The following is a 144179-nucleotide window of genomic DNA, read 5'->3' on the forward strand; positions in this document are numbered from 1 at the left end:
TAAATGAAGACACCTTCCCTCAAACCCAAGAAGGGCGGGGCAGTCTAGTGGCATGTCTGCTGCCTGACACCTCAATCACCTAGCCCGGGAGTGACTCAGTCATGTGCCAGGTTGGTCTCCTAAGGTTGATGTAGAGCAGAAGACTCAGAAAGGAGACTTGGGCTTTTAGACTCCTGAAATTTGTACCTGGGTCTATACCTCATCCCTGAGAAAGAAATCTCTGGGCAATATTTGTTGAAACACATTAGAATTATCTGGGATAAGTTTTTAAACAGATCTCTAAGGATTTCACCTTCAGAGATACTGATTTATTGGAGTTGAGCAGGATCTAGTCTTCCAAATATCTATTTATTTATTTATTCTAATTAGTCTAATTAGTTATACATGACAGAAGAATGTATTTTGATTCTTTGTACACAAACGGAACACAACTTTTCATTTCTCTGGTTGTATACCATGTAGAGTTGCACCATTTGTGCAATCATATGTGTAATAAGGGTGATGTCCTTCTCATTCCATGATCTTTCCTACCCCCATGCCCACTCCCATCCTTCCCCTTTGCCCAATCCAAAGTTCCTCCATTCTTCCCATGCCCCCACTCCCCATTGGGTCAGAATCCACTAATCAGAGAAAACATTTGGTCTTTTTTGGGGGGATTGGCTAACTTCACTTAGTATGATAGTCTCTAACTCCATCCATTGACCTGAAAATGCCATAATTTTATTCTCTTTTAATACTGAGTAATATTCCATTATATATATATACCACACTGCCTTTATCAGTTCATCTACTGAAGAGCATCTAGGTTGGTTCCACAGTTTAGCTATTGTGAATTGAGCTGTTGTAAACATTATGTGGCTGCATCTCTATAGTATACTGATTTCAAGTCCTTTGGGTATAGACCAAGGAGTGGGATAGCTGAGTCAAATGGTGGTTCCATTCCAAGTTTTCTAAGGAATGTCCATACTGCTTTCCAGAGTGGTTGTACCAATTTACATTCCCATCAGCAATGTATGAGTGTACCTTTTTCCTCACATCCTTGCTAACACTTATTGTTGCTTATATTCTTGATAATTGCCATTTTTAGTGGAGTGAGATGAAATCTTAGAGTAGTTTTGATTTGCATTTCTCTAATTAGTAGAGATGTTGAATATTTTTTTCATGTGTTTGTTGATCGCTCGTATATCATCTTCTGAGAATTATCTGAGCAGTTCCTTAGTCCAATTATTGATTGGGTTATTTGTTTTTGTTTTTGTTTTTTGGTGGTAAGTTTTTTGAGTTCTTTATACATCCTGGAGATTAGTGCTCTATCTGAGGTGTGTGTGGTAAAGATTTTCTCCCATTCTGTAGGCTTTCTCTTCACATCATCGATTATTTCTTTTACTGATAAAAAGCTTTTTAGTTTGAATCCATCCCATTTATTGATTCTTGATTTTATTTCTGTGCTTTAGGAGTCTTGTTAAGAAAGTCAAGACCTAATCCGATATATGAAAATTTGGGCCTACTTTTTCTTCTGTTAGGTTCAGGGTCTCTGGTTTAATTATAGGTCCTTGATCCACTTTGAGTTGAGTTTTGTGCATGTGAGAGATAGGGGCTTAATTTCTTTTTGCAGCATATGGATTTTCAATTTTCCCAGCACCATTTGTTGAAGAGGCTACTTTTTCTCTAATGTATGTTTTCGGTGCCTTTGTCTAGTATGAGATAACTGTATTTATGTGGGTTTGTCTCTGTGTCTTCTATTCTGTACCACTTAGTCATCCAAATTTTGATGACTCTGTAAATGGGAGTGGGATGTGAGCTATCTCCTGACTCAACAGGCTAATGTAAGCTTTTGATCCATTAACTGAAGTGCAGTAAGTAGGATGAAGGAGTGGTCACAGCCTCTGAGCTGTGTGATGGTGCAGTGCATGGGGTGATGGGATGCACAGCTGGGTACTCTGCTTCCAGAGAAAACTGGAACTTCAAAGAAGCAAGACTTGAGTGGTGTGGGGACTGGCAGATGCATCATATAAGGAAGAAGGAAAGCATCACAGGGAAAAGTTTGACTTGCCCAAGGTCATCCTATAAAATGAATGCATGAAAACACGCACACACACACACACACACACACACACACACTTCCCTTTGTGTTGAACAGATTTATTAGACCCTGAAGCCTACCATTATAGTAGTGAAAACAATTGAAAAATGGGACTCCATTTTTTTTTCTGAAGTAAACAGCTTGTAAAACTCACATCTGTTGAAAACGGAGAAGGAGGGACAGGCAGCCACCGTGGCCCAGGCAGATGCCTTAACCCTGAGGCAGCTGCAAGGGATCCTTTTGTGTGTTTCTGAGGACAGGAGGATCTTGTTTGGCTTGGGTGTATTACCATATGGCTCTCTGGTGGAACTGAGATTTTTGTCTCTGTTTTGACCAATGAACACATTTGGCTCATCCAGATGCCCCTCTTCAGAGTCCTGCAATTTCTACATGCTTGAAGAACACAGTTACGAGAAAAATAGTGACTTACACACATGAATATACACGATTTGCACAAGCAATAACTGAATACCTGTGAACATCTTTTAGACTCTTCACAATAATTTTGTGAGGGAGATTTTTTGTTAACTATTTAATTATAATTATTGTTTTTATTTACAGTGGAGGAAATATGCTAAAGAGTATATAGCCTGAAAGTAGGAGAGTCAGGACTGACCACAAAAACAAAACAAAATAAAACAAAACAAAAAACCTCAGGTCTTCTGACCACAAATGTAACGTCCAAATTGACCACTGGATGGTAAAAACACATCCAATTGGTGGGAAGATTTCTGTTACTCTGTTGGCCAAAAAGCCTGCCTTGCTGTCCTCTGTCCAGAAAAGACAGGACTAAAGACTGGGTGGTGTGGGGGAAGGTTGTCCTTGTGAGCAGTATACACAGCTGTGGTCTGCTCTGGGCTGAACTGGATGAGCAGAGAGATGACGTCTTCGGAAAGAGAGGAGGTCTTCTCTGCTGTCCTCTCAGGCCCAGAAATAATGGTACTTGTGAAGAGATGGCTGGCTGTAATAATTTGCACTACTATGATTAAACGATTGAGACATGCTGCTTATGAAGCAGAAAGGTTTATTTAGCTTAGAATTGCAGCAACTGCAAGGTTCAAATATAAGACCAGGTGGCCCCATTTCTTTTGGTCTCTTATGAGGATGGTGAATGGCAATGGCCAGTGCTTGGTAGAGTGAGTCACATCTTGAGCCAGGAAGCAGAGATAAAAAAGAGATAGCACAAGGTCCCACATCTTCTTGGAGGACTCACTCCATTGACCTAAGGACTTCTTACTAGGCCCAACCTTTAAAAGGTCCTTAACACCGCTTAATATTGTCATTCTGGGGACCAAGCTGTATAAATGGACCTTTGGGGAACACACAAATCACAGCACTGTTATATGGAGGCACTTGATCAGAAAGGAAGAGGTGGGGGTTATATATAGAAGGTGGCCACATTCATGGAAGATGTTCTGCTGCTTCATGGCCTCAGAAGTGATCCTGGTCTTAAACTGTTGCCTCCTCCAGGGGGTTGTAATGGCCACAGGTAGGAAGGCTACCAACCCCTTGGGGGTAGAGAAACCATCAGTCAGTGGAATATGCTACAGAAAATTAATTTAATTATAATTATTGTTTTTATTTACAATGGAGGAAATATGCTAAAGAGTATATACCTTGAAAGTAGGAGAGTCAGGACTGAAACTCAGATCTTCTGACCACAAATGTGCTTCTTCCTTCCAAGGTGCCTTGGACACTGTTCATGGCATTGGGAACCGGTACCATCTTTCTGTGAGGCTCAGCATGAGGGACCATCCCTCAAGTCAGATCAGTAGTATAACAGCCCTGGAGGCACCTCAGACTCCTTTCCATGGCACCCCTGCCATGCCCTGTTCACACATGAATTCTCCTCCTTTTCAGCTCCACCCTTTTCTCCTCTTCCATCATATATTTTTGTATTTATGATGACATCATCATGGAACAATCTAGTTGAAAAACTTTTGATATCACAGAAGATCATAAGACAATAGGATAGCACATCTTTTCCTCTTACCCCCATCAGAGCCCCATGCTTTGACCCAGCCATGAGAGGACAGGGATGTCACCTGCTCTGTTCCTGGTGAGGTCCCCTTCATCAGCATAGACATGAAATAGGGTGCACATTTGCAGAGGGCACAAACACACTCTCTGCACATATATCTATGATGGTGTGTGTGTGTGTGTGTGTGTGTGTGTGTGTGTGTGTGTTTACTTAAACAGAATCACACAGTGTACTGTACTGCAAGTTCCTTTATGTTTTGCATAATATGTTTGAGGATCTTTCCTTGACTCCGTGGTGACCTACTTCTTTTGAATTGCTAAATAACACTCCCGCATGGTGGGCACTTCCATTCCTCCCGTTTCTCACTATTTCCAGCACTGCTGCTGGCAGCCTCCTTGTACAGGTGTCTTGGTGCCCAGCTGTGAGTCTTCCTCCTGGAGGGACACCCGAGGTGGGCCCCCTGGCTGGAAGGGCTCCTCCTTCCCAGCCCATTTGCTGGTTAGATGCCTGAACCCTATATTTCCCCAGAAGATCAGCTGAAGTGAGGCAAATTCCTTTGCCTGGGAGTGGTCTGGAGTGTCAGTCCTGGGCTGTGTCATGAACTTGGCACTCACGTGCACACATGATCCTATCCCAGCCTGCTCACTAGGGAACCTAATTTTAGCACAGGAACTAAATAGCGTTAGCAAGTTGTGTGGAAGCACACTGGCCTGAGGGTTCTGAGCTCTGAATCTAATATGGACAGGCTTTGCCACAAAAGTTGCCCAACAGTGTTGAACTAATGAGTGTCACTATGGGTGACCTTATCTCATTATCCTCAAAATGGGTTTGGAGGAGAGGAGTGGGCACATTGCTGTTTCAGGCCACTTTTGATGCTGACTGTCCAGGGTGAGGCTGCAGTTTCCTGCCCTCGCCCACAGGTTTGCTGTGGGAGCCCAGAAATGGGGGAACTGTTATGTTGGAAAGAGCAGTTGGCTCTTCCTGGTGAGGTCAGAGCCAGCAGCTGGGTGACCTCTGCCCTGGTCAGCAGTCCCACCTCCCCTCCTGGAGCTGCTGCTGCCTGTTTTTCAGCTGACCCCTGGTGTGGGCATGTGCCACGTTCCTCAGAAGGAAGCCTAGCTGGCCCCTGGTCTGTGGCTCAGGAGTCTCATTACTGCCAGCTGCAGGCTGCACCCCACAGATACCTGGTGGATCCTCCTGCAGAGCAGTAAAGCAGAGAGGTGAGGACAGAGGCCTGTGGTCACGCTGCCCAGGTCCCTTCCTGCCTGTGCTCTAAATTGGTGAATGAGCTGCAAATCACTGACCCTAGTCTCCTCATTTTTAAGTAAGATGGGTTAAAGTTCAAAGTGGGTTTCTCATTGAACACAGCATCCAAACTCAGTAAGCCTTTATCAGAATTATTAATGTGCACAACAAACACAGCTTTTAAAACCACCACTAATGTTTGGTGAATCAGACAGATACAGGAAGGAGCTGGAATTTAAGAGTCCTATGTCATGGTCACCTTTCTGCTACTGGTTCCCTCCAAAATCAGTCCACAGCTCATTTGAACTGAAGGGTTGTTTCCCATACCAGCCCCCAGCGCCAATCCCAGCATTGTGGGTTATGACTCTACCTCAGTATGGGCTTCTCTTCCTACATCCCTCTATCCTTTAAGGCCCTCCCCACAACCACATGCCATCTTCTTCATGAAATTTCCTTGTTTTTTCCTTGGGCAAGTGCCAATCTGTCCCTCAGTCACCAACACACCTCTGTATACCAGTGATTCCCAAGCTTATATTTCCAGTGGAGACCTTGTCCACAACCTACTCGACATCTTCAGGTGGACTTTCCAAACCTGATAAAAACCCCTGCCCCCTCACTCAGCCAAGCCTGTCACACTGCAAAGCCCCTGCCCTCCTGCTAGAAGGTAGATAAAAATCCATTATAAGAGACAGGAAAAACCAAGCTGTTTTCTATACTCATGCACAGAGCAATATAAAGCAAGGGCCAGAATATTTTCCTTCTGATCACCAAAATGTGTATGGGTTTTTCTAGCAATTCTCTAGACCCCAGCCAAGTGTCCTATAATTTAATTTAGTTTGGACACTGTCTATCTGGGGATGGTGTCAGATTTCATAGTTTAAGGGCTCAGTCTCCCATCATCTTTCAGATGTCTTCAGATGTCTGTCCCATGTGTCAGGTGGTGACCTGGACTTCTGACAGCAAAATATAAATCAGAGGTTCCCAGCAGTCCCTCACTGAGTTGGATAATTTTCTAGAGTGGCTCGCAAAACTCAGGGAAACATTTTGCTTGTATTTACCCATTTGTTATAAAGGATATCACAAAGGATACAGACGAACGGCCTGAGGAAGAGATGGCCAGGGCAGGGGATGTGGGAAGGGGATCTGTGTCTCCAGGCCCTCTCGGGGCGCCCATGTGTTCAGCAACCAGGAAGCTCTCTGAACCCAGTCTTTTTGAGTTTATAGTGGCCTCGTTACCCAGGCATAATCAATGAAATCATTGACCATTGGTAACCAGCTCTACCTTCAGTCCCTCTCCCCTCCCCAGAGGTCAGAGGGTAGGGTTGAAAGTTCCAACCCTCTTCTCACATGGTTGGTTCCTTGGGCAACTGGTCCCCAACCTGAGGCTCCCCAGGAGCCCACCAAGAATGGCCTCTAGAATGAGAGGCTCTCATCACCCAGGGAATTCCGAGGGTTTAGAAGCTCTGTGTCCAACGCTCTCATCACTCAGGAAATTAGAGTTTTAAGTTCCGTGTCAGGAATCAGGGGCGGAGACCAAATATATATCCCTTGTTATATCACAGATCACACCGCCCATCACTTCCATTGCCTCCCTCCCAATGCTCAGGCCTCCTCTCAGCCCCCAGCTCATGCATCAGACAATCCTTCCTCTACCTCCAAAATAAACCAGGCTCTCACGGCTTCTCACCACCTCCACCGCTGCTGCTCTGGCCCAAGCCACACTCTTCCCTCAGTGCCTCCTACCCGTCTCCCTTCTTCTCTCCTGTCCTCCTCCCACAGTCTATTCTCAACACAGCAGCCAGAGGATCTTCCAAGCCACAAGTCCTATCATATTCCTCTGCTGCTCAAAACTCCCCAGTGGCTGCCATTTCACTTAGAGTGAGAGCCAGTGTCCTTGAGATGGTCTAGCGAGCTCCACATATGGAGCCCTGTTGCCTCTGGCTTCCTCTCTCCTCCTCTATGTGTGCTGGATCATTGTCAGTTATCCTTTGAAATCCACCTTCCACCCTCCTCTGCCCTGCCAGTGCTCTCAGGAGGCTGGCCTCTCTACAGGCCTCCTCAACACAGGCCTTCTTCTGCCCTTTGATCCAGAGGTATTCAGTCAATGGGAAGATGGGAGCGAGAACATCCCTGGTCCCTTTGTCCATGGTGTTGGCTAGGCCCTGTCGAGGTTCCTCCCTCAGACACTCAGCTCTGGTGCCTTACTCTTTGGCTGTGGCCAGCTCTTGCTAGGTTCCTGAGTCTTTTGGCCTGGGAATAGCCCATAATGGCTTCTTGTAACTCTGGCCTTCATGCTCCTCAAACTTGCTGGTTTACTTAACCCTGCCCAAGTGCATTTGTAAACAGCTCCTTCTTTGCTCTCTTTAATTATTCCTTTAGGTGCCCTCTCTTTCCTGCCCATTTCCCTGCCAATCAAGTCATATTCTGCTCTGCTCTTGCTCTGGGCACACTCCTGCCACAGGGTCCGTTATGGTTTGGATGTGAGGTGTCCCCCAAAAGCTCATGTGTGAGAAGATGCAAGAAGGTTCAGAGGAGAAATGATTGGGTTGTAAGAGCCTTAACCCAATTGGTGATTTAATCCCCTAATAGGGATTAATTGAGTGGTAACTGAAGTGGGAGGGTGTGGCTGGAGGAGGTGGGAACTGGGGCGTGGCTTTGGGTAGATATTTGTACCTGGAGAGTGAGTCTCTCTCTGTTTTCTGATCACCATGATGTGAGCTGCTTCCCTCATCACCCTTTCCTGCCATGAGGTTCAGCCTTACCTTGACCCCTGAGAAATGGAGACGCCCTTCTATGGACTAAGACCTCTGAAAACATGAGCCCTCAAATAAACTTTTTCCTTTACAATTGTGCTGGTCGGGTCCTTTGGTCACAGCAGTGAGAAAGTTGACTAAGACAGGGTCTTTGTGTTGGCTCTTCCCTTCTCCTGTGCCCTCCTCTTCTCCTGGATGCCCAATGGGAGACCTCCCTCATGTCCTTGCAGTCTTTGTTCAGTTGTCACTTTCTCAGTGATGAATTCTCCCTCTTCCCTTTTGAATTTCACAGTCCTATTATTCTGGCAGTTCCGTCTTTTCTTCCATGATGCTTTCCACCATCTGACACACTTGCAGGACTTACTGCTTAGTATCTTTCTCCACATTCCCCTCCGTAGAAACTCTCTTCCAAGGGGGAGAGATGTCGGTCTGTCTTGTTCACTGCTGCACCTTCACAACTCAGATGAATGCCTAATGTAGCAGACGCTCAATAAACATTTGTTCACTGAATAATGTAATTGAATAAACAGCATGTTCCTACCTCTCACGGGGTGTGTGTTGGTTTCCTAGGGTTGCCCTAACAAAGTATGGCGAACTGTGTGGTTGAAAATAGCAGAAATGCACTTTATCAGTTCTGGAGGCCAGAAGTCCAAAGTCCAGGAGTGAAAGGGCCACGATCCCTCTGAAACCTGGAGTGGGGATCTCTCCCTGCCCCTCCTTAGCTTCTGGTGGTTTCTGGCCACCCTTGGTGTTCTTTGGCTGGCAGCTGCCATCACTCCAGCCTCTATTGTCACAGAGTGTGCTCCTTACACAGCTCTATCTCCACACATGATGGTTTCTCTTTTCCTTTTCTGTTTTTTTTTAAAAAAAAGAATACTAGACCTATTGATGGGAGGCCTACCCTACTCCAGTATCCTCATCTAAATTTAAATAATGACGTCTACAACAACCTCATTTCCAAGTCAAGTCACACTCTGAGGTCCTGGGGGTCAGGACTTACATATGTGGGGGAGGACCTAGTTCAACCTATCAGAGGATCTTTTCAGTCCTTCTCTATAATTGCAGTACTCAGGTTATTATTACCCCAATTAATTATAAATCTTCTAATGGAAAATATCACTTTTATATCTGAAAGGCTAAAACCGGCTCTCAGGCTGGATGTGACCTGCCTTGCAGTACTGGCTGTGCAGAGCTCTGAAATTTTTTTGATAGTTTGTGAACATTTAAAGGCTGGGAAACTCCACCTACAGATCTGGATTTCTGGCCTCTGCAACAAATCAGAGTGTCTGGTCACGTGAGCCTACATTACACCATTTCCTCATCCTGGAGCCTAGCAGGGGCTTCCCCTCAGACCAGGCTGTGTCCTTCTCACCCCAGTTACACCTCTCCCTGTGCTGCCCCGACCCGGGGGCTGCGGTCAGCTGCCACTTGTCACCCAGCCAGCTTCACTGACTTCCATTAGCTGCCAGCTCTCGCAGATGTCTGAGCTGCTGCCTCCAAGCACCCAGAAAACATGGAAAAAACAAGGTGACAGTGGGGAAGTGGAGTGTGGGTGGGGCTTCCCCCTTTCCTTTTAACATAGGCTCTTGAACTTTCCTCCGTCAAGCTTTGATCTGTGCTGCTGCCCCGAAGGGCCCAGAGGCAAGCTCTCCGTCTGCCCCTTGCTCACGGTATCCTCGGTAGCTGGTCACCTGGGGCTCTGGAGACACTTTCTTCACTTCACCTCCGTCCCACCACGATCTTGGTTCATACTCCCTCACTGGCCACTCCTGTTTCTTTAGCTGGTTTCTCCTCCTCCCTTCGTCCTTGCATGGCCTGGTCCTCCGTATTCTCACCTCCTGGCCCTCCCTCATTTAGTCCGGTGACTTCAAATACCACTGTACACACTGACAGCTCCCAAAGACTTGCCTTTGGACTTAAAATCAGCACACTACAGCGATGCAGCCACATCAATGTTTATAGCAGCTCAACTCACAATAGCCAAACTATGGAACCACCCTAGATGCCCTTCAACAGATGAATGGATAGAGAAAATATGGTATCACAATGGAGTATTACTCAGCCTTAAAGAAGAATGAAATTATGGCAATTGCCGGTAAATGAATGGAGCTGGAGAATATCAGGCTAAGCCAAATATGCCAATCCCGAACAACCACAGGCTGATTCTCTGATATGTGGATGCTAATTCACAATGGGGGGTGGTGGCTAGGGAAGAAAAAAGGTACTTTGGATTAGACAGAGGTGAGTGAAGGGAAGGGAGGGGATTTGGGGGTGGAAAGGACAGTGGAATGAATTTGACATTATTACCCTATGTGCATTTACAATTACACGACCAGTATAATTCTACTTTTTGTATAAACAGAAGAATGAGAATTTATATTCCATTTATGTAAGATATGTCAAAATGCATTCTACTGTCACGTACGACTAATTAGAAAAAACAAACAAGCAAGAGACCTGCCTTTGGCTGGTAAGATCTTCTGAACCCCCATCTTCTACATGTATGTCTGCTTGGCTGTATTTAAAGGACTATCATATGTCACAGTGGAAAAGCAAACTCTTGGTTCCAACCTACAAAGCTTCTCTCCCAGGGTTCAACCTGGCAATAAATATCAGATTCATTATTCCAGTTGTTCAGGTGAAGAAATTGAGAAATACCCTTCATGGTGTTTCTCTCCTGTAGTCAATACATCATTATGTCCTTGGTAATGGTCAGTGTTCTGTGTCCACTTGCCTGGGTCAGGGTGCCCAGTCATTGGATGAAACACTAATCTAGATGTCTTTTGATGGAGTTGCTTCTTAATAAACTCATTGTAAGGTGATGATGGCCTAAGCTGGGCTGGAGGTGTGGCTCTGTGGTAGTGCTTGCCCTAGCATGTTTGAGCCCTGGGTCTGCTCTCCAGCACTAGAAACAAAACAACAAGACCTACAAGAACAAAACACTTAGGAAGGACAGAAAGAAAAAAGAAAATATTGTAAGTAAAAAATACATTTTGAATCTACTGAACATCTACAGAGCACCATAGAGTCTTGGTGTTGACTTGTTGCCCCAGAGCTGACTGGGAACTGTGGCTCACTGCTGCCACCCAACATCAGAGGTATCACAGTGTGGTCCGCTGCTGCTTTCTCTGACCTCATCTCTTTATCCTTCCTCACTTGCTCTTCCTTAGTCATGCCCAATAAGTTTCTGCCTCAGGGCGTTTGCTCCCGTGGCTCTCTCTCTGCCTATAAATCTCTTCATTCTAATAAGGTTATCTGAGGTACTCAGGAGCAGAACAGCACTAATTTCTTGCATCTCAAGGGAAGCAGTGGCTTTGAATGGACTATTCATTTCAGACTTGTCAAAATCCATATCTCAACCAATTGCTTTATGGTGTCGTCTATGACAGTTGTCCAGAGATCCTTCCACTAATTGGTCTCAATCATTTTTAGTTTCTGATTGTTGGTGCTCCAATATAATAGTGGTGTGCAGATAAATTAAGGGTAAAATTATAAGTCTGAGTATATGTTTAGATATGCAAGTTAGATCGTGGCTTCTTCTTTTCACTAACTGATTCTCATGTAGCTCCCAAAGTTTTAAGTGACTGCTTTTGCAAACTAACACTTGGCCTTTTATCTTGGGCCCAAGAAAACATACTAATTCATCCTATGCTTTGGTGAGGGAAGGGCATGGACACATTGTAGGAAATGGATACTTTAGATAGATGTGCACAGAGAAAATGTCCACCACAGTGGGAGTGTGATCAAGTGGCCATGTACCCCAGAGTCCCCCCGCCCCACTCCAGCCCTCCTCTCCTGGTCTTGCTGTTAGTAGTCAGCTGGCTTCAGAGGTCTCAGTATAAGATCACCGAGTCCTTCTTCACTGCGTATCCTTAGCTGAGGGAGGAGCCCACATATCAGAAAGTTGCTGTTCCTGGGCGATGGAATTAACCAGTGCTGGCTCAGGTCCTGACTGACATTTACAATAGGGGAGGGAGGTTGGACAGGTTATATGCCCCTCTTTACCCATTGCCAACTTACCAAGAGGAAATGATATTGCTTAAATTATGGTGCTGCTATGGTGTTTAAATAAAGTAATGCATACTGAGTGCCTGACTCACGGGAAGCATTCCATACCTGTGACTTATATAGCGGAACTTCAGAGGCACACTGGAGACCAGGGTCTAGGCTGAGCAGGTGTGTGCTGTGAAGTTACTCCAGTGAGATAGATAGCAAGCCTGTCCTTCACATGGTCACCCCAGTACTCCTCCCAGAATATAAGCCTGACCAGGCCACTGTCCTCTTTAACACGCCTTGAGCTGACACAAGTCTCAAAAAGCCTCCAAGTCAAGCTGTGAGGACCCTGCCTCCTCCCCACGCACGCCTCCTCATCTTTGGACGGCTCACCATGGACTTTTGCTTTAGGCATGAAAGGCCCATTGAGTGAAGAGTGATCCTTGGGCTTGGCTGTTAGGTCATCGTGCCTCCGTGTAACTGTAGGCACTCAGTTGTGTCTTTTCCTTCGAAAGATCTCATGGGAGACTTTCCGAAATTCAGCTACACTGCATCAGTTGCATTCCCCAGCTTCCCTGCCAAATCTGGAAAGAGATTAGTTTGGTGGGGTGAGTGTTCATACATACCCATAGTCTTAAATGAGTGTGGTCCTCCATCTCCTCACCTGTAACGTGCTGCATCAGGTGATTTGGGAGACAGCTGGGGGTTTGCACATTCATGGGTGCTTACCAAGGAGGAGCTGGCACACTGACACTGTGAGGTACTGCGCCCACAGCTTCAGCATTATCAGATAGCCAAGGGAGGCTTTGCAGAGAGGGGCTGGGTGGGGATCAGTTTCCAAGGGGTGGCAGAGGAGTCTGCTAGGGCCAAGTCAGTCAGGGAGGGAGCAGGACCAGTGGCCTTGATTCCTGGAATACTCTCTGCCCTCCTCCTCCGCCCTGACTGCCCCCACAAGACCCAAACTGTGCATCTCAATCCCAGAATGTGAGGAATGTGCCACAGCCTGATAGGCATGGAGCAATCTGTGGACAGGCAGGAGGAGGGCTGCTCTCTGGGCAGAGCCGGACAGTGCAAGGACTATCAGGCCTGCTGGCTGGGTGGCCCCTCCCACCCTCCTTGGCCTCCTGCTACAGACTGGATATCAAAAGCTTCATTGTGCATTGAGCAGCCTAGGTCCCTAGTGTGCCAGGGAGGAGGCGGTAGGAGGGACACCGTTGGGAGGCTCCCAAAGCTCTCTGGCTGGTGTTCCCTGGGGCCCTGGCCCGGGAGGATGGTGCACACATGGGTGGCTGTTTCTGCATCCCCAGGGAGCGGAGTCTGCCCTGGAGCTCAGGTGAGTTTCCTGGGGGACTCTGACGGGTGACTTGGCCACACTGGTTGGTACAGTGAAAACCCAGGGAGCTGCTGGGTTGGGGAAGTTGCTCTTCTAAAGGTGGGGAGATGGTTGTGGTCTCTGGTGCCTCTCTTACCTCCCTCGGTCGTATTTGTCTTTCTGCCTTTGTAAAAACGGAGTGAAGCCTGAGAAGCATCTACTTTCCTAAAGAACGAGGCTTTGAGCTCACTCTGCCGAGGGGGAGCGGGGGCTGCTCTTGGCTGCCACTCCTAGGGTGTGACTAAGCCCTTCCTTCCTTTCCTCCCAAGATTCCCTAGGACAGGAAGAAGGTTCCGGCAGTGAGTTCCTCTGCACTCTATGGGTGGTCATAAATTTGGCCTCTGTCATTCAACCTTGTTTTCCTCAAGATTGTGCTGCTGAAAAACAGGCATTTTCCTGCCTCCTACCTGTTACAGTGGTATTAGGCACATCCAGCTGAGATCAAAGAGTTGTTGTTCTAAGAAGCTGTTTGGTCATCTGAGACTTGAGACAAGGTGACCAGCCATCCTGGTTTAGCCTGGTACTGAGTGCTTTCCTTGGATGCAGTCAGTGCTAAAACCTGGAAGGTCCAGGAGAACCAAACAACACATTTGGCACAAAAGGCTATGACATATTTTGCTTCTCTAGATTTCTAGGACTTACCAACTTCCTTGAAATCCTATTGTGCTTGCACCTGTGGGGGCAGGCAGAGCACGTCCTTCTCATGGTCACCCCAGCACTCCTCCCAGAATATAAACTTGACCAGTCCAAGAAGGACTGCTGGTCTAGAAGTCAGGGCTCGTTTTCTAGATCTGACTTATTCTACCACCAGTTAGGTGGGTGTCATTGCGGTCGATCACCTCGTCTTTGAGGGCAAAGTCACTGGGTTTAATCTTTGTTTTTTTACTTGCCTTAAGAAATTAACTTCTCTGTGCTATAGTTTGCACATCTGTAGATTTTGTGAAATGATTATGCTTTCCTAGTGGTGTAAAGTTTACATGTGAAATATTGGGAACAGCCCAGCCCATGGTTAATTAAATATAATAAATATTAGACCTTGTTAATTACATTTCTCTTTTTTTTTAAAATTTTATTTTTCTTCCTCTTTGTTTTTTCTTTATTTGGTACCAGAGATTGAACTCAGGGATACTCGGCCACTGAGCCACCTCCCCAGCCCTATTTTGTATTTTATTTAGAGGGTCTCACTGAACTGCTTAGCGCTTTGCTGTTGCTGAGGCTGGCTTTGAACTCATGATCCTCCTGCCTCAGCCTCCAGAGCTGCTGGGATTACAGGTGTGCACCACAGTGCCCGGCTGTTGTTAGTTACATTCCTATGACCCTGGCATATTGCATTCTCTCTCAGGGCTTCATTTGGTCATCTGTAAAATTGGGGGGTTGTGAACTGCCTGAGGAGCTCTGCTTCTGCTGCCTGAGCCCAGCTTCAGGCACAGCCACTCTGCTTCTGCAGGACAAAGGTCTCAGGTAGAACAGAGTTCTGCAGTGCAAAACAAAGTAGCCAACATGAGAGAGGGTGGCCTTGAAAGTCCATGACACTCTCCACTTGTTTTGTTCCGTCACCTGTTTTTTGCCTTTGACAACTGGTTGGCCCCTGGATTCTCTTATTTCACCAAGTCGGCTTACTAGTTATTTCTCTCGAAGTCTTTCATGCCATACGGTTCTATACTCTTCTCCACATGTGTCAGGTTCTTCTCTAGGGGGCGGAGATAATGGGTGTTGTAGGTCTGAGGCCAGCTGATATAAAATCCCCATTCTAGCTTCCCTTCTATATGCTAGAGAAAAGAAGGCAAAGTCTGAGACACATCTTGGAGTGAATTTGTAGTGGTATGACTTTGGGCAAGTCTCTTACCTCCTTTGAACCTACCTCATGTTTTCCTGGCTGTATACTGGATCTAGTGATAGTATCTATCACATGGAACTGCTGGAGGGATTCAATTAGGCAATTCATCTTGCAGACGTGACATGGGGTCAGTTTTGGGCAATCCCAGTAACGGCAGGCTGTCTTACTGTTAGCCAACATGGACCACTCCCACATCCCTTCTTCCTAATTCCTGACTCCACTGGAGCAGGAGTCCATACTCATCGTTCCTTGGCTGCTTTTGCCATTGTGTTCATTTAAGTGGGAGTGAGCAGTGAGGTCCAAACTGTGTCCTCGGGGGTGAGGGAGGTGGGAGAGGAGCACTGGACATCTGGCTGGCTGGGCTGTGGTGTGGTGCTGTTGGATGTTGGCTATGACGGTCCTGGGCATGCTGCATTCTCTTGTGTGAGCTCTTTCCGAGGCATCTGTTCCTGTGGTGTTTATTTGTTTGCTCACAGAAATCTCCCAGTTGCACATGGTGAGAGGGTGGGTCATGGGTCAATCTCCAGCCATCACCTCCACTTCCTCCACCCTTTGAGTTTCTTACTGTTGCTTAGTAAACTAAAATTGCTCACGTCAGATCACAGGCATGTCAGAGTTCGTTGGTCTGGAAGCATCTAGTCTTTGTCTCTTATCTTCAATACCCCTTCTCCCTTATCTTCAACACCCTTTTGAAGAAATTTGGCTGAAATTCTTAAATAGAAGATGTGGGAGAGATATATGTGCCTGCATTGATCACTAGTATTTGTAACTTTCCTTTCAACCTTTCTGGTAAACATGAATCATCAGTATAACAATAATGAAATCACAAATGCTGACACTGGTAAATGGCACGTTGCCTTCGAATTCTACAAGAATTGTGAAGCATTTTGAACACTGTAATAGTTCAGAATATTAGAATAATAAGCCCCCCAACAGATTTCTACTTTTTGCCATGGTGGCCTCAGAATTTCTTTATTTCTTTCGCTTAATTTCTGAAGAAATAAAACATTACAGATACCATTAGGGTCCCCTGCAGAACTCTTTCCAATCTCATTCCTCTCTCTCACCAAAGTTAATCACTTTCATGAGTCCTGTGGTTTTTGTGCTCTTACTACATATTCATGCCCCCGGAGAGCGTTGCAAAAAATTACTTTGCAGACTTTTAAACTAAAACAAAATGATATCATTATGCAACTTGCTTTCTTCCCCCACCAACATAATCATCTGAGATGTATCCATATGGCTAGATGTAGCTGTAGTTCTAATTTGATATTTGTTCTAGCAGGGAGAATGTAGGTTTACATCATAAAAACTGCTGATGGTAGGCCTGTTGGGTCAAAGAAGAAGAAAACATGTGGGTAGAGGAACAAAGCATGACGGGAAATGTCGGCTGTTTCGTTTTCTTTTTAAGTTGGGCGTGATGGTGGTGGGTAGGAGCAGAGAAGAGACAGAGGAGAAAGTGGAGTGAATTCTCATTTTCAACATGTTCCTGTCCTTGAGGTGTCTGCCTGATCCGAGATCTTAGGCCTCAGAGTTCTGAGGCTGTATAATGTGTGAAAATAGCAGCGTCTGTACCAAGTGATTTGGATGACCTCTGACTCTTTTGATAACTTGCTGAATGACCTTGGTCAGAGCACCACTCCTCTCTGGGGCCTCAGTTTCTGGACAGTCAAATTAAGAGTGAAACTACAGGATTTATTTCATTTTCTTCCCACTTTCATTTTCTGTGTGTATTGCCTTCTCATTACCTTTACCTCTCACATTCCAGAGGTCATGATGCCTTCTCTCTCTCTCTCTCTCTCTCTCTCTCTTAACTTTAAAACAGTGCCGGGTGTTGTGTTATATGCCCATAATCCCAGTGGCTGGAGGCTAAGGCAGGAGGATTTTAAGTTCCAGGCTAGCCTCAGCAACTTAGACCCTGTCTCAAAATAACACACAAAAAGGGCTGGGAAACTGTGGATAAGTGGTAAAGCCCCCTTGGGTTCAATCCCAGGTAACAACAACAACAACAACGACAACAACAACAAAAATGAAAGAAAACAAAAACAAACAAACAAAACAAACAACAAAAACAGTATCATTTACTCTATCCCCTCACTTCTCATTGCCAAGGTGACAGCTCACATGCTCACACACCCCTGGGTTTCCCTAGCAGCATTTTAGTGGGCCTCTCTGCTCCTGATGCTTGCCTCTCCCTGCTCTTCCTAACCCACCCCAAGTGGAGCGCTCACTTTTATTATGCCACTCTCATGCTCAAGGATGTTTCATAGCCCCCAGTTGCATACTGTATCTGTTCTAAACAAGTCTCCTGCCATAAAGTGACCCCATCCTGACCTGCCATACTTACCCAAGACCCTTGGTTACCAGTTACCTCCCCCATGTACAGGCTCAGCCGCTACCATCTCATGTGCCTATGAAGCCCGCTCAGGCCTGCCCTGCTGATCTCTTTACTGGTGATCTTTCTTTGTCTCCTCATATATAGATCTTCCAAGAAAATAAAAGCCAAGCAATAAATTTGGGAATAATATTTACAAAACATGTATCTGATACTTATGTCCAGAACATATGTTTAAAAAAACCTCTTAAATCTCAAAAGTGAGAAGACAACCTAGAAAAATGCAAAATGTTTCTACATACACTTTTATGTGGAAAATATAGTGATGACAATTAAGCCCACTTAAAAATACTTACTATAATTAGTTATTAGGGAAATGCAAATTGAAAAAAAAAACAAAATAAAATTACAGAATTATTGGAATGGTTAAAATTAGAAAGACTGACAATATCAAGTTTTGACGAGGTATGGAGCAACTGGAAATCTTGTACATTGCTGATAGGAATACAAAATAGTATAGTCACTTAGAAAACCAGGTTGGGCAGTTATAAAACAGGTCCCACTTTTTTTTTTTGGATCAAATTTTTTAAAAATATAATTTGTTATATATGACAGCAGAATGCATTTCAATTCATATTATACGTATATAGCACAATTTTTTCGTATCTCTGGTTCTTCACAATGTAGAGTCACACCATTCGTATCTTCATACATGTACTTAGAGTAATGATGTCCATCTCATTCCACTGCCTTTCCCACTGGTTTTGTTTATAATTGAGTATTAACAACTTTTTCTGATCAATGTTAATATAAATGAACCAACTTACATGAAAAATAATTTGTTGATTCATAAATGAAAAAGTACAGTGATATTACTTTCCTTCAAGTATGGTTTGATCAAGATATTCAAGTGATGTTAATCAGGAAACTCTTTCCTAAGCTCTGTTTGAGTCTGGATAGCCTCAACCTCAGCAGGCTTTCTCCCCATAGCAGGGGTCCCACCATTTTAGGTGGTCATAGTCATAGTTTTCAGGTGCCATGAAAAGAAATTTCATGTCTAAGAGTGTTGCAGGTTCTAGGACTAATTCTCATGGCTTAACTTTGGTCACAAGGACACGGCACAGTATAACTTGATTGGCTTAGGCTTGAATCACGTGCATACTTTTGGAGGTAGGAATGTAGTCAGAGCCACAGGAGCTTTATGAAGGGTTCACATGGATCACCTGGCTAATGATGAAGCCAGGTGATCCGTGGTTTGAGTCCAGGGCTGTCCGATTGCCCCTTGTTCCTGGACATTTCTCTTCCTGCCTTCAGTGTTAGAAAACAAATGCATGTCCACTACAGAGTATTTGGTAAGCAGACAAAAGTTGAGTGAAGATAATAAAAATAAATAAATAATAAAATGATTCAGTAATAACCTCCATAAGCCTTTTGGTTTATTTTCTTTCTTTTTCAAAGCCAAGCGCAAGTCCTAAAATTCCTTCACATTGAAATACAACTCCACGTGTAAAGAGCTCTGTAAACTGTAAATCCCTGTGCAACAATTACTCATTCTGCTTTAGAACTCACTCTAGTCGTTCGGTGACCTTATTGTTTGTCAAGGAGTTGTCCTTTTGCTTCACTGATCCCGAGACCCATGGGTCCCAGTTGCCTTGAAGATTCTCACACTTTAGGGAATTTCTGAAATAGCCAAGGTGCTAATAAAATTCCACATGTCTGGACTCCTCTCCTAGATATTTCCAGGTAGAGTAGGTGGAGGAGAGTTCAAAGGATATCTTTAAATTCAGCTTTTTACTACCCTTTATCATGTATATAGAATTGTGTATGAAATCATGTGTATAGCACATGAATTTTAATAAGGTATATAAACTCATCTATATTGTTTTGTATGGTTGCAATTAATTCAATCTCATTTAAGTATTAGATTTAATTATATGTAGCATCATTTACTTATTCATTCTAGTGTACATGGATATTTGAGTTGTTGCCAGGGTTTGGCCCTTGTGAATAGTGCTGTTCTGAATATTTTAGTAGATGCTTTTGGTGAACATATGTATGTATTCTTTTGGGTATACAGGTAGGAGTAAAATTGCTGAGTCTTACTGTATTCAAATTTTCAACTCCAATTTCAAACTCCAATTCAGTTTGCTAAAGAGAAAAATTTCAGAGTTTATCCTCATAGTTGTAGTACCCAGGAGTCCTGATGGCTCTGTATTCTTACCAATGCTTGCCTTTATCCAGCCTTTTTATTCTAGCTGGTCTGCATAGTGGTTTTCCATTGCAATTTTGATTTATACTTTCCTAATGGAATTGAGCACATTTTCATACATTTTATCCACTGCTTGGCTATCATTTTTGATGAAATGCCCATTTATGTCTCTTGTTCATTTTTTTGTAGCAGGTTGCCTACCATTTCTTAAAGACTTTTAGCATTCTTTTTGTAGCATTTTTTAGCATTCATTTTTTTTGTACTCTAGATTTGAATTCTTTAATGACAAAACATATTGTTAATATTTTCTTTTACTCTGCTACTTGCTTATCACTCTCTTAATAGCATGTTTTGATTAATAGAATTTCTTAAGTTTAGTGTATTACAGTTTATCTATTATTTCTTTTGAGGGTAACACATTTACCATACTGCTTAGGAGGACTACCATCTTCAAGTCCTACAGATAGCCAAATATATTTTCTCTGTGTTTATTTTATACAGGCATCTTTTGAAAAACAAGTACCTAAATCATTCTGATGCATATAATCCAGTTTTGCAAAACTTCAATTTTATGCACCAAACCTCACACATCTTTTAGAAGTTGTGCTCCCTCTGCCTACACCAGTGTTACCACCATGGATTTCCCCTTTTGAAGTTGAACTCACTTTGCAGGCCCTTGGCATCAGGCCATTGTCTCCTCCCCTGGAATTCTACAAGAAGGCAATATCATGCCTGCTGGGGAGTCAATGAGTAATTGGATAGTGAGGTCCTGGTGGCTGGAGAACAAATGTCCTGTGGAGGAACATCAATAATTTGGTGCTTGCTGATTGCCACAGGAGGAAGAAGGCCCTAGGCTACAGATCTATGTTTCCATGCAAACCCAAGCATGTGGATTGTGTACAATATTCTGATTTATAAATGTTAAGCAATCCAAACTAAAAAAAATAATGTGGGGAAGGCAGGGGAGACAAAGGGGAATGAAGGGAAGTGGGGGGAATGGGAAAAGGAAAGACAGTGGGATGAATCTGACATAACTTTCCTGTGCACATATATGGACATACTACAGTGAATCTCACCATCGTGTACATGCACAAGAAATTAATTTAGAAAAAAAAAACATGGATAAATGGTAGAAAGATCAGTAGAGGGAAGGGAATAGGGGATGTGGGAGGGAAGGGGAAGGAGAGGTACTGGAGGCTGAATTAGAACAAGATATATTCCATGCTTTTATAATTCTGTCAAAATGGATTCTACTGTCATGTATAACTGAAAAGAACCAATAAATAAATCTTAAAAAGTTGACATAGAAAGCAGCAAAAGCAAAGTCAGTAATTTAAAACTAAGACTCTGAAATTTTTGGCCAAATGTTAATTAAAAAAACAAAAAACAAACAAACAAAAAGACATTTGTGGGTTTGCTCTAGACTGTGGTCAGACTTTGCCCTAGGGTAGGCACATAGTGAGCCACTTCAGGTGTCATTCTGGGATCAGTGGCAGAAACATCATCTGGGAACACTTTGCAATGCAGAACCTCTGCTTTCAATTCCTGAAGCAGAATCTGCATTCATCAGTATCCCAGGTGAAGCACCAATCCTGTCTTGTGGTTTCCCACCTTGGTTCAAATTAAAACCATTTTGGGGAAAGAACAAACAAACAAAAAGCAACTATAGCCAAACTACAGACCACAGTAATCAGAGTCTCTGAATATGAGGCCTAGGCTTTGGTATTTTTAGAAAGCAACCTAGGTGATTCAGATAGGCAATCACTGTTTAGAAGCACTAATTTAGGCAGGTCTTTATTTACAAATGGGGAAATTGAAAATCTCAAAAAGTAGACAGGTGAAATATCTTCCCCATGGTCATTTAGCTGGTGCAGGAGAAGATCTGATTTGTGCTCATTCTCGTTCCTGAGTCAGTGTTTTCTTGCTTCAGTAGCTTCTGGCTCCTGGGGGGCAGAACTACAAAGTGATCCTGTTCAACTGTAGCTCATTACTGCCGACTTCCAGCTAAGCTGCTTAGCTGTCAGCATTGACAGCTAATAAGATCTACCAGATGAAGTGCTGTGAGCTGATGGGCTCCTCCTTCTGCCTATTCAAGCTGCAATCCATTTTATTCTCTCTGTACATCACCCCAAACTGCAAACTCCTCCCACTCTGAGGAAAGGAAGGACCTCTGCTTGGTTATCAAAATCCCCCTTCACAGGCATAGAATGGAGATGAAGTCTCTTGGCAGCATTAGCTGGCAGTGAGTGTGACTGCTCCATCCCTCTTATACTCTTGGGTTGTGTCATTAGCAGCACAGGTCCAGAATGCAAGACCTTTTGGGCCTGCTTGTCTCTGACCCCAAATTTTACAGGAACTTGGAGGATAAAATGACTGACGCACACACAGTTGTTGAGTCAATATTTCTAATCCTTACTTCCAGGACCAGATTATGCTCATAGTATTCTGACCCTATGGTATAGTCCTCTAGCAGGTTCCTGGTCAAAAGGACTGAAGAGTCCAGTGTCCAAATTTAATGCCTTAAAGACTTGAGTTCCCTTATTATATTTTTGGGATACCATGAAGGAGATATTTTGCATTCTCTAGTGAAACTCCCTTCTGTTCTTTAATATCTTCTTCCTCCTACTTTACAACTGTACTCTTCCCTTTTTGACTTCCTGCTATCAGAATAGCACCTTTCACCTGCCCCAGCCTGGTCTTCTTTCTTCTCCTTCTCATTCTGCCTCTACAGCTTCAAAGATAGGAACTTTTCTCAGAGCTGGAGGAGAGAAGTCCAAGATAGGACCCTATTTAGTGATCAGAGGAAAGTATCATCTGGTGATAATGACACATTTCAGGGACACTATGACCATGCCCAGGTGATCTGTCTAATGGTGCCATTCTTTCTCTCTCTCCTCAAACCTTCCCATTAACTACCCATTGATCTTGCTATAGTCAGATCCATAATAATCTGTGTAAACTCTACGCATATTGAGCACCTTTGGTGTATTAAACCCTAGAATTTTGTTTGATACATGGATGTGAATCTGCTTCACTAACAACATGGGGGACACCCAGCTGCTGCAGGATTGAGATAGCATGCATGACAGTTCTCTGATAACCACTGGCTTGGTGGCAACGGTGATAGCAATGAGAATTCTCCCATGCCACCAGTGTTGGGGGAAAATAAAATTGGTACTTGACCAAAACTTTCAGTCCATGCTTACAACTTGCTTATAACTTGCCTACCTTCTACCAACAATTTTTCATTTTATCTTCTCCAGGTAAAGAAAGTCCTTCCAAGGATCCAATCATATCAAGTGAGGGTTTATCCTCATCCGAACATAAGGAAAACTGTTTCCTGCCACAGAACGTGACACCAGGTATCTAAATCCCAAAGATAAAGTGCTATTTTCAAAAATACCTTTCATATAGAACATTTCAGTTACCTTCGGCAGACTGCCCCCTCCCACCCTTTCCAGGTGTGTCGCCAAACACATCCTTGTAAACAAGACCTTCTGATATTCATACCTTCATTATTCTCCATTGCTCGAACTTAACCTTTCCCAGGCTGGTACTCAAAGCTCTTCACAATCTGGCACAGGTTAGGAACTCCATACATATTTTCTGGGTTAGAGAAAGTATATGCTCAATCAGATTTTCAGTTACTTGGGGGAGCCAAGTGAATTTTAAAAAAAAATTATGCAATCAACATGATATCTCAAAGAGTTGTTTGCACATAGTTGGGGCTCAGAAAATGTTTGATAAATACACCCAATCATTAGGTGAACATATGGAGGGCACATTTATATTCTATAATACCTAACACAGGACCCTAGATGTAGAAGTTTCTGATAAATATTTGTTAAATAAATGAATAAATGAGTGAAGGATACAGAATATGTAGGATGAGACTGGCTGAGCAAAAGGCCATCTGTATGAATCTTTGAGAAGCAGAAAAATATTTGGAAATCAGCATGAGGAAGATTTTATTCTCCACATGTGCCTTGAATAGGCCCTCTTTAAGAGTCTTCAGTGAAGTCCACAAAGCCAAGGTTGCCATGAGAGAAAACTATACTCGTGCTGAACCCTGTGTCAGAAATGCTGAGGACAATCCTTTAGAAGACATGATTACTGTTTTATAGTGGCAGGGACCATTTTCGAAGGCAAATCTCAAGTCAGGCAATCCCTTATATGTTTCTCTCATCATCACGTGCTCACCAGTAAGTGAAGGCCCCCAAATCTCTACTTAACAGGTGGAAAACAGACTCTTAGAGAGGAAAATAACTTCATTGCCATAGAGTTAATATGTGATGAGGAAGGGGATTCGAACCCCTGTCCTCCTTTGTAACCCCCATGTACCACTAAAGATAGGCTTTAATATAGTTACTAATTACCCTGTGAAAATATTCTTTTCCCTGGGATACAAAATACAAATTTGTGGGAAAGTTACATTTTTGAGCCATGGAAATGGATATTGTATAATTATCATACCATATTTTTTCTATTCTGTTTCAAAAGCTGTCAAACTGCTTGGTTGATAATGAGACAAATCTTGCCTTTTGTTTTTTGCTAGTGTGTCAATCTGCTTATCATCTGTCAGCTTGGGCCATCCTGGGGGGGCAGGAGAGGACCTGAATTACCATCTGTTGTTTTGTGAATGCAGTAGAGTCAGCATTTTGCCTTATTAGTGCATTAAATCAATGAATGGAGGGTATCTTTAGGTAAACCAAACAAACTTCAGGCTGAACTTGTCTGGCTTTCAGTGTTTTTCATCATGATGCTGTTTCCACGAAGGTCATGGAATATGGAGGGAAGACCTGGCACTAGCTGTCAACCTTTCCTTTATGCGAAGCAATCGCAGACAGAGCCAATCAGACACATTATCATGATTACAGCACTGGCTTCCAGAAGGACAATATGGCACAATACACTTACACTACTACTGGAGTGAACTTGGTTTACTGCCCCCTCTGGTGATGCACAGGGTATTATGGGTCCCCACCCACACAAGTATTCTGCTGTGAGTATCAGTTCCCAGTGCTTGAGAGGGCAAAAGCAATTTGCTTATTTGAATCCAGGTCTTTTACATTTTATATATGTGGCTTCACAGGCATGGCAAGGAGATTCACACTAAAGGGGCCAACAGTCAGTGGGGACTAGTCCTGGAAAGATTCTAAGGAGTTTGAATCAGGTTTTGGAAAACAGGAGAGATGGAGTTTGGTAGGAAGGAATCACAGAATGAGTTATTGTTGAATGAAGGCAGCCATGAGCAGTAATTGCTGGAATACTGGGGAGGGGAGCAGGAGCAACAGCTAATGCTTAATGTGTTTAATTGAACCTTTAATAAATACCAGGCACTGAGTAGGAAGGCTTATATGCATATCTCATTTAATAAACCTTAAAAAAATCCCTGTAGGAAAGGTTCCATCAAAGCTATTTTTCTAAGGGGAAAAGTTCAAGATGGCAGAGTCAAACCTTGAGCCCAAGTTACTCCTCCCTGGGTTTCATCTTTGTGCTTTGCCTTTTGCTTGAGGTCAGCATGAACTGAGGTTTCTGGGTGGAGCCTTGGCAGGTAGCCAGAGATAGAAGGGTTGGGTGAGAATGGAAAAGACTGGATGGAGTATAGACAAGTGTGCACTCTCATCTACATGGAGGTCCTATCAAAGCCAGGTTGAGTGTGTTTCATGAGAACTGATCTGTAGCCATAGCAGCGTCAGGGTTTTGGGGTTAAAACAGGACTTTTAAAGGTGAGGGGAGTTCAATCTGTCCTGTGGACCCAGGCCAGCATGATAGGGGCCATCTCTAATGTGCCGGAAATTTGGAAAGGCCCTGGCAAGTTGGGGCTAAAAGAGAGACTTCCACCATTATCCAGTCCCAATGTATTCTGTTTATTGTGTTGCGTAATTGTTAATAAGATTGCTACTTATTGTCTAAATGAGGCACATTTGAAAGGACAATTAATGTGTGACATGATCCCCCTCAGTGAGGCCTTTGCTGACAATCCTATCCAAAGGCATATCTCTCCTCCAACTGTTGTATCACTGTTTCTTGACTCTATTAAATTTCTTTCACGTAACTTTTCTCCACCTGAAATGAATGTGTTTGTGGAATCAATTACCTCCCAAGTAGAATTCATATTCCCTGAGAACAGGGAACATGTCTACTTTCTTTTCTGCTATATCCTGAGCACCTAAGACAGTTTCTGGCTCCTAGGAGGGAGGTATTTGTTAAATGAATGTGCATTCTGAAAGAAATTGAGGATAGACCTTAGTATGTTATCCTGACATCAATAAATTCAGCATCAGAAAGAAACAGGTAAGGGCTGTGTGTTGCTCAGTGGTTAGAGCCCATGAGGTTCTGAGTTCTAGTCCCAACACCACCAATACCACCAACACCACCAACACCACCAAAACAAACAACTGGTCAGAGAAATACATATATGTATGTATCATATGTAAAGTACATGTCTATTACTATAACTGACATATAAATACATTTCCTTAAATATGGATAGAATAGAATTCATTCAAAACTTTCACAAATCACCCGCAGGAAGCAATATATGTCCTAGCTGGCTCATGTCATCACCAAAAGAGAAATGACCAATGTGAGTGCATCAGCTGGACACTCCAGAACCCTGCTGGTGTAAAACAGTGTTTGGAGGATCTTTAAGACCACTCTAATCTGAAATTAAGGAGGACACCCATTTAGGATTTGGGTTTTCTGATTATTTCTTCTTTTATTGCATGTCCAGCCTGATCCGTCTCCCTCTGTTCTTCAGATCTGACACTCTCCTTCTGCGTGAGGAGCCGCTCCAGGAAGTGTGTAAACGGACCCTTGCAGGAATCTGCCCGGAGGCGGCTCTGGGCACTGGAGAATGAGGACCAGGATGTGTGCGCCTTGTTTAAGGTGAGCTTGTTTAAGGGATCCTTAGCACCCAGAATAGAGCCTGGAACAAAGTAGGCCCTCAAGAAAATATCTGCCAAAGTGAATGAACGATCAGGTCCACATTCTCTGAGTGAATATGTACAATTCTCTGCTTAATGGGAATGAGTAGAAATTCTGAATAGGGCAACTAGAAGTTGCTGAGTTAGAGAAAATTAGGTTTCAAATCTGCTACTATTTGTTGTATGAGCCTCAGCAAGTTACTCTGTGGAATGGAAATCATAACACCTACCTCATAAGTATATATACATTTTTCTAATGTGGTAAATTTGAATTTTATTTTTGTTACTGTGATATAAAATATTCCATTGCTCTCATTTTAATTCACTTATAACATTTGATATACTCACAACCTGTTCATCTCCAGAAGTGTGTTATCCCAAACTGAAATTGTTATATCATTAAACCCTAACTCTCCACTGTCACCTTCTCCCCAGGCCCTGGTAACTACTGAGTACATATGTTTAAAGTAACAAAATTGCCAATCAAAACCCAATAACTATAAGTATTAAGAGGGGAGGAGGAAAATGCCATAAAGTAAATAAACAACTTCATTTTTTATAATGGGTAGAAAATATCTTCAGATGTTAAACCAAGGGGGAAAGGTATGACTAAATTAGCTACAGTTTGATGGGTACTAATTAGGAGAACTAAACTTTGAAATGGATAAAATTTGTTGCAACTAGTGGTGAGGGAAGGACAACATTGCTTTACACAATAAACTAATATGTTTCATTCATTCATTTATTTTTGGTACTGGGACCAAAGCCAGGGGTGCTTTACCACTGAGCTATATCCCTAAACCCTTATAATTTTTAACTTTGAGACAGGGTCTCACCTGTTTATTTTTAGAGTCTGCATTAATTTGGTACAAAATGAAAGGATAAAAGTGCTCTGACCTGCAGCGAGATAGTTTCTGGTCTTTCAGGAGGAGAACATGAGATAGTAACTGTAGAGAGGTTGGTACTGTGATTGTGTGGAAGTATATACATAAAAAGAGTATATACTTTAAAGTATATGCTTTATATACCACAAAAAGTAGTTAAAATTTTATTTTATTATTTTATTTTATTTTTAAAATTTTTTTGGGGGGGTCTTATTTTTTATTTTTTTATTTTTAATTTTTATTGGTTGTTCAAAACATTACAAAGCTCTTGACATATCATATTTCATATATTAGATTCAAGTGGGTTATGAACTCCCATTTTTACCACAAATACAGATTGCAGAATCACATCAGTTACACATCCACATTTTTACATAATGCCATATTAGTAACTGTTGTATTCTGCTACCTTTCCTATCCTCTACTATCCCCCCTCCCCTCCCCTCCCATCTTCTCTCTCTACCCCATCTACTGTAATTCATTTCTCTCCTTGTTTTTTTTTCCCATTCCCCTCACAACCTCTTATATGTAATTTTGTATAACAATGAGGGTCTCCTTCCATTTCCATGCAATTTCCCTTTTCTCTCCCTTTCCCTCCCACCTCGTGTCTCTGTTTAATCTTTTCCTCCTGCTCTTCCTCCCTGCTCTGTTCTTAGTTGCTCTCATTATATCAAAGACATTTGGCATTTGTTTTTTAGGGATTGGCTAGCTTCACTTAGCATAATCTGCTCTAGTGCCATCCATTTCCCTGCAAATTCCATGATTTTGTCATTTTTTTGTGCTGTGTAGTACTCCATTGTGTATAAATGCCACGTTTTTTTTATCCATTCGTCTATTGAAGGGCATCCGGGTTGGTTCCACAGTCTAGCTATTGTGAATTGTGCTGCTATGAACATCGATGTGGCAGTATCCCTGTAGTACGCTCTTTTAAGGTCTTCAGGGAATAGTCCGAGAAGGGCAATAGCTGGGTCAAATGGTGGTTCCATTCCCAGCTTTCCCAGGAATCTCCATACTGCTTTCCAAATTGGCCGCACCAATTTGCAGTCCCACCAGCAATGTACAAGAGTACCCTTTCCCCACATCCTCGCCAGCACTTGTTGTTGACTTCATAATGGCTGCCAATCTCACTGGAGTGAGATGATATCTTAGGGTGGTTTTGATTTGCATTTCTCTGACTGCTAGAGATGGTGAGCATTTTTTCATGTACTTGTTGATTGATTGTATGTCCTCCTCTGAGAAGTGTCTGTTCAGGTCCTTGGCCCATTTGTTGATTGGGTTATTTGTTATCTTATTGTCTAATTTTTTGAGTTCTTTGTATACTCTGGATATTAGGGCTCTATCTGAAGTATGAGGAGTAAAGATTTGTTCCCAGGGTGTAGTCTCCCTATTTACCTCTCTTATTGTTTCTTTTGCTGAGAAAAAAACTTTTTAGTTTGAGTAAGTCCCATTTGTTGATTCTTGTTATTAACTCTTGTGCTATGGGTGTCCTATTAAGGAATTTGGAGCCTGACCCCACAATATGTAGATCGGGAATTCAGGAACTTGGAGACACTGGCTGCTGATTGATCCGTTCAATTTCCTTTTAACTTGAGTCCCATTGATTGGGCAGAAGCAGGGTTTCCTTTAGAGAGCTGGCCTGCTGAGCCAAGGCTTGAGCTGGAAAAGGTTGGGGGCCAAAGCTGAGCCTTGAGCCAACTGGATCTGAGATCCAATCAGAGCTCTGCAGCTTACCCACTGCAGGTGACCTTGGGCAGGTGATTTTACCTCTCTGAACCCCGGTCTCCTTGTACTTAAAATATAGGATAATGCCATTTTTAATTAGATCCAATATATCATGGATTATCACATGCATTATTCTTTTCTGTGCCTTTAAGAGAATAATAAAATAAAATATAAAATGGTTAAATATTATAAAAGCATATCTTAGAATGGTTTAAATGCAACTGCACCCTCTTTGTAGGGTTATTGTGGGAATTAAATGAGGTATTACTCATAAAGCTATTGCTGAAGTAGCTGGTATCTAGTAAATTTTCCGCAAATCAATTTTTTTACTTTTAACCCCTTCCTCGATTATAGAATCAATATCCTCCAAGGATCTGGGGCCTCCTGGGAATTGGCATGGATGAAACACAGAGCCTAACTTTGCTGAGCTAGGGGCTCTTCTTTTGAATCCTTCTATTTCTTCCTTTTTCCAGTCAGGTTCCCTGAGGATGGGGGTCAAGGAGTTGGTTTTGATGGCAGGACTTGGCTTGGAAAAGAGATGTTTTGAGACCATTACTAGTTATAGTCAACTATAGAGGTTTGGGAAAACAACAGAGAACAATTTACGGAAAATTCTTCATACCAAAAAAAAAAAAGTATGAACAGTGATTCAGGCCTTTTTCTGATATTAAAAAACAAGAGGCTCATAGACCTCCTTTAAAAAAATATTCTTTTTATTTGTTCTAATTAGTTATAGGCAATAGAATGCATTTTGACACATCATACATAGAGTATAACTTTTCGTTCTTCTGGTTGTTCATGATGTGGAGTTATACAGATCATGTAATCATATATACACATAGGGTCATAATGTCTGATTTATTCTACTATAATTCCTACCCCCATTCCCCCTCCCCTCCCTTCACTCCCCTCTGTCTAGTCCAAAATACCTCTATCCCCCCACCTTGTGAATTAACATCCGCATATCAGAGAAAACATTCTGCCTTTGGTTCTTTGGGATTGGCTTATTTTGCTTCACATAATATTCTACAGTTTCACAGGCCTCCTCTTGCTCTGCTTGTGAGCATGATTTAAACTGAAACAGTCTTTCTAGAGGGCAGCTGAGCGCCTGCATTTTGGAATAGAAACTGTGCATATCCTTGCATTCCAATTGCATTCTGAAATTATTTGTTTCAGAAAAATCAAGGATGTGCACAAATATTTAGCTATAAGGATGTTCATCCCAGGATCATTTCTGATATTGAAAAAATGAACTATGATCCAAATGTGAAAACGTAAGGAATTGCAGGAGGATCGGGAGTTCAAAGCTAGCCTCAGCAAAAGCAAGGTGCTAAGCAACTCAGTGAGACCCTGTCTCTAAATAAAATACAAAATAGGGGCTGGGGATGTGACTCAGTGATCAAGTGCCCCTGAGTTCAATTCCCAGTAGAAAAAAAAAATACCAAAACAGACAAACAAAAAAACTCTATAAGGAAATGATAAGAATTAATTGCATTAATACAACATTGGCATATGTAACCGTTAAACATTATGCAGACTACTTAATAATATGAAGGATGTTTCACAACATATCATTTAGCAAAAGAAAAAGATTGCAAAAACAATTTAAGTACTAAGATTCTCTTTATATAAAATATTTATATGGCAACTCATGTGTAGGAAAAATGATTCATTAGTACAAGAAAGTGTTAACATTTATGATATTTAGGAGAAGAGATTATGAATAATTTTTACTTTTGGGTGCTTTGGTTTTTCTGTTTGTCAGCTTTATAAAAATAATCATTTGACATAGGTATGCAATCATTTGCTTCCAAGCTTCCTTCTATGATTCACCCTCTTCTCCCACATAAACTTTTTTCCCCCTTACACAAAAGGTGGTATTCTCTGCACATGGTTCTATACCCAGGTCTCTTTGTTGCAGCTGTTGTTGCATTTATATTTAGAGCCTATATCAGTACACAAAGAACTTCTTCATTCTTTTCTAAGACTGCACAATGTCATGATATTCCACTCGGATGAATCATATTCCATTTCAACCAGACTTCTTTTGATTAATATTTAGCTGTTTCTGTTAGGTGTGTGTGTGTGTGTGTGTGTGTGTGTGTGTTGTAAACTTCCACACCACAGTCAGGAACTTCATCCAGTCTTGGTTCCACAAGTTAGCTTGTCAACAGAGCACCTCCATCACACCAGGATAATTCATTATTCTCTTTATTCAGGAACTTTCAGCAAGGTTGGTGAGTATCCAGTCCCAGAAGGCCCAGTTCATCCTCACCTTCAAGACCATGGAAGAAATCTGGAAATTCTCCACCTACCTGAATTTAGGTATGACATGACAGGCAGGTGGAGGAGGAGCACTGTATAGTTCAGACAGTCTTTAGGGCTTGATATTAAGGAATGGGTTTATCTCTGATAATTAAAAAGGTTAGAGCTCCAAAGAGAATGATTAACTTTTCAAATAGCACAAACTGCCTGAAACCAAATCTAAAGCAAATACTATTACTCTAAAATGTCAGATGAAGAAATTCACTTCCTTATATCCAGGGAGAGATTTCTTTATTAGATATCAATCAATTGATAAGTAATTTGGACATCTGTCAAACTGAAAGTACTGAGATAGATGTGAAGTTTTTTTTTTTTTAATGGAAAACTGCTCTTGAGTAAGTCCAAATAGGTGCTCAAAATATTAAAATTCTAGATGCTTACCCTATGTATTTGGAAAAGATCAAAGAGATGAGGGAATTACCTACTAAAGTGGCCTCAGCAGCAGAAGATTCTAAAAGGTAAGGGAAGATATTAGGGCACGGTGGCAGAACCACTGCAGTGGGCAATGGTTCATCTATCTTCTCCAGGGAGAAAATCCCAGTTGGTTTCAGAGCCAAGCCAAACCTTACAAAAAGTCCTCTGATTTGATGAACATTGGATGTATCCCAGAAAATGCTGGGTTCCCACGGACATACACAGGGAGAAAAATGGTACGGGGCTGGAGGGTCACAATGACCCATGGCTAGAGGTGCAACTTTTCTTACAGTTGTGGTGATTTTCTGTTCTCTCCAAACTGTGTCCAAACTGTGCTCTATGGGCCAGCTGCATCTCTCTCTCGAATATGACCTGTAGAAAATTAGAATCTCAGGCTCCACCATAGACTTACTGAGTCAGGGTCTGTGCTTTAATAAGATCCCCAGGTGTTCACTTTCAAGTTCAATAAGCATGATTATCAAGTACACAGGCCTACATCAGTATGATGGGCAGCCAGGATGGAAATAGCTTTTTGTAAGAGAGGAAGAAAAAAAAAAACAAGCAAAATGTTAATACAAATAATTCATGTTTGGGGACATGTCAAAGAACTGTATATCATTTTTTTTTTCAATTTTTACATAGCTTTTAGTCTGCTTTTAACAAAGCAGAGCTTGCTGAGCATTGGATAAGGGGCAGGGTCAGAACAGGGAGGATGAAGTCGATCCTGACTCTTGTGAACCATGGAGAAACTTCTCGGCCTCTACATCATCTGGCCACAGGAATTTGAACCTTAGGTCAGGAGAATGTGAAGGGGAGACCAGGAACCCCCAGAGTCAACCTGGTAAACTTGGAGACCTCTGTGGTTGTATTAGAGAAAGGTAAATGGGTTTGGTCATCTCAGTGCATTTACAGAGACCCACAGTATGCTGAAATAGTAAATATCACTTTAAACATGACTCATATTTCCCAACAGATGCTGAATCTGTTCTAGAATTCATTCTGGAAAGTCTCTAATTGGCCTATTTTGCTGTTCTATTCTACTTCCACTTAAGTGGTGGGTTGGGGATGGGGCCTTGGGTGATGCTCAGGATGGAGCTCACTCACTTTCTTTTGCAGCTAAGCACAGAACTCATCCAGTTCAGGAACCTTGTTGGCTTGACTTCCAGGCTATGTGTCCACTTGTTTGGAACACCTTCTCTTTGACCACAAGTACTGGCTCAACTGCAGGTTGGTGGAGGACACAGAGATTCAAGTGTCTATAGATGATGAACACCTGGAAACCATGTACCTGAGTCTCCTGGTACAAGAAGGTAAGGCCGGCATAGGTGGGGGATGGGCCCCCTTTCATATTTTTAATGGGAATCGCTGAAATAATTAGGATACCAAGGGAGACAAAAATCATTCAAACATGGGAATATTCACAAATGAACCTACTGTTATAACTGTACATCTAACATTCCTTTAAGTTCAACACTGACATTACATCAACAGCCTTGTTGGTCAATCTCACTGATTGATATTAGAGCTGCCTGGGGAGTTTTAAAAAGATGCCCATACCATGGCTCCACCTTGGCCAATTTTAAATTCCTGGAGATGGGGCCCCAGTCATTGGCAAATTTTTTCTTTTTAATTTCTCATGTAATTCTAATGGCATCTAAGATTGAGAAACACTTATCTAAACATGTGATAAAATTTGATTGCAAAATCAAATTGCAAATCTTGAAAAACCTGAAGTATTTAGTGAAATTAAGCAAAGTGATGTTGAAGAACTCCTGAAGCAACCCATGATCTGTTTACAAATTAGGACACCATCAGATTGGCAGATGGCCAAGTCAGATGACTTCGTAAACACATTGAAAGAGCCAGATTTGCATACAATATTATTATATAAATGATTCTCTTATGATTGCATTGCACAATTCGTGCATGAAGGAAAGAATTGCATCTTGCATTATTATAAAACTCAGGGTAATTAATTCACCTAAATCAACTTATTCTTTGTTGGGTCTAAGCTTTAGTGTGAAGTTGCAATTATAATTCAAATTCTGTTACGTGAAAATGTATTTTTGTTAGTTTTGTTTTATCTCTTTTTAAAGTAAGGTCCCAATTAAGCCTTCCTTATTCTTACAGATTTCTCAGAAATGTTGGTGTCTATTTTAAGTGAATTTCCTCTCAGTGGCTTTTTTTTTTTCCTTGCCACTTTTCCTGGGATCACAAAGGACCTCTTATCATGTTCCCACCTCCCCCTTTCCCTGCCCATAGTCCATTTTACTCTCAGAAAGCAAAGCATTTGGGTTCTCGATGGAAATTTTACCTTGAATGATAATCTTCTGTTACATCTTGCAACTCACTGGAAAGGGCTTTTTTAATTTTTTTTTCATTATTACAGGCCACTTCTTCTGCAGAGCCCTGTGCTCCTTGACTCAGCCAGCTGAGAAGGAGGGCGAGTGTTTGACACTTTGCAAGAATGAGCTAATCTCTGTGAAGATCTCTGAAGGAGAATCTGAGTGGGAAGGCGTGTCCTTAGTGACTGGTCAGCGGGGCTTCGTGCCTGCCTCAGTCCTGGAGCCTCTGCCTGTCCCTTTCCATCAGTGAGTAGCCCCCCCCCCCCCCCCCCACTTCCTGAGAGTTTCCCTGAGCAGACTGAGGTCTGTATAGAACAGAGTAGTCTTGCTTTCAGATAATGGCTTCCACAATGCTTGGAAGAGAATAAAATTGGAGTGGATTTTTATTGCTTTATTTTTTTTAATAGTTAAGAGTTATACAATTTGATGAAATTGGAGACAGCTCTAAATTTCAGAAGGATCTTGTATCTAAGAGGAAATATACCCCATGGCCTCCCCTTATGCAATATTTTTCAATCTATGGACTGAAGGCCACTTGTATTGGCATGACCTGGGGATTTCAGTACAAATCAGACTCTCTTGGGATTGGGACCAGGAGTCAATATTTTGAAATAAACTCCCCAGTGAATGTTTTTCTCACTGAAGTTTGGGAATCCCTGCTGAAGATACTATAAACGCAAACATACAGAGTGATAATAAACACTTTCCCAGAACATGGACTCCAGGTTGTCTGGCAGAGAATCTGACAGTGAGAATGTAAAGGGATCGTTTGTTAGATACTTAACTGACAAACTACTGCAGAGCCAGAAAATAACCCCAGGTCTGTTGGACCCCATTTCTTTCCACAGTGCCTGGTATAAAATCAGTTCTCAATAAGTATTCGCTGTCATTAAAATAGACAAATAACAGTACTTATGATCCTCATTATCATTTTCCTAATAGATGATTCTGCTCATTGTTCTATTTTTTTTGAAATCTATGTTTGTTTGCAAACCCCATGTTTCCATTGGCAGATGGTTCCTAAAGAATTATCCAGGAAATTGTGGTCTTTCCAGGAAGAAGGATTGGACAGGCTCCTATCAGATGGGTATGACTGAATTCAAAACACAGTATTGTTAAGGAGATGATGTTGTCCTGCCTACTAATTTTATCTGCAGGTTTGGAATAGTTGTAAATTCCTGTCTTGTTTCTGCTACTGACTGGATCTGGGGAAGTCAGTCCTATCTGTATGGGTGGGTTTTCTTGCTTGTGAAATAAGAGGTCTCAAGTCAGAGCTGCAGCTATAAATGCCTGCAGGGGTAGCCATGACCCAGGGATGTGTGGAGGGCTTAAATGGAAGGATGATAGAGATTTAAAGATGGACAGGTGAAAAAAAAAAAAACAAAAACCTTGGTGTGGGTCAAATTAAGTATTTTGTGAGCCGATTTAACTGATAGATGGCCTATTTTCAATCTCTGGGTGAAAATGTTTCTAATTTTCCTTAAAATTATTTGAAATAAAACTTGAATTCAGAAAGAATATGAATGCTGGGCACATAGTAGAGAAAATATTTGTGGAATGAATGAATGAAATATGTGAACATACACATACATATATGTTCACACATGCCTGTATTATAGGTGATCTTTACTTGTTTGTGTACACACACACACCCCTAACTGTGAGCATACATGTATCCGTTGGATAATGAAGTACCTAGAGTATACCTTCCTATCATTGTCATCTCTCAAGTTCCCTTCCCATCATGGACCCTGGCACATATCCATAGCAAAAAGGTGCAATTGTAGGAGTTCTAAGACCAAATAACACTTAAAAATAAAGAACTGGAAGGAATTATGGAACTCAGATGTTAGAGATAATCAATAACTGACCATAAACAAGATTTTTAGCTTTCTGAGGCAATGTTGCCTTATAGTTAGGAATGAGGGGCTTCAAAATCTGTTCTGGGTTCAAAGTCTGCTGCACAACTCAATACCATTGGGACCTTGACCATTCACCTGTCCTCATTATTTGTAAAATGATATAATAAAACCAGCTTCAAATGTCATCAAGAGAACTAAACATGATGGCCTCTGTAAATCATGTAGCACCTTTTCTTATTGTAGATGTCATGGTAAGTCCTGTTGTCCCACAAAGCAGGGGAATTTCTGATCTTGAAGACGTAATGGTAGAAACTTGAGGGAATTATCTGAAAAGAACTGAGCCAGTGGTGTTATAAAAGGAATAAAAGCAAACATGGAAACGGAGGCCACCATCTCCAGGAGAGCAGGATTAGTGGGAAGTTCTAGACTCAGTTTGCTACTATAAGCTTCTTGCACAATTCACTCTTAGTGCTGCTTCTACTTAGTAGTCTATACAAAGGGGTTTTGATGGTTGCTCTACCTATCTTTTAGGACTCTTGGGAAAACTCTGAGAAAATGACATAAATGTTCTTTGTAAACTGAATAGTACAACAATCATAAAGAATGATTAGATCCTAATTTGTTAGAAAATTGGGTAGTTACTGTAGTCAGAAGGAGAGACTTTTAGATCCCTCTGATCATCAGCACTTTCCATTCTATCAGTGATAAGGAGGCTGACCTCGTTTGACTAGATTCCAGGTATTGTGCACATTGTCTCTTTGATGCTAACATTTATAAGCATCAGGTGTGCTTATTATCCCCATCTCACTGTGACTGAGGGTCACAGTGGCCAAAGCAGCTGGAGGATGTATAGAGATATTCTGGTTTAGTGATCCTCGCACACTGGTTTATGGATTTGTGCTACCCATGGCCAGGTGTTTACATGGCAGTGGCAAAATCATGCCAAGACAATGCTGTGAACTTTTCAATTTTTTTATAAACCACATTTATCCAGTTTTAAGGCATATCCAGTATCTGGAGACTATCTTTCTTATGGTTTTCTAAACATTTTTTTTTAAAAATAAAATAGTGGTGGAAGTGCATCATAGTTCCTCTTTTTGAATGCCTTACTTTAGCAAAATGAGAAGCCAGTCACCCTGCGTCATTATTGCCAGTTTATTTTTTTTTGGGGGGGGGGAGTTTTACTGGTCTTTAAAGTTTTAAAGCCTGGGTCCCCTCACTTAGTCCCTGTGCACTGGCAGGTCAGGGAAGGCTTGGCTGCTGGTGCCTTATTTATGAGCTGTGTGCCATTTCCCCAGGCAGAGGACGATGCAAGGCCTCGAAGGATTATGAGCGGAAAGAAAAGGACGAACTGAGCTTCTGCCAGGGAGAAAGCATTGAGATTGTGGGCTTCGTCATCCCCGGGCTTCAGTGGTTCATTGGGAAGTCAATGAGCTCAGGAGAAGTGGGCTTTGTCCCCACCAAGAGCATAGATCCCGATTCCTGCTCTCCAATGTGAGTATGCCATGAGGTGTCATCATCTTTGAGTTGAGACTCAGTGTTCATAGGATAACGAGGCAGACCTTGGAGTTAATGGATTATATTTGGACTTAGGCATCTCGCATCTTGCCCTACATGGCAACAACTTTCAGTACCATTAAATTAATTTAGTCACCACACTTTAGCTGGCTTGGTTGTAAGGACCACACTTTCACACAGCCCCTGTATCACACAAGGAGGCCGTACCACTTTCTACTTATCCACAGTGCCATCTGTTGGTCTTCGTGGTCACCTGTGGGACCTCATGAACCACAGATTGTCCAATTTGGTAGGGAAGGGGAAAGAGAGGCTGGAGATGGGAAAAATCAAGGGGAATCGGGTCCTAGTATACCCCCAGACCCTCTCTGGGTTGCAGATCTTCTTGAACCACCGAGGAGGGTGAATTTTGAGCTCAAAGGAATGGTAGCCCAGCAAGTGGCCTCAAGCAGTGGACAGTGTGCTGAGGTCGCCTAGGTATGGGCCCTGTGCGCTGTGCCAGTGGCTGCCACTGGGTGTCACTCTGAGCCTGTGATCTTTTGGTAGGGGATTTCTGAGGATGGTCTCAGCGTTAGCTGAAGATCTCTTCTACATGGGTTCGTTCCCTCCCTATTCTTCCATGAGGTGTGTGTACACACACAAACATACCAAATTGGTCCTATATGAGAAAGGAATTCCTCCACAGGCTGTCTCCTGGGTCAGATTTAGCCTATGCCTCTGACCCATAGGGAAGGGCCCCTGCTTGTCCAGGAAAGTAAAACTGTGGATTTCCTTTTTCTCACAGCATAGGGTTTAACCCCAGCTCTCTAGTTTCTCAGCAGTGGCTGATGGAAAGCCAGTTCTTAAAACTTGCAGCCAGAATTTGCCCAAATAGATAAAGTATTTGGGTTTGGCCAGAGTGGCACTGGGGAACTTGGAGCTTCTGAGTGTGATAGAAAGTCGTATCCTTCCTTTATTAATGTTGAAAAAGATCTGTGTTTGTGTATGTTTTACAAGGCAAAAGACTTGGGGGATCTTTTTACCCCATCTGACTTTTTATCTTCTGATTTCCTGCTCCAGAGGCAAATGCTGCTTGAAGTTGCTTTGTTTTCTTTTCAGTCTTTTTTTCTGATACTTTTAAAAATTGTTAATTGTTTATAAGAAAAAATTTGATATTACCTACTTAAAATCTCTCATATAATTTGTTTTCTGCAACTGGCATTTTTTTCCGTTAACATTGTAAATTGAGGATTTATTCACATTGGGATAAGTATAATTCATTTGAACGGTGTTACTTAAAGAAAATGTATACACTTGCATGTCTAAACTAAAAAAAAAAAGAACAAGATTGGTACATTAGTGCACTCAAGATAAGAAAAAAACATAAAGAAAAGATAGTATTACAAATTTTAAAAATTCTATCTTTTGTTATATCCTCATTTTAGTCTTCATATTATCTTTGTCTTTTTTTATATTTTCCATTTCTTGTGGCAGATATTTTTGCTGTTGAGAATTTTGTTGTTAGTTTCATAGCTGTTTCTATGTAGGTAAGCAGTATTTTTTCTAAGTTTCTAATTTTTTTTCTTTGTCATTGATGAAACCATACAATTATACCATATGATATATTCTATCATAAATTTATAGTAGATTATTTACTTTATTCTTCAAAAAGTACCTCTATTAGTAGTTATTTCAGGGAAGATGTGTGAATTGTAAATACTTCTAGTAATTTGTTCTTTGTCTTACATATACTGAAACATATACTCTTGGACGATAATTTAACTAGATACAGAATAGCATCTTCAAAGTGTGAGGGAAAGTAACTATTAATATAAATTTCTAAGTCCATTTTCAGCATTTTATTTTATTAGTTTTTTTAGAGAGCCATTTTTTTCCCTTTGGTCAACCATGTTTTTAAAATTACATTAACATTTTAAAATTACATTAACATCCACAATGTCATTTGTCAGTTTCCTTGAACTCTCTCCAAGTACCTCTCTCCAACATTTACATTGATTATTTTCTTATTCATTTTGTTTCTATTTCATTAGTCTATGTTATTATTGTTTAGATTTAATTCTTTAATCCCATGAAATTGAACAGTGAAGTAATAGATAATTGAACCCAGAAGGAAAAATTAGGAGAAATGGACAATTTGAAAAGACCTATAAACATGAAGAAATGGACCTCCTGTTAAAAATGATACTATTTTTATTTATTTTGCTCAGGATTTGGTGTGCTTCTTCAATCAGAAGACTCATGTCTTTCTTCAATTCTGGAAAATTCTCAATCATTCTCCCTTTGAATACTGCCTCTCTCTCATTCTTTAATCTCTCTTGTGGAATTCCTTTCAGAGGTATGTTGGACCCATTCTATCCTCAATCTTACTTAATCAGTTCTTTTGTAATAGTTCACCATTTTTTACTTTAGACCACATTCAGGGTAATTTCATCAAAATGATCTTCAGTTTCACTAATTTTTTCCTCAGCTGTAACTAAACTTGCTATTTAATCTCCTACCCCCAAATGGCACATTGTCTTTAATTTCCATGCCTTTGTTTTCTATTTGAATTTTCCTAGTGTTCACAGATGGTTGTTTCTCCTTTTGCAATGTTTCATCTTTTCTTTGAAGTTTCTATTCATTCTATTTATTTCATTGTTTTAACCAGGCTTATAAATTATTCTTTGGATTAGTGCTATTTCTAGCTGTGCAGAATATATTTACCTGAGTATGCATCTTCTGGATATCAATGTCTTTGTGGGAAGTTCATTTTCTTAATTTGTACTTTTGGATTTGTATTTTTTTGTTATGTGGAGTAATTTCCAACATTTAGAAGTGTTGCATGAATCATGGACTGAAGAAAATTTCCCTGTGGATTAAGTTTTACACTTGCTTCTCCTGGAATCCTAGGAACTCATGATCCAGGACTAATTTTTTTACTGTTGTTCTTTGTGGCACCTTCACTGTACAGTGTAAATTCAGATTCCACACCTTCAATGGTGTAGGCCTAGTTGTTTGATTTTTTTTTTCCCTAGGGATTCAGGTAGATGAAAAGTGTGCTCTTGACAGTCAGTGCAAAGTTTTCCACTCATCTCTTTGAGGAAGTTGTTACCCTTTCGAAGTCCAGACTTTATGAATAGAGCTTAATTCAGCTCCCTGCTTGACACAGGTTCAAAGTCACATCTCCTGACCCTGGGGATCATTGTAAGGTGAGCCCCACTTCTGAGGGCCAGTATCTGAGTTGAAACTATCAGGGTCTCTGGGCCAACTACTTTAACTTACCAACCTGATTTTGGTTTCTGCTTTATTTTCTGGATCCCAGGGATTTCCCTTTCTTTATTGTTAAAGCAAGGCTCACAGTAATTATCTCTGCTGTACATTATCCAAGATTTGTGTGTCCAGAGAGAAGAGCCCTTTAGAATACTTTAGGCTATCGTATTGCCAGAAGCTTTGCCATATTCTTCTAACCAAGCTTTCATTTTGGAAATCCACAACGTCATTGTCAGTTTCCTGAACTCTTTCCAAGTACCTGAAAGTCAGAACTCTAGCAGATCAAGTCTGAGGCAGTGGACCTTAGAGGTACAAGACCTAAGATTCAGTCTCAGCTTCATCACTTTGAGGCTGTGTAATTCTGAACATGGACTCTTTCATAACCATTTTCTTCACCTATGAACATGGATTTAAACACCTACATCATAGAGTTATTAGGAACAGTACATGAGTTGGGCAACTCTTTGAGGAGAATCTGGAGATCAGGCCAGAGAAATGGGGGCTCAGTGGACATGGTGAGATAAACCCTGGGCCAGAATCAGGACATGGCTCTAGTACCAGTTCTGCCATTAATTACTGCGGTAGCCCTGAGCACTTCATGTAGTTGCAAGTTTCTTTTTTGGATTTTAAGCTGCCTTACCAGAGCTATGGAGACAAAGGGTGAGTGGCTGGCCACAGCACACCCTCCTGAATTCTATTATTCCCTGATCTACCACATCCAAAACACACACTTCAGTTTTCGGTGCCTCCATTTCTTCCTCTGCAAAAAAGGTGTAAATTGTACCTGCCTTGAGCTCATAGGACAAGGTACCAGACAGGAGAAAGAGACACAGAGGGACAACTCTGGAGATTTTCGAGGAACCCCTACCTCTTCTGCAGAGGAGGCTCAGTGTATGCATGAGGGAAAACTCCTTGGGCTTGGTGAATTAACCACCTTAAAGACAGTGCTTGATGCTGACTCAGTGCCAGGAGCAGGGCCTGTTCCTACCAGCCACCCTGGAGCACCTTATAATTCCCCAGGGTAGTCAATAGAGCACTTAGAAGTGTCTTCCATAGTGGGAAAACTGGCCTGGAATTAATCCTAGTTGAAGTAAGTAGACATTGACTCCTTTTGATAACATTTTCTTGTTGTAGATGAAAATATTGCTTCATTAAAAATATTAATGCACACACACAAAATTGTACATGCCTCATAGGGCAATTATGGGGATTAAATGAGATAATAGTGTATGATTCATTATAACCCTCCAAAAGTATTAGCCATTATTAACTCTTGGATTTCTCAGGTAATTGTTTAGGCATAAGAAAGACAATGGAATGAATCTGACCTAACTTTCCTATGAATATATATGAATATGCCACAGTGAGTGTCAGTATTGTGTACATCCACAAGCCTGGGATCCATATCTTATATCCATAAGATATACTCTATGTTTGTATAAATGTAGAAATAGACTCTGTTGTCATGTATAACTAAAAAGAACAAATAAAACTTAAAAAAAAAATTGGCCCTGAGGTTCAAAAACAATTGAAAGTGATCTTAAAACATTTTCAGCTAGGTAGTCGATTGAATGCTTCCTAAGGCATTTCTAGTTGCAAATTCTTAACTAATTCCATGTAAATTTTTAACAACTCCATAACACATATCTAGTAAGCAAACTAGTCTTAACAATCAGGTTACACAGCAGGATGAGTACAAAGATCCTTTGTTTATGATCATTTCTTCCAGGCCCCTGACTCCCTTACCCATGCTTTTTCTCCCTTCATATTACATAATGCTGTTCTCTGCCATGTAATCAAGTCTCAGCAACTGTGACAGATTCCTTCCCACCACAGTGAAACTCTCTTCATTGTTCCTCTAGATTGTATTACTTGTCCCTAAATTTTTCCTCAAATAGCCTAAGGGCAAAGAAACTTCTTTTAATGGTTCCTTTCCAATCTTTATACTTCAGACAACCAGATCCTATTTATCCCATTAAAACTGGGCATCATGTGGCCTCAAAGAGTGGGTTGTGGTTGAGAGAGAGGGATTTTTTTTTTCTTGCCGAGGGAGGAATGGAGTTTTAGGAAGAAGGGTGTTTGCTTTTCCACTTTGACCTACTTTGATAACCACACAGCTCAGTTCTCTGTGCACGAGGTGCTAATAGCTCTTTTTCTTTGGCAGGAAAAATATAATTTGCAACAGTAAGATGAAGAGTCTGATTTCAGCCACAAGCAATGGGTTGATTGCTTCTCTAAGTTCTTTACTGCATCCTAAGAACAAAGAGAAGGAGAGGGAGCCTGGAACCTGGCACTGACCTGTCTCTGTCTTGTGCCCCAATGTAGGAGCAAGAACTCTGCGTTTTTCAGTGATGAGGAAAGGTGCTCACTGTGGGCCCTGGGAAACAACAAGAAAGAGGAGTGTGCCAGCTTCCTCCACGCACTGGCTCAGACTGACATCACATCTGTCTACAGGCTTAGTGAGTGTTTGGTCTTTAACCTCCTCAACTAGGAGGGTATCCCTACTCAGGAATAGACTATCTCTAAATTCTAATCCCATCCAGGAATTTGGGGCCATGGTCATTATTCAGTTGATGACTGGATCATATTTGATTAGCTGCATTTCACTTTAGATTTCAGATAATTCTGACAATGCACAGGACATATTGTCTAGAAACTATGAGATAAGATGAAATCCACTTGCCTACACCGTGAGCGTCAGCTGCATTGGGTCTTCCATCCCAACCTCAGAAAAGAATTTTCTAAACTCTGGCTGAAGTCCCTCTTTTGAGGGATGAAATAAAAACCTAATAAGAAAGAAAGATGGGGATCATAGGATGTCCCAGCTGGAAGGGCCCTAAGAGATGATATCTCCCCTCATTTTCCATACTGGGAAATTGAGGTCCAAATGAATTAATGCCAGATAAGAACTGCTGTCTTCTAACTACCCATCAGGACAGTCCCTTTCACCACACTGCCCCAGACAAAATGGTATTGGGCTCTTGGATACATTCGCCTTGTGGGGGGGGGGGGCTCAGTGCCTGGCACATTTTCCTCAATTTCTGAAAGACTGGGTGAGCAAATGAATGGATGATACTGATTTCCTGTGGAAAGCACATTCATTCTCTGATGATGGTTTGAAGAAGAATTCTTTTTCTTTCACCTCTTCAATGATGGTGATGTTGTATCCACTCCTGTGTAGATGGGCCATATTTCATGGGTACATCCAGAGATACTGCATGAGGCACTGTCAGGCCAACTCCCAGGATATAGGAGGGGGTTGGAGACTTTATCCATGCATAAGGAGGAACATTTACCCCAGATATCAGCTCCCAGCCCAGCTTTGCTTTTGAGCAGATCACAGCGGTCCATAAAACTGAGGCAGCCAGTTGAAGCTGACACTGCCTAGTAGATGTGGGTGAAGACTGAAAACCAAGGAAAGCTCAGGGTGTGCCACGGGAGGGCAGAGGCGGGTGGCAGACTTGGGTCAGAGGTTATCTGCTACTCTTCATCTATTGGTTGTGAGACCCAAGGGTAGGCCCAGGCAGCATGTTGTCTTTTGTTAAAGGTCAGGGGTGCAGCTGTGCTGAGCTTAGGTTGTGCCCTAGAGTCATGCAGCCGCCCTGGCACTGAAGCAATTGGCAGAGGGCTGTCTCAATGATAGAGTCCAGCTTTCTTGACCTGTAACTTGGGAAGGAGTGACCCTCTGATTCATCTTCCCATCTGGTAACTCATTTGTGCTCTTGATGTCCTGGCCCCAAGATAAATGACTGCAGTAAGACTGGCACACACCTCTCAGTGTCAGAGAGGCCAGGGCATGTAAGCAGTTTTCCAGAGCCAAGCTCCTCAGCTCTCCATCTTTAGCTGTGGGGGCTCCACTCTACAAGTTGCAGACTTTGAGTGTCTGCAGTGACCGTCTCAGAAGCAGGCTTCCCTGGATAGCAGAAGGAAGAAGGTTGACTCAATGAGGGGCCTGCGGGTCTTCCATGTTCTCTGGCAACCCAGAAGGGGCCCACAGACAGCTGTTGCTTTTCTGTCAGGAAGAGGTGGAATCTTCTTTTTAGCAACCCCCATCTGTGGCTTATGAATCTGGCCTTTACCTCCTCAGCTCCACGGTGGCTCTTCAGGCAAGAGTGTTAATTTATTCACTGCCGAGCTCAACGTGACTTCTTGGTTCTTACCTCATTTGTTTTACTTTTGTGATGCTTGGTGCCTGCATCCCAAGACACCTTGGCCTCTGCGACTTTCCTCTCTTTGCCATTTTGGTCTCCTTCTGCCAGAAATGCTAGTGTTCTTCAGGCTTATTAACTAATCTCCTGCTCCTGTTCTCCCTCCCTTCCTGCTCTATTCTCCTTCCAAATGCTTTGCCTGTGTGATCACATTCCATCCTGGGACGTTGGCCAGCTCCTGGTGACCTGCTGTGGGCCACAAATCTGTATTTGCAGTCTCCGCTTTGCTCCTTAGATCCAGACCTACTTTATTCTCTGCTGAGAGCTCCTGCAAGTAACTCAAAATTAAGATGGCTAAAGCTGTACTCAGGATTCTCCTTTCTTCCTCCTCATCCCACCTGTGTACTTCAGGGAACAAAACTGGGCACCTCAGAGGCATTTTGCTCTTTATTCCTTACCTAGTCCCCCTGCTTGTGCCACTTTTACCAAGCGCAGTGTCCAGTGCCTTGTGCACATTAATCCATGCTTGTCAAGTGGATGGGTGACGAGTGAATGGAGCAGTGTCACACCCCGCCAGATGCTCTGCACTTGGAGTTCAGGCCTGGCTCTGTGGAAACTTGCTGAGAGTTTTGCATCTTTCTGGCCTTCAGATTTTATCATCCCCCCACCCCATACCAGCCTTTTGGTATAGAGCTTGTTTCCAGATTTCCTTCTCTGACTCTGGGTCTCAGTTCCCAACTGTAAAGTGTAAGGGTTAAACAGGAAGGTCGTGTCCATACAGCTCTTAAACTGATGTGAAAGGGGCAGGTTCTGCCATTTTTAAATGATAACCGATGGTCTGAAACTTCACTACGAAGCTTCCCTAGGGGTTCCTGGCCTGGGTCCCTGGAGGCATCGGCATGGTGACTCATTCTGACCTAACATTAGGTCTGTCCTTCATCTCTACCTAGGTGGGTTTGAATCCATCCAGAATCTTCCCAATGATTTGAGCGGTGAGTAGAAATTATGCTGAACCTGGCCTCTCCTCCTTCAGGTCAGCTCGCTTGTCCTCTTGCCTAAGTTGCAGATGCTCAGGGTTGCTCAACTCTGCCTATCCTTATAGCATCCCAGGCTGAAGGCTTCCACGAGGCCAGGTCTGGTGGAGCCTGGGAGGAGCGACAGTTCGTGGGCTCCAGATACTCCAGCAGCTCCGGGGACTCCCACCTGGAGGAGGAGGAGCTCCTCTCAGCCGCCTCTGACAGCTATCTCCTCCCGGAACCTGATGACCTTGATGATCCCGAACTTTTCATGGACCTCAACCCTGATCAGGATGAGGAGGAGGCTGATAACTTTAGCTCCATATTGGCTTTTTTGGATCATGAGGGTTACACGGACAACTTTAAGAGCCTGTACGATTTCTCCTTCTCTTTTCTTACTTCTTCGTTTTACAACTTCTCTGAAGAGGATGAGCTTGTGGCCTATCTGGAGGCCTCCAGGAAGTGGGCCAAGAAGAGCCATATGACCTGGGCGCATGCCCGGCTCTGCTTCCTCTTGGGCCGGCTGAGTGTCAGGAAAGTCAAGCTCTCCCAGGCCAGGGTGTACTTTGAGGAGGCCATCCACATTCTCGATGGGGCCTTTGGGGACCTATCCTTGGTGGCCTCTCTGTACATCCACTTGGCTGCCATCTATCTGAGACAGAGGCTGGTGCATAAAGGCCCAGGCCTGCTGGAAAAGGCAGGGGCTCTGCTGGCCTGCCTGCCGGACCGTGAGTCCAGTGCCAAGAGCGAGCTTGATGTGGTGGCCTATGTGCTGCGCCAGGGGATTGTGGAGGGCAGCAGCCCCCTGGAGGCCAGGGCCTGCTTTCTGGCCATTCAATTGCTCCTGAAGCTAGGCCGGCATGAGGAAGTCCTGCCCTTTGCTGAGCGCCTGCAGCTCTTGTCTGGACATCCTCCTCCTTCAGATGCTATGGCCACCATCTTGAGTTTTCTCTATGACAAGAAATATCTTCCGCATCTTGCAGTGGCCTCTGTCCAGCAACGTGGTACTCAGAGCGCTCAGGGCACATCTTTTCCGGTTTGGCAGGTCTACTTGGTCCTCCAGAATACCCCCAAACTCCTTGGCATTTGTTCCTCAAGCTGGGGTGAAGTTTCTGCCCTGGCCTGCCCAATACTCAGACAGTCGCTGGCTGCCTGTGAGGAACAAGCTGACTGGAGTACCCAGAGGGCTCTGTGTCTCATCCTGTCCAAAACATACCTCCAACACAGGTCTCCTGATGGTGCCATCCACTACCTAAGCCAGTCCTTGATGCTGGGGCAGCTGCTGGGTGAGCCAGAAGTCTTTGAGTCTTCCCTCTGTCTGGCATGGGCCTATCTCTTAGCCAGACAGGCGAAGAAGGCTCTGGAAATTCTTGAGCCACTGTTATGCTCCCTGAAGGAGACAGAAAGTGTTGCCCAAAGTGGAGTGGTCCATAACCTCCTGGGGCTTGCACTCCTAGATGAAGGCTGTGTGAGCAGAGCTGCCATGAACTATCTCCAGGCCTTGAACAGAGCTTGGGAGATGGGGGATGTACATAACCAGGCAGTGATTATGGCCAATCTTGGTTACCTGACCTTCAAGTCCTGGGCTCCACAGCCAGCCAGGGACTTTCTCCTTCAGGCAGTCCAACTCTATTCTGAACTCCAGACCTGCAAGGAGACCGACATGGAATTAGTACAGGTGCTTCTCTGGCTGGCTCAAGTTCTGGTGTCTGAACACCAGCTGACCCACGGTCGCCTATGTTATGAAATGGCGTTGCTGTTTGGCTTAAGGCATCAACATTTAAAGAGTGAGTATGTCCCATGCTGCTGGGGAGCATTAGGGAAAATTGTTGGAACATACTTTGCTTGTGTTCTCTCTCTAGACATCTCATTCATGTCCTGCTTTATGTTCAGGTCAGCTTCAGGTCACCAAATGCCTCTGCCATTTCTACAGCTCTGTGTCCCCAAATCCTGAGGCATGCATCATGTACCATGAGCGCTGGCTGGCCCTGGCTCAGCAATTCAGGGACAGGGAGATGGAGGGGAGGCTGCTGGAGTCCCTTGGGCAGCTCTATCGAAACCTAAACACTTCCAGGTGAGTAATGCTTAGGGGCAGTCTTCGAAGTAGCTTTCTTTCCTTAAAGAGAAACAGTAATCTCTCCTTCAGGAAGAAAGTTCCTATGCACATGGCAGATGCACTGCATCATGGAAAAATAATTCTGCATTCTTCTGCAGCCTCCATGTAGTGCCATCCATCATTTAAGCTGTGTGACACTGGGCAAGTTATATACTTTCTCTGTGCCTCAGTTTCCTCATCAGTCAAAGGAGGATCTTAATGGCTTCTATCCTGAAGTGTTATTGTGAGGAATGAATGAGTTAAAGCTCAAGGCATGCTTGGAACAGGGCTGATGTATATAAAGGCTTGAGAGTGTTGACTACATCACTATTACTTGTATGTTTCCATAACAACTTATCACATGACTGTGGATGAGGGTGTGTAACTCAGAGAGGTGCATTATGCTGAGGTCCATGGAACCTTTAGGAGGTCTCCATTGTCTTCATTAAGGGACACAAAGTAAATAAATCCACTGATGATAGAGGTATAAAATTTTATGGTGAAAAGCTTGCTTGGGACCTTACCTTTAAAATGAAAGTGGAAATTATGAAACAAAGTTTATTTTCACCTATACAACTTTGTGTATAGGAGTTGACTGCTCAGATTAATTGGGTGGACAAAATTGTATAATGTAGGAGACATGTTTTGGTTTGTGATTCTCCTTTTGATGTAATCTTAAGCTTCATTTTTTTTTTCAAAAAATGCCCCAACTTAACTGTATAACCCCAGAAACGGAAGGAAACCCTCAACGTTATACGAAATCACATATAAGAGGTTGTGAGGGGAAAGGGTGGGGGAAACAAGGGAGAGAACTGAACAACAACAGATGAGGTAGAGAGGGAAGATGGGAGGGGAGGGGAGGGGGGATAGTAGGGGATAGGAAAGGCAGCAGAATACAACAGTCACTAATATGGCATTATGTAAAAATGTGAATGTGTAACCGATGTGATTCTGCAATTTGTATTTGGGGAAAAAATGGGAGTTCATAACCCACTTGAATCAAATGTATGAAAGATGATATGTCATGAGCTTTGTAATGTTTTGAACAACCAATAAAAAAAACAAAACAACAACAACAACAAAAAACTGTATAACCCCAAAGCATCTTTTAACTCGTTGGTATTCAAACTAGTCTCACCTGAAGTATCTTGTTATCTGCAGCAGATGTTCTCTATCTCTTCACTGGTCTAAGGCTACTTGGTCCTCCTTAGCCACGAGGCAGCCTACAGTTCTGTCTTCTGACAAGCCTTTTTAAGATTTCATGAAGTCCTGTAGGCTTTGCAAGATTTTCCATTTCACTTTTCAACTTATTTGCATTGTAACAATGTGTTCTTGATTACAAATAAGTTCTAAAATAGGGGGAAGGGGTACTTGTAGTATTGAGCACAGAGAAGAAGTTGAGGAGGGGCTAATTAAATGACAGCTTTTGCTTTTAGGCAACATGGTCACCTCAGGTGCCTGGATTATCAGACAACGAATAATGACATAATGAACTCTCTCTCTTCATCTAGAGCCATATCTATATCTGTATCTCCCCCTCCCTTTCCCTCTCTGTTACCCTTTTTTTGTCTCTTAAAGAAATCAGGTGTCCTCCAAACTTCCCACTGTCTTTGCCTTCAGTTCCAGGGGGGAGTTTTGGATCCATGCAGCATGGGGTGGGGGTGAGGGGGACAGGAGAGAGGCCTGGCATCAGCCTGCCCTTTTTCCATTGTAGGACACCCCAGGAGTTTGGATGCTTCTGGAGCAGATCCAAAAGGCAGGTTTCAATGAACCTTTGAGATGAAACAAACACATGCTCATGGTGAGGCACTGTAGAGCCAGGCTTTGGAAAGTTGAATGTGAGGGACTGGAGCAAGGGTGCCACGTATGTTTCAGACTTATTGCTGCCTCTTGCTGTGGTACAAGATCAGTCATAGATTAATCCTGCTCCTGGCCTTGCCAGCTATCCTTTGCTCTTCAGTCCCCCACCCCAATCACAGTTGTCGAAATCATAGATGTCCTAATAGGGAAGCCAGAGTGAAAGCCCTGGATGCGGTCAATGTTGACTACAGAAGCCGTATCTAGGTGTTCAGAATCACCATCCTTCTTAGATGATGTGGTTAAAAAGGAACGCGAGGGAAAGAGGGGCTGCAGCTGGTTCTGGAAGAGACTGAAGAAAGTAGACGCTACGGGGCTGGGAAAGGGGCAATCACACTAGATGGGTAATTGGGGAACTAGGTTCTGCTGTGACCTGATAACATGTCTTTAAACAGTCACTTTTCTTGGTTGCTGCATTTACAAAGTTAAGTTGAATCATGAACCTCCTATTTCTAAAATGTTGACTCTGGGACCAGCTACCTATGCTATTTTGTCACTGACTTGGTACCAGAATTCTTGCAGCCTCTTAAGAGTTTTGACTTTGCGTGGGGGAGGGGGAGTGGGGGGGCAGATTCTTAAAGTTGTGGGCATTTTAAAGGGATTTTGAGATCAGAGACCTAAACTTTAGAGATCTGAAAGACTTTAAAGTATGTCCACAAATTCCTGCAGGCAAACATTGTGTCTAGCATGGAGCTAGATGTACCATAAGAGCTAGATGTACTTTGTGGGCAGTCGAGTGGTAAATCAGTTACTTAGTCCACTAACTTGTGACCCTTAAGCTGCAGCTGCATGCTGACTTGGCCACAGTGATTAAGATGGAAATGGGGAGTTGTACTTGAGAGAGTCCCTGGCTCTTTAGTTCAGAGCTAGATAAGGAAAAAAGTAGCTTACAAGTAGACTCTATGGTCTTTAGTGACAAGGAAGGTGTTCAGATTTGCTTTCAGTGGAAGCTCAAATGTCCATTCCAATAGCCCTTGGAGTTCACTGGCCAATATATTAGCCACAGAACACTTTTCTTCAGAAGTATTCACTGATAAAGATCCAAGTAATGCATACTATATTAGGACATAGAGATTTGTACCCAAATGAGGGATGAAAATTTTTCCTAAAATTGAACAGTTGCTTATGGTGAGCAAACAAACAAACAAACATTAAACTGGCACTGAAGATTGTAAGTTGAAAAATAATGTAAGTCTGGGACTTTCAGCAGTCCCCAGACTCCCCAGAAGCAACTATGTAAAGATTTTAAATAGCTATAAAGAAATGTTTTATATATATGAAAGATTATATATGATGTATATTCTCTATATTAAATATTAGATGTTTTAAATATAATTTGCACATGTCTAGTCACAAATGGGATCATGATAATAGTTGTGTTGTATAATATACTGTTCTCTTACTTGCTTTTTTATTTAAAAATATCACCATGAAATGTTCCAGCATCTTATCTTTCCGATGTGTCAGGCACCATGGTTGGTGCTGGGGAATTTAATGGTTAGGAAAAAGAGTCTAAAATAACTGTTCCCAAATGGAGCATCCTACTCTGAGTGGGAGTGAGCATCTCACCATCACAAGTGTTCAAGCAGAGGCTGACTGTTCAGGAACTTATAGAAGAGTTTCCTGAATTGAGTTGGACCTTTATTGAGGTATTATAATCATATGACAAAAAATCCATCCTTTATAATGCAGCATACAATTTAGTTTTTAGTACATTCACAAAGCTGTGTAACCATCACCACCATCTAACTGTAGAATATTTTCATGACCTCCCTCCAAATCTTGAATCCATTAGTGGTCACTCCCCATTACCCATCCTCACCCCATCCCTGGAAATCACTCATCCACTGTCCATCTCTATGGATTTTTCCTATGCTGGATATTTTATATAAATGGAGTCATATAATATATGGCCTTTTGTGACTGACTTCTTTCATTTAGTATGATGCTTTCAAGGGTCATTTAGTTTGTTACATGTGTAAGTATTTTATTTTTTTTTATTGTTGGATAATATATACCACATGTGTTTATTATGTGATATACCACATTTATTTATTCATTCCAAAGTTGATGGATATTTGGCTTATTTCCATTTTGTGGCTATTATGAAGAACACAAAATGTTTCCATTTTGTGGCTATTATGAAAAATTCCTACATGAACATTCATGAACATTCATGTAGGAATTTTTGTGTGAAGATATGTTTCTAATTCTCCTAGTGTATACCTAGAAGTGGAATTACAGTCATGTGGTAACTCTGTTGGAGTGTTTGGGGGAATTCTACTGTTTTCAAAGTGCTGCACCATTCTATCCCCAAAGTGATGAATGAAGGTCCACCCAATCTCCACCCACCTTGCTCTTCCCCTGTCTTCTTCACTTTCTGTCCTAGTGGGGATGAAATGAAGCTCGTTATATTTTTTCCCCATTATGGTTTTAGTTTGCACTTCCCTACTAGCTAAAACATTGAACATCATTTCATGTGCTTACTGTCTATTCATGTATGATCTTTGGAGAAATGTCTATTCCAATCATTTGTCCATTTAAAAATTTGGTCTTTTGCCCATTTTTTGTGAAGTTATAAGAGTGTTTTTTTAATTGTCAATGGACCTTTATTTTATTTATTAATTTATTTATATGTGCTGCTGAGAATCGAACCCAGTGCCTCACACATGCTAGGCAAGCACTCTCCCACTGAGCCACAATCCCAGCCCTTGTAAGAGGTTTTTTTTTTTTTAATTATTTTGGATACAAGTCTCTTATGAGAAAGCATTTTATTCCAACTCATGGGTTGTGTTTTCACTCTTTTGATTGCCTCATAGAATGAGTTGGGAAATCGTCCTTCCTCTTTCTATATTTTTTTTGGTAAGAGTTTGTGAAGGGTTGGTGTTAATTCTTCTTTACATTTTTGGTAGAATTCTGTCATTTTTTCTGCATGTAATTTAGGGCTCCATCATTAGGTGCTTACATATCTATAATTGCATTTTCCTTATGGATCAACTATCTTATCACTGTCAAATGTCCCTCATTGTCTTTAGTGGCAATTTTGTTCCTTTTGTCCAATTTTGAACAGGCACTTCAGGTCCTTTCGTACTTTTTGCATAATTTATATATTTTTACTTTCTAATCTATTTATTTGTCTTTGAATCTGAAGTATGTTTTTTATAGACATTATATAATTGGATCATTTAAAAAATTGCTTCTTTTTATGGGAGAATTTAATCTATTTATATTTAATTAGCTACTGGTTAAGACAGTATTTACATAACCATTTTATTATTTCTTTCTCTCTTTTTTCTTTGTGGTGCTGGGGATGGATCCCAGGGCCAGGCACATGGTAGGCAAGTGCTCTACCACTGAGCTACCCCCAGCCCTTGCTAGTTGTTTCTTATATGTCTCATGCATTTTTAGTTTTTTGATTCCCCCATTCCTTCCTTCTTTTGTATTAAGTATTTCCACCATATCAATTTTCTTGTCAATTCTTTTACTATATTTCTTTCAGTTATTTTCTTAGTGTATTCCCTGGGTATTATAATGAGTATCTTAATTTATAGCAATCTCAGTTGTTGCCTGGGCAGGCACACAGGTCTGCACATGCATGTGGTATGTGGTCTTCCTGATTCCAAGGAGGATGATGGAGATTTACAAAGTCTCTTGTGGACTTCCACTTTTCCTTTTTTTTTTTTTTTTTTAAATCAGCATCTTGTTTGCTCCAAGTATTTTCCTTACCTCAGGCAGTGACAAATTTCAATTATTGCTGCTGGTTTTTTGGACAGACGTACCAGGAAAAAAGGTATTTTCTGTTTCCTGGGTGAACTGTGAGTTAGGTCAGATGAGAGCAAACCCTGTGAGTGGACACATTCAGGGAGCATTCAGAAAGGTTCAACAGTGACAAATTCTCTGGAGATGGAACTCTGGGGGTTTCCAAACTCATGAAGGCCCCTCCAGAGGCTGCACAGATGCTGACTTTCCCAGTTACAGTGATTATGAGGCTTTGGTTTTTGCAAGTGAGCAGGAGGGCTCTAGGGTAAGTCAGGAAGGAACAAAGCTCACTGAACAGAACTTAAGAGTATTGACATTTTTTTTTTAAATGAAAACTTTTTGGATTGTTTTATATCTTTTGTTAATTTCCAGAGTTTGGGGATAAAGATTATTTTGACAGTTTTTCCCCCCAGTATTTTCATTGCTTTTCTGGAGTCCTGGAGTTTTGGAGGTCCTTACTCTATTCTTCTGACTAGCATCTTGTAATTCTAATATTCCAAGATTCTAAGATCTGAGATTTTATTTGGGAGGAAATAAAAAAGCACTTCTCCAGCTTTACCATCAATATGAGTGACATTAAGAGGAAGCTCAGGAAGTACTTTAGGTATCAGAGGAAACTCCTGTAGACAGAAGGTCATTGTCCCTTTGTAAGATGGCCACTTCATCAAAGAGAACATGCTGTATTGCTATGTTTACTTAGCATGTGTAAATCCTATCCTACTCCTATAGTGTGCTAAAAAAAGAAAGAACAAAGACCAACTAACAGACAAAAAACCAGGTGTTTCCACACACCTGGATATAGTTACTGTAATTTCTCACTGAATTTCCTGGTAGCTGGGGCAGAAGAGGGGACTGCCACATGAGGTTGTCTCTGGTCAAAGAACGTAAACAAAAGTGTGTGTAAGAGCAGACTTTTTCCTGGCATTGCTCTCTAGAGGAATTTGTTAAGTGGGTCTTGATGGGCAGATTTCTTCAACTCAACCCCCATCAAGGGATTTCCATTCTCACAAAGCTTAGAGTCACAGCAAGCAAAGGCAAGGAGTGTTCAGGGAAGAAGTGTCAGGCTCAGAGGCGAGGGTCAAGGGGCACTCCCAGCATGGAGTGAGGGAACTTGTCAGGAAAGAATTCATCCAGGTAGAGCATTTGAAGAGGTCCCTGAAGGACGGGTAAGATTTTGCAAAGTTTGCAGAACAGGGAGAATAACATTTCAGGTGGAAGGAAGAGCAGTGATCATGGAAACGCAGGTACCCGTTGGAAAAACATTTCATAGAATTACCAGATGATTTTGGTAATCAACTGGATATGGGTAGAGAGGAGCCTGGGAGCCTGTGGCTTAGGAATGAGGAGGTTGAGTTGGGGTAGGCAAGATGGTGGCCCTCTAGGTCCACAGTGAGCATCCAGGATGAAAATGGTAACAGAAAGCATTCAGAGCACTCCCTGTCTGCTAAGCAATGTGTATATATCAGGGTAACCACACGAGGCAGAAAGATTTGTGGGAACTGAGAGCTGATGGTGGCATGAGCTCACTGGCAGCGATTGATGTCCAAACAATCTGTGGCCAGAGCAGGATCAGCAAATTAAAAAAAAAAAAAAAAAAAAAAAAGGTCAGATTGTTAATGGTTTAGGCTTTGTGGGCCATATGGTCTCTTCCACAACTTCTTCACTCTGCAGTTGTGTGCAAAAACATCCATAGATAATTCATAAATGAATCAGTGAGGCTGTGCTTCAATAAAATTTTACTTATAAAAGCTAGTAGAAGGCTGTATTTGGTTCATGGGCCATAGTTGACGACCTCCTGGTCTACAGAACTTATTCTTTTTTTTGTTTTTTTTTGGTACAGGGGATTGAACCCAGTGATGCTTAACCACTAAATCACATTCCCAGCCCTTTTAAAATATTTTATTTAGAGACGGGGTCTTGCTGAGTTGCTCAGTGCCTTGCTAAATGGCTGAGGCTGGCTTTGAACTCTCGATCTTCCTGCCTCAGCCTCCTGTGCTGCTGGGATCGACAAGCGTGTACCACCACACCCGCCAAGAGTGCTAGTACTTTTTGTGTATTCTGCTTGCTTGGCCAATAATCCTCATCTTAGAAAGATGATATGCTCAGCAGGGTGTATGGTGAAGGCTGGTGGAAATGCATGCATGAACCTGGCCACTTCCCATCAGGTCTGCGCTTGCCTGCTGCAGAGGGTCCACACAGATTTCACCTCTTGGTTTCACTGGCATTAGCTCAGACCTCTGAATTTTCAATTTAAGGTGGTATTTACTCGTCCATGCTGCCTTTGTGATGATTTTAATTCCTTCTCTTTCAAAGATTTTCCCTAGTGTTTAGAGATGGAAGGTGGTAGGGAGGGCAAGTGGATGCTTCAAATGTTGGCTCAGTCTTCAGGTTTTTGCCTTGGTATACTCTGCTGTCTTTTGTTCCAGTACATTATTATGTCATTCTTGCTGCCTGGGTGACAATTACAGAATATAGTTAATGAAATTTTCAGTCTCTCACTGGGATGGATCTTTCTGGGTCCCATCTTTGGATAACAATTCAGACTGGTACTTTGCTCTAGATCTGAGCCAGGTGGGGTCCATGAAAGCTTTATGACTCTACTGATTCAATTCAGTGAATATTTATTGAACATTTACTATGAAGCTGGACCAAGGAGTTGTATTCCCTAAAGTCACTGCTTGCATAAAAAGTCACCAAAGTCATTATATAAACTGTGGTAAGTGCCAGAAAGGAGGTATATAATATTATTTTGAGAAAGAGGGAATGCCTTGCATGTACTGAGACTTTAAGGAATAATGATTGATCTTTTTCACATGAATACAATAGCAGCCTAGAATCTATTGCTCCTGGCTTTTATTTTTATCCTCATGCTTCTTATTTCTTTGAAACTGAAAAAAAGATCTGCTTCAACATTTGTTTTTTCAATATAACTGATATGACTAATCCCTAGCATTTCTGTTATCCTAAGGAAGGAAATGATTGAATTGCTGTGTCCTCGTTTGATCTCAGGGCTGTTATGCATGCTACTGTCCCACTTTTGCAGATAAGGAAACTTTGTTTAGGGTTTCAAAACACTATGTTCTTAGCAACTTCAGGGTTTTTGAAGTGACAAAAGAAAAAAAAAATGTCTCCCTACAGCTGATATCTAGAAACTAAGAACTGCTTGAGTGTGGAGTCAGACTATTCGGGTTAGATGTTTGTTTAAATAGGGTTTATTACCAAGTCCTATTTACTTAGTCTTTCTGAGCCTTACTTTTCCCTTGGTAAAATGAATGTACTAATAGTACTGACCTCTTAGGATTGTTGCATGATTAAATGAGATTTTACATGCAAAGCACCTAGTGAATGCTACATGCTCAATAAATTCCAGTTAATAATACTGCCATTATTATGATGATAAGAAAGGAGCAGAGAGCTCAAAATAAAGCTTCAGAAATGAGCATGAAAATTTGTGTAAGCTAAAAAAAAAATCCCATTGAGATTTCTCTATTTGCAAAAATGAGCCAAAAAAATCTTGTTGGCTTCGAATTTCTAGGGGGAGTGAATGAGAAAATGTCTATTGAAAGCGCATGTCCCAACACCTGGCAAAGATTCAGCCCTCAGAAATTGTTAGTCCCTATTATCAGCACAGGACAGAAGCAATTAGTGGAGGCTGGCTTTTGGTCAGAGGTCAGACAAACTCATCAGGCTGGGCAGGGATTTGGGAAACCCTGAGGGATTGGTAGGAGGTCCCTGGAATTATGTGCAGGTGTGTTGAGGTCACTTGGCCACAGGCTCATGGATAATGCTCAGGAAGGGCAAAAGAAATAAGGATTGAGTTCCCAGAGACTTGGGGAAAGGAAAAATGAGAAAAAGAGAAAAATCAGAACCGGAAAGGAGGGGGGATAAATACCGTGGCTGGGCATGCACGTAGAATTTCCAAGAGGGCACATGATGAGTTGGGTTCTTTGCTTCTTTTGATTGGAAAGGTTCACTAGATCTAGAGTCTGCAGGTGGTGGCTGGAGGAACTGGGATACTGAGCCATTTCAGGTCAAGCCAGAGGCTCAGCGGGTGAGTGACACAGTAGAGCCACTGGCAGATATAAAATAGTGGAGTGGGGAGAGAAGAGGGGGAAGAGTGAAGCAAGCTGGAGACGAGCTCCCCAGCTCAGGCCACACAGGCACTTTTTCTTTTGGTCAGAGATCAGGGATCAGAGGTACATCTTGATGAGAAGCAGTGTCTTTAGAAAACCCTCCATCTGCCTGTGGTCTGGATGTGTGAGTATCCCCATTATTCTTGTCATCCTCCAGTGGGACATTTCTTGGAAAGAAAAATCTCTTTTCTTCCACAGTCAAGGAAACAAATGCCTGCTCTGTGAATTGGCTGCTCCGTAAGAATCCGAATCTTGCTCCCTAAGGGTCTGGAGAAAACAACTTCAGCCCAAGGACATCCCAGGACAGCAAGTGGTAACAAACAAAAATACAGCAGGAAATAGGATCAGATTTAGATTTATGGGTCTGACTTCATTAACTGTTCCAGGGAGAGCATTGGAGGCCAGATCTGCTGAACCTCTTAATCCTGCTTGAGGTCCTGGGGTACCAAGCAGGGGAGAATAGACAGGACTCCCTACAGTGAAAGAGACCTGTGGTTATCACAGCTCCACCAGGAGGGTGGGCGGCCACCTCAGCATTGCATGGAGCTTTTCGGTTCTCAGAACAGTCTCAGCAACAAATTTGACACTCCAACACTTGAGAGAGGTCAGTGCCCCTCCTGGATGGCAGTACATCTTATTTCAAGGACAAGGGATCGATGAAATCTTGGGTTCTTTCTTTCTAGTTCTTATATGGGCCAAATCCTTGGCACTCTCTTCAGAAGGCCAACAGCTGCCTCATTGCTGAAAACAATGGAGGTCTCATCTGTACAAGGCCATACTTGCCTCTGACATTGTGGGGAAGGGCCTGGCAACTGAGTTGTCTGTGATGAGGGAGTGTATGAATCCATTTTCCATCTCTACAACAAAATACCTGAGGTTGGGTGATAAATAAAAGAGAGGTTTATTTAGCTCACAATTTTAGAGGTTCAAGGGAATGGTCATTACCGGCCCAGCTCTGGCGAAAGCCTTACGGCTGATGGCGTCAGGATGGCAGGAGAGCATGGCGAGCCAGGAAGCCAGAGTGCCAGGAGGGGCTGGTCTTGCTCTTTGATAAGCCCTCACTCTCATGGGTCCTACACATGAGCTAGGTCATCCCTTTCGAGGGCAATGCCCCCCCCCCCCCCGTGACCTAATGACCTTGGACTAAGCCCATCTCCTAAAGGCCACACTAAAGACCAAGCCTCCAACACTTGCACTTTCGTGGGACAAGCCACATCAAACCTATAGCAGGTGGTTAACTTCCCGTCTCAATGAGGACTTCCTCAGTGTTGTCCACAGATGTGGTTGATGCTGATCATCGTTTCTAGAAGGATATGTGTGGTTTAGTGCAGTGGTTCTCAAACTTTGGTGTGCCTGAGCAGAAACTGGGTGTGTCTTAGGAATTTAGATTTCTGGATTGAAACTGTAATGATTCTGATTCAGTCAGTCTGAGGCAACACTGTCCGTCTGTGGTTTCATGAAGCTTCCCAGGTAAGGCCAGTGCAGCTGGGCTATGAATCATGCTTTGAGAATTGTGGGCACTGTGGGATGAGTCTTCTCATTGGAAGAAGGGAGCTCTGGTTTTGGATCTTCCTCTACTGTGCTGTGCAACCTTGTGCAAGTCACCTTCCATCTCTGGGTCTGTTTCTTCTATAAAATAAAGGAGTTGGACTGGATCTCACCGCTGGCTGCACAATAGAGTCTTGTTGTAGCTTTGACAAAATGCTGGTGCCTGGGCCACACTCCCAGAGACTCAGGGCTCGGGCTGGCATGGCATTTCTATGGGTGACTCTAATTGCTGTGGGATTGAGGACTGCTGTCTTGTTGATCCCCAGTTGTCCTTCCCGTTGTGGAATTCTGAACCTGTCTAATGCCACATTATCCATGCTTCGTTCCCTCGTTAATCCCTGTCACAGGGGAAGGGTTTTCTATGTAATACAATTTCCCAAGTAATTAAAGAGTACTAAATAATTAAAGCATTTCCAGATAATTAAAGAGTCATCATAAGGCACCAACTTTTTGAAAATTTCACCCTACTTGATCTCCCTTCTTAACCAAAATGTCGAAAACTTTTTGATGATTTGAAGTTACTGCTACGGTCTCTCACTTGTGTATTCATTTCATAAATACACATTTTGTGTCTACTGAGTGTCAGGTAAAAAAATTGATATAGTACAGCCTAAAGATAGAGGGAGCATGGGTTAGTAATAATGATGATGATTAAACTGATATTTGAACACTCATCAAGTGCTTACTATGTGATAGGTAGTATTCTAGGCATTCTAGTTTTATTATCTCATTCAATGCTCACAATAACCTTTTCAGGCAGGTAGCATTACATTCCCATTCTATGGATAGGAAAAACACGACATAGAGAGGTCCTATACTTTCTCAAGGTCACACAGCCAGGGGAACTGAGATTTAAATCAGTCTCTGATTCTCTAGATGGTCTGGGTTATGGTTGTTCCCTCATAGAGCAGCATTTTTCCTGTGTGCTGAGTAATCATGAGCTGCTTTGGTACCTCATACCTCACAGGTCTCTCTCTGCCTCCCAGGTCCCTCAGGAGGTCCCTCACCTGCATCAAGGAGAGCCTGCGTATATTCATTGACCTCGGGGAGACAGACAAGGCTGCTGAGGCCTGGCTGGGGGCTGGGCGACTCCACTACCTCATGCAGGAGGACGAGCTGGTGGAGCTGTACCTGCAGGTTGGTAGGGATCTGCTGGCGTGGGCCCTTTAGGAGGCGGCTGTTCTCTCTAAATTGACTGGCTAGAACCAGAGAGGGTGGTATTCATGCCAAGAAATCCTGGGGATTGGAGAGGGGTACTGGGCTGGAAGATAAGGCATTTGTTTGCCACTAACTGTTGGGGTGAACTGGAGAGCATCTGTATTCTTTCCATGTTTCACTATCTCTGACTGGAAAGTGCAGCTTTTGGATTAGATCCCTGATTTCCGGTGTCAGTCATTTATTCATTCAACTCAGGGCTTTGCTCTGTCCATGTGTCTTCTGTACTGTGATTTACTCACTTTTCATCGACTCATTTTTTATACTTAACTTTCTCCTAAGGAATGCTATCAGAAACCACTACTTTGATCTGTTATTAATCTTTTTTTCCCCTCTAAAATACATTTAAATGAATAATTATTAAAATCACTTCTTGTACCACTAAAGGAAATCTGTTATGTATGTTGGGGGAAATATCAGAGCAAGACCCCCCAGAGCCTTCTTCTCTGCCTCTGTGTGTACAGTCCAATTTCCTACTTGGGGTGAACTTCAGCAGAGGTTCAAAGCAGGTGGGGTCTGGATCTGCTTCCTGCCAGTCCCGAAGGAGTCTGGAAGCCTTCTCTCTGTCCCACCCAGGCAGCCATCCAAACAGCTTTGAAGTCAGAGGAGCCCTCCCTGGCCCTCAAACTCTACGAGGAAGCTGGCGATGTGTTCTTCAATGGGACGCGTCACCGGCACTGCGCGGTGGAGTATTATCGGGTGAGTCGGGGGCTGTGTAGGGCGCGGCCAGGCCCCCCACGAATGTGCGCAGGGGCACCACTGGACCTCTGCCGGGTCCCTAGGACCCTTTCTTACTGGTATTTCTTTTCCTTCCCTTCCTCGCCCAGTGCTCACATACTCGCCTTTCCTTAAATCAGCAGAGGGATCTGTTAATTTCAGTGTCCTTCTCAGCCTTAAAAAATTATCCTTCCTGGAATAATACCCCTTCGCCATCAGATCTCATGGGTGCATGGTACTTTATAGTTTGTAACAATACCTCTGTGTTTACTAGTGTTTGCAACTTGCTCTTGGTGGCATAGTGGGAGATTATGTAAAGAGGTGCATGGGTTGGCCCTAAAAACATTTTACTGGGTTATTATTAGTCATGTCTTAAAATGTTCTTTTAAAATCTAAAATGTATAACACCTGTTAATCAAGTTCACGTTTTCACAGATATTATGGCAAAGACTGAGGCGGGAAAATCAGAGCTGATGTAAAGAAAAATAATACTAACTAAATAAATGCCCAGATGTTAAGCAGATGCATCCTTGTTGTTCATCACTGGCTGATGTTTGGTAGCCTCCTTATCTTATTTGATCCTAAAATTTTATTTATTCAGATATTCATTCATTTGTTCAGTTATTTGCTCATCAGACATTATCAGGTACGGAGGATGTGCCAACACTGGACTAGATGTGGGCAGAACAGGAAACATACTTCTGACTATCAATCTGCTCACTTATTTCATCAGCATTTTGTAGATGAGAAAACTGAGGCTCAGAGAGATGAAGAGGCCCATCTACAATTGCATCATCATAAAATAACCTAAATGAGCATTTACTGAGCACTGACACTATGCACACACTTTTATGTGTCCTTCACAGATGAGCACTGTGTACCAACGCAACACCCAGCTGAGAGGTGTATTACTTCCCAGGTGATCTTGGGAAAGTCACTTCCCTTTCCTACTTACAGTTGCTCCAGTTGTGGGAGGCCTAATGACCTCTAGTTCTTCAGCCTCTCAGATCCGGGCAAAGCACCAAGAGCAAGGACCAGGAGAGTGAGTTGAGAGGAGCCTGGTATGGAAACACAGCTGGCCATCCTCAATCCCTGCCAGGAGAGCACAGGACTCTTGAGAATGCATGTGCCACAGACTAAGCTCCCTGTGCCTCTGTCCTCAGGTTGGGGCTGTTCCTTTAGCAAGGAGGATGAAGGCACTGAGAACTGAGCTCCGCATTTTCAACAAGCTGACAGAATTGCAGATCAGCCTTCAGGGCTATGAGAAGGCTTTGGAATTTGCCACACTGGCTGCCAGGCTAAGCATTGTCACAGGTAGGTGGTCCCAATGACCAGGTTCATGAAATTGGGAGGGGTGAACACTGGTCAGGCATGGATAATAAAGCATAGGCATTGGCTCTGGATTCAGACTTCATGGGTTCAAATCCCAGATCTGACTGTCAGGGAAACTTAATTAAGCATCTGCTTCCATGAGCCTTAAGTTTGTTATCAGCAAGGCAGGATTAAAAACAGTGCCAACCTGAGCAGTTGTTATGATAACCAGAGGTAATCCACATGAAGGCTGTAGCACAGTGCTAGGCATGAGAGTTCATGGTTAGGGTTACCTCTGCCACACACATCATATATTACAGTCAGTACCATTTCCGGCTATAAATTAAATGGTATTTTATCCCATGCATAGACAAAGCCCTCATTACCAAAGGACTTTGCTCTGAATTCTTAATTGGTTGATGTCAAAAGCATATTTTCCCATGGAACAGAAATGTAAGCCTAACTCACAACATAGTTGGAATAGCTTTCATTTGCACCAAAAGCTAGTAGAAAGAATCATTGAAACAAGTCATTGAAAAAGAAAAGGCAGAGTAAAAAAGAAACCTTGTCTTGAATGTTAGTGCTTGAGGAAAAGCAGGTCTGATTAAGAAGACCTGAGTAGATGTAGGGGTAAGTGGAGTCTTTGGTGGTGGTGGCTTTTGAAGGCACTTGTGAGCACTTTCAAGGGCATCTGATGTGAATGATAGTGGACTTTATTGTGTCTAATTGCACTTAAAAGCTCTTGCCCTTGTTTTCTTGCTAATATTTTTATATGGCAGAAACCTCATCCAAATAACTGTCTGCTAATCTCAGGGAAGGACTTAGAGGCCCCCTGGCAGCTCTGTCTGAACACTTTACCCCTCACAGACAGGGGCTGAAGAGAGATGGTATACACGCCTTATACATGTGTGACTGGATTTTTCCATGTCAAAGAATTTTCTCTCCTTTGCACTTTGTCTTTTAATTTTGACTTCTGGTCCTTTGAAGCTTCAAAGTGATGTTTTTAGGGGACATTCAACAGCCACTTGGCACATATTCCAAAGATACAATGATAAGCCTTTGTTCCCTATAAAGGGCTATTTTGTATTACAGAGGTTAGTTATTAAGACAATCAACTCACCAAAACCCCAAACAAGAAGTCACAGGCCCATTAGAAACCAGGGTTTTTAAGTGAATGGGTCTCTGTGGTGTATGTGAGACTGAGAGTTGGTCAAGGAGCCAGGGAGTGGCTGCTATTGATGGTAGCCCAAGTGAGCCCTCTGAAGAGGCTTCATGGGAAGAAGACATTTGTTATAAAGCTATTCATCATAAGGAATTCCTAGCTGCTCAGTGAAATCCATTACAGAGGTTTAGAAATAATTCTGCCACACAATCCTGAGCGACAGTGTCATTTGCAATAAGGAGAACGTTTTCTTTAGGGAATCATCCCACCAAACCCTGACCAGCACACTCGCTCTACTTGGTTACCCTCAGAGACCCCCACGTTTTCTTTTACAGCACTCTGCAGGTGCGATTTTTATATTTGTTTGCGGAATTCTTTAAGGAATACCTGTGTCTTACCAGATCATAAGCCTCATGCAGGCAGGAGCCTCCTCTGTGTTATTTCCTCTGCCCCAGGCCTCTAGTAGAGCTTCAGAAAGTCTTACGGAATGAATGCGCGATCAAATGATGTGAAGTGCTGGCCACGGGGTATCTGTCTCAGTCTTCCAATTCCTAGGAGATCAGAAGCAGGAGCTGGTGGCCTTTCACCGCCTAGCTACCGTGTACTACGCACTACACATGTATGAGATGGCCGAGGACTGCTACCTAAAGACTCTGTCCCTTTGCCCACCATGGCTGCAGAGTCCCAAGGAGGCGCTATACTATGCTAAGGTATATTGTCGCCTGGGCCAACTCACCTTCTACCAGCTGAAGGTAAGAGCCAGACTTCCAAGGTCATGTGAATGGCCATCCAGCCACACCCTTCCCTGACCCAAAGATAGCGAGGAACACTTGGGGGTGGAGTTGAGAGAACCACAGGGACCAAGATGAGGAGTCCTGGCTCACCATAGGGAATGGCTTCACAGGGGACACAGTGGCTCTTTCCACTAAACCCCACGGAGACCTCAAAGGAGCTTCTACCTTGCTGAGGAGAAGGATTGCTCCTCTTTCTCCTTGCTCTGCTGTAACTCCTAGGACTTCTTCATCTATCAGAAATTCTAGGCACATTGCCTAGTGCCTGTGAATCCCTGGAGGGCCTACAAAGATTGGTGAGCCCTGCCACCTGAAAGGAAAACAAAAACATCCAACCCCCTCCCCCCCCCCCCGCCCAAACTAAAAGCTTCAAAATCAAAATCAAAATTACTACTTAACTGTATGTCCACAAAATCTCATAGCTCAACTGCCACTCATTTTTATGAAGGTTTACAAAATTATTTCATGAGAAATGTGGGTGCATATATTTGAGAAAAATGAAGGATGAGACCCATGAATTATAAGAGTATCTAGGCCCTAAGAAGGCTTTAACCCTATTATCCTGCTTGCTAGGCTGGAGTTGAATGAACTTATGTTTCCAGCTACTTCTTGAATCATGTTGGAAGTCTGCAATTCTGTGTTACAACTCTGACCCTAGAACTATGTCCCCAAGTTCAGCTTTCCCTTACCAGAGGTCCCTGTCCTCCCCAGTGCAATCCTTTATCTCTCAATTCTGATTCTCACCTGTATGTGACTCATGGGAGTCTCAGGGCCACCCTGCTGTTCCTTTCTATGGACCAGACTTCATTTCTGGCCTGAATTTATCATTGACTGATGAGGATTATTGAGAACCCGGCATCTCTTTGTGAGTCTCACCCAAAGAAGCATCACTTTCTCATCTCTGTCATGTAGGAAGGTTCAGGGGTAGAGTGTATACCATCTGATTGAACCAATCAAGGGATTGCAAAGGGAGAGCTCAACTCAAACAACCTTAAGCAGCATGTGTGAGTCATTAGATTAAATATCTGGAGAACTGAGGCATAGATTTAGTTTCAGCAGTTCTGGGTCCTGGTACTCCAGCATCGTCATGGATTGCCTTATCTCCCTCTGAAGGCCTTGGCTCTGTATGTTTCCTTTCTCTGTGTTTCTTGGCTTCCTTTCCCTCCAGCTACTAGGAGGCTCAAGCCCGAGTCCAAAAGGATGAATGACCATTTTCCCTGTTGGTTCAAACAGAAGACTCCTGGGGAGTGGTGTAGGTCAGGTTGGGCCACGGACAGACCCTTGAAGCACTGCGTCCAGGGCAATGATGTGTCATGACTGGCCGAGCCTGGGTCAGATGCCACCTCTGCCTGCAGAGGAGGGGGACTGTGATGAGCAGTGCCCACGGGACCACAGTGGCGTTGGGGAGGAGCTGTCCTGAGGAACCAGGACATGGAAATGGGATGTGAGCAGAAGAGTAGCTAGTGTTCCCAGCACTGCCTCCCAGTCTGTCCTGGAAGTGTTCGCTAATGCTGTTTCTTTTTTGCCCCCATACTATGGGCTTAGGATACCCATGATGCCATTGAGTACTTCCTGTTGGCCTTGGCAGCAGCCGTCCTGCTGGGTGACGAAGAGCTGCAGGAAACCATTAGGAGCAGGCTGGACAACATCTGCCAGAGCCCCCTGTGGCAGGACAGTCCTTTGGGGTGCTGCTCAGAGAGGGCGTGGTGGCTGAGTGGCAGGGGCCTGGCCCTCTGAGGAAAGCTGTCCCATCTCTGACCATTTGGTGTGGCCAACTGCTGCTTCCTTGCCGTAGGCTCTTAGGTCCTAATCAGGAGGGTCTGAGTCACCACCTGGCCCAGCCTCCTCATTTTACAATGAGAAGAGTGGAGCCCAGAGGGAGAGGGAATCATTCCCGGCCACACAAGGCGCTGATGATGGAGCTGCTGTGGGAAGTCCTGGCTCAGGGCTTTGCTCCGGAGCCTTCTCCAGGTGACTGTGGCACTACCACACAACCTCTGAAATGGACTTTCTTGACATGTGATTCTGGAGAAAATGAGAAACCTCGCCCCTGGGAACCTTCCTTCCTTCCCTCGTGAGGAAATCAGGCACCACGCTGGTGAAGAGGCAGACAGATTGGAGGATGTGCTCTTCACCAGTTTTCTCAGGGACAGATCCCGCCACTTGCCAGTGGAGGAACCCACAGTTTCCTTTCTTTCTTCAAAACCAAAGGAGGTGCCACTCTTCAGGCTTGTGGGGACTGGCAGGAATGAACCCACTAAGATCACAGAATCTTACCTCAGAATGGCCAGGTCAAGCACACAGCGGGTGAGATCTGACTGGAATTCACCAACTCCATCCAGCCCAGAGGCCATTCTCCCTCATAATGTCCCAGAAACCCCCACAAGCTTTTCAAAGGCCAAATCTTGAAAACTGAGCATTAAGAAAATCATGACATAAACTATATGTAAATAGTGTACATCATTACATATTGACTATTTATATTTACACACACATTTTTGTCACCTTTATGGTGGGCACAAATGAAATAGGTTGAAGGATGGGCTAAAGACCAAGGTGCCATACTGATTTCAAAACAACTCTGTCAATTATCTTTAAAACACCGCATGGATTGAAACAACATTTATCATCTCCCAGTTTCTATGGGGCAGAATCCAAGTGTGACTTAAAAATGGTTCAGGGTGGCTCAGGGTGGTTCACAGGTTGCAGTCAAAGTGTCAGCTGGGGCTGCTGTTGTCATGAGTTAAGTATCTGCTCCCAAGTACACTGTGTAGTTGTTGGCTGGAGCCCGTTCCTCACTGGTGGATGGCCAGAGGCTGGCCAGATGCTGCCCACAGTCACCTGCCCAAAGGGCCTCTCCGTTCAGAGGTTTACAACATGGCAGTTTGCTTCATCAGAGTAAACAAGGGAGAAAAACTGGAGTGAGAGTGAGTGAGAGAACCAAGTCACTGTCTTTTTATGACCAAATTGCAGAAGTGATATCCCTTTAGTTTTGCCTATTCTATTAGTTACAAGTGAGTAACTAGAACCAGCCCACACAAAGGGGAATGGCTACCAATGGCATGGACACCAGGATGTGGGGTATCATTGGGCATCATTTCAGGAGCTACCTATCATACTGTCTGAGGTTTTTTGGCAGGGAGGGTACTAGTGATTGAACATAGGGGTGTTTTACCCCTGAGCTATATCCCAATCCATTTTATCTTTTATTTTGAGACAGGACCTTGCTAAGTTGCTGAGGCTGGCCTCAAACTTGACTGCTTCAGTCTCCAGAGTTGCTGGGATTACAGGCATTTGCTACCGTGCCTGGCTACTGAATTCTTTAATGGATTCAGGAATTCTCTAAGGCAGTAACTCAAAATATGTTCCCCAAACCATCAGCATTGAAATGCCAATTCTTGGGCCCCACTAAGACATAGAGCTCTAGCTCTTGTGAGCTCTCCAGTTGATTTGAATGCACACTAAAATTTGAGGAGCTGTCTAAGATGGGGGTTCTCAGGTGTGCATAAGAAAAACCTGAGGAACTTGTTGTGCATGAATTTACTAGTTCCCACTCTTATAATTTTGGTTCAGTAGGCCAGGGATATGTCTCAGGAACAGGCATGTCAGGTGAGCAACTCCAGTGATCCTGATGTGAGTGGTCTACCCTTGCTCTGAGCAGTGTGCACATGTAAGGAGATCAGGCCATCAGGATCTCCACCTGAGGCCCATCAGTTTAGGTTTGACTATGAGACCATCTGCCCTTTATTTCTAGCTCTTTGGGCTGATTGACTGTTGCTCATTTGGTGGGCTGGGAAGGAAGGGGTGCATGGAGTTGTTGTTATGTCTTCTGGTCACCAAGGTTGTTTACACATAGGCACATTTTTCTCTTGGGGACTTGGTTGTCAAATGCTGTACTCTAGAAAGTATTTTTTTCCTAGGAAGGAAATGAAATTATTTAATCCATTACCATGTAAAATAGATGCCATTTTTCTCCCACCACAAGCAATAAAATCTCCGAGCTGGGAGGGAGGAATGCTGTGGTTGAGGCTAGCCAGTCTAATCTCCCATGCAAAGTCCTTTCAACAACATTCTTGGGAGATGGTCAGGGGCACATGCATTCCAGAACAGTTACACATCTTGTATTTGAAGAAGGCTTGCTTGGTCCTGGAACCCTTGCTATGAACCATTCCCAATGTGACTCGGGTTACAGATTCTTTCCCTTTCCCACCAACTGATCATTTTCCTTTGACCAGATTTGATGTTATTCCTCCTAAAATGAGGTTCCCAGAGCTTCACCAGAATTTTGTCATTGGCTGGCAGGTGAAGAATACGAAGAGAAATTACTTTAATTAATGTACTATAATGCTGCATCTTACGTTTGTGTTGGGGGTTTTCTGCTCTCCAGCATGCATATCTTAATCTTGGCTCACATTGAGCTTTATCATCACTTAAAGCCTCTTCATCTTCTCACATGAACTTCTGTTCGGCCAGATCTTTCTCATTTGCTGCAAATACACATGTAAATAGACATATGCGTATATAAACACATACGTAGGCACACACACGTATGTGCAGGGCGTTATGTCTGTCTACCTTACATTTCGTTGAAAGTGTTGATTACATTTTTCTAATTCTCTGTGTTTTGATTCTTCTGTGAATATGGTAAATTTGCCTCTAACCAGATATAAATATTCAGTGTGCTTCCAAAGACAAGGGTAAGACTTTTTTTTTTTAATGAGCAAAACATTATACTATATAATTGCAATTACTATATCCTATATGTAAATTGCTTGCTTAGTCTTTAAAAGTTTTTGAAATTTTCATTTTAAAAATGGGGGCAGTTTCCCTTGGAATTGTGTTGATGTTCTTTTTCTCGTGATCCACAGAAAGTGAAGTGGTCATTGGATCTGATCTCTATTTATTATATCATAGCCAAAGGTGAATTTGTTACCTTTTTTATCTTATTCCTCCTCCCTGAATTTCTGTGGGTCACTTCCCTCCTGGCTTCTTGTATTCAATCTAAATAAAGAACAAGGACAGAATTGCAACATCGTGGAAAACCTGTAGCGTGCTTTCTGGGTTTTCAGGTGCACTATTTCCCTAACCAATAGTGTTAACAATCTGAATATGAATACTACTTTTATCCTTTTCTTATTTGATTTTCCTTTAAGAGAGTTTTATATATATTGTATATGTAGGTGTTCTCTTTTAATACAATGTAACTAATTTGACAGAAGTTTATTTGGAGAAGGGAATATGCAGGGAGAAGAATGTCAGAATTGGGGGGTGCAATTCATTAATTTGCAGGGTGACTTTGGGTAAGGCACTTAACTTCTATGCATCTTAGATCTCTGAGATCTAAAATAAGTCCCATTCAAGTTCCTTTTCTGTGATGTTATTTTCATACTGAATGAACAGCTTAAGAGATGGTATATAGGACATGAAATTATCTTCTTATACTTTAATTTTATTCTCTTCTTTTTAAAAGCAAGTAAACTGAGAAATAGAAAAGTGATTTTTCTTCTAGTCGCATAGATAGTTAGTGGCAAACACAGCAGTATTCTAGGTCTCATGAATCAAGGATATGGTTGCATGAATGACAGGATTTCTGTTATTCAGGGCCACCTTCACAGGTACATGTCTGCATGTTTGCATGTGTGTATGTGGGCATGCATTTATTGCTGTATTCACCATCCAAAGATTTTTTTCCCAAGGTTTTAAAAATATTAATTTACATCTTTTACCAATATAGGTTCATTTTATAAAGGAGACTGGTTTACATATATGAGATATACTTGTATTGCTTTCCATAAGTAGAATACCATAGATAATAACAAATGTAATGGAAACAAAATAATGCACTAAATTTGAACTAAGTCCTCTGGTTACAGCAAGTGCCCAGCCTGGGCCTGACCTGGCATTGTTGGAAACTAGATGAACAAGTGGCAGGGAATGAAGAAGACAGACGAACACCAGTCACTTTCTTTTTGAGCACCAGAAAAATGAAGAAAGTGGCTGAGAGGACTGACCTCCTCACAAGGTCAGTGATTTCCAAGCCATATCTGGGCACATACTTCCCAAATCAGGGAAGTTTGGGCCCATTTGGGTGAGAGAAAAGGGGTAAATGCTGCACTATTTAGTGTGATTCAGGATCAGAAGCAATGCAATGGGAGTCAGTTATGGGGTATTATGGTCTCTAAGAGGAGGGGATTTTACCAGGCATGGGAACAAGGGTATCCTGGAGAAAATGATGTCTAAGCTGAGTCCAGAACAGAAAGACCTACTTAATTCTAACTGTGGTTAGAAAGTTGGTGTTGACAGACAGGGCATGTGTCAAGCAAAGGTCCAGAGCGGGGAGAAGCATGTTTCCTGAGAGCAGCAGAGAGTTCAGCAAGGGATGAGAGTAGGGGAGCAGGGATGGGAGGTGAAGAAGAGATTGGAGACGGGGGGATGGAGATAGGCACAGGAGTTTGGACTTCAACATGAAGGTGAGGGAGAACCACAGAAGAGTTACAAAGCCCTGAGAGAGACACACATGGGACCTGGGCTTTAGAAAGATGATTCTGGAAGCAGCCTGAGAAGGGATTAAGGACAGCAGAAGGGGAGATGGGAGGCCCATTAGGACCTGGATGTTGCAATAGGCACTTCAGCCCTTATTTGAATCTCACCCTTGTCCCTACTAATGCTCTTTTCTCACCCAGGATCCAGCCTAGAGTATCGTATTACATTAGTCACCATGTTTCCGTAGCCAGCTCAGATCGGTAACATTTTCTCAGTCTTTTCTTTCTCAGTCCTTTCATGACCTTGAAGGTTGGGGCCTTTTTCATTTTGATAGTTGCTCTTATTAAGTTGTGTGGGCGAGGGCCAAAGAGGAAGAAAGTCAAGGAAATGGATCCGGTACTCACCAGGTGTCAGCAAGGGAACATATTTTGGAGTCAGGCATCCCTGGGTAAGATTCTGTTTCTCACTGAACCAAGCATTGTCAAGCATATGTCAGATAGAACACGTAAAAGTACCAAGTACACACAGTGCCTGATGTAGAAGGTAAATACTGATGGTCTGAAAAAGATTTTTTTTTTTTTTTAATTTTTAAATCTTTATTTCATACAGAAGGAAATGGCCAAAGCAAATCTATCTTTGGGGACAATCCTTTGTTCATGGAAGACTGAAACTTAAATCTAGGACTCAACATAATGAGGCTGTTTTTAAAATTTAATTTTTGTGTTCTAAAAAATGCATACTATGACCCCTCCCATTGGTCTGTTTATTTTGAAGTTAAGCTTTAAACTTAACATTTTTATTTTAGGTTTTATCTTCTATTTTGCCATTCAGTTTCACATTCTGTTTCTTTCTGGAGAAAACCCTCAATGTGGAGAACTTGTAGCCAGCCCCCAGCCCCTAGCACCCAGCCTTGGCTGGGAGTCTGGTCCTGCATTCAGAGACATGTGGGTCTGAAGCAGGCCTCCCTGAGGGACCTGAGCAAGTTACTTTATCTCTTTAAGCCTCAATTATTCCTCTGCTTGGAGTTTTAATTGAGACAATGTGTGTGGATGGCTTGGCGTGAGCACTCAATTTGTGGTAGTGTCACAAGGAAGCAGAATTAAGTAGTCTTAGCATATCTGCCTTTGCTCCTTCCTGTGCAGGCATGGATGTTGGGGGTGGTCTTTGCTCTTGGACTTTTACCTTGGCCATATTACCTCTTGGGTGGGAGGGCATGTCTTTCCCAGTATGTACCTACCTGTACTCCTCATATTAGTCAATATTTTAGAACTCAGAAGGCTTAGTGGACAGAGTCCACCCTGCTGGAAATCTGAGTTCTGAGAACTTGCAGTTGGTTCACATTCTTCCGATGGGTGTCTTCTCTCCAGGGAACCAGAGGCAGGTGGTGGCAGCTTCAAGGGTGTGGACTCTGCCCATCTGCTGGGTCAGAGGTGAGACCAAGGATAACATGTGTGGCTGAGACTCCACATGGGGTGGCTCAGCTTAGTTTCTCAGGAGAGGCTAGTATGCAAATGGGAGGCTTTGCTTTTGAAATTATTTAAAGGTAAGATCTCCAGCTCCCTCTTTTGGGGCTGCTTCTGATTCACTGTCCAGGGCATCAAGGTTGATCAAGGAATGAGTCCTTCTCAGGTGAGTTTCAGACAGGGTAGGTGTGGGGAGGATGACTGAAGTCACATGGGTAATGATTGAGATGGCAGGTTAATGGAGTATCCCTCTCTATGAGAAATCAAGAGCTCCAGCAGGGGGCAGTAATGTCTTTCTTAAATAGTACATACATATCATTACCAAAGAACGTGTTTAATAACTCTGGGTCAGCCTACAAAGACAGTTTTCAAATTGTGACCAACAGTAAGAAAGATGCTTTACATTGTATTCCAGTACATACATGCATAAACATACATATTTGTTGGACAATTGCTTTCCATTAAAAATACTATTACAGTTAAAAAATATGCAGTATGTCTTGTTAAACAGATTTCTTTCACTAACACGCAATATGAAAAGTGCTGACCTGGAGGTCGGTCTCTAAAAAAGTATAGGAGGGTTCTGGCTTCTGTTTTTTCTTAATCTCATTTGATGGACAACCTTTTGACACAGGAGACTAGTATGTTTCAGAATAAAAATACTGGTTGACATTGAATGCATTAGGTCTTATGCAATACCTTTGTGAGAATTCTCTCCTGTAATCCAGCAACACTTTGAGGTAGATACTGTTATTTCCATTGGGATTTATACAATGGAAGTATTTTGACTAAATCTGCATTAATAAGTGTTTGGGATGAGATTCGAACCTAAGTCTCTGCTGCTGAAACCATTATGTTTTATTGTGTGTCTATGACAGGAAGATGTTTGTGGGAGAGATGCTCTCCCTAATGTGATAATGAATAGAAGCTAGATTAAAACTTGTATCTGCAACTTGCAATATTGGAATGAAATCAATTCAATTGATTCTAGTGGGGTCAAAAATTGATAATATTCAAATGGAAAATGGAAGGAGGAAAAGAAAGGTTATAATGACCATGTGGAGATAGGGCAGAAGCTTTATAAACTAGATTTTGAAGATTCCTAGTGGGGAGTGAATGAGAGAAGGAAACTTGCAAGAAACCTTAGAGTCAACAGAAGAGGTGTATAGACCCCTGAGCAACGGGCGGGCAGCCAGTGCAGCCTCTAGGGTCTCATTCACCATGATCTTATAGCTTGAATGGTAGAAGCAAAAAAGGAACTCAAAGACACAAGAGAATAACCGATTTTGATGGAAAAAAGCTGTTAGGAACATCCTCCTCCTCCAAATATGTCATATGCAACAAATAGACTGGGAGAGGCCCACATTCATGAGGGAATGCTTTAATTCTCATGCATAGATAGTGGTAGAAACAGTTTTTCACTCAGAATATTTATCAATGCTTGGCTATCTGTTCCCTTAGCCTCCTATTTGATTTGTATTTGGGATTGCAAAATTTACCATCATCTATGAAAAGGATTTTGAAATAGGTGACCTCTCCTGTCTTTCATTTTGGCCTTTCAGATGTAGAGTATATATTTAAATATAGGTAGATGTAGGGTGTATATTTATATATATTTAAATGTGATGAACTTGACTCTCAACTACTTTACTCTTCTTGTATGGCCTGGATATTACATGTGAAGGAGACTTGTTTTGTTCTTAAACTCTCTTAGAAGTTGAGAACTTCTGGTGTTCGTCCCTTTGGGGACATACTGGACATTGGCCTATGGAGATACTCCTAGGAATGTCCCTGAGTTTTCTGACCATTGTCCTAGACAAGCAGTGGTGCGAGCTGCATCTGCTTTCCTCCCCAGGGAGCTGCCACAGACCAGCCTGCACTAACAGCTGCATGGTGATCCTGGTGACCAAACAGCTAGTTCATAAACAGAACAAAACTGACTTGTCTGTCCTAGAGCAGGCAGCTTTGGGATGCTGGTGGGTGGAGGAAAGCATAGCCAAACCGAGAGATGGCTTGGTGGATTTGCATTTTGAGTTATTTAAAATGCCAAGGGATTATGTAGACTGATATTCTGACCCTCTTCCAAGTCCTGTGGATTCTTTCCTCTTTTTCCAGTTACATAAAGTCCGCCTGTCTTTCTTTTTCCTCATGTCTTTAGATTATGTTTTCCCTTTTGCCCGTGCTCTTAGAGCCTTGCGCTTTTCTTTCCGAGCACTTATCTTAGTTTACGTTATGCTTTTTGTGACTGAATTTTGTCTTTCTGTCTTTGAAACAATGCCCATGAACTACCTATACTGGAAGCTCCATAAGACCCAGGACCTTGTCAGGGCCACTCATCCCTGTATTCCAAGTCCAGCCCTGTGTCTGACACATGGCAGACATGCATCAAGATTTGTTGAGTGAAAGAATACAAAAATGAATGAGTGAGACATTGGATTCAGATTTTGAATCTTATTGGCTTCTTATTGTTTATGAGAGGGAGAAAGTATTTAAGCCATAATCCGATTGCTAATTGCTTATAAATAGTGAGGATATTGGGTGATAGGAGAGTTAACAAGCAGAACAGGAGTTCAACAGAAGTTTATTGACAATAATAAACACAATCTTCATTTTCTTAGAATGTATAATGAGTAGTTATAAATACAGCAAGTGTCTTCCAAATTTTCTGATAATAGTTATGAGTAGGGATAACCATGGTATTTCACTGAGCCCATACAAGGTGTTGTGCTAAAGAATCTACCTACTGTAATCTTCTAAATGACCTACAAAGAATGTGTCATTATCACCACTTCCCAGATGAAGAAATCAGGACTCAAAAGTAGTTAAGACACGTGCAGAGATGTGGCCTAACCTGAAATTCTATTCTTTCAATAACTATGTAATTCTGGATACACACTTTCACATTCAGAACTCAAGACCTTGAAGAGAAATACTTCTCTATGTACATCAGAATCCCTTTGCTCTAAGGAAGGGTGATGGCCAGAAAGTGTAAAGGGAGTAACCTTGGTTTATTGTACTGACACCCCAATACATTCTTTCATTGATGGATAGCCTATGGAATACTGGGGAGCAGGGAACAGGTGATATCTTTAGAATATTTTTTTGACCTATATGGTCAGAGTATTGTTTCAGGTCCCAAATGTCCTTCCTTGGGAATCATAAGTTGAGGGTGTGGCCAGATGCAGTCCCTGTCCCCTAGTACCTGTCAGTCTGCTCAGAGAAGACTGGACACATGTGAGGTATAGTTATTCTAGGAGGAAAAAATCTGAGTTTACCTCTGATGGGACAGAGGAGGCAGATAGCCATATCTCTACTCATTGTCCATCTGTCCATCTATTCATCCATCCATCCATCCATCCATCCATCCATCCATTCAACCATTCATCTATCCATCTAGTGAACAAGTAATGACAGTGCCTGACCTCATAGTGCGTATGGGCTCCTTGGTAGGACAGGGCCCTCTGATGAACTTCTTCATGAAAAACAAGTTCAGAGATGTTATAAGAGAAGACTTCTTACCCAAAGTCCTGCAGGTAGAAAATTAGAGTGGAGATTCCAGCCCAATCTTCATCCATATTGCAAGGATTGCATGAAAATTCAGCTGGGCTTTTGCTAAATCTCATGTAACTTCAGCTAGCTAGTTCTTTTTCATCTGAACAAGCAGTCTAAATAGACAGTGGTACCACTGAAAAGCTCTGTTGTTTATCAAGTGTGGCCTCAGACAAATGTTTAAGTTCTTGGTGTCTTACATTCATCATGGTAAACAGGAGTGAAATAGAACTTTTAGGACCATTGTGAGGATCGAATGAGTTAATAGATATAAAATACGTGACACATGTACATAATGTTGGCTCTTGTTACAGTGACAGACATTTCAGAAGAGCCCTTTTTTGGGTGAAGAAGGTAATGAATTCAACTTGCAACATGTGGGGAAAGCACCTCTATTTTGCATTCAACTGAATGTGCAACAAGTGCAGCATCCATATTTTCCACTTGATTATGGGTTATGAGGTCAGAGATTCTCTGGGTCACCTCTGCACCCATAGCACTAGAATAATGTCTGATCCAAGGAAGATGCTCAAAATTTATTTATCAAATAAAAGAAATAAGTAAATGAATGGACTATAGGCATTATTTACAATGTGTTTATACATGGATTAAATAATGAAATAAGTAAATATGTCCCCTATAGGACACTTGATTTGAAATAGAGAGGTACTTTACCAAGTGTTGGCTTCATGCAGTGTTGAAGGATATGCAATTTCCAGGAAGAAGTTGGTGGGGGCAGGGGTCATTCTCTTTCCAGTTTGAACATGAACCACCATTCAAGAGTTCTGTGATGTCCTGGACCAGGCTTGGAGAACATCCTGAAGTTCTGTCCCAGCCAACCAAGTGGCCAATCCTCATGAAAGAAAAAGACCTTTCTTCCTGCCCGCTAGCTTCAAACTGGGGTCAAAGGCCTTGGGCCAGTTTGAAAATAAATAAAAGCCCTGAACAGACAAAAGAGATTCTGGAGCCAGCCCTCAATGTAAACACCAGCTTTCCTCTCTGGCCAAACTTCCAGGCACTTCTCTGGGCCCATCATAACCTTTCTTAACCTACAGGCCTGCAGGCTGTGGCCGGTTCTGGTGGGCTTGTGGGAAGTGATGGAGAGGCCCTGAAGAAAGTCCAGGCTAGGTCTCTAACAGCTGGTTCTCTGAAAAACAAAATGTGTGTGTGTGTGTGTGTGTGTGTGTGGTGTGTGTGTGTTCTCAAGCCATTTTGAATTTTATTTTTATAAAGAATGTATAATATGCCATTCACAAATAACAACACAATATCAATAGTCTTCATTATAAATTCCATGTAGGCAATTGATTCTCAGACAATGCATCTATTTATTTATGTGGAACTCTTGTATCTAGTGTCACTGTGGTTACAATTGAATAACCAATGCAGCTTTGATGTGAATGCTGGTTGATATTTTTGTGAACAAGTAAATATGAAAGAGAAACAACAGAGATGTTGGAAATTCCTAATTCATCAATGTGATTTTTTTTCTGAATCAGAAAGAATTCTCTCAGTTTTTGTGCTCATCTCAATGTAACAGCTTCAGAGTGGAGAGTTTTAAATATACTCTGCCTTTTTAGCATCACATTCCTAAGTCTAGATAATCAACAGAACTGTACATTTTAAAGCTCTGATTTATAGCATTTGAAAATTTCTGCAGTGTAAACATTCCCCCCTTGCCTGATGTCAAGCTGCTAAGGTGATATCACTGCATATGAAGATGGGAAAGATGTGCTGGAGCTCAGCATTAGAGAGTATTCCTACCATCACAGATGTCATGGTGCATAATCAAGAGAACAGAGAGTAGCAAACTCAAGAATTTTCAATATTTATTATTTCTTAACAACGTATCATATTTGATTATAAATTTATATTCTTTATATAATTTAACTTCGAATAAGGCTCTGCTTAACCACCTGCTCTCAAAATTCCTAAAAATTTAACAACTGGCTCTCAGCAGTGGGTAGCAGTGGGCTGTAACACCCTGAAGTTCCCTCAGACAAAGAAGATGAGGCCTAGACAGTGAGTGGGCCCAGTCTGGAGTTCAAGTCAGTGCCTGGCATGACCAGGACATGGGGCAAGTAATTCCTAGGATGCACTGGAAATGGAAGGCAAAGAGCAAAGATACTTCTTTTTTTTTTTTACTCAGGTTGCAAATGAAATTCTCCAGCAACTTTCCTGCAGCTGAAAGATAATTGATAATTGTCACTTGACATCTGTAACATTTATTCCGTAGTGTTTCAATTTTCATAAGGCATGCCTAGAGGAGTGTCGTCTCAGCTAGTTGCTAGGAAATTCAAGAGAACCTACAAGGCAGTTATTGTCTCAATCTACCTCCCTTGTCAGAGCATCGTCTGCAAATGATGGCGTCCATCACTTACCAAACACTGGTGTAGAAAGTGCTGACCTCCTTATATTGCTGCTGCCATTTTGAACCTATTGTGCAACCTAGCAGATATTTTGATCCCTGTGGTTTTGCACTGAGGATTCATTCTCACAGCTGTGACTTTGAAAATACAGACAATAGCCAATTTTTGCCTTAAGTTTTTTTTAATGCTTATTAATCCATTTCTACTCCAACATAATGTGTTTAAACCATTTCTACTTTTCCCATCTTTTAAAAATTTTTATCAAAATCATTCTATAGAGATTGATTTTTTTGCATATGAATTTTTACAAAGATGGAATAATTTATCAGTTGTGATTTATCTGTTTCTAATTTTATCTTCTGCCACTGGGAAATTTTCTATTTTGGCTTTCTTTTATTTTTTTCTTCTTTTTTTCCCTCCACATTTTTAAATTGGTGCATTATGGTTGTACATAGAGGTGGAATTTGTTGTTATATATTAATGCATGTACCCAATAAAACAATATAATTTGGCCAATATCCCTCCCAGTACTTTACCCATCCTTCCCCTCTTCCCACACACTGGTCCCCTTTCTCTATTTTAATGAGGTCCTTTTGCTTTTAATGCCATCACCCTCCAGTTTTCTTTTTGTTTTTCCTCTCTAGCATCCATATAGAGAGATAACACATGAATCTTGAAATTTTGAATTTGGCTTATTTCACTTAACATAATGATCTCAAGTTCCATTTTCCTGAAAATGGCATAATTTCATTTTTCTTTATGGCTGTATAATATTTCATTGTGTGTGTGTGTGTGTGTGTGTGTGTGTGTGTTATGGCTTATTTCTACTAAGTCCAATTTTCTTTGACTGAATTTGCTTGATCTGAGTTTTGTTAGGACAGTGTAGTTTCTCTGTCAACATTTAGTCATTAACATATTTTGCTTTGTGCAGTTTAGCTGTTGTCAGTTTTAGTTTGGGCTATTATTTTAACAAAAACAGGTAGGGACAAAACCCAATTGATTTAAGCATCTATGGAAACCACAAATGGGGCCAGGTAGAAGCAGATTGCACAGAATCTGAGTGACATGCCTTGGGCTAAGTTTTCATTCACAGCAGATGAGCAGAAAGGCAGATCAATGGTAACTATACCGATGACAAGAACTTCAAAGAAATTTATAATGAGATACAGAGGGTCAAAGTTAAATTCAAGGCTATCATGAATGATGACTTTCTAAACTATGCCCACAGTCTTGTGGCATGTTTTGCTTGACTCTACCCCAGCAGGTCCTTGGTTTATGTTGGAGGGATCTGAGTTTCGTCAGTGTGGTGAAGCCTAAGATCTCTGAGCTTGGGACCAGGTCATCTGGGATCCACCACTTGTTTTGAGTATGTGGGCAAATCTTTGTCCCACAAAGTTTCTGATTTACTGTCAAAGATGGGTTGGTCTTTAAAAGTTTGTAGACTTCTTTGAAATCCTGAAAAAAAAAATCTATGAAAATCTCCCCTTGGAATTATTTATATAGATCCACCCATATTTCGCATATAATTTGAGAAGTTTCATGGACCCCTTCATGTAGGCCCAAGGATGATGAGTTAAGAACACTCAGCCCAGTATGGAAAAAAAAAAGCCCTCAGTTTAGGTGATCTGTCAGGACCTATCCAGGGTTGACATGCTACCTAGGACTTAGGTGATATATATGTATATATCTGCTACTTGATACCTCAGAGCTGACACACACACCACTTATGGATAAAAATGGAGACATCTAGAAAAGGAAGATCTGGAACCCTTAGCATGCATGATTAATCAATCAGTGTTTTCATTGTTATCATTAGTGGTCAAAAGCATAGACCTTGGGATTATGCTTCTTTGGATAAGATGCTTAACCATTCTGGGCCTCCATTTTTGCGTGCATAATATGGAAATATTAACAGTACCAACTTTGTAGGGCTGTTGTATGAAAGATCTACATATTCAACTATGGTAGCTTTTATTACCTCTAATGAGCAGATTTTTAGATAATTTAATCACAGATGAAGTGGTAACTGTCACAGCTGGTGAGTTTTAGATATTATTTACTTTAACTCTGTCATTTTACAAAGAGAGAATCAGAAAGAGAAGGCATTGCCTGAGGTCACCCAAAGTTGCCCTGTTCACCTGTGTTAGGGTTGCTCTCTGACATTTCCCTTAGATACCAGGAAAATGTGACAGCTAACATGACGTCATCAGCACAGTGCTTTTCCAGGACAAGAGGAGGCCTGTCTCCATGGATGAGGTCCCATGTGATTATTTACCTTATTTGTAGAGTTCTCTGACACACCAGCTATTTCTGCTGTGAGTATAGAGTGATTCAGGGCAGGTTGGACATCAGTGGGTGTAATTTCTACAAATGCAATTTGCAAGAACCTGTGATGGTACCTGGAAATTAGTCACTCTAATTCTAATTACAAGGCTTTTGCGATTCCAGCTGATTTCCAGCCACTCCCAGAGCAGACGTTTCAACCACCCAACTGCAATATATGGGGACTTCTCAATGTCACCACCATTGAGAGAACTGGAACCTGTGGGGAAGCCTTTCAGAAATGACCACCTTAGTATCTGACCCTAAGCACAAACAAAGGTGGAAGCCTGCTCAAGAAACTTCCAAAGCTCATCTATTGGGAGACACAGGGATGATCCCATAAGGCTGGGCTTAGCTTTGTGGAGGGATCAGTAGATTTATGACTGGTAGAATGATTTGTGCTGCTGCTTTCTAAAAAGACCTGGGCTCCCTTCCTCAGAGCACAGCAAGAGACTTTTAGTGCCTCCCCTGGTCTGCTGGTTTCAGTGACTGTTAAATTGTGCAAAGAGCACTGGGCCCACTGCCCGCCCTCTGGGTCCCTGAGTAAGACAAACAGCCCCTTCATACTTGGTTCCTGTTCTCTATGGCATAATTATTTTCAGAATTGAATATAAATAAAATATTAGACAATATTATTTGAACACTTAATAATTGCTATACAAATGAAATAATTTATTAAAGTTTTCCTCTGCATCCTGCATTGTGTTCTGTGCTTCTCAGGAAAAACAACAGTTAGTCCCCAGAACCACCATTGAGGAAGAATGTGCCCTTGTCCCTAGTGTGTGTGAGGAAACTTAGCTAAAACAAAATACCTGAGACTAAATAATTAAAAAAATAATAGAGGTTATTTGGCTCAGAGTTCTTCAGACTAGAAGTTCAAGAGCATGGTGCTAGAGAGGGCCTCACACTGCTTCAACTCAGGGCAAAAAGAGGAAGGGCAAGTTGGTACACGCAGAAGGGGCAGAACATAAGGGCAGACTTACTTTGTAACAACCTTCTGTGGCAAGAACAAACCCATGCCCAAGGCTTTAATCTCTCTTTATGATCTAATCACTTCTTAAAGGCCCTACCACCTCTCAAAACTGAGTTGGGATTTAGATTCCAACACATGAACTTTTGGGGGATCCATTCAAACCAACTGCAGAAATGGCAGCTTAGAGGGATTTAATCATTTAATAAGCTAGGGGCTTGGGGGTGTGACTCTGTGGAAGATCACTGGCCTACTGGCCTAGCAAGCATGAAGCCTTGGGTTTAATCCCCACAACTGAAAAAAGAAAGTATAAAAAGGGTATTTTGGGGATACAAACGCTGAAACCCAGGGTTGTCTAGTTGCAAACCCTGAGCTCACGATCATCATGTTCTCCTGATGCCTCACTTGCTGTCTGTATCAGGCAGGTGTCTTAAAGCACTTAAGATATACCTTTCCTCACACCATTGTAGGGCAGAAAAAAATGTTCTCTCCCCATGTTAACTGTAGCCCATGTGGAGTTATCAGGCTTTCACAATGATTATCCCTAATATTTTAAAGGGCCATACTAAAGTTTTTGGTGATTCAGAAAGATGGGTTCCTGAAGTGAAAGGGGTTGATAGATATTCAACAAGTAGCCCTAATTCTGGTTTTTGTAAAATAAAATTTATGTGAGGCCTTGGTTAGAACTTATAGTCAGACAGACTAGACTCTGACACTTAGTAGCTTTGGGTCCTTAGAGACATAACCTCTCTGGGTCTCAGGTTCTTCACCTGTCAGATGGAATATTCTAGAATGTAACTTAGAGTGTCACTCTGAAAATTAAAGAAGACAATGTATTTAAAGTAGGTTATGGTTTGGGTATGGTATCATCCAAATACTCCTGTGTTCATGCAGGAATATTCAGAGGTAAAATGGTTAAACTATGAGACCTAATCAGTCCATACTAGTGTGCAAGGGCTAACTGGGTGGTAACTGTAGGCAGGTGGAGTGTGGCTGCAGAATGTGGGTTACTGGGGGAATTTCCTAGAAGGGTGCATCTGCTTTACAGCCCCTTCCTCTCTCTTTTAATATTTCCCAACTGCCACATCCTTTGGCCACAGTGCTCTGCCTTACTTCAGATCCAGAGCAATGGAGCTACAAATCACGGACCAAATCTCTGAAACCATTAGCCAAAATAAACTTTTCCTTCTCTAGGTTGTTATTGTCATGTATTTTGGTTCAGCAACGAAGAACTGACTAACAAATATTACTTAGCTCAGAGTTTTCTTGTGTTTTTTTTTTCTTTTTTTAGAGAGAGAAAGAATTTTTTAATATTTATTTTTTAGTTTTTCGTGGACACAACATCTTTATTTTTTAATTTTTTTATGTGGTGCTGAGGATTGAATCCAGCACCCCAGAGAGAGAATTTTTTAATATTTATTTTTTAGTTTTCGGTGGACACAACATCTTTATTTTTAAATTGTTTTTATGTGGTGCAAAGGATCGAACCCAGTGCCCTGTGCATGCCAGGCGAGCATGCTACCGCTTGAGCCTCATCCCCAGCCCCTAGCTCAGAGCTTTGTATGTAACAAATATTCAACAAATAATAACTATTGTAATTTTGACCATGTGTGCTCAATAATAAACAACAGCAGCTAATGTTAACTCGGCACTTCCTGCAAGGCTGACGGTGGGTAAGAATTTTGCATGTATGATCTTATGACTTAGGGTTGATATTATTAACATGCCCATTCTATAGGTGAGGAAACCAGGGCTTGAGAAGTTCCGCAATTTGCTTAAGGTGTCGCAGCTTCAGTATCAGGGGCAGGATTTGGATTCAATTAGTCTGGCTGCAGGATCTATGCTCTCTACCACCAAGCAGTTTTGATTGTCTTCTGCCCTGACTTGGCTTTTTCAGTAGCACTGACTCCAGGGTAACATGGCCATCAGTCAGATTTTCTCATATCAGTCAGCAATATGACAGTGTATGAATGAGTGAGTGTGTGTGTGTGCATGCGTGTATGTGTATGTTTGTTGACAAAGGCCAGGTTGCAGTGATAGTTATGAATATTTCCAGGTCAAACTGATGCTCAAAGAACCATATATTGGTGTCTCCAAAGAGAAACTACTTTTTGTCTTACTATGAATATATTTTACACAGGCAATGTCCCAAGGGAGAAAGGACCTGCAGGTGTGACCAGAGAATATGTGAAGGAAAGAAAAAATCAGAGCAACCCATCCTATCCCAGAGCACAGCACCATGAAATGTTCTTTAAGGGCTACTGAGTTTCCCCAGGATGGTTTTCCTAAGAGAAAAATGCAGAAAGAACTGGGGTGAGGGAAATACATTTTTGAAGACTGCTTAGGACTATCTCATGAAGGAGAAACAGTCCTCATCCCATCCACACTCAGCGCACTTACTAACCCCAAGAAACCATTCTTTTCTATTGTGCATTCTATCCTCTCCCAAGTGCTGAAGGATTGATCTATAGAGACAGTCTCCAAGTGCCCTGGTTGCTACTTGGTTATTCCATAGCAATCCTTTCCAGACACCTCTGAGTTCCAGATCATTGAAGGTCTTGGGTCTCTATAACTCTTCCCTGGGCCTGTTTCCCAGATTCCCCTGAATGGGTTATCTCAGCACTCACACACTTGAAGGATGACAACAAATTGCCACCAGACAGAAAAGCTACCAGCACCATCTGGACAATGCAGAATTATGTCTATGACTCTACCAACATAAATAATCAATCTGAAAATGTGAACATTTTGCCATCCCCAAACCTCAGATATCAGTCCTTCCTTTAGGGTGACTTCCAAGGTCAGAGTTCTGTTGCTTGAGCTATGGCTTCTGTCCAATAGTTCAACAACTGTGGTGCAATTTCTGTGTGTGAATATAGAGATGTTCTTCAACTATGTTTAGGCTGCTTGAGAGATAGACAGGTTTCTAATTTCATCTCAAAGTACTCAGTATCTGTGAGTCACTAACAAACCAATTCACCTTTCTGAGCCGTGGCTCTTTCAAGTGTAAATTGGGGAATATAAATATCTGTGTCATATCATAAGGTTATTGTAAAATGAATAAAGCCCTGTATCTAAAGCACTGATCATTGTGGCTGGAATATAGTAGATATAATCAATACATTAGGTCTTTCTTTTAGCCTGTGACTTAAACCCATGATAGAGAAAAAAGACCCAAGAAGCAAGTTCAATGACTCCAAAAAGAATTGAGACATATAAAGAAAACAGTTCAGAGAACGATGATGATAGCAAATTTTTCTACAACTCAAGGCAATGTTATGTATGTGTTGTATGTACTTAAGTGTCTGTGGTTGGTGGTTAGTATTATTTTTCTCATGTTTGGCCTCAGTAAGGCACAACTAGACCAGATAATGAGCATCTCAGACCTAAAGAAGAAAGCCAAGTAATATCCTCTGAACATTTGAGTTATGGAGAGTCATCGTGTTTTTTGAGCAATAAGATGAACAAGTGACCTGCCCCAGAACTTCTGTGCTGTTCTTTGTTATGAGAGAAAGGTTGTAAGACATAGTTTGGATGCAGAATTGCAACTTCCAAAAAAATTCTTGTGGCTTATGGGAAAGAGTATTTGAAAGTGGGATAATTTAAAAACACATGTTCACAAGAGCTATAGACTCCAATCATAGACATATAATTGGAGCCAATTAGTTTTAAAAACTCAAGTTCATTCGAAACATTTCCAAATTCAATAGGAAAAAAATCATAACTTCAAATTTTAATTTTGAGATATTTTAAATAAAACATGCTATTTGTGAACATCTGCTAAGAAAGGGCAAAATCTTGCAAATATGTGAGTGTAGATGACTTAGAGAGCAGCTCAGGATCATGAATGCTTGTAAAGGAAGTTGAGGCAGAGTTCTACTTGTTCATGGCTGCATAATCAACCACCCTGGAACTTTTGACCTAAAACAATACCTGTGGTCTCTTGACCTATGGTGCTTGTTGGGCTCCTCTGCACAGTACTTGCTTAGGATTTCATGTGGTTTCAGTCCAATGGTGGTTGGAGCTGGAACAATCTGAAGGTCCCATTGGGTTGGACATCCAAGATGGCTCCTCGCAGGGCTGATAGTTTATGCCAGCTGTTGACTAAGAGCTTAGCTGGAGCTGGGGTTTAGCTATTGGAGCACTAAGGCATGGTGCTCCTCTTTTGGTTTGGGTTTCTAAGAGAGAAGAAGCATGGTGACCAAGTTCTAAGATAGAACATGCTAAGAACTAGCACTTCAGGAGACAAAAATAGGAATTGGAAGACTTCCTTAGACCTAGCCTGAGAAGTCCCACAGTGTCACTGCTGCTTTGTTCCATTTGTCACACAAGAAGTCCAGATTTTCTGCAGGAGGAGACTGTTCAATGTGATAGATACTGGGAGTACTGGGGTGTATCTTTGATATAGTTAGATGAGAAAATGCTCTCATTTGGAGTAGGATTTTTGAAAATTATTTTCATTTCCATGGAAAAAGGAGTAAGGATGCTTCATCTCCTGTTCTTCATAAAATGCAGCCGGTTCCCTTGGACTTTCTACCATGCAACTCATAACATGTATACACAGGATTTGTGAGGCAAAAGGAATCAGCCTTAGGGTCTGGGGGTGTAGCCCAGTGGTAGAACACTTACCTAGCATGTGTAGGACTATGGGTTTGGTCCCCATCACCCCAGAGAGAGAGTAGGGTGGGGCAGGAAACCAACCTTGTACCTAAGAAATTCAGGAAAGCCATTAGGCAAGTCACCTTCTGTGTGTCCAAGTGAGCAGGCACAACTCTGTTCTGTCCAGAAGTAGGTGCAACAGTAATCTCAGTACCCCCATGTGGGCATCCGTAGGAGTGGCCAAAGTGGAGAAAGGTTCACCTTTGAGTGGGCTCCCTTTTGGGTGCATTCATTGTAATAAGCTTACACCTGAGCCACAGAGTGGAGTTTTTTTAGAGGAGAAAATCCATGATCTAAAGAACTTGCGTTTTTTGGATATGGCCTCAGGTGAGTGCGTGACTTGATGAGCATCCTATACTAGCTGCATTGTGTGGGAGTGACCAGAACTTTGTTCTGTCTTAATCTGATGATCCTCATGGAACCACTCTGCCTCCCTCATTATAAGGTTTCTCCTTGTTTTTGTAGTAGTTCCTGGCAGTTATTTATTCCAGTATTTGGAAACAGATAGGTTCTCGAAAGATACCACTCAAGCCAATCCAGCCACATTTAGAGGGGTTCCATGACTATACCTGAGACTATGGATATAAGACCAAACAGCTCTGTCCTGGGATAGGGCCATTAGCTGGAAACCCAGTCTGATCTTTCCATGAGTGTCATGGAAGCCTTCCACTCCTCCCCTCTCCAAATTTATTTATGCATTCAGAAAATACTTATTAGATTCCTTCTATATGCCTGACATTGGCTCAGTCTCTAGAAATAAACTGGACAAAATTCCTGAAGTCCTTGTCCTTCTAGATATTAGAATCCCATGAGAATATTCTGGAACATTGCCAATGGTGGCAAATGGAGACAATCTCTGTCTAGAACAAAGATGGCTGTTTAACATGGGCTCCCCACACCCAGATGGGTTATAGTGGATAAACTTTAAATTAAATTTAGAGAGTTGTTTTAATATATTTCTTCTAATAGGATAACTATGGAATGGATCTAAAATAAAGAATTTCAAATTAGAGAATTAAGCCCAATGAAAACCATGAAAGAGATTAGGTACTGAGTTAATTTTTAATTTTCCAAACATCATTTCAGAAACAATAGCTCCCTGGCATTGAACTGGAATCTTTGAAAACTTTGCCTCTCCTTGAAATTCCTGATATGACCTCATATTATGGCATTGTTAAATAATCTTAACATTTTTGGGTGTAACCGATTTAACAAGTTGACACTTGATGCCTTTTATACAATGTGTCCCTAAGAGGAGCAAGACAGAACAGGACTGGAGATTACAGCATGGTGATGGGATTTAGGTTCTCACATTTAGTTTCCAGAACAATTCTCATGCTCTGATTTGGTCTGCAATGCCTACAAGTTACCGAAACAAGTGGCTTAAAAATTTATCAAAGAAGGTATCTGTCATTTAATCAAAACAGTTGAGTGTGAATAATTTGATTAAAGTCCTTTTTTTCTAATCATCATTTGAAAAACATGCATTAAGGGCTTACTATGTGGCAGGCATTGTAGATAATAGAGGCTGCTACCCGCCGAAGAGTTTTGCTTCCAGCAGAGCAAAGAGACTGCTTCCAGCAGATCAGAGTGAGGGTGAGAAGTTGCGCAAGGTCGAAAGCCAGCCAGGAAGATGTGACAAGGAGCCACTGGGATTGCTCTAGTTGGGTGGTCCCTCCACTATGGTGGGGGCTGGCCTACTACAATTATTTAAAAGTTGGTGGTGATACACGTGATCCAAGCTACTTTGGAGGCTGGAGGATTCCAAGTTCAAGGCCAGTCTCAGCAACTTAGCAGAGACCCTGTCCCCAAATAAAATGAAATGATAGATAAAATAATAAACTGGTTGTATTTGATTGGTGTTCAAAGCAGCCTTTAGAAGAAGGTTGTACAGCATAAAAGATAAGTGGGTAGATGCTCAGAATTCTCTCTCTAACCAGCTTTGCAATGAATAACTATATGATTTTGGCCCTTTAAGTCCTTGGTTTCATCACTAAGTTTATCCCTAAGACTTGATGGAAAGTCTCCAAATCCTTTGGGTTGTTCTAACATTTACACTGATTATATGACTTGCTTGTGTTTTCAGGTCTCAAGAAGACCAATGCTTGGTGAGGTTGCCCATAGAAAGCTAAAATCAGTATAGTATCTCTCTTATTAACACTTAAGGTTTAATTGTGTTCTGATTCCTATGGCTCTTTTTCATACATTTTTCTTTTAATCTTCACCAAAACCCTGAAGAGTTGGAGAAACTGAAGTTTATAGAATTCAAGTAACATGCCCAGTTTCACAGAGGCAGTGAACACAGGGTCTATTCATCAGGCTCTTAGCAAGTGACAGTTACTTATGATTGGATTAAAACAGTCCCATTCAAAGATGTTGAGCTAGTGACCTCTAATTTCCTTCCAAACACCAACGTTCTACATTTGTCTCATCTTCAAAGACCATCCTGAAGTTGTCAAAAAAGTGAGTGTATTTGTAGGTTATTTTGTCCCAACTAAAAATATGAAACTTCTTGAGCCTTGATGAAGACAGGACAATGTAACTAAATATATGTAAAATGACGCTTCAGCCACTTAGAAATGAAGGTAGCCACGTTTCCTCATTGCAAAATGGAAGAGCCACTTTGGAAAATGTTTTGGCAGTTTCATATGAACATATGCTTACATATTGAATTCCTAGGTATTTATATATACAAGAGAAATGCAAATCTGTACACAAAACCCGAATACAGATGTTTACAGGTATTTTCTTCATAGTTGCCCCAAACTGGAAACCCCAATGTCCTTCAGCTTGTGAGTAAACAAACTGGTGTATCTGTACAATGGAACACTATTCAGCAATAAAAAGAAATAAACTTTCAATAAGTAAATTCTTGAGTGTGGGTGAATCTCCACTGTATTATGCTCCTGAAAGGAGTCTGACTCTTTGAAAAACTACACATAGGATGATTTCACTAAAATAACTTTTTGGAAAATTATAGGTTCAGAAAACAAATCTATGACTGATGGGTGCTGGGAGTCAGGGGGCAAATCGATGAAAAAGGGACTTGAGGGAACTGTTTGAAGTGATGGGTACATCTTGACTGTGGCTTTGGCTGATGAAACTGAATACATTGGTCAAAACTCAGAACTGTGAGAACGAAAAGGACAATTTGTAATGTACATGAATTATAACTTCATAACCCAATTCCCTCCAAAAAGAACAACTATTTGTGTGCATTTTGGTTTTAAATGAGTGGATTTCCTCTTTAGAATGTCAAGAAGGGTAAGAACCAATAACAGTTTTATTAAGAAGAATCTTACTTAACCAGATCAACTAGTCCAGGTTGGGGGAACCATGAAAACCAGGTTGGAGATAACCAACAGTAAACTTCTACTGCTTGAATGCCTAGTAGTCCCTACATTTTGTTTTGCAAACTTTTAAAATAGTACCTTTGCAATCCATTGTGCTTTCACCCCCAGCACTCACTTTTAATATTTACAGATTGCAATCTGAGGTCAGAGAGGTGAAAGGAGCATAGAGCCTTTGAGGTCACACAGGAAGCAGATTTTTCCTTTAGACTGTAAGTTCTTTGAGGTAGTATTGGGAAAAGAATTGCAATAGCAAGCACAGATTTTTGAGGGTTGTAACACCCACTAAACTTCTAAGCTAATATGAACGTTTGCCCTTCTGGGATATATGCTGACAAATTCCTTCCCATATCCCAACCTGAAAGAGCAAGCCTTGGAAAATGGGAAGTGCAGCCCAGTTCTGAGTGAGGTAGAGGCCCAAGCCAGGGTTTCATCTTAGTCAGGGGATGTGCTGTTTTCAAAGCTCTTCTGTCTGATGACCTAAGTGGCTCATGAGTTGGGAGCCCAGGAAGGCCCTGGGTTTCTGCTCAATATAGTAATTCAGGCAGTTACTATTAGTCAACTGGAGTTGGCATTTGTATTCAGGCTCTTTTTTTTTTTTAAAAATTAAACCACTTTTAGTGGATAAAACATTAATAATATACATTTATGATTTAAGGGGCCTAATAAATAAAACAAGAAATTCAATAGAAAGTTTCAGTAGTGACTCAATCAAGCAGAAAAATCAGTGAGTTTGAGGAGAACATTTGAAATAATATCAAGGAAAATTTCTGAGGAGGAAGAGAAATAAAAGAACAAGAATGAAGAAAGCTTATGGGATCTCTGGGCCTTCATCATGATAACTGGCATTTGCACATTACACATTTCAGAAAAAAGGGGAGGAAAGAATGTCAGAAAGTGTGTTTAAAGAAACAATGAATAAAAACATCCCAATTCTGGAGAAAGATGTGAGCGGAGCACAGTGACAGGCCTGGTGCTGAGGGCGGGACACCTCTGAGTAGGAAATGAGGATTTCGCTACTGGAAGGGAATGTTCACTTCCACAGATGACACCAACGCTGTCACCCTCATTGAAAACTGGATGACTCAGAGCAATTCAGCATCCAGGTATGTTCCTGAGTGAAGAACGGTGCTGCATTGGGTTTCCTGGAACATCCATGTGGGTGGCTGAGTTCAGGAGTTCAGCATGCACCTGAGAGGATGCTCATCCACTCTGAATTTGTTCCTTGGCCCCTCTTGCTCCTACACTCCTTGTGAGTATCTCCACCCACTCAAGGTCCTCCACCACACTCCAAGGCCACAGCCATCTTCATGACCCAGGTTTTTCTTCAGCAGAGACAAAGAAGAAAATCCTAAAGAAATAGGGTAAGTGTCACACACACACACACACACACACACACACACACACACACACACCACACCACATGAAACAAAGAATAAAGAAAATAATTATAATTACAAAATTATAAAAAAAATAATAATAAAGTGACATATTCCATAGAACACATGATTTAATTCAAATTAAGTCAATCCTGGCCATCAGGTAGATTTCAGAAGGTCAGTGCAGCAAGGGTCATTTAAAAAGTCCCCTAGTTCACCCTATTGTCCTACAGATGGGAATGAGGCCTAGGGAAGGGAACAACTTAACCCAACATTAACACCAGCATTGATGTCAAGGTCAGAGCTGCATCTAGTACCAGCATCATCTTCTGTTTCAATCTCTGCTGTAGTTTGGAGGTTGAGTGACCCTTAAGTCCAGAAGTTGAAGTCTTAGCCCTCAGCTTGGTGCCAGTGGGAAGTGGTGGAACCTTCAAGAGAGGGTCCTAATGGGAGGTCTTGGGTTATTTGGGGAGCACCCTCAGAAGACATTGCAGGACACTGGTCTCTTCTCTGTTTTCTGGCAGAAACCATGAGCTACAAACCATAATGTGCTGCCTCACCATAGGCCCCAAAGCATAGGTCAGGGAACCTCCAAAACTGTGAGCTGACATCAACCTTTTATCTTATAAGTTGACTATCTCAACAATTTTTTTTAACCATAAGAAAAACATAACTAACACAACCTCCCAAAATAATCTTTCATAGGCTCCACACCTGTTAAAACAGCTCATTTTGTTTTAAAAGTATTTTTAAGTAATTTATACAAATAGATTATTCATCCTCATGATTTCTAAATTAAAAACTAAACAGGGAATGACATGAAAAGTCTCCCCCTCTCCCTTATCCATCTTTTCTCTATCTACACTCTATCCACCGGCAACGTTTAAATTAATTCCTTGTGAGCTTCCAGGAATATTTCATGCATATACAAACAATTCAAAGACATGCTCTCTCACCATTTTAAAAATTATAGCATACTGTACAGTCTTCATACTTTTTTCTTCACTCAAGTATTTATCTTGGAAACATTTTCTTATGAATATACAAAGAGTCTCCTCATTCATTTTCACAGCTGTGAAGTTTTCCATTGCATCATGGGAATTATCGTTTATTTAGCTGGTCCTCTAGTGGAGGCCGTTTTGAGTGTTTCCAATACTTTGCCATTATAAGCAATGCAGCCACAAATACTTTTATACATCTGTCATTTCACATGTTTGTTATTGTATGTGTAGGATAAATTCCACAGAAGCCGAATCCCAAGGGTACATATGTTTGTTGACTTATGTATGTTGATGAATTTTCATCTGTGGTAGTCATGGCAACATATACACTTGCAATGTTTGAGAGTGCTTCTTTCTTCAGGTTCTCCCCAACACAACCTCTTACAAAATTTTGGGTCTTTGAGGATTTAGTACTAGTGATATGGTATCTCGATGTTTTTCAATTTGAACTACAGAAATATGAAAAAATAACAACTGAATCTCTTCTTCATTTTATTTCTGAGCCCTGTATCCAAAATTTCTCCTATCACTTTGATAAGAGTGATATTTCATCAGATATATTTGCACTTTTTTTTTTTTCAGTCAAAATATATCATCAGCTGTGTTAGTCAGCTTTTTATCTCTGTGACAAGATACCAGAGAAAAACAATTTAAAGTAGGAAAGATTTATTTTGGTTCACAGTTTCAGAGATTTCAGTTCAGAGTTGCTTGACCTCATCACTGGGGGCTTGGGGTGAGCAGATCATTAGCAGAGAGGGCATGGTGGAGCAGAACTCACCTCAGGCAGCCAGGAAGCAGAGAGAGAGAGAGAGAGCAAGTCTGAGAGGAAGGAGGAGGGGACAAGATATATCCCTCCAGGACACACTCCCAGTGACCTACCTACTTCCTCCAGTGAGGCCTCACTCCTAGGAATTTCCAGCTCCTCCCCCAAATCCACTTAATTATGAACCTATCAGTGGGTAAATCTACTGATGAGATCAGAGCCCTCATGATCCTAGTCACTTTCCGAAAGCCCCACCTCTGAACATTGCTGCACTGGGGGCTAAACACATAATGCATGAGCTTCTAGGGAACACTCCAGATCCAAATGATAACATCAACATTATTTAGAACATACAACGCTGCTTCTCTCCTTCATATGATAGGTATTCCTGAGCATTTATCAGGTTTTAGGTCCTAGAGGTATTTCCCTAAAAAATACAGACACATTCCCTGTCAAGAGGGCTTATATTCTAGGTGGGGAAACATTTAAAAATAGATAAATAAATATACTACCATTTAAAAGATTAAGTGCTTTGAAGAATAACCCAGGTGAGATAGTAGAGGAGCCTGAAGAACCCGTCTCGCCTCGCTCCTTCCCAACAGGGACCAGACAAAGTGATGTGTAAAGTGGCCAACATGTTCTCCAAACTTATTTTAATATAATATTTATTTATTAGTTTTGACCTGAGCTGCCTGTTGCTTTGGCATTATATAGACAGAACTTCAAGATCACCATTAGGGTTATTTCAGAGATGCTCAGCTAGAAACAGAAAAAGCTATTCCAGTTTCCCTAAATGGGCTGGTGGTAAAAATGCAAATGTTAGTCTAATTGCTGAGGACAGGAACCAGAATTTGGTCAAGAGTAAATTATCGCTGGGCAAAGTGGTGCACGCCTGTAATCTCAGTGGCTCAGGAGGCTGAAGCAGAAGGTTCGTGAGTTCAAAGCCAGCCTCAGCAACTTAGCGAGGTCCTAAGCAACTCAGTGAGATCCTGTTTCTAAATAAAATATAAAAAAAAGGCTGGGGATGTTGTTGCTCAGTGGTTAAGCACCTCTGGGTTCAATTCCTGGTAAACAAAACAAAACAAAAAAACCGAGTAAACTATCATCTCTTTTCCTCTAAGCATTCAATAAAAAATCCCATTGTCTACTTTAGGTTTAGAAAATTCTGTTTGGGTTTGGAATCTAGCCCACTTTGCATGGCATGGGTTAGGTAGAGAGAACACTGCTCAGAGGTCCTGGTGAAGGAACTTGTGTTTCCAAAACTTACCTCTTTTTTTAAAAAATTTAAATTTGTTTTAATTAGTTATACATGACAGTAGAATACATTTATGCACTTTGATATACATAGATGGGATATAATTTCATTTTTCTGAGTGTACATGTTGCAGAATCATATTGGTAATGAAGTCACATACATACATACAGTAATAATATCTGCTTCATTCTACTATCTTTTCTATCCCCATATCCCCTCCCCTCCCCTCCCCTCCCCTCCCCTCCCACTACTTCCTTCTACCTAATCTAAGACAGTGCCCTCCCCTCCTTATTGTGAATTATCATCCAGATATTAGAGAGAACATTTGACCTTTGGTTTTGTGGGATTGGCTTATTTTTCTTAGCATGATATTTTCCAACTCCTACCATTTACTGGCAAATGCCATAATTTCACTCTTCTTTAAAGCTGAGTAATATTCCATTGAATATATGTACCGCATTTTCTTTATTCATTCATCTACTCGGGGATACCTAGGTTGGTTCCAGAGTCTAGCTATTGTGAATTGAGCTGCTATAAACATTGATGTGGCTGTGTCACTATAGTATGCTGATTTCAAGTCCTTTGGGCATAAACTTACCTCTTGCTGTCAGTGTGACTTTGGACAATCCTTCCTAGAGGCTTAAAGACTTCTGGACGGCTTGATTAGAAGCATGAAGTCATCTTTCTGCAGTTCTGATTCTGGCCTTATTGGTGGATCATGACAACCCTATCAGAAATTAATCAAGAACTTCCCACCTTGGACTTCAGTTCTGGTACAAGTTCTGTCTCTTTGTGTTTAAGTCCCAGCTTCTCCAAAACTGGGACTTGCTTACCTCTCATCTATCTCTCCCTGAGGTTTTGTTCCTGTTACCAGAACTCAGACCTTCCAGAAACTTCACTGTGCCTGCCTGGGCCTCTGACCACTGCCAGCAACCAGGCTTGAGTTTCTCATCCCTAGGTCCAGGGAGTCTCTGTCCCCATCTCACCTTACTGGGTTCTATCAGGCTTCTCTCTCTCTGGCTGACATCCCGTCACTGCATTTCCTCAGATGCTACTTTCTGCTTCCCAGAGTGTCCCTCTGCCACCTATAGCTGGCCTGCTTCTCCTGTCCTCAAGTTGAGGCATGTCTAGTTTCCACCCTTACTGTAGCCCATGTCACAGTTCCACTGAGGCTGGATTAGGCAAGTGGCTTCCAACTTCTTCTCTAGAAGCAGCACTTCTTTTACACAGGAACCTTTCAGTGGAACAGAAAACAGCAGTGATAACAATAGCTTACTCAGGCTTTCTAAATCTTCATGGACATAAAACACGTCATTGTTGAACCTAGGAAGCAGAACAGAAGCCCAGGATTCCTCAGAACTTAGTTCAAGACTTTAGACTAAGCGAGTTAATTTATCCCCTTTTATTTTCTAGGCAGCTCACAAAATTGGTTGTTACCTTGCTAAGGTCACAGTGAGAATGATAGAATCCAGTCCTGGGGATGTATTGCCCCCCCCCCCCCCAAATAACACAAGCTCCATATCTTGTACCTCAGTATACAGTACGATGCCAACCACCCAGTGGATTCTTGATCAATAGCAGTGAATGCATGGGCGAGTTTTCTGGGCCTTGACCTGGTCACAGTCCACACCTGTTGACTAAGAACCTTTGACCTGCCAGACTCCCAGTGCATAAGGCTGACCAGCACAGTTCCTTTCTGTTTGGAGTGGAGACATCAGCAGAGTCCTGAAGCAAATTATCATAAGAAGCTAATGACATATTTGGAATGTGCAAAGCCCTGTGTAGGGAAATATGGGGGGCACATAAGAGGGGCTAAGACCTCTGAAAATATTGTCAGGTTTTCTCGGCAGGGTGACGGTTATATGAGCTGTTAGGTTTCTAAGACACTGACTGGAGAGAAGAGTGGGGCTCTGCAGGGATCAGGAAGCCAGGTGTGACAGCACAGGTGAGAGAGAGAAAGGCCAAGAGAGAGAACCACCTGTATGAAGAAGCCCCAGCGGGGGGCAGTGCTGAACACACCTGTAATTCTAGCGACGAGGGAGGCTGAGGCAGCAGGATCACAAGTTCAAAACCAGCCTCCGCAAATTAGCTAGGTTGTGAGCAACTTAGGGAGACCCTGTCTTAAAAAAAAAAGAAAAAAATTAAAAATAACAACAACAAAAAGAACGGGCTGGGGATGTGGTTCAGTGGTTAAGCACCCTTATGTTCAATCCCTGGAAATAAATAAATAAATAGATAGATAAATAAATAAATAAGAAAAAAGAAGTTCAGAGTGCTTGGGAGGAAGAATCCAGTGAATCCAGTGGCAGCAGTTGAAAGGTGCTGTAGAGGGGGGACAGGCCAGGGCATGCAGGGCCTCTGAGTACTCAAAAATGGCAGGAATTCCATAAACCCCAACAGGAGCCTGCTGCTTGTTCTAGGGAGTGAGTTTACTGAGATCCCTTTTAGCTGCTTTCTTGCCTCAGTGGTCAGGTGAGGAGCTGCAAAGGGATCATTGCTCCCCAGACCTGAAGTACTCACCATCTGGCCTTTGACAGGAAGTTTGTCAACCCTCAAACTAAAGGAACCATGGAGACATAAGGACAGGGCAGGAGGCCTTAGAAGCAGCCCCTGGGGGGAAGAGAGGGAGATGGAGGTGAATCCTCCACCCCAGGACTCCTAAAGCCTGGTCTTTTTCTCAGTAGGCGGGGCTCCTTTCCCTGAGCCGAGGGTGTGGCCAAGACCACTTGAGGGAAGGGTTAGGGTTAGGGTGATCTCAGCTGCTCAGCTGTCAGACCTAAGGAGGGTGAGGGTCGCTCCACTTGGAGACACAGCTGGTCGTCATGTATGCTGTTCCTCAGCACTTCTGTGCTTGCCAGCCTCTTTGCCTCTGCCCAAGCTGCTCTGAGTGGCATGGTTGATTGGGGTGGCTGTTTCTACCTATCATTGCCAGGAAATCCTTTCCCTCTTTCAAGGTGAAGTTTAAACACCACCTCCCTGGAAGAGCCTGCTCTGATGGCCACTCCTTCTTCTGCATCTGGGAAGAATGATAGCTTCCTCTTCTGCCTTCCCGTAGTATTTTAGTCTCCCCAACTTGTGTCAGTAACAGAAACAAATTATGGGTTTTGGAGACGTGTCAGATCATGCATCTGTCCAGCCACCCTACAGCTATTTGTTGAACACCTACTTTGTACCCACCAGGGGTTTGTGGAAAGGTCCCTACTTTTATGAAGAATCAGGGGCTGTGTAGGAGAAAGGACCAGTAAGTAAATAAACGAGTGAAACATTTTTGAAGTTGATAAGGGCTAAGGAAAAAATTTGTGTGATAGGGAGTTTGGGGTGGGGCAAGTGTACACCATGTTAGACAGGTCAGTTAGGGACAGATGGCCTCCTGAGGAGTGAAATTTGAGCTGAGTTGGAATAACAAGATGAAGCCAGCTATGCAAAGTGTTGGAGGAAGGGCATTCTAGGTCGAGAGGAGAGCAGGTGCCAAGACCCTGAGGTAGGAAAAAGCTTGGTGTATTTGAGAAACAGGAAATTGAAGGCCAGGTCATGGAAATGGGGTGGAGGTGAAGATGGATGAAGGGGTTGGGGAGGCAGACCAAGGGCCCCAGTCAGCAGGGCCTACGTAGGTCATGGGAACCAAGTGGAGTGTGAAGCGAGGGAGAGGTGAGGACTGACTGAGGGCCTCTCATTCCTTCAGATGACACATGACACTTTTGGGACAGTCAGAGAGTGAGGAGCTGAGAACAGGAGGAGTTGATAGGCCGCGCCCTGGGGTATGCCCTAGTAGAAGTGCCTTCCCACGAACAGGCACCCAACAGCAAGGTCTGCCTTCCTGCTTTGCAGATTCATTTGATCTGTGTTCTTCATCGAGAGTGTGGTCATGACCCCTGCTGCCCCATCTGGGAGCATATCAGAAATGCTGACCCAGGGACCACCCAACCCCACTGAATCAGAATCTGCATTGCATCAAATTTCCAGTTGATGGACAATCATATTAAAGTTTGAGAAGGACTGGCCTAGAAGAAATCCAGGTATAGAGTAGGAGCCCTGCACTAACCATATTGAGTGAGATGCCAGATCCATAATTTATAACCCCCATGCTAATAACCTCTTATGTTGGAGCCTCTGAAAATTTTAATGTGCACACACATCACCTAGGAATCTTATTCAAATGTAGGTTCTGACTCAATCAGTTTGGAACAGGGCCCCAGATTCTGCATTGCTAACAGGCTGTAAGGGGATGTTGACATAGCCGGTGCCAGGAGTGGAGCCTTACATGACGCTCACCCAAGGCAATCCACTTGGTCGTCATGGTTACCCCGACGGGAGATGCTTGTTCACATTCTGTGGATAGGCAAACAAGGCTTAGTTTAAATATGAGCTGTGTGACCTTGGGTAGGTTTCCAGGCTCACTTGTCATCTGCCTGTGCGTGTTAGAGAACTGCTCAGAGGAGTTCATGGCACAAAGCATGTTATGATGAAGGACTACAGGAATCTGGCAGATCAAATGCCTGAATCTGCAAAGCAGGAAGGCAGACCTTGCTGTTGGGTGACTGTTCATGGGAAGGCACTTCTACAAGGGCATACCCCAGGGCGTGGCCTATCTACTCCTCTTGTGTTCTCAGCACCTCGCTCTCTGACTGTCACAAAAAGGGCCTGTGTCATCTGAAGGAATGAGAGGACACATGTTCTGTGCTGGCACACAGCAAGGACTCATTATTATTATTATTATTTTTTTACTTTCTGGGATTTGCATCTGCATTTTCAGTCTCTAAAATTGGGGTTCTCTCCACCAGGTTAGTAGAAATCAGGGGTTGGCTCAACTGGAAGATGAGATTAGGAATTAAAATTTTAGCAATAACTGAAGATGAGTGGAGTTGACTAGTGGAGCTCCCTTGGGAGTGTGGTTAAGTTCACCTCTCCAACTGCAAGGATTTTTGTAAACTTGGAGCTGGTTACTCATGAATGCTTCCTCTTGCCGGGTGCAGCGGCTCATGCATATAATCTCAGTAAGCAACTTGGAAGGCTGAGGAAGAAGGATTGCAAGTTCAAAGCCAGACTTAGCAACTTAGTGAGGCCCTGTCTCAAAATAAAAAATTTTAAAAAATGACCGATACAACATCATGTACAACCAAAAGAATGAGAAATTATACTCCATTTATGTATGATATGTCATGGTGGATTCTACTGTCGTGTATAACTAATTAGAACAAATTTGGAAAAAAAAAAAAGGACTGGGGATATGGCTCAGTGGTTAAGTGTCCCTGGATACAATCCCCTGTACCAAAAAACAAACAAACAAACAAAAAAAAAACACCAAACAAACAAACAAACAAAAAAACCCCAAAACAAAATGAAAAAAAAGAAACAAAAAGAAAAAAAAACCTTTCTCTTTAGCCTATGCTGAGATAGACAGATATGTCTTTGGCTTCTTCTTTTCTCTTCTGGACCACATGCTCACACAGCCTGTCTGTTCTGACAACAGTTATGACCTCTAACCCCTTGGGGTCAAATTCAAAGACGACTGTGTTCTGTCCCAATCCAGGCACAGTTTCTCAAAGAGATGTCTTCATCTGTGGTTGTCCTCAACTGACATGGTGATGACTGAATTTGCAGGTCTCCGTGGCCGTGTCTATTTATACAAGGAAATGACACATCATGTCTCTGTTCGCTAATCTATGCTTTTGTTCTAGATCTTAACCTTTTCAAAAGTGCGCCAAATCCTGGAGATGGACTCAGTCTGTAGTTCCTAAATAGAAACATTCCTTAATAAATGCCTGTAATTCCAGCAACTAGGGAGGCTGAGTCAGAAGGATGGCAAATTCAAGGTCAGCCTCAGTGATTTAGTGAAACTCTTGGCAACTTAGTGAGACCACATCTTAAAAATGGAAAAATTTTAAAAGGGACAGGGATAAGGTCCAGTGGCAAAGCACCCCTGGGTTTAATCTCCAGTACTGAAAAAAAAGTACATATTGCACTTAATGATTTATGAATCATTTACTTTTATTTCATGGCCTTCAAAAGGATACAGGACAGATATTGTCCAAATTGTTCATGGGGAAATTAAAGAGATGAGTCACTTGCCCTGTGTTGCTTCTGCTGTAACTGTCTCCCAACTCTGCGTTCATTCATTCAACCTGTGTTTATTGAGCAGCTGGAATGAACAGGCCTGGGTTGGGCCCTGGGAATGCAATAATAAGGGAAAATGGATGTGTCCTTCCCTTCATGAAGCCCACATTCTTCAGAGGAAAATGGATATTAAGCAGATAATCACCCAGATAAACACAACCATGCTGCTGTAATAAGAGCCAAGAAGGAGATGTGAGTTGCTTTAAGATCCCAATAGAGGAAAATTTGACATCAAAGAGAAGGTTTCTCTGAAGATACTGAGCTGGGATTTGAAGGATGAGCAGGCAGACCACTGGCAAAGACCTTGTGTTTATCCTAAGAGTGCCGTCCAGCCAAATGAAGGGCTTAAACGTGTGTTGTGCATAGAAACTCTGTTAGCACAATTTCTGGGTTTTCTTTTGATTCTGTAGATTTTTTAAAAATTTTATTTTTATTAGTTCTAATCAGTTATGATTGCAGAAAGATTTTCAATTCATTGTGCACAAACAGAGCACAACTTCTCATTTCTCTGGTTGTAAATGATGTAGACTCGCACCACATATGCAGTCATGCATGTACTTAGGGTAATGATGTTCATCTCATTCTACCATCTTTCCTACCCCCATACCCACTCCCTTTTCTCTCCCTCCCCTTTGCCCAATCAAAGTTCCTCCATTCACACTCCACCCCCATTATGAATCATTATCCACTTATCAGAGAGCACTTGGCCTTTGGTTTTTTGGGGATTGTTTTACTTCGCTCAGCAAGATATTCAATTCCATCCATTTACCTGCAAATGCCATAATTTTATTCTTTTCTAATGCTGAGTAATATTCCATTATGCATATATACAATAATTTCTTTATCCATTCATCTACTGAAGGGCATCTAGGTTGGTCCCACTGTTTAGCTATTGTGAATTGAGCTGCAATAAACATTGCAGTGGCTGTGCAATGTATAGGATGCTGATTTTAAGACCTTTGGGTTTAGACCAAGGAGTGGGATAGCTGGGTCAAATGGTGGCTTCATTCCAAGTTTTCTAAGGAATCTCCACCTCGTTTTTTTTTTTTTTTTGTCTTTGCCTTATTCTTTTACTTTCATGGGACATCCTTGAATATAGAAACCAGGTCTTTAGTAGAGTGAGACTGAAAGAAATTAAGACTCAAAGAAATTAATTGGAGCTGGCCACACATACTGTCCTCAGTGAAGGTCTGTAGATGGAGGCAGCAGAGAGTGAAGGCAAAACACAGTTGTAGCCAGGCAGGATGTGGAGGACTTCTGCTGCCTGCATCTGAAACCAGGACAGCAGAGAATTGAGCACTCGGTCTTAGGAAGCGTTCCCAGGGAATGGAAGGCCATGGGCTAGGGCTCTGGGATTGGAATGTGTAGGTTCAAATCCCAGCTTTGCCACTTAGCAGATTCCAAGCAAATCACTTCTGCCCTGCATTTCCATTCTTCACCTGCCAACTGGGGAAGATACCATCTCTCTTAAAAATGTTGTGGAGATGAAACAAGATGGTACCTTTGAAGTGCTCACCGCAGGGTAAGCATTTAGTAAATGGTAGTGATAGCATTAATAAAGGTGTTGGCTGAGAGCCTGGGAGATTTCCCAGCAGGACCCTGGTCTCCATAAATGTGAAGGCAGAAAAACCCCTTAGGAAATATGAGTATACCTCCTTTAGGCTTAGTTGATCACTATCTTAGTCTGATTTCTGTTTCTATAACAAAATACCTGAGATTCAATTATTTATGAAAAAAATCAAGGTTCATTTAGCTCATGGTTCTGGAAGCTGGAAAGTCTCAGAGCATGGTGCTACAGCTGATAAGTATCTGGTGAGGGCCTCTTGCTGCATCACAACGTGGCAGAGGACATCACATGGCAAAAAAGAGCAAGAATGTATTCAGCACAGGTCACTCTTCCTTTTCTTATAGAGTCAGGAGTCCCTATATGAAGGCCCTACCCCAATGACCTTATCTAATCTCAATTACCTTCAGAAGGTCCCGCCTCCAAATACCATCAACATATGAATTTGGGGATTAAGTTTCAACCTGAGTTTCAGAGGGGACATTCTAATTATGGCACTTTCCTAGTAGGGGGAAAAATAAACTTATGAGTTTGGCATCCAAAGATTGTCACCATAGGGCCCCACTGCTTGTTCAGTGCCCACTTTGATCTCTCCATCCTGCAATCTGCTACCTTCCCCTAATGCTTTATACCTTTGTATGGAAGATGCTCTCCTATATAGCTGCTCACCTGGCCACTTCCTAAAGCTGCATCCTGTTAATCTTTCCTGATTTCCCCATGAAGAATAATCATTCATTTTCCTGTTTTAGGCATTGAGGATCTAGGAATGAACTCAGGTCCTAAGTCTCTGCCCTTGTGGAAACTACAGCTTGTTTTGGGGAAACAGGTAATATGCAAGTAAGCAAGGTTATGCCAAGTAGCAGGGCTGCGCTTTCAGGGGGAAAAGGTACTGTGACAGAAAGGTACTTCTGAGGAGCATGTGGGGAAGCTGTGGGAGATAAGATGATTGGGAAGAGAAGAACAACCAGGGACAGATGAAGAGCAGCAAAGCCAAAGCAGAGCAAAGAGGTGATGAGAGTGTTGTGAGCTGAGTCACAGCGGGAGGCAGGGGGCTAGATCACGCCTGCCTCTCTCAGGCTCCCAGTCCTTTGGGAATCACTCTGTTACAGTCCTTTCCATACTGGATGGTAACGGGGCATCAGGCCCTGGGCTAGTTCACCTCTGTAGCTCCAGCAGGAGATAGAACCAGGGAGTGTGGGTGGATCATGGTGGTGCAGCATGTCTCAGGCCATCTTTCTTAAATGAGCACCCTTAATACACTTTACTCCAACCAATTCTGGTAGTAACTGGGCATCAGCCCCCAGATTTGAAAATAATTGCAGAAGAAGTCCTGCCTGTGGTTGAGATAAACATAAATCATCTTTCCCGGATGGAGGCAGAGCCAGGCAGGTGTTCTGGGTAGGAATCTGAGTTCTCCATCAGGACAGAATCAATTTCAAAATAGAAACTGGAGCAGAGTGTAAATGACAGAAGAGGAAAGAAAGACGGAGGCGGGGCCTCCCCAGAGCCAGGATAGGCTGGTAGGACAAGGAGTCCTGGCAAAGTTGGCCCCGAAAGAGGGAATCCACCGCTGAGCACGACAACTGGAAAACCGTCAGACCCTGCCTGGCAGGATGAGCTACGCCCAGAGGGAGGGTCTGAGTCACCCACCACGAACGAAACCTTGAGCCCCACTCAGCTTTTCCTGCTCGCCCAGTGAAAGCTGTTTGCTCAAATCCTGTTCTATTTCAGGAAACGCTGGCTGTGTGGTAGGAAGTCCTGCTCTTTCCACATTAGGAACAGGAGTCCCTTCTCTCTGATTTTGGTTGCTCACATGGCATCAGCCCTTAAGGGCACAGGGTTATTCTGCTGTTCAAATAAGGTAGATGGGTGCAGTCTAAGATGTGAGGCTGAGCCAACTTCCTGCCCTCGGGCTGGGTAAAGCTGAACTGTGTTACCCCAAGAAACGTGGATTTCAGCCCCTCCCAGAAGCCCTACAATGCTCCTGTGTCAGCCCCCCACCCCCCCACCCCCAGGACAAAGTGGCTAGGTTTTGCTCACGGTCTTATCCTCTCTACCCTTCCTTGCTGACCTGGGAGAGGAGTGTTGAAGCTGGGCCTCACCTTCTGAGAGCAGAGGTACCATCAAGGCTGCCAGGCTGTGGCCTCCTTCTGGGCTGCTGGCTTCTCTGTGCATTGAAATCTAGTCACACTCCCTGGGGACCATTGCTGAATGCTACCTGAGGCTGATCAGGGGCAAGCAAATTGCAGGTAACCTCAGTGGTGAGAGGTTTCCTTCCTCATCCTCTTAGGCATGATTGAAGGATAGAGTGGACACATGGTGAGGGCTGTTAAGTGTGGGCTCACACTGGGGATTTTATAGGATCAAGAGTCCTTAGGAAGTGAGGCTAGGTATTTCTTTCCTTGAATGCCATGGCAGGTTAGATAAACATCCTGTTCAAACTGTGGGGTGCTTAGAAGCTTCTACAGACTTTCTAGGTTTTATTTGAGGTCTCAGTGGATATTTCTCTTACAAGACTTTTTTTTTTTTCCAGTTTTTGGAAAACATTTTATTTTACTTTTTTAATGCTTGTTCAAAACATTACAAAGCTCATGACATATCTTCTTTCATACATTTGATTCAAGTGGGTTATGAACTCCCATTTTTACCCCAAATACAAATTGCAGAATCACATCGGTTACACATTCACATTTTTACATAATGCCATATTAGTGACTGTTGTATTCTGCTACCTTTCCTATCCCCTACTATCCCCCCTGCCCTCCTCTCCCATCTTCCCTCTCTACCTCATCTGCTGTTGTTCAATTCTCTCCCTTGTTCCCCCCCCCCTTTTCCCCTCACAACTTTTGATAAAACATGGAGAATGAGTGGATCAAGAAATAAAAAAAGTGGAAAATTTTCTTTTTGTTGGCTAATGAGGAAAATCTCCATGTCAATCACTTTGAGATGGATTATGGTTTTTCCCATTCGAATGTAAAGCAGACCAAGACCAGTTCTCAATCACAGTAAAGAGCAAATATAAGAATTTATTCAGATGTCAGTTTGGTGATTTGTAGCCACTGTAGTAGAACATACTGATCTGGTGGGAATATGGGTACTGGGAATTTTTCTCCATTGACTTTGTTGTTTGACCTTGGTTGAATGGAAGCCTATCTCTGAATTCCAGCATCCTTTGAATAACAAGAGGGTGGATTAGACAATGATGTCCTAACTCTCATGACTATTTAACAATAGTGAAGACAATTCAATCACAGGATAGACAGTTGTGCCTGGTTGAATTCTCCTTTAATACTCCTGATTAAGAGAACGTCTGTGTAGGGCCAATGTACCTTTGATACCTTTCCCACAATGAGAATAGGCTCAGCCTCAAAGTATTCCTTGGGCTACAAGTATCTACCTAGATGAGAGCTGAAATGCATTGTTAAGTTTTGCTATTCAGTATTTTCATGGTTGCCTTTTACATATGAGGAGTGGTTTCAACACTATATATATGTGTTGACATATAACAGAAGCTCTGAGTTTGGTCCATAGACTGTTGAACTTTTGGAAAACCGGGTCCATGTGTCTGAGTCTCTTCCTGCCCAACTCTGAGAGCCTGTAAGTATGGGTATCCCAGTTTGAGCATAGAGTACACATTGCTGGTCTCTAAGCTGTCTCAAATGTAAGCTTCGTGGCTGGGGTTATGGCTCAGTGATAGAGAGCTTGTCTAGCATGTGAGGCACTGGGTTCAATTCTCAGCATCACATATAAATAAATAAATAAATAAGAAAGATAAAGGTCCATTGACAACTGAAAAAAAAAAAGTAATCTCCATGTGTATAGCAATAATGGGTGACTTTTTGGCCACTATCTGAAATGTCTGGCTCAGTGGGTAGCACAAATTTGGACTATAAAGGAAATAAATGATTCTGAAGAAACAAATGCATGACTTGGGTGGAGAATAATAGAATGTGACAACCTTTTTTTTTTTTTTTGAGAGCAAAAGCAAAAGGAAACCCCTGTGAAATGGGAGCTGATTAGGCACAGGTGGGCATGTGCACAAAGACACAAACTTGAACATGTAGCAGGGACCTCAGGGCAGTCTTTGTGCCATCAGTAACTGCTGTGTGACCCTGGCAAGGACCTTAACTTCCCTGAGCTCCAGTTTTCTCACTAAATCATGCTTATACTTACACTATGTTTCAAATGTTGACCCAAGTTGAATCTATATGATATAGAAAGGTACAGAACCTGTGTAACTCCCTATTTTAAAAAAAATAACTTGATTTTTACCATCTTAGATAGTCTCTGGAAAAAGACAATGCTTAAATAATAAATGGATGAATGAATAAACAAATAAGCAAATATATTTACCTTTTTTACTTTCAGTTTCTTTGTTTTCAAATCTTATTGGCTTTTTGCTTGGAGCATTTTTAAACTGACTGGCTGTTTGGTTCAAATAATATTTTAAACAAGTTTTGGCGCGGGCTTCAGACCTGGTGTGCTTGCTGGGTTGGACTTTGGGCGTGTCACCAAGCTGCATTGGCTGGGTGACAGTTTAAACACAGCCAAACAGCTGGTCCTGCTGGGAGGCTCACTGGTGGAAGATTTCACAGAAACAATGCGCTGGCCCCAGGGGATTTGAGGGGCCCTGTGGTCTCCTCAGGTCCAAGGGAGATTCCTGGACTCAGGGTGCTTGGCTGACCCTCAACCAGATGCATCTGTTTTCTCTTCCTTCTTCCCCCAGGGTCATACTTGGCTCTGACTTCCAGGAGTACACGGGAGCTGCTGCCTCTGATATGAGTTGGTGGAGCAGAGAGGCAGAGACTGGGCTTTTTTTTTTTTTTTTAACCAGGCTCCCCTTATATTTCAGATGAAGCCTCCTCCATAAAATGCCTTTTAACCAGAATCTTTGAGTACTCCCCAGTTCAGGTCTCTCTGATCCCAAGGTCTATGACATTCCTCCTGGATGGGAGAAGGAAAGGTGTTTAAGACCATCATCTATTTAATGCCATTCCTGCTCTCTCCCCCAGTTCCAGCCATTTGGATTCACTTTTTAGCCTTTTTGAGGACAAAGGACAATTGAGGGAAATGTAAATGGAAGTAGAATTCTGTGCAATGTAGTGAAAAACTTTCTAGTGACTCAGCAGCATGAATAGTTATTACAAAAAGAGGAAAGTGATGGTTGTTGTGATGAACTGAGATAGCCTGGTAAAGCTTTGAAAGCTGGTCCCACCCACAGGAGGCGCTCCAATAATAACCACACTGTTACTAGTTAACAGTAACTGGCTCCAGTGGACCTCAGTGTACGTTTGTCTAATGAGCAACTGCTGGAAGTGGGCTGCCTTAGAGGGAGGAGGGTAGAGCTGTCCAAGATGAAGATGAGTGGTATTGATTTGTGGGATCAAAATAGATCTGCCCTCCATCAGCCCAGCAGATGTTCTTCAAGCTGGGGTCCTGTGACAGGCTGCACAGCTGCAGATTGACATTCCCTTGGCTCTTCCCTTTCTGTGCAATTGCTTTTGAAGTTAGAGTAGGCCTCAAAGGAAGCAAGCGTGCCTTGAGGCCCAGGTTTTTGTAGCAGCCCTTTAATAGGACTGTAGTTTGTAGTGTTGGAGTAACTGAGTGTCCTCTGATATATACATTTTTAGGGTTTTTGAGGTTCTGCATGAAGATCTAAGGACCCTGATCCTGCCCTAGTGGAATATGAAGAAGAGATAAGTTTTCTGAGTCTGTCTTCTCCATTTTTTTCTCCTCATCTACGAGTGTAGCCAAGAAAAACTGCCAGAACCCAAAACTTTACTTAGTCTGTTGAGACTAGAGAGGACACTACTAAGGACACTGCAATAGAGGAGTGATAAAACCAGGCTTGGTCTCAGATATGTCATTGGACTCTCAATGGCACAAGCTATGTAGGGCCTGTCAAATTCTCTGAAATTCTCCCCGTGCCTGGTGTCTACATTCAGGTACCTAGAAGCCATGATTCCAAAGAGGGAGGACTCTCAGAGGGAATTGATTCAACAGGCTTGCTGAGAGGGAATCTAGCTCCACACAGGGCATGAGTTGTAATTAAAGGCACTAATGTTGATAGAGGGCTTCGTTCCTCTGTGCCAGGCAATATGCTGAGACCTTGATATGGATGGTCTCCGTCCTCTGGGTGATACTGTGGCCAAGTGCCCAGTATTCTGTAGTTTATGGTCCCAGCCACCCCTGTTTTTTTTTTTTTTTTTTTGGGGGGGGGGGTGAGTCTCACCCTTGGTGTGACTTGGTTGCCATGGCCAAACAAGAATTGTTCCCCTCCCACCATGGTGCCTGAAACTTTCTTCAAAACCACCCTGGGAAGAAAAGGAACGTCTAATTGGAATCTTTCTCCCAGGACTTGGAACCCTGTTCTTATCATGCAAGAGCAGAGGAAATTCTCAGGACTTGTTGATTGAAGCTATGGCTCCTGGGCCAGATAGCTTAGGCAACTTCTGCTGCCTGCCTCTAGATTTTTCTCAACCTTCTCTTCCTTCTTGTGAGGGGTCCCATGTACTCCATAAAATGCCCTTTAGCCAGAATATTTGAGTACTCCCCAGTTCAGGTCTCTGTGATCCCAAGGCCTAATGACATTCATTACTCATTGTGCAATATCAGAGCCTTTCTGTTTTCTCTTCCAGGTCTGAGGTTCTAGGAGGCTCTGATCTTGACAGTCTGAGAATGTGCTAGATAATATGATTAATTCTTTTTCTATTCCTTTAGAACTAGTCAGTGTTCACACCTACAGATCTCCCTCCCAGATGAGCTGTCTGCCTGGGCTGCTGGCTGAGCAGGGTGTATGAGAACTCAGAGACTTTGAGCTCAGCTGACAGAGCACATCTTTACTCTTGTCTCCCTGCAGGTTTTACATCATTCGGCCCTTGCCAGACTGGTCTGCTCACTTGTCCATAAGATTATCCCCTGGGAAAAATCTATAGACCACATGGGAAAAATCCATACTTGAATGTTGAGGCCACACACAAGCAAGCATGTCTCTTTAAAGCTTTTTGCCCTGTTGAGAATCTCATGGAGGATGCACCAAGGGCCTAAGGGTCTATGAAGCTAGCAATGGATGTGCAGATTCCCATGACAGCTTTGGGAAACACTTCATTGTCTAATTCAGATTAAAAGATGAGAAATGTTCCCCCATATCATCACAAGGCAAATAGAAACAGATACTCATATTTAAGCATCTAAAAAAGTAATACTTACTTCCTCAATATTATGCTTCAATTCAACAAAGTAGATAACTGAAATCGTGTGGACACTTGTAAGATGACACTCAATAAAGCTATTTTTTATTATGCTGAAAATTTGACTCAGCCTTTTCTGAAATGGTCTTTGCCAAAAACATTGCTTCCCTCAAGAAGTTCTCTGGGATTTTCAATGGGACCTGCCATCCTCCCTTTGTACCTAGTCACAGTGGATGGTACAGGATTTTCTGCACTTTTCTTTTAAATCAACACACTCAATTTTCTTCATACACAGTTTTATGCAGGATGATAACGTTCAAAACAGATAAGATGGAGCTGCTCTGTTGGGGTCACTGCTAATCTGTAGCATCTCTCTTAATCTTCCTACCTGGGACCCAGAGGCAGCTCTGAAGAATTAAGGAGACCTGGCTGCTATTGGGAAACTGCCAGCCCAGCACCTAATTTTAACAGAGGTGGATTCAGTGGACATGGGGAGAAATAACACCTGTGGTAGGAAGTTTGAATATTTCTCTATCATTCCTTTTCTTTCCTCCAAAATATGGCTAAAAGAATCAAAAGGGGGACTGGGGTGGTAGCTCAGTGGTGGAGCACTTGCCTGGCATGTGTGAGCCACAGGGTTCAATTCTCAGCACTGTATATAAATAAATAAAAATGAAGGTCCATCAACAACTAAAAAAAAAAAAAAAAAGAATCAAAAGGGTGGCTTTCCCTGGATTCGATCCTCAGCACCACATAAAAATAAATACAACAACAACAACAAAAGGTATCGTATCCAACTACAACTAAAAAATAAATATTTTAAAAAAGGGTGTCTTTCAGTGATCTTAAGGGACTGGATGAGAGGGGCTCAAAGTAGGTGGCACCCAGATAGATATTTTTGCCAGTAAGTCCTAAATGTGTGTTGAGAATCCTTGGCAAGAAGGGCAGACATCAAATGGACTAAGGAAGGGAGGGTCTGTGTGTGGGGTAGGCTGGTGCCAGATGGTGATGGTCATGAAGATGGTGTAGGTCCAGGGATCAGAAAAGGCAGGTCAGTATACCTTTAAAGCTCAGGATCCAGGAAAAGAGCAGGGCAGAAAGTGGGATGGTAAAGAGCTATACCAGGTGAGAGAGGAGCTCCAGGCAAATACTCAGGGCCCTGTGGAGTTACTGGAACTGGTGGGAGGGGCAAAGAAGCCAGCCAACAGGTGAGGACACCAGCAAAAGGCAGCCAGGAACATGGTGTTACAGGCCAAGCTCGCTGCAGCCCTGGGGCAACTTGGTGGTGCCCCGGCTTCCTCAGAGCAGGTTGGACCCAGCTGCAGGGCCTTTGTACTAGGAGTACATCTGGCAGAGACTAATTTTGCTTTTTGTCTGCCCTGTTTGCCAGGGCTGCTAGGGATTTTTGACGTCTTTCCAAAGAATAAAGTCAGCCCTCTGGGTCCTGGGTTCTGCATTTGTGGATTATTCAACCAATCACAGCTACAAAATTTAAAAAAAAACAAGTATCATGTCTGTACTGACTGTGTATAAACTTTTTAATCTCGTCATGGTTTTTGAAAAAAATACACTCTAATACCTAGTTACACAGCATTTACATTTTATTTGGTATTATTAGTAATCTGTGATGATTTAAAATATTCGAGAGCATGTGTATAGGTTATATACACACTGCACCATTCTATAGAGGGACTTGAACATCTGGGGATGTTGTTATCTACATTGGGGCCTGGGACTCATCTGCCATAGATACCACGAGATGACTATACTCCTCTTTGGAGCCTTTGAATTATTGTTTGGGGACTGAGGAAGCCAGACACTGGTCAAGTTGATGTCTCTGTGGTTTTATGGTTTGTAAATTACATGATCTCTGCTCTGAGGACTGTCAGGAAGGCCTATTTGATGGGTACCCTCAGTACCTGATGTCATGAGCCCTGATGATGCCGTCACTGCTTAGAGAAAGCAGGGCATTAGCTAGGTGGGAAGAAAATGCTAGGCACAGTCCCGGCGTGGCTGCACACGTGCATCGAATGCAGTCGTCTATTTGAACCGCCTCCTGCATGTGCCTGGCCACGAGGTGGGGTGGTAGCAGTAATGCATTCCATTAGCACTAGGTCAGACTCGCTGTGTGCTAAGTTTCCTGGATCCTGCCATTCAAATGTGTCATGTGTACTTGGTTGTCATAGCATGTTGCTCAGGAAGAATGATCTTCTAAGCCACAGGTCACACCCTGGCTGACCCCAAGCTGGGCTGGCACCCAGAAGTCCTTTATTTGGTCTTTGCCAGATTTAAAATTTTGAATTCATTGCTAACATTTGAAAATTAGAAGATGCCATAAATGCTCACATTTTTGGTTTCCTCGAAAAAATTGTAGGATCTGATAACATTGGTTTTTTGCAATTGTTCCCTTTCCATGAGTCAGATGTTCTCCACATGCCTCAGTTCCCACCCAGCCTACTTCGCATCTTCACACCACCTGTCAAACCCGAGGGGTGGTGGACTCAGAGTCCCTGTCTAGGTGATTGTCTTCCATACCTTGCCAAGCAAACAGGTTCTGGCAAACTACCATGTGTGAGCCCAATCCCTCCACCTGGGGTCATGTAGTGGTATGGGGACATGGCCATTCTTATCTATTGACAAATTGGCTGTGGCTGCTTGCATACTCGTCAGAGTTGTGATGAGACCAGTTTGCCTCTATGTCCTACAGTACTTACTATCTGGTGCTTTACAGAAAAAGTTTGCTGATTCTTGATCAAGATCATGGCTGGAGAGCAGACTTTTCACCACAAATGGCCCCTCAAGGTGTTTTCTAAACAAAAGTTTTCTACTTTCAGAGAAATTCTAACACTATTCTTTAATTAACTTCATATTCTTTTCCTCCAGGCTTTATTTGTATGCTGCAAAAATAAGAGTGGAAGTTGGTGACCCCTGTTCTCCAGACCTGGGTTAAAGGAAGTTATTCGGTGTCAGTTTTACTGGTCACACCACCAGAAGTTGATGTTCCTTATTTCCCCTCACATGCCACATCAGGGGGAAAGAGCAGGCTACCTAGGGTCATTGTCATCCTGTATTTCTGTACACTCTGCCTCTGACCCACAGGCATTAGCTTATTATTGCTATTTTATTTGTGGGAACAGCATGTTCCATATGTGCAGTGGAAGGGGCCAACTCTTCTCAGTGTTCCTGCATCTTTTCTTTCATTTCCTTCTCAAGACTATCCTTTAAGGCAAAGGATTGCCCTCCCACCTGCTCTTCTTCCTCCCCTCTTCCTTGCTGAGGAGCACAGCACTAAATAGTGAAGGAACATGCCAGAATCTTGCTTTCCCAGCCCTCTACAGGAGCTAGAGGTGGTCACATAATCCGGTTCTGGCTAATGACAGAAAAGGGAGTCTCCTGAGAGGCTTCTAGGAAGTATTTTCCTCCCGCGTAAGACAGCAGCATGGGTGGAAGAGAGATTGCCCTGTCTGGTCCTTTCTGTTTCTGGGTGTGGCTTTGTGAGGATGTGCTTGGGGCTACTGTAGGCATGAGGGAGACAGTGATGATGAGTGCCACATGTTGGGAGAAAGGAAGAGACGATCCTCAGTTCTGGGGACATCACTGAGCCTGGAACCATCTCCATTCACATGGAGGAAATTAATAAAATAATTTTATTAAAAGCCACCTTGGGTGAGATATTCTGTCACTCTGTAGCTAAAAATACAATATTCTAACATTCAGGCTCTAATTCCTGTATGTGCATAATTTAAAAAAATTTAGCAAAAATGTGTATAGTTCTTTACTACGTGTTAGATACTGTTTTGAGTGCCTTCTGGGCACTAATTTTGTTCTCAGTATGATAGAATGACCAGAGGCTCAGGAGGTTGAAGCAGGAAAATTGCAAGTTCAAAGTCAGCCTCAGCAATTTAGCAAGGCCTTAAGCAACTTAGCGAGACGCTGTCTAAAAAAAAAAAAAAGTAATAAATAAATAAATAAATAAAAGGCTGGAGATATGACCCCATGGTTCAGCGTTCCTGGATTCAATACCTGGCACCCAAAGCAAAACAAACAAACAAACAAAAACCACCACCAACAAAAAATGATAGTGTGATATTCGTACTACTATGCCCACTTTACCGAAGAAGAAACTGAGACTCCATAAATGTTAGGTACTGTATGAAGTCACACGCTTGGCCAAAGGCAGAGTTAGGGTTTACTCCTGGGCAGTCTGGATTCAGAGACCTTGGGCTCAATCACTCCTAAGTGTTCATGTCTGACAGACAGGAAATGGGTCCCATCACATCACATGATACAAGTCCTCTCACAGCACCTTTGCCACCCTTAGTTTGTGACAAACACTGCAACTGTCTGGATACCCGTCTGTCCTTTCAACATAGCCTGGTCTTCATCATGACTCTTGAGTTTGTCCCAGTTCTGAGTCTTAGTGGCTGCTCAAATCTAGAACTAGATTTGGGGCCTCTTTGCTGCCCAGTTGCTACTCTTTCTTCTTCCTTCCTGGCTTGAGGCATCGAACTTTGCCAGCCTTGATAACTCAGGAGGAGAATATGCTCTGTGTCCTGTGGAAATGATATTGCATGATGGGCACTTGCACTGGGTTTGAAGTCAGGCAGAGTTAAGTTCACTTGCAGCGTTGCAACTTATAGCTGTGTTACCTTGTGTTGTTTTGGGATATTAAATGAGATATACATATCGAATGTTTAACAAAGTACCTGTTACCGAGTAATTACCTAGTAAATGGTATTTTAAGTGATACTGCTTTTTTATTCCTACCATCAATATGTTTTATGGGCCCAGATATCTCAAGGACTCACTGTTGGATGAAATGAAGTAGATTAAATCTTGGGGTATGAAGGAGTGAGAGATGGAGCTCACTGGGAGAAGAGCTGACTTATGAGTCAGGAAAGCAATACCGGAGCCTAGTTTTGTGATCTCAGTGATGTCTTTTCTGTCTTTGGGCTTCTGCTTCACCACCTGTAAAACATGCTTGCTAGCCATGTACAGTGGCACATGTGTAATTCCAGCTATTCAGGAGGCTGAGGAGGAATATCACAAGTTCAAGGCCAGCCTAGGAAATTTAGTAAGATCGTGTCTCAAGAGAAAAAAAATGGAAAGGCCTAGGGTGTAGCTCAGTGATATAATGCTAGCCTAGTATGCATGAGGCCCTGGGTTCAAGCATCAGTACTGAAAAATAAAGTGTTGCCTGAGATACTGAGATGAACTCAAAGGGCCTCTCCCAGCTTGGACAGGCCACACTGTAATATGCACCAACCACATGGACCTGTGTTCTCCCTATATAAGCCAAGGGCATTTACCATTGCTGAAGGCTTTGCTTCGGTTGTGATCCCAAAATCTGCTGAAGCTGTGCCAGGTTTCCGTCCCATCTGCCATCAGTGTGGCCAGTGCCAGGGCCTGGCATGAGGCACATGGTCCATAATCCTGAGCCAGATGAATGAATGAGCTCCATTGAGTGAGGGAGCCATGCCTGTGACCCCTGGAGGTCAGGCAGGTTTGGTTTTTTGTAGTATAAATATTTAGAATATGACCACGATTATAGCTTTTAGCAAGAGTGAAACACTTACTCATGGTCATGGCCTTGAACCTAACCAAGCTGTGAGCCAGTACCAGAATAAACTGCCCTGAACCGCTGACTGGCCTCAGAGCCAAAGGGAAACCACTTTTCCACTGACCCATGAGCCAGATCTTTTTTTTTTTTTCCACTTACTTAAATTGATTAATTAACTTTAATTTTTATGGGTTGATCAAAATGAGGGCCTTGCTCATGCTAGGCAAGTACTCTGCTGAGCTCCATCCAGTCCTCTTTCCTTTTTCTTTTAAAAACTTTTGCAAAAAATTCAATATATCGGGCTGGGATTGTGGCTCAGAGGAAGAGTGCTTGCCTGGAACTTGTGAGGCACTGGGTTCAGCACTATATAAAAATAAGTAAAGAATATAATTTGATTTTTTTTTTTAAATTCAATATCTTGTAAGTCTGATTAAACCAGATGCTTCCTTTCTTAAACTTTGAATTGGAATAAAATTAGACCCCAAAGAATCCTTGTTTATAATATTGTTCTCTCTCTCTCTCTCTCTCTTTCTATATATATATATATATATATATATATATATATATATATATATAGTAATAAAGTGCTAAGTGTAGTTTTATTCCTTATTTATTCCTTAAACAAACCTATGAAGTAGGTGCTACTTTAATTCCCATTTTACATGTAAGGAAAGTTTGACAGTTAAGTCAATTTTTGTCAAGGTCACTGGCTATTAGAAGACAAATGGCACTGAAACCCAGGTCCATCTGTCCCTAGCTGGCACTTTCAGTAATCTGGTTCTCCTTTATCCTCAGCATCGATGACAACTACAATTCATTGAGCGTGCATTAAGAGGCAATCACCAAGCTAAGCGGTCTTCATGCATGAGCTCAGTTAATCCCTATAAGCACGACCAGGAGTGCACAATTGTTATTAGGGGCATTTTAGAGACAAGGAAACAGAGCATTTACAAGATTATGTAACCTGCCTGCAGTTTGTGGGTGGTAAGGCTAAGTTATTCATGTAGAATGGCAGAGATCAGGAAACTCTCCAGGACAGCAAAGGGGGAGGGACTTTCCCAAGGCCACACAATGAATCAGAAGCTGAACTGGGGCAGGGCTTCAGAGAAGACTGTCAACAACTGCTGGGCTGGGAAGGTATTGCAGTAAGAGTGTGTGGGGGTGTGGGGGTAAGGGGGTGTGCGGGTGTGGTTAATTGCTCTTTCCCTTGCTCTACTGACAGGCAGAACAGCTTAGAGTATTAGAGCAAATGTTTTGGTGTTATACAGACCTGTGTTCAAATCACAGCTCCAACATTAACTTGGTGGTGACCTTGGGAAAGAAACTTAATCTCCCTGAATCTCTTTCTTTTGCAAAATGGGACAATAAGTATGTCTGCCTCCTGGGGTTTCCAGAGAAGTACATGAGGAACATGCCTAATAACGTCTGGCACATGCACGCATGCACAGTATATTATGGAACAAAAATGCTCATGCTTGAACACATGTATGTGCACACACATATACACAACATGCATGTGCCACACATGTGCACACAGATTTATAAACAACAAACTCATGGCACATATGCACACACATGCTTGTACACCTGCACAAAATACACTTGTGGCACACACGTGCTCATGTTTGCATGCATACATACATGCACACACGCGTTACACATATGCACTCTTTCCCTATTTTGTTTAGTTAATACTACCTGCCCTTCAGAGCAGCCCAAAGGTCACAGCCTCCCTGACTTCCCTGGGAGGACCAATTTACTCAGGTTGTGCTCTTTTGGCACCTTTCCCTTTCCCTCTTCAGTTTGTCTCAATTGTCATTGAGTAATTGAAATAAGTTGCACAATTACACATTTCCTGCCAGCATATCAGTTCTGTGCAAAGCAGGGGCCAGTTTGATCATTTTTATATGATCAGAATCATCCAACACAGACTAACACATAGGAAGTCTTCAACAGATAAGTGCTGTCCTTTGGGCAGAACCACCACGATCCCTTTTGCGTGCAAACTGGAAAATAAGCTGATTCATATTGGAGGGACCCTGCACAAGATATCTTACACAGGAATTTTGGCCTTGGCATCTATAATGGTTTTGTAGGTTCCCTTGGAGAGAGTCAAACCTCAAACTGCTATGGAAATAGGTAAGAAAAAAATGTCCAGCTTTCAAATACATTCCTAGTTACCAGACCAGGAAAACAGATTTGAGTGGAGGGAAGGTCTAACAAGTCTGAAGAGCAGACAGCTCTTCACTGCTTTTCACTCCACTTTCCCTGGGGAGTTTAGGGGACGCAGTAACACCAGAAGCTGCCACAAGTAATAAGGTTGACAAGTCACTGTCTGGGCTGGGATGGACTGTTTTGTTTTTCTCAGGCCAGATGACAGCAGTAAGCAGGCCCCTGTCAGACATAAAGAGGTGGAGGATGATGTGCAGATGGAGATGAGAAACAAAATATGGTGGTAAAAGCAGGCAGCTCAGATTAAAGTCATTTATTTTCATTCATTTATTTAAGAAATAGATCTGGGTACCTTCCAAGTGCAGGCACTGTCAGCTGCTGGGGATGCAGGAGAAAGTGAGATAGACATAGTACTTGAACCTGGGAGCTCAAGTCTAACTGCAGACGTAGACAAGGAACCAGGCAACCAACAGGCAGTGTAATCAGTGCTCTGGGGAGCTTTAAGAGGAAGGCCTGGGGAGTTGGGGATGGCTCCTGGAAGAGAGGATGTCCAGTCTAAGACCTGGAAGATCAGCAGCAGCGAGCCAGGCTGGGGTGGGGCACAGAGAGTGATCTGAGGGGAGAGATCAGTTAATGGGCAGACCCCCTCAACCCCGGGATTGAGGGCATGATGTGTTAGAAGGCATGGCAGGAGCTTAGCAGGGCAGCCATGGGGTTGGGGAAGGGAAAGTAGGGTACAAAAGATTCATAGTTCCTTTCTGTGTGCCTGAAGCCCCCCAGGGTGATGGTGCTGGATCCTAGGCCTAAAGAACCCACAGATCGAGAGAGCACAGATCTGGGGAGAGCTGGAGTTGCTCTCAGGAGTTGGAGGCTTGCAGAAGGCTGGGGGTCAGGCTCACCCAAACCTGGGTATAGGGTTATAGGAGAAGGAGCTTGGCCATTCACTGGCTACAAGTCAGACCACTCTTTGGGCATGTTGTCTCACTGGTCAAATGGGCAGGGAGGCCTAGGTGACCTTTCAAGGACCTCCCAAATGTTGCGGTCCCCACTGTGATCAGGCTGGATGAGCTGCACCTCCCTTTCCCTAAATGCTACTCTGTGCCTCCTCCTCCCCCACCCCTGGCTCTACCACCCTGGTCACCTGGGCCTCATCCTCTCTATCACTACCCACAGGAGTGTCACGGCAACCCACTCATATCACCAGTCCCGGCCTCAGTGTCCACATGACTGGGAAACTGATGAGGTCAATGATCCACCCGCTCCTCAGCCTCACCTTGCACCCTCTCTACCCTGGCAACCCTGGATGCCCTCACCCCCTCCAACTCACAGAGCTTTTATGCCTAGGTTATTTTTTTTTCTTTTTCCTCTCTTTCTACCCTTCCCTACTTTTGCCTCACTAATTCCTTATCTTTCAAACCGAAGGCTAAACATGATTTCTTCAAAGGCACCATCCTGAAGAGGGTTCATAGCTTATATTCTGTGCTAAGGCTCTGTAAATCTCCCTCCTAACTCTTGGGAGGACAGTGGCATTAGCCCACCTTTGTGTGATTACATTCCCTTTCCCTCTCAGGACATTAGCTCCGTGGGCAGGGGACATATCTGATGTGAGTATGGCTAACAGGTATTAGGCACTCGGTGATTATTATTGAATTATTAAAGGAATGTCTCAATGGATTTAGTGCGTTTTACACATATATAAGGTCTTATTTAGACTCAAGCAAGACTTATAAACTTATTGAAGGTCGTTTTTTCAAGGAACATTACAAAATTATGGCAAACATCCTGGCCACCAGAGGGCAATGTGCAACCATAAAGCTGGGTGGCCTGAGACCCCAGCCCCTTTTTGAGAGGTGGCAGTCTAATGTAGGGTTGTTTTCTATTTTATCCCATTCAGACATTGGACTCCTTGAATAGAATTAAGAAATATCTAGGCTGCCATGAGCAGACGCTTGTTTAGTCCAATCCGAACACTGAGGCCCCCAGTGACAGTGAGTTCCGTCTCCTCCACTGACCTTATGGTCCAGACTTGCTCCTAGCCATGGGCAAACTCTTCCCTTTTTCAATGTTCCTGTTTCCTATTATGTAGGAGAGACCACTGTAACATCTGTTTGTCCATCTGTTGAATACATATTACCAATGTTTCACCGTGTGCTGGGCACTGTTAGGTGTTCAATATTTTGATGCTCAAGAGAGGTGCCTGTCTCATGGACTCCACCAGCTGTTTGGGAAGACAAACATCAAAAAGTAACATACTTACCAGCTATGATTAGCATGAAGGAGAAAGGCAGACTGGGAACAAGACCAAACAGGGACACTGGATTCACTTTCAATCAGAATCTTGGAGGTAGAGCTTTTTAGCATCAATCTGGAGATTGCTGGGCTGGCAGAGAAACAGAAGCCTGACTTGCCCAATGCTGGGCAGACTGTTTACTCTCTTTGGCCTCCTGATTCTCCATCTGTATATTACACAAGTATCTTGATCCTGGGCCTTTGATAAGGCAGGGTTGCTTCTTAGATGTCTGGGGTTGCTGGTGTGCAGGGTTTGCAGTTGGTATCACAAGAGTTTGGGTGCAACTCTTAGGTAAAAAGGGGCTTCCACATCAATGGTCTCTCATTGAGAATCAGGCCAGGGTTAAAGATTCAAGCTTCACAAAACTATGGGAGTAGCTTTGTTTCAGTGGTAAGAATACTGCAGCTTTAAGACCTAGTACAGGGCCTCTCAAAGTATGGCCAATCACCTGCCCAAATGCTTAAGCATACAGATTACTGATATGAACTCTCCAGGTGACTCTGGTGCACATTGAGGTCTGCAAACATTATCCTGAGTCTTTCCGCATGAAACATTTAAATTGGCCTTGACTTATATTCTGTTTGTCTGCCAGAGAAGTTGTGGCCAAACTAAATATTTTGTTGTTCAATTCACATCCTAAGTACACTTAGGGATCTCATTTTAAAGAAGTCCCATTTGGGATGTGAATGTCTACCCCAATGGAGTTCTTTCTCGGGTGTCAATTTTCTGAAATGAGAGGCTCCTCTAACTATGCTTCACAGCCTGATAATTAAATTACGAAAGGAAAGCATCCAGAATTAAGCTTTGTGGAAGATCCTCAGTCTTCATTTCTAGAGACGAGGAGATAGGAAAGATTGGTGACAGGAGGCATTAAAGAATTAAATTTCAAAGCCCAGAATTCAGCTCCTGCAGGCTCAAGTGTTTATTTGTTGTCTGATTTATAATCACTGCCCACCTGGAACAGGTGAGCTCTGGCCCAATGTATTCTGAGTGTAGTAAAAGCCGGATGTCCTTGAGTTTTCCATTGCTGAAGAGGCTACACTCACATGGCTTCTGCTCAGGTCGCCCATCTGCGGGGTTGGGAGTGCTCTGGTCTTCCTCACTCTGGCTGGAAAAGAACTCAGACGGTGATGGCTTGCATCTACCTCACCCCATTTCTCTAGTCTCCTGGCCTGTCCGTCATTTCCTCATTGGTGAGGCAATTGCTGAAGGTGCCCAGTCTGGCCCCAAGAAGATCCGTGGGTAGAAATCCGCAGGGCTGCAGCCACCCTTAAGTGGCAGCCTGGTGGGACAGCTTGGGGGCAGAAAGATCTAAGGATGGCTATGTCTCATTCAGCTTTCACTTGTCCTAGGACAGTTAGAACTCTCTGGAGACAGGTAAGGAGTTAAGGAGGATCAGGCCTTGACCGGGAAAGGTACACAAGCACAAATGTGACAGATGTCTCCTGGCTAGTGGCTACTCCAGCTCGTGCCAATCAGTGACTCAGGCGGATAGAGAGAACAATCAATTGGATTTAGGGCCTAAAGACTCCCTGTGTTTTGATGAGGGGGAAGCCGGCTTTCAGAAGGGCTAGAAAGATAAGATGAAGCCAGCAGGAAGTGAGGTACAGAACCAGAGAAGTAGGGAAAAGAGGATGGTGGTTAGAAATTCTGGAGAAGCTCTGCTTTAACACAACTCTTCATGTGCAGGTGGCTCTTGTTGACAAGCAAACCCCATGTGTGTCCATGAGCATTATCCACTCTCTCTCCTTTTATCCCCACCAGAGCCACGAGGATGGTCTTCACTTCTACATTAGCCACAAAGAGCCTGAGGCCCAGAGATGGCTATTTGCTGGCACAACCAGGAGAAAACTGGGTCCCATGCCCAATGCTGTTGAATAGACATAGTGCTACAGCCTTAGGCATAGTGCCTACGTGTTCTAAGCTTAGCCTTGTTCGAATGATGTTTTCTTTACACAGGGAGCATTAATGTAACAAAAACGAAGCAAACCCCATCTCTCGGTATGTTCTCTCCTTGAGCACACACCTCCAATGAGAGTCCGATCAGAAGCCACCGAGTTTGCTGGTGTTTCATGGCACAGGTCACCCAGAACCACTGCCATTCTTTGGCAGGAGAAATGGTGCTGGTCCCCTGCAACAAGATCAAGGGTGCGCTCAAGGTTCATTAATCTGGTGATGCGTGCAAGAAGGATCGGAGCAGAGCAGATCAGAGAGAGGAAAGGAAGTTGAATTAAGAAAGAAGTTGACAGCTGCAACCGAGATAAAGCCAGTGCTGTTTGTGTCTTATCAGAAATCCTACTCAGTTGGTCACAGGACAACTTTTTGGTCACAAGCAACAGAGCTTGTGAAGTAGAGTGGGCTCCCGGCCTGCAGAAGTGTACCTAGTTCAGCAGCCCCTGCCAGCGGGAATGAGAAAGGGGGCGCTGGAGACAGACTTGAGCTCAAGTTCCCTGCTCTGCCACTTCTACTTGTGTCTTTGGACAAAATACTATCTCACTGAATCTTTATTTCTTCCTGTGTACACTAGGAACAATATTGGTCATGAAGATTAAATGAATCCAGCATAAAAATGCATAACACAACTGCAATCACTGAATAAATATCCGCCGTGGTCCTTGTCGTCATACTGAATACCATCGTAGGCAGGGCTTGCTGCCTCTGCTGTCACAACTGCTCCTCTGGCCTGCAGTGGACAAATTCTTCTTTGCCCTTCAACCCTTCTGGGCCACTGGGTTAGTTCTTTTCTGCCCATTTCACCCAAATTACATTTGCTTTTTTTTTTCTCAGATCCCATTTACTGAAGGAAAATGAATCTCATTTTATAGATAAAGGAACAGAGTCTTGAAGCTGGGAAGTAACACTGTTGAGCAAGATGACCAAAAGTGCACACCAGCAACACTACCACCATTTCTTGAATCCAGCAGTGACCACTACCTTCCGTCACTGCCTTTAGCAGGAAAGACAGACTTTACTAGGATTACAGAAAAGCAGGGGACTAGTGTATCTCAGGGGATGGGACATCTTTCCTCACAGTTATTCCTGCTGCCGGGATGGAGGGTTTTCCTCATTGGAACCCAGATCTAGAAGGGCTTCAGGAATCATATAGGTCAGTGTTTCCCAAAGAGAGTCTGAGCTACGCTGTAACAGTTGGTGTGAGAGAGGGTTTTCACTCAAATTATAAGTTTGTTATTAATTATTAACATTAACATTTCATATTTAAGAGGTCACAGGAAATTTTCTTTTTATGAAAATAAGTACGTGTAAAGGACAACATAGGTCAACAACAGCAGCTGGGGGACTTACATATGACCAGATATGCTCCCGGATGTCTCATGGTGAAGGTGGGGGACTCTGATTTCTGGCCACTTCGATATTACATAGAAAACAGAGCCTCAAGAGAATCAGTGACTTGCTGGATGTCACAGAGTGATTCAGTGGCTGAGCTTAGTCATACGAAAATGTATTTCATTGTCCCCAAATCTGAAGATAATGGAGAGTGATGCATCGGGTCTGAGCTCCAGGGACAGTTGATAAATGACTTTCGGTTTTGCTGCCACCGAGGCTCTGATTGGAACCTTGTTGATGCTTTCCTGTTTTTCAGATTAATTGCTCTTTCTTCCTTGTCTCTCCGCTGTCCTGCTATGGTGAGAGGGACTTGGCTTTGGAGGGAGGGTCTGTGACGGATGTCCTTTTGCTATTCTGGCCCTTGGATCAGAAGGTTCAGTTCTGAATGCCAGATGACCTGACTCAGTGGGGAGGAGACACTGGATTCAAGTCAGGAGGGGGCTCTGCTCTGTCCCCAGCCCACGTGGACAGGGATGACCCCTTGCTCCCTGGGCTTTCTACCTCATAGGGCTATTACCAAGAGAAAATGGGACTGAGCTCTAGAGGTACTAAAGATTTGGACAGGGAAGGGGTTGTCATCAGGTGAAGTCTCAGGAGGGGTGACTGGAAACCACCCTGGCTCCCCATCCAGACACTGCTTCCTCAACAGCCCAGACTGCTCTTTCTTGGAATAAAAAACATAATAGCATGCACAGGGGTTCATTTTGATTTTTACAATAATCCTCAGAATATTTATTATCTTTCTTCTTCTAGTAAGGAGGAAATGAAGTCTAAGCCCATGACAGAGGCCTGCCCTGGTCACCCAGATGGTGAATGGTGACTGGGAACTGGCCCCCCACAGATGCTCTTCCTCTGCACCTCCAAAGCCATAGCCTGAGCCAACAGTCTTCCAGGGAGGGGGACTGTCCCTGGACTTCCTCATTTGTTAGGCAAATGTCACAAGGTCCTCATTTAACACCTAGGGATGCAGACATGGCAGGATAGGAGAAAGGGAAGAACTAGAAGCGGAGTCTTCTCAACAAATTAGGAAAATCAGCTCCTTTGTGGAGGAGGCGGAGGTGTTTGTGAACAGTTATAGGCAATAGTCTTCATTAGCAGCTAGACTGCTAGGAGAATTCAGGCAGTGTCCACTCTTTGTCTTTCCTAAAGACCTCCCCTAGCTTTTATCTATTCATCGAATGATTGTTGTCATTACTATGAATATTTATCTTCAGGAGGTCAGGCTTCTGACTGTAGAACCAATAGGACATTCATCTAGAGATTCCCCCCCTCTCTCACATACACACAGATTTTAGGGAATTGACTCACATGATCCAAAATATGAAGGTGGATTGGGAGACCTAGGGAGGGGTCAGTCTGGCAGCTTGAGTGTAAAGGCAGTCTGCTGGCAGAATTCTCTCTTCCTTGGGATACCTCAGCCTTTTTGTCTTTAAATCTTAACTGATTAGATGTGGCCCATCCATATTACAAATAGCACTCTGCTTTACCGAGAATCTACTGATTTAAACCTTAATCTCATTTAAAGAATACCTCCAAAGCAATATCTATATTTTGGATTTGACTAAATATCTGGGTAGAATGGCCTAGACTAGTAGACAAAAAATCAACTGTTACAATGTATGAATATAACCTATGGGAATAATGCATACTAACATTTATTGAGCATTTATTTGGGGTTGGGCAACTTTATCTCATTGAATAATTCTTGACTGTGTGTGGCCACTAACGACCCTATAAACAATTAAGTGGTGGTCTCCAATGTAGAAGATTCTTCTAAGAAGAGGTAGGGTCGGAGTGTTGGCATTGGGAAGACTTGAGTTTAAGAAACACAAGCAGGAAAGATCCAAAATCCACTGCTGGTGTCTATCAGGTGAGTCACTTAATCTCCAAGACTCTTTTTCCTCATCTGTAAAATAGAATTAAAAATAGTACTTACCTCATCAACACAGTGGGTGCTTGACAAATATTTATTGACCAAATCAATGTAGAAGGACTCGCTAGGCTTGTTACCAGAATTCAAGGAGGCAGTTCATCTAAAGCTCCTCCCATGGTGGGGTGGGGGTGCGGGATGAGAAGGGAACCTGCTGGGCTTAGCTGCCTGGATATCATGATCACTTCTCTCCTGACCTCTGCACACCAGGGTCACACTCCCTGCTGTCGGGATTCACCTTACAGGGACCCAGAGAAAGGCGTGGCTTCCAGGAAGGTCTGTGTCTGCAGCCGGGGCTGAGCAGCAGTCTCCCTCCCTGGAGTCAGGGCATGTATTTCTTTCTTGGCATCTTCCTGGCACCGAGCTCTCCGCGGCTCACGCAGTTCTGTGCTGGAGCTCTGGCTCCATGGGGCTTGGCAGGGAGCAGTCCCTGAAGACCCAGGTAATGTGGGCTGTACTGGGTGAGTCCCCAGGTCTGTGCCAGCACGCTCTGCGCCTCATTGGCAACGCTGCCAGCAGCTCTGACACAGAACTGGACTCACTGCCCCTCCATGGAAAATAGCTGCTTTCTCCTCCCAAGGGCTGTGACCTCCCTACGGATATTCATTGGGACTGATTATTCCTCCTTATTCTAAAACAAGCCAGACTCTTTATGGGATTAATTGGAGCATGAGCATAGGAGGAACACCACAAATCAGCCCTGTGTTAACTCATCATTTAGTAAGCATTTATGCTGTACTCGTGGGTGGAATTCAGCTCTGACACTTTCTGGTGGCTGTGTGACCTTGGTTAAGTTTCTAAATCTCTTAGGATTCTATTTCTTCATCCATAAAATAGGGATAATAGTAAGATTCCCTTAAAAGAGTTTTGAGATATATGTAAGGTCTATAAAACATTTTTGCACATAGTAAGTGCTCAATAAATAGTAGCTATTACTGCTGCTACTACTATTATTGCTACTACTTCTACCCTGCTTTATGCTGGGAACTCTACTAAGTGTTGAGGAAATAGCAGTGAACCCTACCTATACTGTTCTTGCCTTTGTGACATTTATTGATTTGTGACCATGGAAGAAAAATGATAAATAGGCCAAAAATTGAAAAACCCACAGGCTTGGTTACAGATTGTGATAAGTATTCTGGGGGAAAAAGATAGGATGTTTTGACAGAGAAGCACACAGGGGCCAGTGCAGTCAGGGAAGGCTTCGTGGAGCTGATAATATTTAGGTTAAACACAGAAGGGTGAGAGGGAGAGAGAGAGAGAAGAAAGAAATAATAGGAATAAGGAATTGCTTGCACGAAAACTGTGAGGCCCTGGAGAACACAGTGCATTCATGAGGGTGGGAAAATCTGATACGCCTGGGGAGGAGTGAGGTAGTGCCAGCAGTAGGGAACACTCACATAGTGCTCACTGTGTGTAGGCACTGTGCGGGACGCTCCAGATGACCACTGACAACCTTCATGATGGCCTTGGGGGGGGGCCCAGCACGGCCTCGGTGGGGTCACGTCATGACGATCCACGCATCCTACCTTCTACTGCCATAGAACTATCCACAAACTCAACTCGGCAATTCAGATGCTTCAAAATAGAGTTCCAACATAACTTTCCTGACCTATTTCCTTTTTTGTTCTGTACCTTAAAATTAATTTTTACTTTTAAAAATAATACATACATATCATTTCTTTATAGAATCTCAGAAATAATAAGACAAATTTGAGTCAGGGCATGTATTTCTTTCTTGCTTGTCATCTTGCTGGCACAGAGCTCTCCACAGCTTACACAGCTCCATGCTGGAGCTCTGGCTGCGATGGGGATTGGCAGGGGGCCCCAGAATTGTCAAATCAAAAATTAGGGAGACCCAGGTAATGTGGACTGTACTGGGTGAGTACACATCTATCGCAGGTACCTCCCAGAGGTAATCATGCTGCCAAGTTGCTGTGAATTCATTCAGATATTTCTATAAATCAATAGACATATGTAGAAAATATATGAATTGCTTTTTAAATAAATATAAGCCAAGCTCTATGTATTGTTAAAAACTTCATTTTTCATCAATAACATGTTTTACATATTGTTATATATAGATTCACATCAAATTTAAAAACTGCTGCATAGTACACTATCCTATATTTCAAATGATGAGCATTTAAAATGTTATAGTTTGGATCTTGAATGTCCCCCAAGGAAGGCCTGTGTTGAAGACTTGGTCCCCACATTTCAATGCTACTAGGAGGTGGTGTAGCCTTTAGGAGGTGGGGCCTAGCAGGAGGCAGTTAGGTTATTGGGGGGTATGCTGTTAAGGGGCTATTGAGACACTGGCTCTCTCTCTCTCTCTCTCTCTTTGTTTCTGGTTGCTGTGAGGTGAACAGACCTTTTCCTCTGTCACACTCCCCACCATGCTGTACTATGCTGCCACAGGCCCAAAGCATCAGGGCTCCGTGACCTTGGACTGAAAACTCTGAAATCATGAAACAAAATAAATCTTTCCTTCTTTTAAGTTGATTATTCAAGTATTTTGTCACAGTGACAAAAGGCTGACCAATTGATAAGATATTTCTAACTTTTTGATGTGACAATGCTGCTACAAGACTGTTATCATCAGGGTCCAGTTAGAAAACAGAAAACCTCTTTAGGTACTTCAAACAGAGGAGATTGAATGCAGGGATCTGGTCACAAAAGAGTCGAAAGACTTGAGAGAAGACAAGCAGGAAGGCGAGGCAATCCAGGGACAAGAAATGGAATATATACTACCCCCAGCTGGAGGGCTGGGAGGAAGCCGTGCGAGCAGAGCTCAGAAGCCAAGGCCCTAGGTTAGGAGCTGGATCATGGGGTGGGGGCACTCTGGGACAGAAGGGAAGAAACACCTTGGTTTTTCTTTTTCTGCTGCCTGGTTTTAGACCAGTATCTCTCATTAACTAAATCTGCCTAAAGCCAGAAGGCAAGGAACCACATCTTTCCTGCAATAGATCAGAGCAGGGACTGCATTTGAGAGCAAACTGACATTTGTACCATTGCTCATGAAATTATGTTTTTCTAGCACACATATCAACAGGTAGGATTTCTGAATCATAGAGCTCACATGAATTTTTTTAAAAATTTGTGCATAATAAATATTCAGAATAATGGGTCTCATTGTGATGGATTTGTACACACACATAATTTTGTCAGTTTTAATCTCTAAGACCTTGCTTTGTTCTCCCCTCTGCCCCTTCCAGATCCTCTTCTTTTATTGGCCTCCCTCCTATTTTCATGAGATCCTCCTGCCATTTTCTCTCTAGCTTTCACATATGAGAGGAAACATATGATCCTTGTGTATGAGTCTGAACTTGTTTGCTAAACCTGATGTTTTATCAGGTCCATCCATTTTCCTGCAAAAGACATAATTTCATACTTCTTTATACTCCACCGTGTATATATGACACATTTTCTTTATGTATTCATCCATTAATGGACTCTGAAGCTGGTTCCATGACTTGGCTAATGCGAATTGTGCTGTTATAAACAGGGGTAAGCATAAATCTCTATAGTATGCTGGCTTTAATTCTTTTGAATATATACTGAGAAGTAGTATAGTGCAGTCTTATGGGGATTTTATTCCTAGTCTTTTGAAGAACCTTCCCACTGATTTCCATAAGGGCTTTACTAATTATCATTCCCACCAACAGTACATAAGAGTTCCTTTTTTTTCACATTCTTGCCAGCATTTTTTATTATTTGTGTACTTGATGACTGTTCTGACTGGAGTGAAATGAAATCTCAGTGTAGTTTTGATTCACATTTTCCTGATTGCTAGAGATGTTGAACATTTTTTTTTTTTCATTTAATTGTTGGCCATTTGTATTTCTTCTATTTAGCTCATTTGCCTAATTCTTCAGTCAATTATTTGTGAGGCTGTTTTTTTCAGTTGTTGATTGTTTTCTTTATATATTCTAAGATACTAATCTCTGTTGGAGGAGTACCTGTCAAAGATGTTTCCCCATTCTCTAGGTTCTCTCTTTGCACTGTTGGTTACTTTGCTATGTAGAAGTTTTTAATTAGATGCCATCCAATTTATCAATTCTTGGTATTATTTCCTGAGTTATAGGAATGCTATTGATGAAGTCATTGCCTGAGCCTATATGTTGGAGTGTTGATCCTACATTTTCTTCTGAAAATTGCAAAGTTTTTGGTCTAATTCTTAAGTCTTAGATCCATTTTGAGTTGCTTTTGCACAGAGTAAAAGATAAGGATCTACTTTTATCTTCCTACAGATAGAGATCCAGTTTTCCCAGAATCATTTACTAAGAATTTTTCTCCAGTATGTTTTTCACACTGTTGTAATAAGTATTGGTGAGGACATGGGGAAAAAGGTACACTCATACACTGCCGGTGGGTCTGCAAACTAGTGCAGCCAATATGGAAAGCAATATGGAGATTTCTTGGAAAATTGGAAATGGAACCACCATTTGACCCAGCCATCCCTCTCCTTGGTCCATAACCAAAGGCTTAAAAACAGCATACTACAGGGACACAACCACATCAATGTTTATAGCAGCATAATTCACAATAGCTAAACTGTGTACCCAACCTAGATGCCCTTCAATAGGTGAGTGGATAAAAAAATGTGGCATATATAATACACACACACACACACACACATACATATGTTTAGCTCAACAATAAAAGAGAATAAAATCATGGCATTTGCAGGTGAATGGATCAAGTTAGAAAAGATAATGCTAAGTGAAGTTAGCCAATCCCAAGTAACCAAATGCCGAATATTTTCTTTGATATAAGGAAGCTGATTCATAGTGGGATAGGGAGAGAGAGCATGGGAGGAATAGATGAACTCTAAATAGGACAGAGGGTTTGGAGGGGAAGGGAGGGGAATGGGGTTAGAAATGATGGTGGAATGTGATGATAATTATTATCCAAAGTACATGTATGAAGACACAAATTGGTGTGAATATACTTTGTATACAACCAGAGATATGAAAAATTGTGCTCTATATGTGTAATAAGAATTGTAATGCATTCCATTGTCAAATAAAATAAAATAATCAGATAACTGTAGCTGGGTGGGTTTGTTTCTGTGTCTTCTATTCTGCTCCATTGGTCTCAGTGTCTATTTTTATGCCAGTACCAAGTCACATGCCTTTTTAACACACTTCTACCAAATTGCTTTTCAAATGATTGTACAATGTGCATTCCCATGAGCATTCTATGAGTGTCCCATTTTCTAACATCCTTGCCAGCACTCAATATGAACAAATGCTTTCATCTTTGCCAATAAAATGAGTGCCAACATTTATTTCACCTTCCAGAAGCCAATAACGCAGACAGATGAGCCCTTGGGGGTGCTCACCTTGCTCTATTCTAGTTCTAGTAAAAAAGCCAAGACAGGGATTTAGAAGGCTCTTCTTAAAAACCCAATTCTGGGGGTTGGGTTCCCTCCGGAGCCTTTTTTCTCATGCTGTGTCCCTATAGGATTCATGAATCAGGGTGTCTGTTTATTCACTGTAGCTTGAGGCCCTTGGAGGAGGTTAGTACTAGGTCTCTTTGGTGCTCTTCCTGACTTAAGCCATGTTCTCCAAAGTCCTGTGCCATTTTGCCCCTGCACAACCCAGCCATGGCAGTTTTTTATTGGCCACCAGGGGGTAGGGGCGGATTTAAGGAGTGGGAGAGGAAGGCCAGTGTATTCAAAAGTTATCAGCTCTAGCTTCTGTCTTACAGGTTCTTACAGGTCCTTGGCAATGTTTTGCTCTGAGTTGTATATGTCCCTTAGACACATAGAGGATGTCTCCCACAGATCAATGAACTCCCACTGCCGATGTTAGAAGAGCCCTCTGGAATCCTCTGCTGCCAACGCTCCTTTTACAAGCTTCCAGGTGATGCTGATGCTACTGGTCTTGGAATCCTATTCTGAGAAACCACAGCTTTAGGGAGTCTCTTCTCATCTGGTGACTCAGCAATCCAGGTTCAAGGTCAACCCTTGATCATCTCTGCTTGGAACACATGGCCTCCTTACTGAAGAAAGAAGCACCAAGAAGCTTTCTGGTAGTGATTTAATGCTCTGGCTGGAAAGTGGTGCACTTCAATTCTCCCCATAATTCAACAGCTAGAATCGCACACTGCAGGGTGGTGAGGTGCAGGAACTATAATTCTCCCGTGTGCCTGTAAGGACAGAAGGACTGGAGAGAGGAGCTCCAGTAATTGAATGTAGAAGTCTCATCCACAACTAGACATTTTACTCACTGGTAGTGGTTAAAAATTTCCTTTAAAATTTTTCTTGAAGCAAAAAGTTGCATAAAGAAATATTAGCCAGGAGGGATGGCACATGCCTGTGATCCCAGTGACTCAGAGGGCTGAGGAAGGAGGATGGCAAGTTTGAGGCCAGCCTTAAACTTAGTGAGAAACCCTATCTCAAAATAAAACATAGAAAGGGTGAAGAATGTAACTCAGTGGTAGAGTGCTCCCAGATTCCATCCCCAGAGCCCAAAATAAACACCCCCCCACCACAGCAGTCACAATAAAGTTTAGTGCAAAGAATGGCCGAGTTATATTTAAAGGCAAAAATGGAGGTGACAAGAAAATAGCTTGAAAACTCCGTCACCTTGTGTTTCTGTGGAACTGTCACATTCAATGCCCAAGGCTATAGGAATCGCTCTGCAGAGACCTTCAAGCCCACTGCCCTCCTGCTCACATTTTCCAGGGGGTCCAGCCTGGAGGGATGCTTGCCTCCCCCTCTTCTCAGAAACCTCAGTCACTGATCCATTCCCTGGAGCCCTCTTCCAGTTTTCTGCCTTAACCCTTCAAAGAAAAAACAAAAGATGACGAATACCTTTTTCTCCTTTAGAAAATACCCCAAAGTCTTGGTCCAGGTCCTGGCCTCTTGCGGGTCACCAGCCTCCTCCATACCTGGTGACTATTTTCCCCTAAGTCTCCCATGTCTCCCCAAGACATGACATGGGGCCGTGCTTTGGGTAGAGGAATTTGTATGCTATTTTGGCACGTTTTGGCACGATTCTGTTTCAAGAAGTTTTAGAGTATAGCCAGCATGTGGGCCAGCTGCAGATGTGGGGGGAAAGAGAGGAAAGAAGGAGGGAGTGGGGAGGGGGGAGAGAGAGAGAGAGAGAGAGAGAGAGAGAGAGAGAGAGAGAGAGAGAGAGAGAGAAGACTCTGCCTTTTGCTCTCTGCACTTCATAGTTCTTCCCATTTTTCATATTTTAAAATAAACGGCACTTTGGGTATCTGACAAGCAGCATGAACAAGGCAGCTTTTCAGGGACTGATGCTGTTAGGCTCAAAGCTTCTGATGCTGTTGGCTCCGGACCACTGAAGTGCTGTTAGCCCAAGGAGAGGAGCTGGAGGTGGTGGCTGCTGGTGGAAAAGCTGAGGGTAATGGAAGCAGTTTTGTTGGGGGTGGAGTAGGCATGCACTGGAATTCTGGCTCTGCTCCCTGTTATATTCCAGGGACAAGTAACTTTTGTTATTTATTTCTGTGTTCCTCCCAAGCTTTGGTGTGGCCGGGCGGGAGCGGGGGGTGGGGGGGGGCTATTGATTACTACAGAGAACAGACTGGAAGGGTGTCAGAGGTAGAAAAGTCACAGAAGTAAGCTTCAAAGCCAACCCCTCTGTTTTATAAATAGGCACACAGTATATTCGTTTGCTATTGCTGCTATAACACATTGCCACAAACTAATCGCTTGAAAGAACACAAATGTTTTATCTTGCAGCTCTGCAGGTTGGAAGCCCAACGAGGGTCTTGTTGGACTGAAGTCAAGATGCTAGCCACGCTATATTCCTTTCTGGAGGCTGAGCTGCATCCCTTGGCTTGTGGTCCCTTTCCATCTTTAAAGCCAGGAATGCAGGGTGAATCCTTACACCATAGCCCTCTGATGGCTTCTGCCCCCTTCCCTACTTTTGAGAATCTTGTGATTACACTGGGCCCCTGGACAGTCCAGGTTCTTCCCCCTATCTTAAGGTCAGTTGATGAGCACCTTAATTCCTGGGGCAGGTATCATACCACGGTCACAGATTGCAGAGATTCAGACATGGGTGTCTTTTGGCCATCCCATCATCCCCACATGGGATCCCAGAAAGCGTTGGTAGCTCACCTGAGGCAGAGCTAGGAATACGTCCAGTGCTCTGCATCCTTTCCAGGCTATTCACTGTTTTCAGTATGTAAGGTCTGTAGCAGGGTGGTTTAATTAATCCAATTAAAATTAATTGGGTTAATTTTAAACTTTGGGGCCAGAGAGGTTGGAGATCTGGTTCTAGGTCTAACTCACCCTTATTAGCTGTGAGAACCTGGGAAAATTACATAGACTCTCTGTTCCTCAGTTTCCTTGTCTGTTAAACAGGGATAATAGTATTGACCTTAGGATGAAAGACAAAGTGTGAAAAGCCATGAAAAGTGCTTAACATTGTTTTCAGGACATAACAATAACAAATTACGTCATTTAGTATGATTTCAAATAAAACACCAAGCTTAATCCCCACGAGACCCCTTGTGAGAGGAGCATGTCAGGTGTTATCATAGCCATTTTGACAGGTGTGGAAAGTGAAGCCAGGAATGTTAAAATGGCTGGAGTGAGGTCTTTGGCCAGTCTATTGGCAAATAGGGCCAGGATAAGGGGCTAGAACTCTCTAAGCTATGACACCCCACCACTTTATTGAACGTTCAGGGTATGACACAAGAAAAATATTCATCTGATTTTTATTACTCTACATTAGAGACAAAAAGAGATCCTTTCACATTTTTAGAAATTTTATAGTTCTCATCTCAAAATATGCAGCTAAATTCCTAATGCAAAATATTTCAAGGTTAAGTCCACTGATTTCTCCCTTGTATAAACACATTGTGGCTTACCACTGAGGCAATATTTTTTCATGCAATTTAAAGCACTCATTAAATCATTGTGTCCATGGAACCTTGTCCATGGCTTCTGTACGTCCTTTTTGGTGAGCTTGAGTGAAATCCTCTGTAGAATTATTTAGACATAGTTATTGTTGGTGGGATTATCTTTTAGGTAGAGGAATATGCATTTATATGATCATTTATTTATTCAAAAGTAATTACTGATATTCTTTGGTTACTGAGAAGTTGATACATTAAGACATTTTAAACTGTTGGATTATGAGTGTTGATATTTCAGAGAGCTTGAAAAATGGCATCCTTTTACCCACCCAAGTTCAGAACAGGGTTAGGGTGGAATCAGATCCAGGTTGAAAAATCCTCATCCTTAGTAATTAAAGCTCTATGGGGGATGTGGCTTAGCTGTCGCACTGTATGGGCTTACAAAGGCTTCCCACCTGTCCCCTGGATGGCAGACCCACCAAAGAATTTCCAGGAGGCTCAGAATTGGCCCCAGCCTGCTTCCTGCATGGCCAGAAGCACAGAACAGGTGGTGGTCCCTTTGTTCTGGTAGCCCATCCCCAGAGGAGAGTGCGTGGTGAGTCTAGAAACTTCTTCTAAACTGACCAGTCAGGTAAGTCCCCTTTCCTCTTATGAGGAGCCTCTGCTGGAAGACAGAGGTCAGGAGTGTTTTCTTGGGGAAGCTCTTCAGTGTAGAATCATGGGCAGTGAGGAAGAAGAATTTTCCCCCAGGAGGGAGAAAGAAGGGAAAGAAAATATAACTGGGTACAGCTGATTCTCTGGGAGTTATTCACAGTCTGCGGCCATGTTGGCCTGTATATACTGAAGAGGGTGAGAATCTGGACATACCTCATCTGGAATGACTGGACTTTTCTGGCCACAGAACAGAGCCTGACCTCCAGTTTGGCATTAAGGCTGGTACAGGCAGGATTCACTGGGAGCAGACACAGAGGTGGGGCTTGGAGTGTGAGGTGTGTCTAGGCATCAACAAGATTGGGAAGAGCAACAAGTCAAAGCAGATCTGACAGACTCTCAAACAACCTCATGGGGAGTTCAGGAGTGAGGGTCATCTTTTGGCATCACCCCACAGAGGGTCAAAGTGACTGGATCTTTGTGACAACATCTTCCTCGGTTGCCGGAGGGGACTCAGGCCAGGTAGGCTGCTCTCTGCAGCTGGACAGACCCTGGAGAGGAGCTGATGGCTGGGCAGTGGGACGCAGATAGCTCTTTTCCGTGTCTGCCATGAAGGCTATCCTTTACCCTGCCCCGACTCCTCTGTTTCATCATCTGCCACTTCTTACCTTCTTTTTGACATTTTAGTCATCCCCAGTTGCCATAGTTCTCAGTGGATTTCATGCCTTCTTATACTTTGGTTGCTGTCTGGAATATCATTTCTGCTAACTCATTCTCATGTTTCATGACTTAGCTTGTGAATCATCTCTAAGATGGTTACCCTGAGTCCCAGGATAGTCTGCTGCCTCTCCTCTCTGTTCACAGAGCATTCTCTTGGCACTGCTAAATTTTATGGTATTTTCTGTGGATGGATCTGTCTCCACCAGGTCTCATTTGTCTACAGGATTGTGCCGTATTCACCTTTGTACCTGGAGTGCCTAATCAAGTCCTGGCACATAACAGGTGTTCAGCAGGCATCTGTTCTCTCACCTGCCCGTTACAGCACATTGTGTTCCAACAAACATGAAATGAGCATTTTTGTGCAGATGGTGTAGGAATTCCTGGATGAGGGAGCCTTGATTGGTATTATGGCCACCAAGGTGCCCAGAGAGAATCTTGTATGTTATACATACATTTTCAATAAATAATGCTTTTTTAAAAACCCAGAGCCGGGGCTGGGGATGTGGCTCAAGCGATAGCATGCTCGCCTGGCATGCACAGGGTGCTGGGTTCGATCCTCATTACCACATAAAAATAAAATAAAGATGTTGTGTCCACCGAAAACTAAAAAATAAATATTAAAAAATTCTCTCTCAAAATAAAATAAAATAAAATAAAAAAATAAAAAATTCTCTCTCTCTCTCTAAAAAAACAAAACAACAAACAAACAAAAACTCAGAGCCCACTTTCTCTTGCCAAAATTGCTTCAGTGCTGGGTATGGAAGCAGGGGGCAGGGGACTTGAGCATGTATAGCCAGCCACAGAGGTAAACGAGGTCTTGGAAGGTCCTTGAAAGGAAACCACCAAGGTAGACGCCCTTCCTTTTGCTTTTATCTGTCTAACAGAGGAATTACCCAGAGTCTATAGAGACCACTGAGTCCCGGACTATTAGATCTTCAAGGACTATTTGAGAAATGAGACGAGCTTGGGAAGGGAGACAGGAGAACAGGGGAGCAGGAGGAAGCAGGGCATTGTCAATCCTGTTGAGTCCAGTTCCCTAGGAGTGGACACCAGTCTCGCAAATGCTCAAGAAGAACCAGAAAGGCAGCAAGGTGCCAGCCAGCCTGGCCCAGAATGGCAGGGAAGTTGAAAAACAAATGGCCTTCAATCTGCTGGCTGGGCCTCAAAGGCAAAAGAGAGGTGAGATCTGACTTGCAAGAAGGGTTTCAAACCAGTCAAGCGGGAAAAGGAAAGGCACTTTCAATTGTTCAAGGGCAAGGAAGAAGGCCAAAGGCAAGATCACCTTTCATCAGCTACTCCTTGTGGGGAATGAGCTTTCATATGGCCTTCTCCTAGTTGGCAAGCAGCAAGAGGCCGCCTCTTTCTCCACTAAAAAGCTGATTTTTTTAAAAAAAAATGTTATTATGAGTTATAGTTGTACATAATAGTGGGGCTCATTTTTGACATATTCTTACATGCATGGAATATGCATGTATAAATGTATTGCTCCATTTCAATCCCCAGTGCTTCTGTGTTCCCTCCCTCCCTCCTCCATTCTCGTGCTCTATAGGCATCCCTTCTATTTATTCATTGGTTTTTAAATTGGTGCTTTATGGATATATATAAAGGTGGAATTCACTATATTATGTTCATTTATGTATATAGTATAATTTGTTCTGCAGTTCCTCTCTTAGAAAAAGTGCATTCTAGCCAGGTGTGGTAACTCATGCCTGTAATCCCAGTGGACCGGGAAGCTAAGGCAGGAGGATCATGAGTTCAAAGCCAGCTTCAGCAATTTAGTGAGGACCTCAGCAACATAGTGAGAACCTGTCTCAAGATAAAAATACAAAGGGCTAGGGATGAGGTTCAGTGGTTAAGTGCCCCTGGGGTTTATCTCTAGTAGTAAGAAGAAGGAGAAGGAGAAGATGAAGAAGAGGAACAGGAGGAAGAGGAGAAAGGAGAAGGAGAAGAGACGAAGAGAAAGAGTGAGAGGAAGAGAAAAAATAGGAGAAAGAATAAGAATAAGCATAATAATAATAATAATAATAATAATAATAATAATAATAATAATAATAACCTACTTCTCATTGGATGTCTGCCCTGACTGGACTGGGACTACCTGGGATCAGATCAAAGCCACAGTCATTTATGCCGCATTGTTCATCCTCTCTGTCCATCCTGTGTGTAGGGACTTCTTGGATTTTTGCTGCAGAGGTTCATCAGGTTTCCAAGAAGTCTTGGCTTCTTGTGTGAGCTGGGGGTAAGGATATAATTTTGAGCCAGTTCTTATCCTCAGTGGACTGGCAGTCTATTGGCAAGACAGATATGAATGAGAATAGTTTCAGCAATAATCAATACACTGTTGAGAACTTACCATGGCAGATTATTGTCTCCTTTATTTCTCCTAATAATACTACAAGTTAATATTGATAGTATCCTTATTGCCCAGGGTGTGGTGATGCATGTCTATAATCCCAGCCACTCCAGAGTCTGAGGCAGGAGGATCACAAGCTCAAGACTAGACTCAGAAAATTAGTGAACCCTTCATAAATTAGATTCTTATAAAGGGTTTTATTTTATTTTATTTAATTTGTTTATTTCATAAGAAATAAACAAATAAAATAAAATAAAAAGGTGTGAGGATATAGCTCAGTTCCTGACCATGGGACTAAGGGCTTTAGCTGTATTTGCTCACTTATTTCTTACAAGTAACCCAGTGAGGGAGGACTAGTTATTATTCCCTTTCAATAGGTGAGGAAACTGAGGTATAAAGAGGTCACATGAACAGATCTCCACAAAACCCTGTGGATGTGTACAGGTAAAGTGCCCCTGGGTTCAATCGCCTGGAGAAACAAAACAAAATCCCTATTGCACCAAAGAGGAAACAGAAGCTTAGAAAACTTAGTTCCTTATACAAAGTCATCATAGCAAGAAAGGAAATGGTAGAAGGGAGACCCAAGCCCATATCTGGGCAACACTAAGCCAGTGGTTTTCAACTGGAGGTGATTTTGCTCCCACCTCCCCAGGGACATGTCTTCAATATCAATAACATCGTGGGATGGGAATGGAGACCAGGAATTCTGTTAAACATCAGGCAATGCACAAGACAGAGTTCCCTGCCAGCAAATAAGTACTGGGCTTCCAATGGGAATGGTGCTGGGGCTGAGAAATGCTGCTCTCAGCCATCTCTGGCCACCAGATTGAAATACAACTTTCCTGTTTTCCCCACCCCATTATTGCTTAGCTCAGGTCTGCAAGTTTTATTCAAAATACCCATCACAACTTATTTTTGTTTGTTTGTTTATTTGCTTGTGATTTCAGTTGTCAGCTGTCTCCTGCACTGTAAGTTGCCTGTGGGCAACCTTCATTTTCCACCTGTCTATCTCCAACTCCTACAGCAGGTACTCAAGGAATATTTATTGGATGAGTAAATGGCAGATAAACAGAGAGAAATTAAACCATCTGACTAGGTCATGAAAGCAAAGTGGCAAAGGTAGTATTGAATCTGGGTTCTATCTGAGCTCCGATTCTCTGCTTCTAGTCCCATCCGTGGAATGAAGATGATTCAGGGCAATCAGGCAGAAGGTTGGGAAAAAAAGACCCAGTCTGTGTTCTCCAAGAGCTCAGAGTCCAGAAGAGGTGAGAGGAAAAAAAAAAAAAACAGTGGATGTTAGGAGGTGATGCCAAATTCAGAGTGGGATAGAAATAAGGGACAGAAGAAGGACAGGCAGAACCTTGAGCTTAGCTGAGTCCTGGTGCTTGAAATTCATGAGAGAATGTAGTGGAGAGTTGCCCAGATATTAAAAGAACAGCTTAAAATGACTAAAATCAATCTCCCCTCTGCCCCCCACTCCACCCCTGCTTTGACAAAGATGTCCAGTAGGTCATTTATCTTCTCCCAGTCCTCAGAGACTTTGGGCCCCTTATAGTTTCCAAAAATGATGGTTTCTGGCTTTATAAATGCAAATTCAAGTCCTAGATGGACCCCAAAGTCAAGTACCAGGTTGGCTCCGTCTGCAGATCCTGGCCCTGGCAGCAGTGGGGAGATGGTGTGGGAGCAACTCCCATGGCCCAGCTGGGGAAGCCCATCAGGGGGAGGGAGGTAGAGCCAGGCACAGGAAGAAAAGGGTGGGGAGTGAGGGGAAGACAGCAGGAATGGAGGATGCAAGGGAAGAGGGGGATGAGGGTTAGTGACAATAGGAGGGAGGGAGGAGGAAAGGGGGAGAGGGAGCAAGAGGTATGGAGGAAGGGAAGGAAAAACATGGGCAATAGTAAAAACAGGAAGTACTTTCTGAGCATTTATAATGATCTAAAATTGTGCAAAGTTCATAAAATGAATAATCATGTTTAATCCTGAAAGGAATTCTATGGGTTATTCTATTTTTTTATGTCCTTTTTATGGATACAAAATTTCCCAGGCACAAATATCTTAACCAATCTAAAGACACACAGTCACTAAGTAGTGATTCAGATGTGAGCAAAGGGAGGAATGGGGAAGAGCCCTTTTAGTGGAAGTGGGCTGGAAAGAGAGAGGACTATGGGGAAGGGCAGGGTTGCCCCCCACCCCCACTGGATATACTTCTAGTTCCTGGGTGTCTGGGGACAGATGAAGGGTCCTGAGGCTGGACTCTAGCTCAGAGTGTGTCTGTCAGCAGGGGTGGGAGCCTGGCCTGCTCATTTGGTATCCTAGGGTAGCAGAAGAGGAACTTTGAGTAGGCTCTGCTGACAGATGGTATTAGAGATTCCTTGGTGACACTGGTGGGTTTCCAGAGAATTGTGATGCCATTTGTCCTTCCTTCTTCAAAGGACATAAACATGAACCACAAAAGTGACATGTTACTCTTGCTTCAGTGTGCTTGGGGGCAAGGAAAATAAAGAAACAAAGGAAGGAAGTTATTAAGATAAATATAAATGTCTTTTGTATGCTGCAGGTCACTTCAACTTTCTGTTATTTCACGGTAAGCATCAGACTCCTGCAAGCTCCTAAAATGTGGGGGTTCACCAAGAGGACTTCAGCTATGAGATTCTAGTGCTCACTCAGGTCTTCCTACTCATGGTCTTCAGCTCTTTGCTGTGTACCATATTTCGCTTAAATGAAGTTACTATTATTATTTTTTTCAAACTAACTTCCCAGAATAAAAAGTCCTGTGAAACAAGACTCTGGCCTATTAATCATGAAGAGAACATTAATGCTAGGATCCGCTTAAGATTTGCTTATGTCAAATGTCCTTTCAATAATTGTTTATAAAAGAGCTTATTTTAAAAAATAGTGCTTCCAAAAAAAAAGTAGTATGTATCTTCCTAGGAGCAGATTTATAGAAGCAAACAGTGGTGTTCTTGGAAATTCCTTGGATAAATAATTTTGTACAAGCCATTTGTTAGCCCCACCTCACCTCAAGGTGAGGCACTCAGGGGTCCTGGTTTTGTACCCTTCCTTTTTCCTCTCTTGAATACAGCTCTGCTGAAGTCTAATCTTATACTCTGCGTCCTGGTTGCCCTTCCATCTCCTTCACTCCATCTCTAATACTTTCAGCTCCTGTGGATCTTTTTTCCTTATAAATCCTGCATCCTGCCTTTCTATACCCCTGAGAGGCAAAGCTCTACAGGGATGAGGCCTGTCTTTTGACATATTTTCAGTAAATTCCCTGGCTACAGTAGGTACAGCGTACATATTAGTTGGTGTAACTGATGCATGAGTCACAAGCCCACAAACACAGACCCCGGTTATCATTAATGTGAGTTCTCTCTTCATACATCTATCTCTCTCATTAGTGTTCTTAGCCCCAGCCCTGACACATGGAATGGAAATTCTGTAAATGTTTGTCAGGATGGAATCAAGGAGTGCCAGAAATATTGCATTATAAATCAATGCTTTCAGTAGAAAGAGAAATTGCCCATGTTGTGAAATAATATCATACCTCTTACTATTTATCTTACTAGGTCTGTGATAACTGTGGAGATGGAATGGTGGGTGATGGCAATTATTTAAATCTCCACATGTTCACTTTCCATGATGCCTCTGAATGACCACAGATTCATGATGCTTCTGGCTGGTAGATAACCTAACAGTCAAGTGGCAGTAGTAATACTAGTGATGCTTGAGAGTTCCTGACCATGGGACTAAGGGCTTTAGCTGTATTTGCTCACTTATTTCTTACAAGTAACCCAGTGAGGGAGGACTAGTTATTATTCCCTTTCAATAGGTGAGGAAACTGAGGTATAAAGAGGTCACATGAACAGATCTCCACAAAACCCTGTGGATGTGTACAGGAGTTTCCAGGCTGCCCTGAGGATAAGGGAAAGGGAAAGGCCATTTGAAGTTGAGGAAGGCTATCAGGCAAGAGCCTGTTTCACCTCTCCTGTACCCAGAGCAGTATTCTGTTAAATAGCTTATATATTGGGTCTCAGCAAAACATTTATTAGAGAAAAGAATTTGGTCCACCCAGAAGCAAGGGTTTACAAATGAAAGATTGATGTGTTTGTTTGTTTTTTTTTTTTTTTACAGCTAAGCAAGCCAAGATTTTGAGGACGTTCAATACCTTATCAATTGCAGTGAGTAGCAAAACCAGGTTTAAAGCTCTCAACTCCAAATTAGTTTGGAGGCATCTGTTTCTTATTTGATGCTGCCTGGAGGCTCAGGTGTCTCCATAGGGTCTTTAAATTTGTTGTCAATTAAGAAGACACTTCTTTGTTTAGAAGTTCTGTTTCCAGAATATGTCCTGATAAATACTGAGTAAAATAAGGTTAACTATAAGGTAAAATTGACAGTGTTTGTCTTTCAGAGTTGTTGGAGGAAAATAGGAAGGGCAAGGTGAAGCGTAAGATGAGGGAATGTGAAAAGAAACACAAGGGAGGAGTTAGGGAGGGGGCGCCTACCAAGGCAGGCTTCTGGCCGGGAATATAAATGACAGCAGCAAAACAATAATAGTAACAATTGCATTATTTTAAAGTACCTAACATGTACACAAAGCAAAATGCTTTATATTCATTCATTATCATCTTTATTATTGAGATTGGCCAACTCTTACCATTTCTTTGAAGAGGAAACAGAAGTGTACAGAGCTGGTACGAGCAACTCAAGGTCAGTCTGTCTTCAAACACGTGCTTGGAACCCCTCAGCTGCACTGCAACTTCAAAACCACAGACTTTCTTGCACCTGACAACAGCTCTTGGGACTTGATCTGGCTTAGAAGCAGGGCCCCTGACCCAGACTTAAAGGCTGAATTAGATCTATCTGCCTTCAGGACAACCTAAACCGTCTAGGCTGATTCAACCACCTGCTACTCAGATGCCTGACCTGGGAGGCCTAGCCTTCCAGTCCCCAGTTAGAGACGAAGTCCTGAGACTCTAGGCCATCTGAGAAACCCTTCTGAGTGAGGATTAGTCAGTGAGCTCATGGGAAACAATGGCCCAAAGTAATCCCTGCAATTGTATAGCCATTTAAGGTTTTAGAACAGCTTCCCTTCCATGTTTTTTCAAAGTTATTAGAGCATGTATTACACCCCGATGTAATGGCGATGAGAATATGAATCAGAACAAAGGAAAAATTTATAGACAGTTACATACACCTTAGCAGTAGCAACCTAGAACTCATTTCCTCATCTCTTGGGTCATTTCCTCTTCATAAGGCACCAGAAAACTGGAAGGCACTAGAAGGGATTAGAAGTTTGACATGTAGGAAAAATCCCACGCAGAGGCCCAGTTCAAAAAGACTCTGGTAACTGGGTCTTCAGAGGGCACAGTGTTGGCAGGACCTGTTTCTGCTAAGCTGGGTAGGGGCCCAGAAGAACTGTGCCCAGTGGTATTTTTGTCTTGTTGCTTCAACCCAGGCAGCTCCACTTGGAATGATATATGATGATTTCTTGGGTTTGTTTTGTAAACACGGCCCACAGCACAGGAGGGAGGTCCATTCCCAGGGTCTTCGTTTGTGGGTGGTATTGATCTATAATCATTATGCTTTGAGCTGAAGCTACAAGTTAAGTGTTCTCAAGTTGTTGAACTTAGATCACGAGAATCACAAGAGACCTGGAAGGTTATCCTGCTTAGCTGCCTCATTTTACAGCTGGTGGAGCTGAGACCTAGACACCCGGCTAATTAGAATGATTCTGAGTTTCTCTCTCAGGCATCTTTGTAGCAGGTGATTGAATCCACTGAAGGGCCTGCCCACATAACCCTCAGATATTTATTTGGTGGGATATTTCTTCCATGATGCTTTTAGCTCTGGGGAATGTAGAGGGAGCAGATAAGATAGTTGATGCCTCTGTGGAGCTCAGACTCTGTCAGGGAAGATTGTCTTTAAACTAATAATTAACACTATTCATAAAGGAAGAGAAGGACTTTGGGGCTTTTAACAAAAGAGCCTACCCTGGCCTGGGGTTGAGGAATGGCTTCCCCTAGGGCAGGAGGTTCAGATGGAGACTGCAAAGAGAAGGAAGAGTTGGTCTCTGGAACAGGAGGAGAGTGTGTGTCTCAGGCAGAGGGGCCAGCAGGCACCAAGGTAAGCAAGCAGAAGCAAGAGTTTGAGGTTCTGAAAATTGTCCATTGAAGAAGCAGGGGGCATGAAGCAAGGTTGTGGAGATGCAACAGAGTCTAGCCTGAATTACAAACACAGTGAAGAATCCTGAGAGTTTCTAGCACCAGGAGGTGATGAGATTTGTTCTGTCTTTTAAGTAAGATCTCTCTGGCTGCGTGGATGAGAATTTCTAGAGATCCAAAGTCAGATACAGACACTGGCTCCCTACCATGCCCAAAGTGGCCTCCATGGCTCAGTGCCCACCCCCTGTTAGTGTATTCACACCTAGGCTATTGGTGTGAAATCCCACTGGGGATTTCTTTGAGGGCAGGTGTTAAGCATGAATCTGGACATAGGACACATGCTCCTTAAGCCTCTGTGGTCTGATTTTGGGCAAAAACCAGACAATAGGTCTTGGCTATAAATAGTATTTGAAGCATATGGTGGAAAGTGGCAGGGCTCAAAGAAACGCTGGAATGGAGGAGTAGATGCCTGGCACCCAGGGGGCCTGGATGTGCCTGCTCTAGATAGGGTTCTCTCATCCATGCCCAGGGCCACCTTCAGCTGAAAATGTCAACAGCTCTCAAAGCTATCTTACATGCTTTTTCTTTTTCCTGTCTCTTTGTCTTTCCATATGCTTCCCTTTCCTTTTCCCTGTAGGAGATAGTAGGATGCGGTGAACAGTGTGGACTTTAGAGAAAGGCTTTTCCTATTACTAATTGAGTCACTTTGGCAAGTTTCTTAACCTCTGACTCCTATTATCTTATCTATAAATGAATATATATTGCTGTTTTAGTCATGATGTTATACGGTTTGAATAAGGTAATATGTGCAACACGTACATGATAGGTATACAATAATCTACTTTGCTAGTTCATTTGTTCAGCATTTGTATGATACTGTGGTGGGCCAGGCCCTGGTTAGACACTCAGGTCATAGTGGTAATCCC

At 42.7% G+C, this 144179-nt stretch overlaps 1 protein-coding gene across 6 annotated transcripts; it reads left to right on the top strand.

Moving 5' to 3' along the window:
- The first annotated feature begins 9420 nt into the window (after positions 1 to 9420).
- On the top strand, positions 9421 to 89486 carry Sh3tc2 (SH3 domain and tetratricopeptide repeats 2). 6 transcript variants are annotated; one of them, XM_058584232.1, is made up of 17 exons: positions 9421 to 9586; positions 23069 to 23167; positions 26569 to 26696; positions 31560 to 31665; positions 33246 to 33389; positions 34469 to 34670; positions 35438 to 35511; positions 37585 to 37780; positions 43376 to 43509; positions 46149 to 46190; positions 46301 to 48001; positions 48108 to 48288; positions 60593 to 60743; positions 61398 to 61520; positions 62702 to 62852; positions 64552 to 64763; positions 66348 to 89486. In XM_058584232.1, exons 1-17 carry the CDS (start codon positions 9538 to 9540, stop codon positions 66537 to 66539), a joined length of 3885 nt encoding a protein of 1294 aa, XP_058440215.1. In that variant the 5' UTR covers positions 9421 to 9537; the 3' UTR covers positions 66540 to 89486. The 6 variants fall into 6 exon arrangements, with proteins under 6 accessions (XP_058440215.1, XP_058440214.1, XP_046316261.1 ...); XM_058584231.1 differs by lacking the exon at positions 9421 to 9586 and adding an exon at positions 13176 to 13385; XM_046460304.2 differs by lacking the exon at positions 9421 to 9586 and adding an exon at positions 13177 to 13385 and having other exon boundaries at positions 64567 to 64763.
- The last annotated feature ends 54693 nt before the right edge of the window (positions 89487 to 144179 follow it).

Source organism: Marmota monax, unplaced genomic scaffold (genome assembly GCF_021218885.2).
Source record: "Marmota monax isolate L192 unplaced genomic scaffold, Marmota_monax_Labrador192_F-V1.1 WCK01_AAM20220418_F8-fsc00006, whole genome shotgun sequence".
NCBI lineage: Eukaryota > Metazoa > Chordata > Mammalia > Rodentia > Sciuridae > Marmota > Marmota monax.

Coding starts and splice junctions, on each gene's coding strand:
- Sh3tc2 (XM_058584231.1), top strand. CDS start 13,334: ATGGGTGGCTGTTTCTGCATCCCCAGGGAGCGGAGTCTGCCCTGGAGC. Junction 23,168..26,568: donor GCCACAGAACGTGACACCAG/GTATCTAAATCC, acceptor TCTGTTCTTCAG/ATCTGACACTCTCCTTCTGC. Junction 33,390..34,468: donor GAGTCTCCTGGTACAAGAAG/GTAAGGCCGGCA, acceptor TCATTATTACAG/GCCACTTCTTCTGCAGAGCC.